Here is a 142457-nt window from a genome sequence, read left to right on the forward strand (position 1 = left end):
TAATAGAGATATAGAGGATCTTGACAACAGTTAATGCATTTGATCTCATTGAAATAGAACACTGCCCAGCCGCAGGATTCACATTGTCTCAAGTACAACTGGAATATCCAATTTCAAATGATTGACATCGAAGGGAGTATATTCATCTCAAAAATATAGAAGAAAGGTCTAAATCCTAAAGAAGGGAAGAAAAAAGTGTAAGAGCAGAAATCTATGAACTAGAAAACCGATGTACTAGTGGATAAGGCCCTAGTGAACAGATTATCAATATCATGCTTGAAAAAAAAAGGACATCTCTACAGATCCTACATACGCTAAAAATACAATGAAAGGATAATTGTAAATTCACCAATAAATTTGGCAATTTGGATAAGTTGGAGAAGTTTCTGAGAAACACAATTTGTGAAGGAAATGGATTTCCTGCATAGGCAAATATATATTCAACCTGGAGACTATTCTTTTCTTAACTAGACAGACAGCCAGTGGTTCTTTTTGCTGCCTCCATAATTATGCATATTTTAGGATATCATAGAGTTGGAACCATACAGTAACTAGCCTTTTCAGATTGGCTCATCCACTTAGCAATATGTATTTATGTTTCGTTTTCAGGGCTCCACAGCTCATTTCCTTTTGTTGCTAAATAATATTCTAATTTATTGGTGTGCCCCGATTGCTTCTTTGCTCACCGACTGAGGACATCTTTGTTGATATCAGTTTCTGGAAATTACGAATAAAGCTGGTCTAAACATTCATGTTCTGGTTTTTGTGTGGACATATGTTTTCAGCTTGTTTGAGTAAATACCAAGGAGCACAATTGTCCCATCATATGGTATATTTAGTTAAAAAAAAAAAAAAAAAGCCAAGCTCTTCCGAAGTGGTTGTGTACTTTTTCATTCTCATCAAATGAATGAGAATCCTTGTGGCTTCACATCCTCATCAGCTTTTGGTGGTGTCATGGTTTGGGATTTTATCCATTCTAATGAGTGTGTAGTGATGATGTCTTATTGCTGTTTTAATTTGCAATTTCCTCGTGACTGTGGTGTTTAGCATCTCTTCATGGGTTTGTCATGTGATTATTTTCTTTGATGAGGTATCTCTTCAGATCTTTTGCCCACTCTTTTTTTAATTTGGATTGTTTGTCTTCTTATTATTGAGTTTTAAGAGTGCTTTGTATGTTCTGGATGCCAGTCTTCTGTCAGATACGTGTCTGACAAATATTTTCTCCCAATCTGTGGCTCGTCTTTTCATTCTCTTAACGGTGATGCCTTTCTCAGACCAAATGGTCTCACTTTTAATGATGCCCAATTTATCAATTAGTTCTCTTCTAACAGCTTGGCGTTTCCTCTGGGGTCCTGAACTCACTGGTTGGTCATCCTCAGACCTTCCCCTGAGCCGCCTGACATCCAAGGCCTGACTCCAGGGGACCAGCTCTCCCACAACCCCTGGGGCAGGGAACACCTACACCCCCTTCAGTCTGCTCAAAGCCGAGATGTTTCCAGCTCCTCCACAGAGATGTGTGTGGACCCACCTGCCTGGTGGCTGCCCAAGGCTTCAGATTCCCCTCCCCCTCTGTCTCCTACCCCCTGCCTCCTCCAGCACTGGGATTCAACACTATGGCTCTAGGGATTGTGGGTGGGGCCTTCTCCCTCCTTTACCATCTCTGAATCCCTCTATTTCCCCAACCCTACCAGTACAACCAGGGTAAAAGAAGCCGGCCATCCTGGAAGACGCTGTCCTCCTCATCCCTCTGGGGGAACAGGCAAACAGGTGGCAGACTGCCCTTACCTGTGCCACTTTATTTCTCTCTGTTCCTTGTAGCAGGTGCACCTGTGTCCCGGCTCAGACCACAGTCCCCGTGTCTTGGTCTGCTCAGGCTGCCATAACAAATGCCATAGAGTGGACAGCTTAAACCACAGACATTTATTCCTCACGGTCTGGAGGCTGGCACACCCAGGATCACGGTGCCGGCAGATTCTGTGTCTGGTGACATCCCACTTCCTGGTTTGCAGATGGCCACCTTCTCACTGGGGCTTCACGTGGTGCGTCTCTTCCTCTTCTTAGGACACTGGGGGCACCACCCTCATGACGTCATCTAAGCCGAGCCGCCTTCCCGAAGTGCCAACCTCTTAATTACCATCACCTTGGGGGGGGGGGGTCAACATATGAATTTGGGCTGGACTCAGACACTCGGTCCATAACACCCCAGCAACTCTGAGTGTGTCGTCCCGGGAAAAGCGGCGTGGCCACCCCGGGCGCGTGTGCCTCTCCACACCGGGTGAGTGAGAAGAAACAGTGCCCAGTCAGGGAGATCTCAGAAATCTAGGGCTGGAAGGCTGAGGCTCCTGGTCATTGCAGCCTGACCAGGAAATCTCCTCTGAACGTCAAACTAGGACAAAACGAGAGCTTAGCCAACACCTGATAGCACCGACTGTACACCTGCCAAGTGCTGCCCATGTGCTCTATATATTTGCCGTCATCAGGCTTATGCCTCCCAACAGAGACAGGCAGAGAAGCTAAGGAACTTGCCCAAGGTCACAGAGACAGCAGAAAGGAGAAGCCGGTCCCAGAGTCCCTGCTCTTAACCACTGAGCTCTGCTGTTCCCTCGAGCCACTCACATCAGAGTTGCAGAAATTGAAGCTCAGCAAAGCAGAGTTTGCACAGCTCTCCGGGAGGGTAGGCTTCATGGCCATGGAATCCTGGAGGAGCTCTGCCAGCTTTAAAGTGGAAGCTGAGGTCTTGGCACATCCCCCAGGGATGGGGGTGGAGGAGCAGACGGGGAAGCTGAGGTCTGGATGGGTTGGCAGGGCTCCAGGCAAGCCTGTGCCTTCCACGGCAGCCAGGAAGGAGGCGCTCTATGAATCTGGCCTGAGGAGGCTCCCTGGAGACCTCTGAAGAGGGGAAAGTGGCAGGGGAGGGAGGAATCGGAGCAGTGGCTCCCCACTCCCAGAACAGAGGCCTCTATGCAAAACCAGGCTCAGGTCTTGAGGCCAAAACCAGAACCAGGTGCTCCAAGCCCTGAGTGACAGAGGAGGAAACCAAGACCCAGACAAGAGGAGGGACCTGTGCAAAGGCCCTGGTCAACCCCAGCCTTCTTGACCTCCCAGCCTTCTCGCCTGGCCAGCCAGTCCCTATTCCTAGTGGGAATGTATTTGCGAGAACACACAGTGACTGTGATAGATCTCTTCTAGACAAGAGGCTCCAGGCCCCTCCATGTTCCAGGGGGAGCACACAGACCGGCTCCCCAGCTTGCCTCCTCCAGCCCCCTCCCCTGGCCTGAGAACAGGGGGGGCTTTGGAGACCAAGCCCTGCCCCCAGAGGAGCCTGGGAGGGGCAACAGGTGTACCTGCAAAGAGAATCCTGGGGAGAGAAATTTTCTTCCCAGACTTGAAAGCCAGCTTGTAAGGAGAGGGAGTGGGCTGGTTTTCTCCGCACCTTGATCCACGTCAGCATGGCGCAGAGGCGAGAAGATCAAGACTTTCCATTTAAGAAATTGATCCTGAGGTCCCGATTGAGCATGATCTCCAAGTAAACAAAGCAAGGGGAAGGTCAGTTGGTATAATCACCCCAGACCAGCAACAGCGATGGTTATCACTGGGTGGAGAGGAAAAAGATACTGGGAAGGAGGGGTGGGGGATGGGAGCTCTTTTCCGTTCCGTGTGCTCCTGTAATGTGAGACTGGCTTTTTGTAATGAAAACGCGTTTGTGGGCAGCCCGGGTGGCTCAGCGGTTTAGCGCCGCCTTCAGCCCGGGGCCTGATCCTGGAGGCCTGGGATCGAGTCCCACGTTGGGCTCCCTGCATGGAGCCTGCTTCTCTCTCTGCCTGTGTCTCTGCCTCTCTCTCTGTCTCATGAATAAATAAATAAAATCTTTAAAAAAATGTATTTGTGAATTTCTTTGGTCATTTTTTTAACACTAAAATTAAAAAAAAAAAACCATGATATTAAAACCAAAACTCCCTCTTTTCCTCAAAAATAAGAGGACTCGCAGAAAGAATGAGTGGGTGGGCGTAGAGGACAAATCTGCTTCCTAAAACTATCCCCCCACTAGTCCCAGCTCTGCATGCACGCACACCCTGTAGGACAGCTCGGCCAGAGATTAAGGATGGAAATTTCCTGACCTGTGTATTCTTCCTCACTGTCCACACCCACAGCAGACACTACTACTAGCTGCTAACAAGTTCCCAGGCAATACCAATGCTGGTGATTCAGGGGCCCCACCTGGTGGACCTCTACGCTAGAGCATGATGTTACCCAGGGAAACTGCCCCTGCTTCCCAGGGCCGTGGCTCTGAGGGCTGGATGGAATTCACTAGAAGCAGAGGCGTGTGTCAGGTGGGTACCTGAGTCTTCCTGGAGTGGGGATGGGAGTCGAGGAGTGTGGGCCAGGCTTCTGACTGCCTGGGTCCTCGGGTCCTCCCTGGGGAGCCAAGAGGAGCCCCTAGACCAGGTGTCCTCTGGTTCGGGTGCCACCCCACCACTCAAGTGAGCCACCTCCACAAGTATCCTGGCCCATGAGGTGGTCATTCACATGCAACAAGTTGTGTTTCTGTAACACCTCTCTTCTGGTCTGTTTACCTCTCGCAGCTTTCTCACCAACCAGAGAGCCATCTGGTTTTGGGTGTTGTTGGTGAGCTTCGGGTGTACAACTGGACTCAGGGTTCAGAATGGAGGTGAAGTGCTCTGAATGCACTTCTAAGAGGACTTGGCTTTGTTTTTTTGAAGAAGTTTGGGCGGGAGGCACCAGGAGGGTGTGATTCGGAGTTACTGGGGGAGAGAAGAGAAAGAAGACCCCCCCCCCCCCGCCCGTCCTGCCTCAGTGCATCAGTCCTACAGCATGGCATGGATGAAGACCATCTGGACAACAGAAATGTCCACGGAGGATTTTTATTTTTAGTTTAAATTCAATTTAATGAACATAAAGTGTATTAGTTTCAGAGGTTGAGTTTAGTGATTCATCAGTTGCACAAGATGCTCAGTGCTCCTCACATCATGTGCCCTCCTTCAATGCTCATCCCCCAGTTACCCTATCCCCCCCTTCCCTCCAGCAACCCTTTGTTTCCTGGAGTTTTATAGTCTCTTATGGTTTGTCTCCCTCTCTACTGTCGTCTTATGTTATTTTTCTTTCTCTTCTCCCTTGTCCCTCTGTTTTGTTTCTTAACTTCCACATAAGAGAGTGAAATCCAATGATATTTGTCTTTCCCACGGAGGATTTTTGGATCATTTGCTAAGAGATGTGTACATACCTTTGCTGTCTTCCCTCTGTAATCTCCAGTGAGATCTATAATTGCTTATCAGGATTTTCTGTGGGTGAATTCCTGAAAAAACAAGAGCTGATGAATTCTGCATTTGCTGCTGGAGCTTCCCAAGACAACTCCCACAGAAGGTAGATGGAGTTAGAGCGAGGACACAAGGTGACCCTGGGTGTCTTGTATCCAAAGCATACAGTCTTGTCTGACTCCAATACCCTGGTCCTCCAGGGAGCACTGGTTGACCTGCCACCACAGGATCAAGAGGATTTAATGTAATATATTTAATAAAAGTTAAAATTTTAATTTATTTAAAGTTCTTGGCTGCTTAGTAATGGACTGAAAATAATACGAAGTATCTCTCTGAATAACAGAAGGGACTGGAGAGGCTCTTCCTACAATGCAGATGGGAAATCTAGCCACGGCACAACTGAAAAACAGATTCAACCCTAAGGAGAGCATCTGGAGAGGCAAGGCATCACTGGGATCAATCAAGTGGGCAGTGCCATCCACCCTGGGTGAGGCAAGATGGCATAAGGGACAGATAGGGGCACCCCGTCCTTCCTCTCCACCTCCTCTTCACTCCTTCTTGTTCCCGCCTGCCTATCACACAGCTGCTGCTTGCAGGGGACAGTTCTGGGGCCATCCACGGTCACCAGGCAGCTCGTGGCTACCACACCCAGTGCAGCAGTCAAGACAGTAGCTGTTGAAAGAGGAGAGTGCAGCCACAGGAGGCCACAGGAGACCACAGGAGGCCCATGTCAGCTTGTGATTTCCGATTCAGTTGGGCCAAAGCTGATAAGGAGAGGGAGCTGCCCACTATGGCCACACTCCCTGGCTGCTGCTGAGCGCTGAACCTGCAGGGGCAGAGTCCCCTGGTCCTTAGCCTGTCCTGGACTTGCTCATTTCCCTCAGCCAGCCAGCCATTCGGCTAGTCAACCAGCCAGCCATCCACCCATCCACCCATCTACCCATTCACTCAACCATCCACCCAGCCAGCCAGCCAGCCAGCCACACACCCACCCACCCACCCAACTATCCACCCATCCACCCAGCCATCCACCCACCCAGCCACTCAGCCATCCATCCACTCAGCCACCCATCCATCCACCCATCCATCCATCCATCCATCCATCCATCCATCCATCCATCCATCCATCCATTTGTTATACTTAATGAACCAAACATTCTCTTATCCTGTGATGGATAGACCTAGCCTCTGCCTCCCCAGGACTTAATGGGGGAAGGTGGACGGATGACGCAGACACATGATCTAAGAACCCAAATCAAAGATACGAGGTAGAATATGATTCCGGTCACATGAAGCAGTGTGAAGAAGTACACGTGGCAGGGAGACTGAGCCATGGAGCAAATGATCTAAATTTCTGGACTCTTCACCTTCTCCTCCTCCTCCTCCTCTTCTCCCTCTTCCTCCTCCCCTTCCTCCCCCCCTCCTCCTCCTTCTCTTTCTTCTTCTTCTTAAGTATGCTCTTCTGCAACATGAGTATGATGGAGCAGAACCCACCCAAGTCCCAACAGAAAAAAGATCAGTCACTTCTTTGGTTGCAAAGGAGAAACCCAAGTGGCAGAAATCCAACTCAAACAGTCTTAATTGAAAAAAGGTGGGAGAGAGAATTCATTGAATCATGTAGTCAAACAATTAGGAGTAGATCCGGGTATCAGGGTTTCAGGCATGGCTGCATCCAGCTGCTCAAATGGTGCTGTCAATGATTTGTCTCTCTCCAGAGCCATTTACCACTAGGCCAAATCAGTTGAGAACACAGTGTCTGTGAGCTTTTCAAAGGTCTAGATGTGTGTTGAAGATTTCCAAAAATATTGTGTGTCTTCAAAGTATGAGAAAAAAGAAAAAAAGAAAAAAGCTAGCCAACAGGTCCATACCTTGGGGGTGATCTGCTCCCTGGCACTGCTCTTTCCTAATTGCTGAGGTCAGCAGATGCTTTTGTCATGCTCCTCATCTGTGTCCTCTCTGCAGTCTTCGACACCACTGACCCCCATGTCCTTGACACTTTCTCCTCCTCCAGCTTTCACGGCACTCTGCTTTCTTTCTGCCTCTCTGACTTGTGTTTTTTCTCTTCTCTGCTAGAACCCCGAGGAGGACTGAAGGGGACCCCATTGCACATGCGTGGGCCTGGAGCTCAGGGGCCGCCTAGACCACTACAGAGCTGCAGGTGTCCAGAACCCCTGGGAAGGGTCCACTGATGGGATGAAGCCTGGTCTTGGGGATCAGGAACCACCAGGTGGAGACGGTCCTTGCAAGTCACACTGAGGAGTCTGGCTGTTACCCTGAAGGTAGCAGGGAGCCACTGAAGGCTGTACTGGGGCACAATGTGATTAGATTTGTGTTTCAGCACCAGAGAGGGGCATTTGGTTGGGAGGTGGAGGCAAGATCAGGCTTTTATGGTCATTCAGGAGGAGGACAATGGTGGCCCAATGGGGGGGTGACAGCCATGGGGTTAGAGAAAGGAGATGATTTATGACCTAGGACTTGGTTCTGTTTAGATGGAACAGGTGAGGGAGAGAGAGGTGTTAAGATGGCACCCAAGTGTCTGCTTCTGAGATGAGGAGCAGAGAGGTGGATTCAAGGTGGGGGCAGTGGAAAGAGAGCTTGGTCTGCACACGTTGAGCTGGAAATGTCGGATGACCCCTGGCTGTCCAGTGTCCAGGCATGGACAGTGGTTGGTATGTCTGGAGTTCAGGAGAAAGGTCGAGGCCCCATCAGCACCAGGAAGGGACTCTATGGAGGTGCCTCCTCAAAATAAAGAACCTCCAGTGCCAGCGGGTGACTGCAGAGCTTCTGCAGAAAGCAGCCTCACTGCAGGATGTGTTCTGGGAGGAGCTTTGAAGGCCACGGGGAAGGGGAAGGAAGAGGAGGGGACAGAGTCGGGCCTGTGCGACACTCGGCCTTTCTCTGCAAATCTGTAGGCTCCAGTGGAGACTAAAGACGCTCACTGGGGCTCCTCCAAGACATCAGGTTCTCCTCTGGGCAGCCTCCCTGGGCAGGGCCGTGGGGAGCCAACCGGCAGACTTAGGGGACCCAGTTCCCCCCAAATCAAGGTAGGTGCTGGCTGGGGTAAGGCGTCCAGGGAGGAAGCCAGGAGAGGCAGACCCAAGCAGAGCAGATGGGGGCACCAGGAGGAGGGATGCTGGCAGGGAGCCCTCGAGGGCCGGAGCGCCCCTGGCTCTTAGGTACACAAGGCCCAGGCTTTCCGAGAAGGGGTACCAAGATGACGTGGTTCCTGGAACCCCTGTGCCAACTTAAGATCATTTAACTCATTTTCACAAGAAGAAGGGACCCAGGACCTGTGAGAGGATGGACCCCTTCTTTCTTCCCCGAATCCTCTAAGTACCAATAATGATATAACCGATTACATCCACCAGGCGTGACAGAGGACACTCCGTTGTCCAGTGGGTGCTCCCGAGCAATCTGAGGGGGGCCGGATACACGTTTTCATGCCCGTTTTTGAGCTGAGAGATGCGGCGAGTTGCCAAGGCTTGCAGGGCAGGGGAACAAGGCGCCGGACACAGTCAGTCTTCTGGTCCCCTCTGCACCCCTTCTGGGACATTGTCTGTCCATCCCTCTCCCGGGGACAGTTAGGGGATGATCATGCTGGTCTGGCCACTTCTCTCCACCCACCCCCCGTCCCCCGCACACACACCACAATCGAGCATCATCTACCTGTGCAGCCGGTGCCAGAGGCCGAGCAAGGCCTGATGTCTGGCGGAGAAGCCAGCCAGCTGGGGTGGCGCTGAGACGCAGCGTGAGTGACCAACAGAAAGTGAAGGGCGTGAGTGCTCTCGGGGAAGGGGGGCGGGTACGCAGGTGCCCCTGGGCCTGGGATCCAGGCGGTGGGTGGGGAAGCTTTGCAGGAGGTGGCACTTGAACCTTGAGAGGCAGGGAGGGTCTGTGTGCAGAGGGAACCCAGCAGGCGTCCCAGTGGGGAGCAAGGTGTGCAAACCCACAGGACTGGGTGAAAAGGAAGGGATCATGGGAAAAGCCAGCTCAGGGAGGAGCTCAGGGAGGGCTTGCTGGCACAAGCCTGCTCTGCACCTTCCCTTCCTCATGAGCATCGTCTCATTTCGTCCTGGCAGGAATCTTCTGGGGTAGGTGCTATCATGAGCTCTCCTTTAAAGTAGAGAAACTGAGGCACAAAGTTTCTAAGCAACCAGCTCAAGATGTCCGCATTAGGACCCAGGCTATCCAGCACCAAATGCCACCAGCCCAGCCACAGAGCACCCCACCCCGGAGTCGGGGTGAGGGGGTGTCCTGCTCCTCGGTAGATGTGGTGGCTGTGAATCTGGTCCCCAGGGGCTTCCTGGTCTGCATGCACACCCCGTGAGATTCCTCCCAGACTCCCTGCCCACCGCCCCACCACCACCCCCTCCCGCCCAGAACAATGGTCTCCTTCCCTCCCCACCCCAGACTGGCTCCCTCACATACAGGTGTTTCCTCCCGGCCAGGAGCAGACACTGGAGGGGAAGCTGGGCACAGAGTCCCCCGTGCCCTGGGGCCTCGGGAATCTGGAAAGCCCAGGTGGGCCTCATGGGCTGAGGGCTGAGGCCTGAGAGCTCTGCATTTCTACCGTGAGGCCCCTGATCACGTGCTCTGAGCCAAAGATCTGGGTGTGTTGTTGGGCAAGTATGACTTTCTCTCCATGGAGCGAAAGGTCAGAGTACTGGAATTAGCATCTGCCCCCCCCAAACGCAGGGCATTTTGAGGCAGCAGTGGTGGCCGGAGAAGGAAGTGGGCCGGTGACGGGGAGGTCCCCTTTCCCACACCAGAGTCGGGGGTGGAGGACAGGTGGGCAGCAGAGCTACCACCCTGGGAAACTGTGTCTTCATTCCGGGGCCGTAGGCCTGGGGGGATGGCCACAGGGAGGGTGCATGGGGTGTTCAGTACAAGCAGCCAGGCCTAGGAGCCGCCAGTGGGGTGGGGGGTCGGGGTGCCGGCGTAGACAGGGGATCATCAGAAGCTGGAGTCTTCATTGCTGGAACACTGGCCCTGAGCCAAGCCACCCCAGATCCTCCTCTGCACCCCACTTCCTTGAGTCCTTCCTGTAGCTAGAAGTCTCCTGCACCTTGTTCTGCACCAGGCGTGGGCGGCAATAGCCGGGAACAGGCTCCCGTTGGCTTCCTCCGGCTGCTTTCCCTCCCTACAGCCGCCTCTGTGGGTCTGTGGTTGGTCCTGAGGGGTGCGTCACCCCAAAGCAGTGACCCACTGGTGTTTCTGCACCTGCCCTGAGGACAGTTTATTGCCAGTGTTCTTTATTTAAGGAATAGTATCCTCCGAATCCCAACCCGCTCACTCATTCTTTGTCTCTGACCTTGTCCCTAAGTGGGGAATTGTGAGGTGTCCACGACTTCACCCTCTTTGTAGCTATCTGGTTAGCCGGCAGGAAACATAAAGACTAGCGTCCAGGACGAAGGACGTGATCACTCATGGCACAAGTGCATAAGCATCGGGTTGGCTGGTTGCTCTTGTCACCCAAGCCCCCCGCGGGCAGCAGGGAAGTGGAGCCAAGTGGATGCTGTGCACCACAGCCAAGGAGCCCTGAGCTCAGGGAACCCCAGCTTCCACAGTGGCTACAAGCAAACCTGCCACCTGCGTCCTGGAAGGAGACATTGTCACTGCCATACTGGAGGCGGATGAATCTGTCCCGTGCGTGGAGGGAGAGACACTGGCGCCTCTTGCCCCAGGCTGTGCATGTCACCCACCTTCTCCGATGACCCCACATTCCCCCTTTCTGGCCCTATCCTTCCAGCACCGACCTTCAGCTCAGAGATGACTTAATTTTTGAGTTTATCATCCATTCCCTGCACGCTCACTACGTACCCATTAGAGCGAGGCCTCTATGAGAACAGGTGTTTTTGTCTGTTTTACACTATTGCCATATCCTGGGGCCCAGAACGGGGTCTGACATATAGAAGGGGCTGAATGAATGCATGAATGAATGAGTGAGAGAATGAGTCCATCCTTTTATTGGGTCTCCCACTGGGGACCTGTGTCTGTAGGACGGTGGCTGGTACACAGCAAAGCTCAGTAACTGGGGAGCAGAGGAGACACTGAACGAACACCAGGGGTGGGGGGTGGCGGGGCAGGGCACAGGGAGAGGTGGCCCCGGGGGAACCAGGGTGGGGGCTCCTCCCAGGTTGTGGGGATTTGCCCCGGGTTGTGTTCCCTGCTGCCCACCCCAGCTGCCTGGAATCTTCCCGAGTGCTGGCAGAGGCGGGTGTATTCTTTTCTGTGCCGTCGTGTTCTTGTGGGACCCGGGGGAGCTGGGACAGGACGGGGACACGTGAGCTGAGCTCTGACACAGAGCTCGATGTCCCCCTCACCAGCCCCTGTGTCTGGTTCCCCCTCCCACACGATGGTCTCCGTCCCCAGCATTCCGAGCATCAGCATAAGCTTCCTTTACCAGTCCAACCAGCTGCATCCCACAGACTTGTTTCTGTTCCCCAGCCTGAGAGCAGTTGAGGACAGTGACCTGTCCCTGTCCTGTCCACCTACGAATGCCTGGGACCTTCTAATGGTATAAGCAGCGTCAGGTTGTGGGGACCCAGTGGTGAATAAACAGAGTCCCGCCCTCATGGAACATTCTAACAGAGGCAACCTGTCCATTAACAAACAGGACTCCACATTTGGTGCTCAAAGAAGTGGAGAGGCACCCTGTGGGTGTTCATTGGCTGACTCACGTGAGCACCGTTGGCGACTCCAGCGTCCAGCTCATAGAAGCCATTCTGTCTGTCTGTCTGTCTCTCTCTCTCTTTTTTTAAAGATTTATTTATTTACTTGAGAGAGGGAGTGGGGGAGGGGCAAAGAGTCCCAAGTAGACTCCTCCCGGAGCGCAGACCCCAACGTGGGGCTGGATCCCACGACCCATGAGATCATGATCCAAGCCAAAACCAAGCGTGGGATATCTAACTGATGGAGCCACCCAGGCACCCCACAAAAGAGGAGTTGTTATTAATTAATCAATATTAATTAATCATTATTAATTATTTATTATCAATAAAGAATTCTTAACTCCTCTGGGAGCATGAAGACAGGAGCCGAGCATCCCTATGGATTGCTCCCTGTCTGCCTCCAGGGGCCCAGCAGGGGCAGGAACTATGCCCCAGACAAGCTCACAGGCACGGGGGAGCAGTGGCCCTTGTGCAGGGGTAGCGCAGCGCCATTGCGGTGTGGAACTGTCCGCCCACTCTTGCCACATCTTCCAGTTACTCTTCTTATGTGAAATCTGGATTTTTATGCGAAATATGACTTTTTAAGAGTTGGCTACAGATTCAGATTTCCTAAAGCCATGGCTTCTTCTGGGGGAAGGGAGCTGATGGCCCAGACGAGGGGCGAGGATGCTCACTTTCCACTGTAGAGCCATTTGTACCTTTTAGATTTACCATTGATAGGGTTTTTCATCAAAAGGGGGATTTTATCCATATATTGAGCAGAGCGTGTCACACCAGGGCTCCAGTGTGAATCTGTGAAACCGGCTCATTGTCAGGCACGTTGTGGGTATGAGTCTGTGAGAAGGCCAGTGTGCTGATCGTGGGCCTGGAGCGTGGCAGCCAGGGCCACACTGCCGTCCTTATGATGTCACTGACTGGTGGGGCCCCAGGCTGAAGGGCAAGGACTGTGTCTGATTCCCACGTCCTTGCACAATTTCTGCTCCCCAGACTCTACTGTGTTCCATAGATGCTTTTTTTTTAAGATTTTATTTATTTATTCACGAGAGACACATAGAGAGAGGCAGAGACGCCGGCAGAGGGAGAAGCAGGCTCCCTGGGACTCGATCCCAGGACCCCGGGATCACAACCTGAGCCAAAGGCAGATGCTCAAGCGTCTGAGCCACCCTCTTTGATTGGCCCAGTGATGTTGGTTACTGTAAACACTGCCAGGAACTAGAAAAAGAGCCACAGGGCCTCTGAGCAGCCCAAAATTGAGGTTCCATGTCGGTGGATGGAAGCTTGCTGCTCTTTTCCTAGATCTGTTTCTCAGGCTTTGTTTCTGTATTTTACCTACAAGACAATCCCATGTGCTTACCTGGCTTCCCAGCCTTCTGGAAGAGCAGAGATGGCTGAGATAGGGCTGCTGCCGACACAGGGGGGACTTTGTTGGAATCAGAAAGAAGCATCCCCTCTGAGCAGACACGTTACAGCAAGTGCCTCTCTGGATGGACGACTCAAGAAGCCTCACCCTCCCCAGCGGGGTAGATTACCAAAAGTCTGGCGAAATGGTCAGCCCGATGGTAACCCCCCTTTCACCCACTATGTGCACAGTGCACCCCCACTGCTGAGATGGGACACGTACCTGAGGAGCTAGAAAGCACAAGCCATGCCGGGGTAGGATACAGGCTGCTGTCTCCTGCAGACAGCCCCCTGAAATCTTTGGATTGAGGAGGAGCTAGCTGTGGGGAAAGGTGATCCAGGCAGAGGTATGCAAAGGCCCTGAGGCAGGTCTGGGTCCGGGCAAAGTGGGAGCAACACAACAGGAGTCATGAGGTTGGAGCCTGAGAGAGAAGGGGGAGGAGGTGAAGCTGAGAGGTGTCCTGGGGCAGATGAGGCCAGATTTCAGCAGGGTGAGGAGTGGGGAGTTATTCCAAGAGAAGCCATCTGGAGGGAGGCTGCTGTCAGCCGTGGACAGCCCCTGAAATCTTCAGCGGGCGTACATCAATGTGCCATGACACCAACCCCCCCCTTGAGATTCATCGAGAAAACCTTCAGAGACATGTTTGGGGGCTAAAACAGGCCAGCTTCGTTTCCTATGAAATACATGTCATCCTGAAGTGGAGTCAGGTGATGATGCATTTTGAGAATGACCCAGGTTTTCGGGTTTTTCGGCTCACTTCCATTTCCTGTCTGGGTGCAAGCTTTGTCCCCTGAGGGCTCCCCACCACCTTATGGTCAACAGCCCCTTAAGGCAGGAAATAGATCACAGAGGCCCCCCCACCTGCAGGGGAGCAAAGGGGTGGTACAAAGCATCTCCCACCCCTATGCAAACCCATATGAGCACTGAATAAATGTTTGGTGAACGAATGCGTGAACCAACGAATGAATAGAAAAATGGATAAAGAGGCTTTTCCTACACTGACAGTTTACACTTCTTACCATTTTTACAGTTAATGAAGAAAACAAGGGTGCCTGGGTGGCTCAGGGGTTGAGCACCTGCCTTGGGTTTGGGGCGTGATCCTGGGGTCCTGAGATGGAGTTCTACATTGGGATCCCCGCAGGGAGCCTGCTTCTCCCTCTGCCTGTGTCTCTGCGTCTCTCATGAATAAATAAATACTATCTTTAAAAAGAGAGAGAAAAAAAGAAAACCAGCTCTAGAATAGCCTCAGCTTTGCCCAGTGAGTCCTGCGACATGCACACTCCTCTTTTAATCTGTATCTTTGCATTTTCATTCCCTTTGAGGCTGCTCAATATTCCTTCTCCACGGATTCCACCCGGACAGAAGTTTTACCTGTGGGTTCTTTTCATTTCAACTGGGGCCGAGGGTGCCCTGCAGGGTTTGGAGAGAAGAAGGGGTTGCAGAGGAGGGTGAGGGAAGTGGCCGTGACCTCACAACCCCCAAGTGAGATTGAGCTCTAGCTCTGTGGTGTCATTATTCATGAGCCGTGTGATTTGGGGGGCAAGGTGCTTCCCTCTTGTTCCATCAAAATGTTTACTCGTCGTCTACGTGGTGCTGGCACTCCCCGGGGTGCTTGGACACACTGCAGTGAGTAGATGCAGGAGGAGCTCGGTGTTTGTGGAGCTCACACACTAATGAGTCGCCCAGTAAGTTAATCATGACACAGGGAGACATCTGACCCTGATAAATGCTCTGAATAAAATGAAAGAGTGTGCTAGAGTTATCCCCTGGCGTAGGGGGTGGGCTTATTTTAGACTAAGTTTGACCAGGAAAGGGCTCTCTAAGGAGGTGATATTTAAAATGAGACTTGAGTCTTGAGAAGGAGCCAGCTGTGGGGAAGGGCGGTCCAGGGAGAGGCGTGCAAAGGCCCTGAGGCAGGTCTGGGTTCTGGCAAGTGCGAGCGACACAATGGAAGCCATGAGTGAGAGCCTGGTGAACCAGAGGGAGAGGTGGAGGAGATGGTGCACTGGGGCTGAGGCTGGAGTTAGGCCGGGTAAGGAGGGGAGTTATTTTAAGATCTCAGAGAAGCCATTGGAAGTCTTTAATCAAGGACTAGATTGTAGGGAAAGGGTGGATGCAGGGGGACGTATTGGGGGAATGGCCACGACCTGAGCCAGAGGTGATGGCAGCTGGGTCCCGCGGGTTGAGCAGAGATGATCATGATCACTCCTAAGCGCAGCTAACACAGGGGGGCCTGGGAATCCAACATCCTGAGCAACACGTGGGAAGCTTCCCTCGGCCTCCCTGAACCACTGGGTCCGGAGTCAGGGTCCACTTGGACCACCCGGCGTTGCCATTTTCTGGTTCCGCCCCCCAAGACTAGGAACATCGAGGGTCGGCCACACACTCCCATCTGTTGGTTGAATCTTCGTGTTTGCTCTTTCACAGTTCCTTCAGCTTTCCATGTCTTGTCTCACCCACAAAAACATGCCGCTGAGCCTTTTCAGAAAAAATGAGCATCACGAATGCTCAACACATTCCTCTCCCCGGTAGAGTTTTGGGTCCTCCATCTCCACACCCAGCCCCTTCTCAAAATGTTGTCACGTAACAGTTTGACATTGCAACTGGCATTCCTGGATGCTCATCCTACAGAGGAGGAGCCTGGCCTCAAGAGCCCGGGGGATGAGCCACACAGGCGCCCAGGAAGGGAGAGAAGGGCAATTATTTACATAGTTTTACCATTTGGGTTTTTTTTTTCTAGGTTACCCTTCTTTTAAGTTAACACACACGGGGCAATGTGTTGGCAGTCTTCCTAAGTTGGGTGGTGGGCTCACAGGTGTCCGTTTTATGGCTGGGTTTCACAATGTACAAATATGTGCCATCTGTTCTATAATAAAAATAAGGTCAGATATAATCTTAGGCAATTGGAAGATGAAGAAGTGCATCACAGTGAAAATTACCTGTGATCCCACTACCCGTGGGTGAGTGATAACACACACACACACACACACACACACAGGTACCAAAAGACACAGGTGCACGTAAACTGGGAAAATCTGAATAAGGAGTTTTAATGTCAAATGTCCTGGTTATGATACCATTCTGTGGTTTCACAAGATGCCATCGCCGAGCAGACCAGGTGAGGTGTGCTTGAGATCTCTTTTTACAACTGCCGGTGAATCTGCAATGATCTCAAAATTGAAAGTTTAACTTAAAAAAAAAAGATTTTATTTATTTATTCATGAGAGACACAGAGACACAGGCAGAGGGAGAAGCAGGCCCCTGCAGGGAGCCCGACTGGGGACTCATCCCAGGACTCCAGGATCACGCCCTGAGCCAAAGGCAGATGCTCAACCACTGAGCCACCCAGGTGTCCCTAAAAGTTTAATTTTCAAAAAGATGACAGCACTTTTTTCCCCCAAACATAACTACAATACTATTATCTCCCTCCCCCCACATTTCTGTAGTGTTTAAATTCCCACTTGCCTCAAACGTAGTATTTTTTGTAATGGTTTGAATTGGGATCTAAACAAGAATGATAAAGTCTCTTAAATCCCTGTGAATTCCTAGCCATCGCCCCCACCAACCATTCATTTTCATGTCTGTTCTCACTACCACCCTCTTTTCCTTGCAATTTATCTGTTAAAAGAGAACAGGATGTTTGTCCTGTAGAGGATCTCAGAGTCTGGGTTTTGCATCCTGGTGGTACATGTCCATATATTCTGTATTTTCCATAAATTGGTCATCCAATGTAGAGGCTTTTGTGCTTTTAGAAACTTAAAACGTGCATTAAGTGTTAAAAATTAAAATGGCCAAGAAGGGTGTAAATTGAAATGTCAGTGGTCTTCCTACCCTATTTCCTCAGGTGTGTTCTCACTTACATGTGTAAATGATCTGTCACCAAATGAGAAGTGCTTTGGGGGGGGGGGGTTGTTGTTTTGGTTTGGTTTTGGTTAATTATAGAATTTGGTGAAAAAAACTATTTAGGCATATAAGCACGTGATGCCATTTACAAATTAGGGTGTGGGCTTTTTTTTTTTAAAGAATGTAGAAAGAAAATTACTTAAGAAAATTTACTTACAGTGAAATTGACTGTTTTTTGCTAGACCCTTCTGTGAGTTTTAACACACATACAGATTTGAGTGAACATCACCGCAATCAGGATACAGAGCAGTTCCATAACTCAAAACATTCCCTCTTGCCCCTCTGGAGTCAGCCCTTCTCCCTACCCCAGATCCCTTATAACCACAGTGACTTATTTTCTGACCCTATAGTTTTTCCTTTTTAGAATGTCCTATTCATAGAAACATACAGCATGTAAGCTTTTGATTCTGGCTCCTTTTACTCAGCATGAGATTCACACGTGTCACCATATGTAACAATAGTTCATCTCTTTGTATTGGCAAGTATCCCACTATGTGAATATATCAGTTTGCTTGTCCATTCAGCCTTGAAGGCATTAGGTCATTTCCAATTTGGGGCCATTATGAACAGAGCTGTTCACACCCATGAACGGGTTTTTGTGTGAAGTTGTCATTCTTCTGCAGGAAATAGGTAGGACTGGGATTACAGGATCACATAGTAAGTGATGTTTACCTTTATGAAAAACTGTCAGACTGTTTTCCAGAATGGCGGTGCTATTTTGCATTCCCATCAGTAATGTGTGAGCCTTCCTGTTCTTCTACATCCTCTCCAGCATTTTGTATTGTTGTTGCTCAATTATAGTCATTCCAATAGTGTACGGTGATATCTCCCAGTTTTAATCTGCATTTCCCTGATGACTAATAACATGCATTTTTTTTCCTTGTACTTACTTGCCACCCACATATCTTTTTGGAACAACTATCTGTTTAAGTAAATATTTTTTTTCCTGCTTAGGGATATTATTTGTTTTCTCACTAGTGAGTTCTGAGAGTTCTTTATATATCCTGGATACGAGTTCTTTGTCAGATATGTGATTTGAAAATGTTCTCTCCAAGTCTGTACTTTGTCTTTTTCATATCTTAAAGGTACTTTTTGCAAAGCCAGAGTTTTTTATTTTGGCAACGTCCAATTTATCAATTTTTTTCCCTTATGGATAATGCTTTTGGTATCATATGTAAGAATTTTCTCCAACCCAAGGCCACATAGACTTTTCCCTATGTTTTCTTTGAAACCTTTATAGTTTTAACTTCTTATACTCCTTTCTGTGATACATTTCAATTCACTTTGATTTGAGGTGTAGGACTTAAGTTGAGGTACTTTACGGGTTTTTTTGCATATTGATGGTCAGTTGTTCCAGACCATTTGTTGAAAAGACTTATCCTTCCCTATTGACTTCCCTTTGCAACTTTGTAAAAAAATCAATTGGCTGTTTCCATGTAGGTCTATCTCTGGATGCTCTATTCTGTTCCTTTGATCTGTGCCTCGTCCTTCACTAATAACTTTATAGTTGTTTTTAAAATAGGGAGATGAATCCTCAAATGTTGGTTTTTTTTTCCAAAATTGTTGGGCTATTTCAGTTCTTCAGAAATTTTTGAATCTGCTTATCTTCTATCTACAAAAAGATATCTGCTGATATTTTTATTGGAATTACATTAAATCTATAAATCAATTGGGGAGAATTGACATCTCAATGATATTGGATCTGCCAGATCATAAATAGTGTGTGCCTTCATTTATTTTTGTGTTCTTTGATTTCTTTCATCAGCATTTTGTGGTTTTCATTGTACAGATCCCACATGTTTGGTAGCTTTATTTCCCTTTTTTAGGTATTTCTTTTTTTCCTTTTGGAACTGTTTTAAATGGCATTGTGTTTTAAATTTTGGTTTCCAGCTGTTCATTTTAGCATAAATATGCCTGATGTTGTATTCTGACATATCCTGTGATTCTGGCAAACTCATTTATTAGCTCTAGGAGATTTTTTTTTTTTTTTGTAGATTCTTAGAGATTTCCTATGTATACCTATACCTGTTACATATGTTACCTGCTTCCTATGTATACCTGTGAATAGGATCAAATTATTTGCAAATAATTTTATTTCTTCCTTTCCGGTCTGTATACCCCTTTTCCTTTTTTTTTTTTTTCTTCTTCTTTGTCTTTATCTTATTACATTGACTTCCAATTTTTGTTGATTTGTTGAATAGAAGTGGTGACAGTGATTGTCCTTGTCTTTTCCTAATCTTTGAGGGGAAATATCCAGTTTTTTTCCATTATGTAAGTTGGAAGATTTTTTGGTAGAGACCCTTTATCAGATTAATGAAGCTCCCTTATATTCCTAATTTATTCTAAGTTTTTATCATAAATGTTAAAATTTTTCTAGTGTTTTTACTGCATCAATTAATAGGAGCATATGGTTTTTCTTTTTTAATTTTTAATAAATTAGATTACACTGACTGACTTTCAAATATTGAACCAGTCTTGCATCCCTGGGATAAACCCCATTAGGTTGTTATGCATTGTTCTTTTTATATATTACTGGTCTTTTGTTTGGTAATATTTTACTTAGAATTTTTTTCATATATGTTTGTAAAAAGATATTGGTCTATTTTCCTTCCTTGTACTATCTTTATCTGGTCTTGATAGCAGGAGAGTGCTACACTCCTAAAATGAGTTGGGAAGTGTTCCCACTTATTTTATTTTGGGGACCTATGGATTATTTAGAAATCTGCTGTTTAATATCCCAATATTTGGAGATTTTCTAATTATCTTTATGTTACTTATTTCAAGTTTAATTTCATTACGATTAGCAACCTACTTTGTATAATTAATTATTTTAAACTTATTAAGGTTTGTTTTATGACCAAAGGTATTGTCTATCTTGGTTAATGTTTCATATGCACTCTAAAGGAATTCATATTCAGCTATTGTTGTATAGTGTTCTATAAATGCCAGTTAAATTCAGCTGGTTTTATTATTATTCAGTTTATCTCTATCATTCCTGATTTTCCATCTGCTGATTCTATCAATCACTGAAAAGATTCTTAAAATCTTCAACCATAATTGTGGATTTGCCTACTTATCATTTAGTTTTATCAGTTTAACCTTTGTGTATTTTGAAGCCTTGCTTTTAGGTGCATACATATTTAGGATTGTTATAGCTTCTTCATGAATTGACCCTTTTATCAGTATGTAATGTAATTAGAAGCTTATTCCTGGTAATTTTCCTTGCTCTGAACTCTACTTTGTCTCATATTAATACAGCGACTTCAATGTTATTTTGATTAATAGTCAGGAGTATTTTTTATTGTTCTTTTGCTTACCTGTGGCATTATATTTGAAGTAAATTTATTGTAAACAGCATAGAGTTGGTTCTATTTTTTTTTAATGCTGATAATCTATGTCTTTTAATTGATGTGTTTAGACCAGTTACATTTCATATAGCTATTGATATATTTTTTATTCAGGACTACCACTTTATTACTCATCTTCTGTTTGTTATTTCTGGGTGTTCCTCTGATAGAAGGAAGAAAGCATTAAGGATTCTTCCCATGCCCTTGGAACTATAGTTCCTCTAGTCAGAGGGAAAACTTTCTCTTTTTTCAGAATTGTAGGCACCTGCAAGGCCACCACTGCTATCACTGTTGCTGCTATTGCTATTACAAGATTGCCTGGGGGATATAGAGGGAGAAAATGCAAAAGAAAAAGTAAATCGCCCCATCTCTCCAATCCTTTGGGGACCTCACCTTTTTTTATTCTCCACAGACCAGAAAGAGAAGGCTTTTCTTCTAGTTCTTTCTGTCTGCCCTATGTGTGCACTTGTGAGTTTCCGGCTATCTTTGTGTCCAGGCCAGGGTATAATGGGAAGAGAGTAAGTGCAGAAAATTCATTGCCAGATTGTTCACATACTGGCTTTCTTTTCCATTCTGTCTGCTACCATTTGCTTTTCCAAATCCTCAGCTGTTCCATGTATACCATCCAGAGTTTTTAGATGTATCAAGTGGGAGAGTTAGATCAAAGTGTACTTACTCCGTGTTAACCAGAGCCAGGATCTCCAATGTCACATTTTGGTGTTTAGTTTTTCCTGACTTTTTGCAATGCGTCTGAACGAATTTAGAAATCTACTTTTTAAAATTAATGTGGGGCAGCCCAGGTGGCTCAGCAGTTTAGTGCTGCCTTCAGCCCAGGTTGTGATCCTGGAGGCCCGGGATCGAGTCCCATGTCGGGCTCCGAAGCATGGAGCCTGGTTCTCCCTCTGCCTGTGTCTCTGCCTCTCTCTCTTGCTCTGTGTCTCTCATGAACAAGTGGATAAAATCTTTTTTTAAAAAATTAATGTGTAAAAATGTGTTAACTTTTTGTTACCTAGTGTTTAAAATGAGTACTTCTGAAAATCTTTTCAATTCAGCAAATGTGGATATACATCATTTTTATGTCTGCTTAGTATTTCATTGCACAGGTAACTTTACTTTGCTTAATTTACACTCTGTAGTTGGATCTTTAAGTTTCTTCCGTTTTTCTCCCTTTATAAACAATGTTTCCATAAACTTTGTTGTAGACAAAGTTATGCACTTGTCCAATTATTTCCTTGGGATAAATTCCTAATAGTGGAGTTGTTTGTACAAAAAGTATACACATTTTGAATTTTGATGCTTATTGCCCAACTACCTCCAGATAATCTACATCAATTATTACTCTCACCAACTGAGTATGACAGAGCAAATCTTTCCATATCCTCGGCAGCAGTGGTTCTTTTTATCTTTTCTAATCATTACCAATGATACATCACATTCTAATATTCCCTTTCTGTGATTATCGATCCCATCTAGAATTATTCAGAATACATTATAATTTTCATTCATTGAATTCAACCAGTGATATTTATTATAAAATTTTCCATTTTAACCATTTTGAAGTGTACAGATTCAATGTCATTAACAACATTCATAATGTTGTACAATCACCACTGTCCACTTACAGAACTTTTTCATCATCTCTGTACCCACTGAAAAGTAATTCCCCATTCCTCCTTCCCACAGTCCCTGATAACTCCTGTTACACTTTGTCTCTGTGAATCTATTGTAAGTGCCTCATGTAAATAAATCATATAATATTTGTCCATTTTGGCTTGACTTATTTCACTTAGCATGATGTTTTCAAGGCCTATTTATATCATAGTACATGTCTAAATTTCATTCAATTTTAAAGTTGAATAATTTTCCATTGTATGGATATGCCACATTTTGTTTACCCATTCATCTGTTGATGGACATCTGGAGTGTTCCCAATTTTTGGCTATTTTGAATATGCTGCCATGAACATTGATGTGCGAGTATCTGTTTGTGTCCCTATTTTCAATTATTTTGGGTATTTATCTAGATGCAGAATTTCTGTGTCCTATGGTAAATCTATGTTTAACTTTTTGAGGAATCACTGTACTGTTTTCCACTGTAGCTGCACCATTTTGAAATCCAACCAGCAACACACCAGGGCTCTAATTTCTCTACATCCTAGCCAACACTTGTTATTTTCTGTTGCTTTCTTTTTTAAATAGCTATTTCAGTGGGTGGGTATGGAGTGCTTCATCTATTTTTTAAACTATCCTTATTAGATTTTGTTATCAAGGATAAGCTGGTTTTTTCAAAGAATCTTGCCTTCTTTCTCTATGCTTTTGAAGAATTGAAATAGCTTAACATTTTTCCTTGCTAGTTTGATAGAATTTATCAAAGGAACCATCTGAGACACAATATCACCTTTCTTAAAAAAGATTTATTTATTTACTTATTTCTTTTTATTCATGAGAGAGGCAGAGACATAGGAGAAGCAGGCTCCCTGCAGGGAGCCCGATGTGGGACTTGATCCCAGGACCCCAGAATCACGATTTGAGCCGAAGGCAGACACTCAACCACTGAACCACCCAGATGTCCCAAGATTGATTGATTGATTGGTTGATTGATTGATTTTAGAGAGAGAGTGTATATGTGCGAGAAAGTAAGGGAGGGGTAGAGGGAGAGAGAGAAGAAGAGGATTTAAGCAGACTCCTTACTGAGTGCAGAGCTTGATGCAGGGCTTGATCTCACCACCCTGAGATCATGACCTGAGCCAAAATCAAGAGTGGGACAACTGAGCCACCCAGATGTCCCAACATATATCATTTTTTAAGAGCTAATTCTTTGACAACTTTCTTTATTTCTTCACTGATCACTAACACAAGCAGTTTTCCTAACTCTTCTGGAGCATTTTGTGTCATTTTTTATTTCCCTATAAAACCATGTGTGATAGACAGGGTTCATATTTTTCACATATTTGTAGCAATATATATATAGTTAGATATATATACAAAACATGCCAACATATGCATATATATGGTATGTATGTATGCTATCTTATCTAATCATTGCCAATGGGATATCACATTTTAATATTTGTTTCTAGAATTTTCAATAGGCTACCATTATTCAAAGTACAATATATTTTATTCCATTGAGTATATATGACATTAACCTTTCCTGAGTCTTTCTTATTGTTCTTTTTTTCTCTCTCTCTCTCTAAATTAGCTCTCTTAGGTATATCTTTATTCATTTGTTCTTGGATTTGTTCAGAGTTCCTCTTCAGTGGGTCCCTCCCACTGAGGTCATGGCAAGGTAACCAGGGGTTATGACTGAGGGCATGGTTTTGAGAGCCAGCTGGTGTGAGTTCAGTGCTCATTCATTGATCTTAAATAATTGTTTAACCGCTCTGTCCTTCAATTTCCCCATCCATAGAATGGGGGAGGATATAGTACCTACCTCATTAGGTTAATACGAATATTAAAGAGCTGATAGTTTTTAAGTGTTTAGAAGAGTGCCCGGCACATAGCCAGCACTATAGAAGAATTTCTTAAATAAATCTAGACTTTCCTCCAATGTGCTAGAAGCCTAGGTCCCCTAGGAGCCTCTCCATTCCCCCAAATATACTTTATCTTCCCACTACTTATGCTAACTGCCTCTTATTTTGCAGAACCACCTCTGTGCAGACAACCACTTTACTTTCCATTCTGCTGCCTGAGACAACCACATCCTCCTCACACATAACCCCAGGCTCCCATGGAGAGCTCAGGTCAGTACAATCGGGGCCAGAGGGGTCTAGTGCACCTGGCTGGATCACGGGGAAGGCCTCTCTTGCAGATGAGAATGCCTCCAGCAGGACCACTTTCACCTTCACCCAGATCCCCCCCACTCAGCTGCCCCAATATTAGAACATCTTGAGAAGTGAACATTCACACTCTTGTACGAGACCCAGCTGCTTGCAGGTCACTGAGCTAGACGTCTGGGATAATGACAATAATACTTGAGATCTATCACCGAATGCTTGCATTTATTTAACAAAAACCTCTGTAGTGCTTACAATCCATCAAGTAGTGATAAAAGCACTTGAATAAATATTAACTCATTTAGTCTTCATAAAGACCCCATGAAATAGATGTTATCATTGCTCCCATTTCACAGAAGGAGAAAGTGAGACCCAGAGGGGACAGGTATTGCTCTCAAGGCCACATAGATACTGTTTGGTCAAACCAGGATTTGACCCCAGCCATCTAGCTCCAGCACCAGGCCCTTAGTGATTTCACTGTGGACTGCTCTGTGCAGACATCAGAAGGATTCGTGGGGTACAGTATCAATGTAATTGTCCTTGTTTTACTGAAAGGGGAATGGAGGCTCAAAGAGGTTAGTTAGGTAATTCACTCAAAGCTACACAGCTAGTAAGTGGCAGAGCCAGGATGAGAACCAAGATCTAGCTCGTTCCAAAACCCAGACTCTTCATGCTTTATCAATCTGGGACAGCAAGGAGAGATGGCCCTTCTCTCAAGATGTGTATCACTTAATAGTCACCCACAAAGTTCCAGAGCACTCCTCATGAAGCTTAGACCCTAATGCCCTTGAAGACCCCTATCCTGAGGGGAGAGCACACCCAAAGCTGGTGCAGCTACCAGGTTGTTACCATCCCTAAGACACGCATCCTTTCTACACATATCCACTGTCATAGAGCCTCACCCAGCCAGAAGCAGTTCCATCTGAACCAGGCAAGCCCGTGAATCCTGGTGTGATATTCCAGGTTGTCTTTAACCATCTGTGGTTTGCACTGGGAGGAGGGGGGTGGAACCAGCATGGTGAAATTCCACATATTTCAAAACCAATTTATTTTGCACTGACTTTAATTATAACAATAGGTGCACACCATGCTGTGTTTTAGGAAGAGAGGTATGCCAATAAAGTTTCTTTGGGTACAACCAGTAGAAACCCATATGGCAAGTTTAATCTTCAAAAGTAAAGAGTGGCCAAGCATTGAAGGAACAGCTGAAGCCTCAGGCACCAGCAAAGGCAGAGAATGGAGTGGACTTGCCACCAGGACAGGAAGAGGTAGATGGTGACCTTGGAGAGCGCACCACGCATTCTTCCCTGCTGACCATCATCTGCACAGGGGTTCACCTGGAGGGAGAGTCTACTGGCCAGCTTGGTCCTGTGCCCACTCCGAGACCCAGACAAAGCAGGGAGGATCTCTGGGCAGGAGAAACCACAGACATCCACCACCAGAGACGTGAAGGATGAAGTCCCCACCCTGCCCGCCCAGCCACTCAAATCAAATGGGCAGAAGGAAACATCCCAAAAGTCGATCCCTGAGAGCTCTGAAGGGAACTTTTCCCATCATGATCAGAACTGCAGTTTTACGGGCTGTCTCCCCAAATTACAAACGTTTATTAGCCTTTCCCACCTTCCTATAGCCCTAAGCGGTTCTGTCATTATAGTGTTAAGAAGAGGGGCACCTGAAAAGTAAGGTATTTATCTTGAGGGTTGCAAAAAGCAATGTTGCAAAAGCACCAAAGCTATTGTTACTTTGCTATCCCTGCCAACAGGGGCCATGATTACAAACATTGTTAGAACAATCTGAGCCTTTGTTCCATGAGGGTAAGGAGGTCCGGCATGGGATGGAAGAAAAGTGAGCCACATTACTGCAGCTGATGGCGTGTCTGGGTGCTGAGCCTAGATTTCAGTGAGCGGCTGAGGTGCTGAGACAGCTGTCTGCGCACCAGAGGACCCCCGATGAGTCCTCAGCTCTGGTTGGAAGGGCAGTCCATGAGGTCCAGGTGATCAATGTGTGGGGACTCATGGGATCTGGGAGGATGGACCCTAGCTCAGGGGCCAAGGTCAGAGAAAGGCCACAGCATGAGGAAATGGAACCCGGGGTTAGTGATTTTATAGTGATTTTAAAAGAGAACAGACCAGAAAGAGTTTATTGGTAAGTTTCCATTTCCTTCCCAGGGAGGGGATGCTGATTCGGATGGCTGACACCCAGAACATAGAAAAGGGTGATTCTTTTCAATACTCTAGATTTAGGGGAACATCCCTTGGGAATTACAAAGTCAACCTCTTTGGCAATAATTTTGTGTGTACCAAGGGTTACCCCTGTAACCCTTGCATCTGGATGGACACATCCACCACCACCCCCAATTCCACTCCTGAACAGAAGAAGGCTGAGGAAGGACTAAGTTTGATTATTCTTCCGAGACTTCCCCATTCTGATGGGTGTGTTAGTAGGGGTATCCTATCGTTTACACATGCATAGAATGAGATTTATTATAAGGAATTGGCTCACATTGTTTTGAAGCCTGACAAGTCCCCAGATCTGCCATTGGCAAGCAGTAGACCCAGGAGAGCTGATGGTGTAGTTCCAGTCCAAAGGCAGGAAGAAAACCAATATCCCACATAAAATGAACTATGACAAGTAGGTATGGGGTGACCCAGACTGGTCTGCTTGGAAAAATCTTAGATTTTTTTAAAAGATTTATTCATTCATTCATTCATGAGGGACACACAGAGAGAGGCAGAGACACAGGCAGAAGGAGAAGCAGGCTCCTTGCAGGGAGCCCGATGTGGGACTTGATCCCAGGACCCCAGGGTCACACTCTGAGTAGAAGGCAGATGCTCAACCACTGAGCCACTCAGGCATCTCGTCTTAGAAGATTTTATTCATGTCAAGGCTGGACCCCAGGAGAGCTACAACACTGGTGTCTACTGGGTCCCAGGGTCACATTTCTTTTTTTTTTTTTTTTTTTTTTTGATTTTTGACCAGGGTCACATTTCTGAACAAACGCCACCCCTATTGCAAAATATGCTAAGAAACAGCCACAATAAAAATCAGCTTTCTCCAATTATACTCTTTGTATCTCTTCCCACCATGGTGACAGCCAGGGAGAAGCCATTCTGACCCTGTGACCTTCATCCTACACACAGGGATGATTGTCCTCTGTGGACTCTGAGCATCTGAGCCCTTGACTCTTTCCATGACTAATAGGTCAATTGTCCAGAACTCGAAGCATATCACCCAAGACAGTAATTCTCATTAGACAGGGCAGTCCATGAGGTCCAGGTAGGAGGACTTAACTATCCATTAGACTATTCTGGGAGGGCTCCTAAAAAAAAAACATAAAAACAAAAAAACAGTATTAGTCCCTACCCTACCCTCAGATATCTGATTTAGAGTGGTTTGGGGTGGGCTAACATTAGTGTTTTTTACAGATTTCTGGGTGGTTCTTCTATGCAGCCAAGATTGAGGAGAGAAAAGGCAGTCATCCTATGAGGGGCTTGGGAGTGATCTAATTCTGTCTGGGATCATGGGGCCAACACGGAGCTGGAATTGCCAAATATCACTACAGCCCCAAATGGTCTGAAATCAAAGAGTGGATCTTGAGCTGCCTTGAGAGCGGGGACTCTTTTTTCCCAGGCAACTATTCAACGCATTGGCTTTTGGTATTCAAAGCCCAGACACACAGAGACAGACGTATGTTCTTCTCCCTTTTCTGGGTAAGCAGGTGAATTGGGCACCTACAAGCATGTAGTTTTAGAAGAGGAGCATCTGGCAAAGAGAAAGCTCTGCTCCAATAGCTCTTGGCCATACACAAATCACCTCTCCCCTCTGAGCCTCATTTTCCCCCAGCTGTCAAATGGGACGAGTGCCTCCGAGGTGTTTGGAGAGGCAAGATGGGGCGGAGGTTAAGAGCTCTCAACCTGGAATCTACAAAACAAAACAAAACAACCAGAGAACCAGAGAGAACAGTACTGGCCCTGCCAGACTCCCAGGGCTCTGCTCAGAGTCCGAGATAATACACCAGAAAACTCTGCACGTCCACGAGTCTGTCTAGAGAAGGTTAGCTGCTCTAACAAATGATCCCAATGTCAGTCGATTGGCACAACGAATGCTTATTTCTGCACGCACATTGCCATCCAAGTCGGGCTCCAGTCTTTCAGGGGTCAAGGCCCCTTCCTTCTTGGGGCACTGTCATCTTCAACATGGCTTCCAATGTCACCACGGAACGGGAAGAGACAGGTGGAGGATAGTGCAGGGGACTTTATGACCTACGTTGTGTCCGCCACGTTCCATGGGACAGGACTCAGCGCCCGGCTCCCATCAACTGCAGGAGAGTCTGGGAAATGGAGTCTTCCCGTCCACCTGGGACAAACCTGAAATTGGTTTAATGAACACAAAACATTGTCTTGCCACACCTCTGTAAGACTCTCCACATGTATGCCTTTTGAGCACTATTTATTTTTATTTTTTTAAAGATTTTATTTATTTATTCATGAGAGACCCAGAGAGAGAGGCAGAGACACAGGCAGAGGGAGAGCAGGCTCTGGACCCTGGGATCGCAACCTGAGCTCAAGGCAGATGCTCAACTGCTGAGCCACACAGGCATCCCTCAAGCACTATTTAAATGTCAGATATTAATAGTAATGTGATGCCTAATAGTGATACCCCACCTCCTGGATGGAGGGGGAGGGAAATCATTATGAATGTCATTTATTTATTGGCTGTTCTAGGAATAATGTTAGACATGCATGTCATATATGAACAACCCTTAGACACCTGAGGCACAAGAAATCTCTTTTTCTTTTGTTAATCGCATCAAACCCAGCTTTCAGCACTCAGTTTTCAAGACTAGTGCAAATTCCAATGTCATTCACTCGGGGTGCTGTTCCCCTCTTTGCCATCTTCTAAGCCCAAGGGTTACAGAGTCCTCACGATGGGAAGAAGCCATTGTGGTCTACAGTCCACTGGAGCTGTAGCCCCTGCCCCAATTGCACCCCACCCCGGACAGGTTAGCCAGGTGTGCGTGGTCTATAGGGAGAGAGGGGGTTCTTTGGAGATGTTCTTGAGCGAGTGCTGGCAAAGGTGACCCGGGAGACCGCAGCAGAAGCCCTGAAGCGCAGTGTAGCACTCACCTGCCATCACCTGCTGCCCCTGGTAAGCTGGGTCCCAGCCAGCCCTGGTCTTTCTCCTTCCCTGGGTCCCCAGTCCTGGGGGACCCAGCCTCCCACCCTTGGGTTCCCATGTCCTCTGTCCCCATCCCTTTGAGACAATCCAGCTTGGCTGTCTCGGTCCCATGGCCAGGGGTCTCTGCCTCCAGGGGCCAGATACAAGGTGTCAATGAGCGAAACAAGGACAGTGGACACTATAAAGAACCAGAGTAGCTGTGCCTCCGTCTCAAGGGTGCAGCGGCATCCCAGCCCTGTCCATCTCCACATGTGACGAGAATGCACGCCTGGTGTCACAGACTTTCAAAAGATGCCAAAAACCCAAACTTTTATGTAAAAATCTCCTGATTTGTAAATGTAAGCAGCTGATTCCTTCCTTTTTTTTTCTTTCCAAGACCCTCTATGAGCCCAAACAAAACACGTCTGCAAGCCAGATGTGGACCAAATCCTGAGCGTTGGTTCCGGCTGCCCAGACTTTTGAAAACAGACTTTATTTGGAGTTGTCTCCTGGGGCTACTGGCAACTTCTCTATTTTTCTCTGAAACATAAAAGCTAAACTCCCTGTGCAAGGCAGGGGAACCCAGGGCTCAGAAGACCTCAAAGGCTTGGCTGCCCTTCTAGTGGGGGACGGGACAGGGAGGAGATGGTGGTTGTCACTGTTTTAAGTCTGTGCCGATGTCCGTGGTGAGGCGGGGAAGGAGGGAGGAAGAAAGTAGACATAACACAATGTTTTAATAACTTGGCCCACATTAACTCGTTCAATCTTCACACAAGGCAGAGATAGTAGACAGAAAGACGGCTTGTGACCAGCCTTCGTGCCAGGCTGAGTGATGTCCTTGCACCAGTGGGGAGGTTGCACAGACTCCGACCATAACAGCTGCCCATTCTCAGCCTCAGGGAGACTCAGGAACAGGCCTCAATGTGGTCCTGGGGGGACCCAGGGAGAGGCAGGAGAAAGGTGGGGGGCTCAGAGAAGCCAGGGGGCCCTGGCCGACTTAGCAGAGCTCACGCCAGAGCCCCCCCTGGGGGCATGGTCCCTGAGCACCAGCACCTTGGCAAAACACATTCTGACTCCCAAATGGCCACCTGCTGCTTTTCTAAAAAAAAAAAAAAAAAACCACACACACACACACAACTTCAATCCTGCCTACTTCCAAAGGAATACGAGGCAATTACCACACATGCTAAGTAGAAGATAGAGCAAGAACACCAAAGAGGAGCAAAGAGGAGACGTCCCTGGGCCCGGAGAGGAACTGATTTTCGAGGCTGGGCCTCACTTTGACTGCAAGTTTCCTGACAGCCAAGCAAAAGAGGAACCCCTGAGACATGTGGTTTTTATTGTCTGACAACCAAAGAAAGCACCCTTGCCCATAAAGGCGAACACTTGGTTAGAGCTAGCCGTAAAGAGGAATTTAGGGCATGGGAAGTGTCTCTCATACTTCCTGTGTGAGTCTGGAGCTTCCAAGGAGCAGACATCATGACAGGGTGGCCACGCAGGAATTGAGGTGGGGACACGGCCGAGGGGCAGGATACGGAGAGGATGCTGAAGGCCGTCCAGCTCCGAGGGAAGGAGAAAGAGGAGAAGAACTGGTGGAAATGAGTTCCGCTGATAATGTGGCCAAGTGGGGCTCAGCAGGAAGGTTGGGGACCTCCCCCCCAGCAGAAGCCAGGCAGCTTGAGGAGGAGGTGCCACGGTGGCCAGCAGCATGACCCCGCGCCAGTCAGGTGCACAGCCCAGAGCTGTCCCCCCAACCACCCTCCACCCCTGCCCCTCAGCCAGCTAACCTCCCTGTAGTGGGAGATGGCCCAGGAGCCCCCTCGCTGCCGACCCTTGTACCGCCCTCACGCTTTGCCAGGTCAAGATCCCACCGTCGAGGAAAGCATGATCCCACGACACTCATTCAAATGGCGAAGACGACTTTATCCAAGACAATCACCACAGGGGGCAGAGCTTGGGCTCAACCCCGAATGACACAGAGACATCTGGGGAGTCATGAGCCCATGAGCCGCGTGGGGGCCGAGTGGGTGGAGAATCAGTAGGAGGAGACACGGAGCTTCTGGATTCCTGCTAACAGTGTTCTGCTAAAACGGGGCTGGGCAGGCGGACGGCAAATCCCGGGCTGAGGTGGGGGCCCTGGTAGGGAAGTTGACCCAGAGGAGCCGGAGTTAAGTTTGAGGAGGGGGCCAGCCTATCCCCTCTTGTCCCAGTACTTATCTGACATGAAATTGACTTGACATTTAGGAACACGTGATACATATATTTTTTTTTGAACACACATTAAAATGAGTGTATGATGATTCAGGTCTCAAGACCATCTGAGTGCCCCCTAAAACCGCCCTGTGTCCCGCCAGGAGCACCCCCATGGTGCTTTGGGGGACGCTGGTTTTTGCAGGGGATGCAGAGCTGCCACTTGAAAGGCTCTGCTGCACGCCCCGTGTGCTGGTGGCCCCACTCTAAGCTGGTCACTTGGGGGCACCTCTTGGGTCATTTTGGGGCTTACAGAATGGGGCTAAAGAGGGCCTCAGGGAGAGCAGAGGTGGGGGCGAGTGTGGCCAGGGGCGCTGAGCTTCAAAGCTCCTGGCTGGCTTCAATGCTCGCCCTACCCCTGCTGCCCAGATGTGGAGCTGGACCTCCAGCGGAGCGTACAGGCCGTGCTCCGGGAGCTCAGCGCCCAGGCCCCCGCCCTGCAGAGCAACCAAGGTAAGAGCCAGCCGGCAGCCCCGGCCCCCGCCTCCTCTTTCTCACCCACCTCCCCGATTCCCCTGGCGAACAGAGTTCCTCTTGACCCTCTGGGCCCGCATGACTTCCAGAAACGTGGCCTGATGTGCTGAAATGTGAACACTACCAGCCCATAAGCCACAGGCGCGCACACCCCTGTCCCCACGGGTGCCCCACATCCCCACCCTACCACCCTGAGACTCTGCTGTCCTCAACGGGGAGCAGAGCAGAATTTCTCCACCTGCGAGGAGCCCACCCCTGTTTTCCCAGAGCCAGGCGCCCGGTGGCAGGGTGGGGTCAGATCTGTGGCTGCTCAGAGTCACAGTCTGGGGCTCCCAGGCTCAGGGTCCTGCTCAGCGGGGGGGGGGGGTCCCCTCTAAGAGCCCCCTGTCCTGCCCGCGTGTGCTGGGCTCCCCTTCGTCCCGGCCAGGCATGTGGAGATGGTCCCTGCACAAGAAGGTCGAGCGAGATCCTGCCAAGAGTCCGGCGCTGGTCCGCATCCTACTCAGAGAACTGGAGAAGGTGGGTTCTCGGGCTCTGGGGAGGCAGAGGGGCTTGGGGGGAGGTGAGGCCAAGCCAGCTGGGGCCTCAGTCTCCTCAGTGCTGTGCCCCCCCAGACACTGGTCATTCACTGGTTGCCTGCATGATTTCCAGGAGCTAAGTGTCCGTCCCGCACTCCTATAAGGACATTTCTTTCCTTTCCACTGACCCCTATGGTTTCGCTTGACCTAGCATATTGCAAAGAGAAACTGGAGACCGTGACCGTAGATGGAAATCCCCACTTGCAGAAACTGAAAACGCGGATAAACACGAGTGCATACCTATTGAAAATGTTTTCTTCGTTGTTCCTGTGCCCCCCACGCCACCCGATGCTCTGCGTGCAACCGTTTGGGAAACACGGCACTCTGGGAGCCTCCACGTTGGGGCTTGGCACCAGTTCCTGCCCCGAGTGGATGCCCCCGCCCCCTGGGTCCCCAAGCCCAGTAAATGCCCCTCTGTGTCCTGTTTTCCAGGCAGAAAGCGAAGACCTCCGGCACGTCATCATCCCCTTGCTGCACACTCTAATGTACGTGCTCACTAAGGTGAGCTGGGCCGAGCGTCTGGAGGTTCGCGGTACCCCAGATACCATCGCCTCCCTCAGGGGACACCCAGTCTCTGTCTGGGCGAGCCTAGAACTCTTGGGATCGCCTGCCCCAAACTGGCTTCTCTGCACCAGCTGTGACGCCCTCTCCCTAACCCACGGAGGGCTGTTCCCCAGGAGGAAGTAGGGAAGTGGGAAAGGCAGCGTGCAGAATGTGCCAGAGCCCCGGGGGGAGGCCGGAATGAGGTCCCAGGGATTGCTCCTCTGCGCGCTGGGGGCGGCACTGACCCCTGCACAGGGAAGTGCCAGGCCTCAGAGATCGTGTCTTGGGCACAGTAACCAAGAGCTGTCAACAGTGGCATAGGTGGGAGTGGGCAGCGAGGGAGACGAAGGGGCAAGAAGAGGAGCTCAGGAGCTGCTGGGATCCAGGGGCAGGATGGAGGAGGGGGAGCCCCCCTCCCCGGCACTGCACCCAAGCATCATGCCTACGGGATACCCCAGTTTTGAGCCTGGGCCACTGCAGGAATGTGCTCCCCCGACCAGCAGAAGGCTGGGGATGGGGGTGGTTGAACTTGAGTGGGGATGTCCAAGAGGAGGCATCTCACAGGCGCTGGGAGCAGAGGCTGGGGTGCTCGCCTGGGAGGGTCTGGTTGTCAGGCCCACCCTCCTTGCCTCCGTCCCACTCTCCAGCTCCACCCAGAGCCCTTTGGTGACCCAGGGCTCTGAGCACCCGACTCCTCCCACCCAGGCCACCGGCATCACGGAGGAGCTGTACCGGAGAACGTACACCTTTTGCACGAGGCTGCTAACCCTGCCCGCCCCCTACTGCACGGTTGCCTTGGACTGCGCCATAAGGCTGAAAACAGAGACAGCTGTCCCAGGTAAGAGCTGCCCCAGGAAAAAGATGTTCCAGGTAAGAGCTGCCCCAGGTAAGAGCTGTCCCGTAAGATCTGTCTCCAGTGAAAACCTATCTCAGGTAAAAGCTGCCCCAGGTAAAAGCTGCCCCAGGTAAAAATTATCTTAGGTGAGAGCTATCTCAGGTAAGAGCTGTTCCAGGTAAGAGCTGTCCCAGGTAAAACTGCCCCAGGTAAAAGCTATCTCAGATGAGAGGCATCCCAGGTAAGAGCTGCCCCAGGTAAAAGCTATCTCAGGTGAGAGCTGCCCCAGGTAAAAGCTATCAGGTAAGATCTGTCCCAGGTAAAGACTACCTCAGGTAAAAGCTGTTCCAGATAAAAGCTATCCAAGTAAGAGCTGACCCAGGTAAGAGCTGCAGCGCCACTTCCGTCATGGTCTTGCTTTTTCTTCAAGCTTCCTGGAGCTAGAAGGTTCTAGCACCTTCTGTGAAGGTGACGAACGGGGTTCAGAGACTGGGGGCTGGCCGGCTGATGGGGTCTGCTTTGCAGGGACGCTGTACCAGAGGCTGGTCATTGCCGAACAGAACCTGACGAGTGAGCTGTACCCCTACCAGGAGAGGTGAGTGGCCCCAGAGAGGCTGTCGCCTTCTGTCCCCTCCGGGCATAGGGACTCCGTGACCACTCCCTGAGCGGGACCAGGCTGGATGGAGAGCAGCCCCAGCAGAGCTTCCATCAGAGACATTTGTCCAGCAGTAGAGTGTATCTTCGAGGGTGGGCAGGGCCGGCCTTCTCCGGCTGCGTCTTTCTTCTTGGGAGGACCCCAGAGCCATCCTGCTCACACGCAGAAGGTGACACAGGAACTGAGCCACCTGCAGTTCTGTCCTCCACCTCCGTGCCGTGTGCAGCCAGGCAGCTGCGGGCACCACAAGCACCCCGTGAAATCTGGGGCTTTCCTCTGTGTGTTCCCGGCCCCTTCGCATAAGCTTGAGGAATTGCCCACCTTTTGCGTTGGAAGGAAGGGCTGAGGGAGTTGGGGCGTCCTGCCTCTGGCCCTGCAGGCGCCTGCACTGACCTAGCACCTGAAGGCACAAGCTCGAGGCGGTGTTCATGGAGGGGGCGGTGCGGGGAGGCGGAAGGACCCAGGGGAGCAGGTGCAGGAGGCTGGTTTTTCTGGTGATGGGGCGATGAGAGGAGACGGGGCTCACTCAGGGTCCAGAGCTCGTTTGGGCGGGAGGGATTTAGGGTCCCTCCTAGAGGATAAACTCATCCCTGGACCATGATGCTGAGGCGCAGGGAGCAAGATTGGGGTTGGGACTTCCCTGGATGTGAGACCGGCACCCCCTGTCACCCTCCCCACCCAACAGGGACACACTGCCCCTGACGGCTCCTATTTGCCACAGTCCCCACCGTTCCCTATTGTGTTCCTTCCATAGACTTTTGGATTCAAGCCTCCTGTTTTCGAAGGAACAAAACACTTAGGGGCTGCCAGGCGCTGAGGGTGCCCCATCCGGGGGGCTCTTCTCCTGCTGATCATCCTCACCAGCTTCCACCCTCCCCGCCACCTCTGCCCACAGAGTGTTCCTCTTCGTGGATCCTGAGCTGGTCTCTCCCTCTGTGTGCAGCGCTCTGCTGCTGGAGATCGAGGCGGCGCAGGTGCAGCAGACCCCAGAGGCCTGCATGCGCCACGTGGTCTCCCACGCCCTGCAGGCAGCCCTGGGGGACGCATGCCATGCCAGTGCCCTGCAGAGGAAGCTGAAGGTAATCACCACCCTGTCCTTAGGGGGCCCTGCATGCCCACGCCAGTGTTCCTCCCCTCCCCCTGTTCGCATACCACCTTTCCCCATGATCGAAAATGAGTGCACACTCACGGTGGAAAATCTGGGAAAAAAAAAAAAAAAAACCATCTTCGCACGGATGAGTGCGCTGTCATTTATTTAACTCCTGCCCCTGTTCCTACGGTGGGCATTTCGTTCATTTCCAACACTCACCCACCCACTCCTAATTTTTTCCCTCTGGCTCCGCCTTGCACCCCTGTACACGGCCGAGGCTCCAGTAGATTGGAGATGCTCCAGCCAAGGGTTGCTGTACCAGGTGCTGGGCTTCTGGGGTTGGCGGGGATGCCGCCTGGGGCCTGTGTCTCCCCCCGCCCCATGGGGGAGGCGATCTTTCCCAAGGGGAAAGCTCCAGTCCTCTGGAGACACTAGGTGGGATGGTGGCTAAGGCTCTGAGCTCAGGTGCCGCTGCTACAGAAGTGGGGGTGCCCTGGGGGGAAGGGTCAGCCACCCCCCACTTGTCCTGTCCCAGGAAGGGGGGTGTCAGTCCTCCATGCAGCCCTGTTTCAGACCTTGCTTTGCCCATGCATCTGATGTGGCCCTGTTCCTCTTGTTGCTCTCCATCTGGAACCTTCCATCCATACTCTGAGCCCAGCACCTTGGATCCTTCCTTTGACGGTGCTTTGTATACGCTGGGTCCTTCCTTAAGCCATGAGGACTGTTTTCCGTCATTCCTCTGCTCTCCGAGAGCCCTTCCTGCCTTCAGGATCCCCTTCCTTTGTGGTTGCCCGCAGCACGGGACCACGTCATGGAGGAATGCGCCCCCAGTCATACCCAAGCGCCGTGTTGGTTTCTGCCCACACACCTCTGGCCCCAATGAGGAGGTTTCAGCCCTTGCTCCCCTCGATTGGCCATGGGTCTCAGTCGGGGAGGGGATGAGCTTTCCCAACCAGCTGACCCAACAGCTGGGTGACTGGTGATTGTTTTTGGCTCACCAAACAGGCCATGGTGAAGGTGTCCTTTTGATACAACTGAGTCAAACATGTAAGAAGGCTGGTTTTGGTGTGGGAGTGTTTTGCTTTTTTTTCTTGATGTGGGCAGCAGCTGATCCCAAGCGTCATGCCAGCCCCAAGTTTGAAACATCTGGGGTGCAGGGCTTGGCTTAGAAATGAGGCTGAGCTGGGTTTGAGGGTGTCAGGAGTGGGGAGGATCGAGAGGTGCCAGGTCAGGAGCGGACTAGGGTTCAGGGTTGGAATCCACAGGTCTGTTACGTAGGCGATTTTGCAATACAGAAAAAATCCTGAAAGTAAAAGCTATGGGTTAAAAAAAAAAAAAAAAGCTATGGGTTTTTAGGCATAGTCAAAATGTTTTGCCCTCCCAGCACCACCCCCCCAACCCTTTATCCAGAGCCTGCTGCTCTAAGTGTCTAGTTTTGTGTGTAGCAAATTGGGCGAAGGCGATGGAGAGGAACAAGGAGAGACTATAGGGAATGCGTCGGGGGATATTCAGTTAGAGACCTGTGGATGCTTGGCGTTAGGATGTCCTTGGCGCCCAGGCACTGCTCCTCTGCAGCTGGTGCTAGGGCTGCCTGGGTCTCTCCAGCACCTGTCCACCCCCTCCCACCCGCCCTAGAGCTCCAGCACCCTTATCTGGAGTTCTGCCCCTAGAGGCAGCTTTACTGATGCTGTTTCCAGCCATATCTGCCTGCCTGGGGACCTGTGGAGCCTGGGCGAGGCAGCGCGGCCAGTCACAGGCTGGTGGCCTATCTGTCCCCCAGCTAACCTCCCATCTGCTGAGGCCTGCTCTGAGGCCCAGGTGGGGAGCAGGACCAGCTAGCTAATGAGGTCTCCAGGCTGGGAGATTGGCTTGGGACAGCCCAGCTCCCTGACCCCTCTGCGCTGTGTTCTGGGTGCTAGAGATGCGGTGTCTCCAGGCAGGGTTATCCTGGGTGGGGGGTATGGGGAGAGCAGGAGTTCAAGAACCAGGGGAGGCATTGTTGTAAAGGCTCAGGAAGCCAGAGATCTCTGGAGGGATGTGGGGATGAGGCGAGGCAGGGGGTCTGGAGAAACAGCCTGATAGCCTGGATTTCACTGGGTGGGCGGTGGGACTGCAGACCAGCCCCAGCTCTCAGGGTCACCTTTTCCCATGTTCTTCAGTCTCCTGAGCGCCAGACAGAGTTCGCCCGCAGCTGGTTCTGCAGGAAACGCTGGAGTTGAGCCAGTCTTTCAGGGTCATCTCAAGTGAGGGTGACAGACTGGGCCTTTTTTTTTTTTTTTTTTTTAAGATTTTATTTTGTTTATTCATGAGAGATGCAGAGAGAGGCAGAGACACAGGCAGAGGGAGAAGCAGGCTCCCTGCGGGGAGCCTGATGCGGTACTCGATCCCAGGACCCCGGGATCATCCCCTGAGCCAAAGGCAGATGCTCAACTGCTGAACCACCCAGGTGCCCCCCCCAAATCTTTAAAAATAAAGATTTCTGGGCCAGGACTTTATACTTCCACATCTTCTAGCTATGGGAAGTGGGGTGTCGGGTGTCCACAGGGATGGGGCCGGACCATGGAGGTGGCTTTCTTCGGCTGAGACCAATTTTGAGATTTTTTTTTTTTTTTAAATTCATGGAGACACAGGGAGAGAGAGAGGCAGAGACACAGGCAGAGGGAGAAGCAAGCTCCATGCAGGGAGCCTGACGTGGGACTCGATGCCAGGTCTCCAGGATCACGCCCTGGGCTGAAGGCGGCGCTAAACCGCTGAACCACCCAGGCTGCCCTGAGGCCAATTTTGGAGAGGGGACTCAGGGGACCTCTGGCGGCTGCCAACACTCCCAGCAGCGGGGCTCAGGAGTGCCTCAGGCCCGAAGACAGGGATCTGCGTGGTCACCATGGCATTTATCACACCACCTCACCCAGGGTCAAAGCCAAAGTCGTTACAATGGCCTACAAGACCCTCAAGATCTGTCCCACCACCTCATTTCCCCTTTGATTCCATCTGTTTTCATCATCTATACTCTCCCATTCCTGTGCTCTGCTCCAGCTACACAGGTCTCCTTATTGTTCCTCAAACACACCAGATGTGCTTACACCCCAGGGCCTTTGCACTTGCGGTTCCCTATGCTTGGGATGTCCTCTCAGATAACACAGCTCTCTCTTTCACTTCCGTTAGGACTTTACTCAAGAGTCACCTGTTGCGGAGACTTCTCTGATCACGCTATCTAAAATTTCAGCCCCTCTCTCCAATTTCACATTCTTCTTCTCTGCACATTTTCCCCTTTAGCTGTTATTTATCACACTATGAAGTTTACTTATCTTTATTATCACAGAGAAAGAAAGAGGTACACTGTAATACAAACTCCCTGAGGACAGGCATTTTTATCTGAATCCCAGCACCTAGAACAATACCTGGCTCACAACAGGTGCTCAGTAAATATTTAATTGATATATTTATAAATTAAGCAACAAGATGACATGGATCCTATGACCCCTTCCAACTCTGACTCTGTATCCCTCTAATTGCATTATTTGTTCATTCCGCAAATATTTATTGGAGCCCTAGCTACTCAGAATAATCTGCTCTCTCTCACTCAGGAAGTTAGGAACCTGCTTGGCAGACCCCTAGCATAGAACAGAGGTGAGAACAGGCCCTGCTGTGCCTGCCCATGTTCTTGTTAGAGCCCCTCATCGTTGTCTTTTTTTTTTTTTTTTTTTTTTAAGATTTATTTGAGAGAGAGAGAGAGTGGAGAAGCATAAGGAGAGATAGGAGGACTCTATGCTGAACATGGAGCCTACCATGGCCTGATACCACAACCCCCCAGACCACATCCCAAGCCCAAATCGAGAGCCAGAGGCTCAACCGACTGAGCACCTCCAGCCGTCCTGGAGACCTGCATCTTCTAAACTATGAGATGGGATTTGGTGGTGGTGGTGGGTGGGGGTGAGGGAAGATGGCCAGGGAACATAATCTAGGGCACTGGTTCTTAGAGTGTCAGCACTCTACCGCAGGAGGCAGCCAGGCCAGGGCATGGAATGCACAGACTTACAAAACCTCTTTCTATTAATTTCCATTAAGGAGAAAGGCTCAGCTTGGTGCTTTACCTCCAACTTCCTTTTAAAAAAAAAAAGATTTTATTTATTCATGAGAGATACAGACAGAGACACAGGCAGAGGGAGAAGCAGACTCCATGCAGGGTGCCTGATGGGGGACTCGATCCCAGGACCCCCGGATCATGACGTGAGCCGAAGGCAGATGCTTAACCACTGAGCCACCCAGGTGCCCCCCACCAACTTCTTTAACACTGACTTCCCTTAAAAGAAGGAAGCAGGCATACCTGGATGGCTTGGTTAAGCCTCCTACCCTGGGTTGAGGCTCAGGTTGTGATCTCAGGGTCGTGAACTTGAGCCCCATAATGCAAGTCTGCTTGAGACTTTCCCTGCCCCACACCCTGGCACGCATGCACTCGCTCTCTCTAAAGCAAATAAATAAATCTTAAGAGAGAGAAAGCTTCAAGTTCTAAAGCCTTGGTAGACCACAGTACCTGGCTAAAACTTAAGAATAGTATTTTGTAATCGTTATAGTCACCTTTGTAACTGTCGGTGTAGCATGCATGACCCTAGCCTTTTTATATAAAGTAGCAACATAAATTGTCCCTCTGAAATAGTTTAGAACCAAAAAAAAAAAAAAAAAAAAAGTGCTGATTGAAAGAAAAACGGCAAGTGAATACTCGTATAGGTGGTATGTCAAGGTAGCATACGAATGATAGAAGTTTAGGAAATCCTCAGCAACTCTTTCTTGAGCATCAGGTATGTGCCCAGAGGTGTTTTGGGTGCAGCTGTAAGCATACGAAGCCCTGCCTTCCTGGAGTTTGCATCCGGGGGCCGGGGGGGGGGGGGGGGACGGGGGTGTCCAAGGATGGCGATCCCTGCCCCCTCTGGGGGTTCCGACATTGCAGGTGGCCATGGTGTGAGGGACAGAGGGGACCCGCGGGTGCAGGCAGCATGGGGGAATGTCGGGGCTGGGCTGGGTGGGTAGTGCTGGGCCCGGGACCCAGGCTCTGGCGCCGCTCCCCGGCAGGCCAGCCCTCGCGGCGCCCTGGAGCGCTATTTCCACGCTGTGGTGGCAGCGGTGGAGCAGATGGCCAGCGACCCCAGCCCGAGCCGCGAGGGACACCAGGAGAGGCTGGAGGAGATCTACTGCTCGCTGCTGGGGCCGGCGGCCGCCGCCAGGGGACGCTACTGCGGTAAGCGGGCAGGGGCCTGCAGGGGGCGCCAGAGAGCAGCGCTGCACCTGCCGCTGAGACGGCGGGGGGAGGACCTGGGGCGCCCCAACCCCGGGAACTTGGAAGGTCCTGGGCTCAGAAGGTGGGTGGTTTGGTCACTAGGACAGCTAACACCTGCTAACGCTGCTGATGTCCTCCACCCCAGCTGCTGTTCTGGGCACTTGATAGATATAGGGATATATCAAGGATTATAAATAGGAATTATATATAATTCATATATATATATATATATAAAGATTTTAGTTATTTATTCATGAGAGACACACAGAGAGACACAGGCAGAGGGAGAAGCAGGCTCCCTGCGGGGAACCCGACGCAGGACCTGATCCCAGGACCCTGGGGTCACGCCCTGAGCCAAGGGCAGATGCTCAACCGCTGAGCCCCCTAGGTGCCCCTGATGTATATTTAAATATGACCTCAATCATCAAAGTGAACTTCTGAGATAGAAATTATCTCCCGTTTTACAGATAAGAAGCCTGAGTTAGAAAGATGCTGAAAAGTCGGGCCCAACCTCACCCAGCTCCTAGGAGGCAGAGGGGGGAACGAGTGCCAGGCTGCGCCGTAGAAACACAGTGGCAGGAAAGGCGCCCTGGCTGCGCTTCGGGCTCAGGGTTAGCAGGAAGGGGCAAGCCCTAGAGGAAAGGTCCCAAAAGACCCTGAGCCGGTTTCAGGACATGAAGGGTCCTCATGGCAGAGCTAGGAAGTTTGCAGGAAACGGGGAAGCTGAACAGCGTCGGGCTCAGAGGGGACAGGTGTGCTGTTGGCTCCCTGGATGAGCTGATGCGGCGGAGAGGAAGCTGGGGCTGGACCGTAGGGGAGAGAGGGTCTCGGCACCCCCTCTGGGCCCTACAGGAGCTGGAGCAGGGAGGCCAGAGGAGAATCCCACAGCTCTCTGCTTCCTTCAGGTGACCCCCTGCAGGACCCACAGCCAAGCATCCCTCTGCCCAGCCCCCACATCACCTTCCACCTGTGGACCGATGAGGAGCAGCTCTGTAAGTGCCATGCCTCGCCCCTGCCCGTGGGGAGCTGGCTGGGAATAGAGGTGTGTGTGTCTGTATGTCTGTGCGTGTGTGTGTGCGTTCATCTGTATGCCCCTGACTCCCTGAGCTGTTTTGCACATCTGGAAGGATCCGTTGTCTCTCTATCAGAATAGCTCAGTGCATTAGCCACCAACTAATGCGGGCTGTGTCCAGGACGTGCCACATGCTCATGTTGATGCCAACAGACAATCAATGTCCCCAAGAAGGAGGCTGTCACCAAAAAAGTTACAGTTCCAGCAACTGGAGGGGGTCTTCCAGGGAGACTTGCCTGCCTGGCACTTCCGTCCACACCACTGTCCCATCTGGCTGTCCCCAACTCTTCTCAAGGCAGATGCGGGGGCGGGGGAGGTGCAGATTATGGTGCCAAGTGCTGAGCTAGTGAACTGGGTTCACGTCCTGAAACTTCCTTTCAGGTCCTGGGCCATCCTAGACTGACTCAGTTTTCTCATGGGAAATCAAACAAAAGTAGATTAGAAAAGTCTGGAAGTCTTTCCTGGCACATGTAGGGTCTGCTCTCTGTGTCCCAGGGAAAGCCACAGACAGTGGGAGGAAGGGAAGAAGCTAATGAGGACTCCAGGGTCGGAGAAGCAAGAGGTACTGAGTGAAGCTGACTTTTCTGCTACAGGACTTCTCAGAGCCTTTGATCTCACTAGGGGAACCCAGCAAGAGGTGGCAGGAATAGTCAGGGTTCTCCATCTTTGTAGTCCCCAGAATCTTTGTTCCTTGGTGGGGCATCTTGTGGGGCTTCTAGTCGGCTGAACCGGGTTTGGGTGAGGCGGAACACACAGGCCCAGCCAGCCTCTCCTAACCTCTATGCCCTGACGGTCCCCTCATTCTCTGTGTCCCAGGGAAGGAACTGGTCCTCTTCCTGCGCCCGAGATCCCAAGTGCGCCTGAGCGCCGACCTGGAGGCCTTGGACCTGCAGGGCCTGTGGCCAGACCGGGAGCTGGCCCGGGCGTCCATGCTGTCCACCGACAGCGGCATCGAGCGGGACCTCCCTTCGGGGGCCGACGAGCCCCCGGGACCGGACAGCCCCGAGACGGAGCGCGCCGGGCTGCAGCGCAAGGGGGGCATCAGGAAGCGGGTGTGGCCCCCGGACGTGGCGATGCCTGCGTGCTGGGCCGGGCCGCAGGGGCTGCACCGCAGGACGGGGGTGCCCGGCGGGGTCGGGGAGCTGGTGCCCGGCGTCTCCCGGCTTCACACGGCCAGGGTGCTGGTGCTGGGGGACGACAGGATGCTGGGGCGCCTGGCACAGGCCTACCACTGCCTCAGGTAGGGCCCCGGGGCGGCGGCGGGGGTGGGGGCGGGGGGCAGAGGGTGGGCAGCTTGGGTGGGGTTCTGGCCGGGGCACAGGGGAGCCCCAGGCATCACCGGCTGGGGTAGACGCAGTGCACCCCCGCCGCGGACCCCCGTGCTCGCCGGCTCCGCGCACTCGTGTCCCGTGAGCCCCGCAACCCTCGCCACCGCCCCCCAGGACAGGCGCTGCTGCGCCCGTTCTGTAGATGAGCAGACAGGCTCGGAGGGGTTGATTACCCCGTGCCGCGGCCAGAGGTGATCGGTAATCAGAGCCAGGATGAGGAACCGCGCGAGGCCGCAACACCTGCCCGCCCCCCACGCTCTGCCCCCCGCCTTTGCCAGGAAACGAGAGACTCAGAAGTTCTGCCTCACCCCCAGACTCAGCCTGCAGCTGTACTACATCCCCGTACTGGCGCCTGAGGTGGCTGGGCAGGGGCGCGCGGGGAGGGGAGAGGGGGGAGGGGGCTGCCCGCAGCAGGGGCGCGGGGAGGGGCTGCGCTGGGCCCCCGCTGGCCCCCCATCCCGGGCTCCCAGGGATAGGATCATCCCTCTTTAGGATACGGGGCTGGGGGATGCCTTCTAGAAGCCCCCAGAACCCTCCAGAACCCCCAGACGGGGGCCCTGGAGGCCCAACATCCCCCCATGGGGCTAGCCTGCCCGTTGCTGGATTTTCTTTTGCCTTTCTAAGGGACGTCATTGCAAGCTTCTTCTCAAACAGAGGCTCGCGCACACGCAGAGCACACTTCCCGGGGTCCCCTAAAAAGAAACCTCAGGCAGTGGGAGCCCGTTTATGGATGAGGGCAGGGCGGACACGCTCAGCCTTGCAGCTCTGCATTTCTGTTGTCGGGCAGTCTGCTTGCTTTTTGGGCAGCGTTAAAAGCAAAGCAGTCCTTGTCGCTCAACTTGCAAGGCTGATGATGGTCACTCTTCAGTGTCCCGGGCAAGTGGCCCTCAGCCGAAGGTATCCCAGCTTCCCCGAAGGTGTAAACCTAATCCTCTCCACGTGGCAGAGGAACTGAGGTCCCAAGGGGTTCAGTGATGGGGCTGTTTGCCCCAGGGACCCTCTGGCCAGGAAGAAGGTGCCAGAGACCAAGCCTGATGGGTCTGCCCCATCCCCTCGTCCCCAGAAGCCAGCGTCGTGCAGACATTCGGAGCTCAGGGAGCTGGCCACATTCCTGGGCCGTGCAGACCCGTGGTACGAGAGCACTGTCAACACGCTGTGCCCGGCCATCCACAAGCTGGCAGAGATGGTAGGGGGAGAGGCTGCGGGGTGAGGAGGGAGGCAGGTGGGAGGAGGCCGTTTTCAGATCCCACCCTTGACTCTCAATCTCAGGAGTCTGCCCCAGGGGTCCCCCCAGGGTGGGATGGGACTGGAAGGGAACACAGGAGAGGAGCCCTAAACGGTTAGGGTGGAAATGCCCTCGGAGCTCCTAGCAAGCACCTGCCGTGGGTGGGACACTGGGGAAAAGATGAACTGAGGCCTTCTTCCATCAGCCTGGAGGCCAATTTTGGGCCAATTTTGTGTCAATTTTGTTTCTTCTTTTCTGAGCTTCCCGGGATGGTTTCTCTGTATGACTGCGTGCTCCCACATGCCAGACGATGTTGCGAGCACTGGCGCTCTGCAGCCCTGCCAAGCCGACACTCCTGTTGGCAGGTGCTACTGTGGCCACGTCCCCGTTGTGACAGGTCGAGCCCCTGGGACACAAAGAAATTAGGTGACTTTGTCCTAATTTGGCAAAAGGAGAGGTGGAGTCCCACTCAGAACCAGACAGCTTGAGGCCAGAGCAGGTCCTCTTGACCACAAACCATGCCCTCACCTCCAACCCTCCTGGGCGGTAGGGACGATGCTCCCATCCTTTACTGACTTGAAAAAGCCTTCATCTAGTAAGAGAATCTTTTATTATTATTATTATTTCGAGTAAATTCTACTCCCAATGTGGGGCTCAAACTCCCCACCCTGAGATTGAGTCAGCCAGGCAGGCACCCCTGATATTAAGAGACTCTTCACCATTTTGGGTGTTGGAGACATTTTTTTTCACCACTTTGTTACTCATTTGTCAATTTCGTCAGTAGTGGGTTTGGTTTTTTTGACTTACGGAAGTTTGATAATTTTATGTAGTTATACAAGGAACTTTTATCCTTTGTGATACCTTCCTGCTCAGGAAGGTCTTCTCAATGCTAATTAAATTATATCCTAGATATATGCTGATCACCTCCTGTACCTTCTAATGTCTCCGTTTTTACATTTAAATAACCTGCCTGTGAGATCAATTTCAGGGTTTAGTGGGAAGCATGCAAATTTCTTTTTTTTTCCCCAAATGTTTAGCCAGTTGTCATAAAGCTATTTATTGCCTAAGCCATCTTGCCCCGTCAGTCTGAAATGCCACTTTTATCGTCTACTAAATTTTTACAGATGCCTGAGTTTATTTCAGGATGCTTATGCTTTCTCGTTGATCCATTCATTTCCGGCCCCATTAGCACTTTTGCATTTTAATAGTTGGCAGGGTAAGCGTACACCCCGTTACTTGGCTTCTTGAAAATGTTTCAGACTATGTTTGTGTTTGTTTCCAGATAAATATTAGAAATTTTGTCAAGTTTTTTTTTTTTTTAATTTAATCTCTCTCCTTGGGATTTTGATTGAAATTTGGAGGAGAGTCAGCCTTTTTTTTTTAGATTCTATTTATTTTATTCATGAGAGAGAGAGAGAGAGGCAGAGACACAGGCAGAGGGAGAAGCAGGCTCCATACAGGGAGCCCAATGTGTGACTCAATCCCAGGACCCCAGGGTCATGACCTAAACTGAAGCCAGACGTTCAACCACCAAGCCACCCAGATGTCCTGAGAGCCAGCCTCTTTTAGCGTGTTAAGCTGCCCTCTCTGGGAGCACAGTGTTTATTTTCATGTAGGGAAGTCTTCTTATGTATCTCTCAGGATAGCTGTGCACTGCCATCATGGTGCTTTTACCCATTTCTGGCTAAATTTCCTCCTTATGTTTCATAGTTTTTTTCTTGCTATTGTGAATGGTGTCTCTCTCCCCTTATATCTGGGCAGCAGGTCCTCCTCTATAAAAGGAACATCTTGGGGCACCTGGGTGGCTCGGTTGATTGAGCATCTCCCTTTGGCTCAGATTATGAGTCCTGAGATCGAATTCTGTATCAGACTCCCTGCTCAGCAGGGTATCCGCTTCTCCCTCTCCCTCTGCCTGCCACTCTGCCTACTTGTGCTTGCTCACTCGCACTCTTTCTCTCAAATAAATAAAAATCTTTTTTTAAAAAAAGGGGGGATCCTCTTGATTTTAGGTACCTTATTTCTAACTTGACACTCTACTGTGATCTTCATGTTGTTTTATCACCTGATGGATTGGGGTGCTTTCTTGAACCTTCTAATAGACGTGGCGGGGGGAGGCCTGTTTTCCAAATGATTGCTTACCCAGAAAATGTCTTTGTGTGTAGACACAGAAGACTGTTTAGCTGGGTATTAAAATACTTTTTCTCGGGATCCCTGGGTGGCGCAGCGGTTTAGCGCCTGCCTTTGGCCCGGGGCACGATCCTGGAGACCCGGGATCGAATCCCACGTTGGGCTCCCAGTGCATGGAGCCTGCTTCTCCCTCTGCCTGTGTCTCTGCCTCTCTCTCTCTCTCTCTCTGTGTGTGTGTGACTATCATAAAAAAAAAATTTTTTTTAATTAAAAAAAATAAAATACTTTTTCTCAAAACATGGAGGCTATTAGAGGAAGAATGTCTGGTGCAGGTCTCAGTTGTGCTCTTTTGTCCCTACTTTTCTCCGTGGTCTCCCTCCCCTTATCATTAACAATTTATACAGCCCCTACACTAACTCTGAAAGTGGTTTCCACATGAAGAGACTGGAAACACTGTGAGCAAGGACAGTATTATTGGAGTTCCTTCCTTCTCAGGGTGCCCTTTCTGAAGGGAACTATATGTCAATAGACCAGACAGGAGGGTCAGAGGAGATGTTATAGGATCGGGTAGAAGTTGGATGAGATAAACTCTAGTGCTTCCCAACTCTGGTAAATATGTAAACATTCTAGTTTTTTTTTTTTTTTTTTTTTAAGATTTTATTTGGGACACCTGGGTGGCTCAGTGATTAAGAGTCTGCCTTTGGCTCAGGGCATGATACTGGAGTCCCGGGATCGAGTTCCACATCGGGCTTCCCGCATGGAACCTGCGTCTCCTTCTGTCTATGTCTCTGCCTCTCTCTGTGTGTCTCTCATGAATAAATAAAATCTTTTTTAAAAAAATAAAAATAAATTTGAAAAAAGATCTTCAAGAGGGAGAAGCTGGCTCCCTATGGGGAGCCCAATGGGGGACTTGACTCCAGGACCCTGGGATCATGCCCTGAGCCAAAGGCAGATGCTCAACCACTGAGCCACCTAGGTGCCCCACATTCTATTTAAGAGGAAAAAAAAAACCTGGTTTTGCTTTATAATCATATATGGTTCTGCTTTATAATTATAGGAGGAAAGCCTGTAAGACATGGCACTAGTGCTTTCCTAATAACTCTTAAATGTTAATCTGTTGATATATCCAAATACCCCACAAGAACTGAAGGAGGCAACAGACCACCTCACTTCTCATGTCCAAGGTCACTTGGCCAGTGAGTGGCTGGAACCCAGCCCAGACTCTGTGATCATGGGCTATATCTCAAGCGTCTTGTCTACCCCAAGTACCCTACTCAGTGTGTGCCACCTAGAGCCACTCCATGTGTCTTTCTGCAAGTGGAATGAATCGGAGGCCCTGGGGAATGGGGACTCTGGACAGGTGTATCTGGATCAGGAGGGGAAATCGGGTAGAAGGAAAGGCCTGGAGTGTGTTGAGGGACCAGCTGGGTTAGTGCCTCATAGAGGGTACATGGAAGTATTGTGGTAAAAAAAAAAAAAAAAAAAAAGGAAGTATTGTGGTTGGTGTTACCATAAAATTAGCACCTCCCACAGTAGCATAGAGGCTGGTGGCTGAAGACACTCTCTGCCCCCTCACAGCCCCCTTCCCTGGACACATCCCGGACGGTGGACCCCTTCATCCTGGATGTCATCACCTACTATGTTCGCATGGGCACCCAACCCATCTATTTCCAGATCTACACAGTCAAGGTAAGTGTCCCCCCAACCCGGGACTCCATGGGTAGTGTACCAGCATGATGGACCCCAGGACCCCACCCCATAAATACCCTGGCTCAGGGGAAATGCAGCTTACCAGGGTACAAATGGCCAATTCGCCAGACTTGGCTGTTAACTCCATCTTCCCAGTCTCCGGATGAATTGGAGAATTATCAGCTTCAATGACCTCCAGTGCAAGCAGAAGCAGATCTTCTTCCCGTGGAGGGATGCATTAGGCCTTGACCCCGTGGGGGGCTGGGGACAGGCAGCTGTGAATGTTATCACCGGGAATCCCTTTCCCTCGGAAATCCTAAATGCTCACTTTCTAGTCTCTGATCACAAACTCTCATCCCTGCAAGACCTTCTCCCCTTCTCCCCCAGGACCTACCCCTTAGGGAGATGGGCAGATTCTCAGGTCCACCTGCCCATACTGCTCCATCCCAACCCTGGCTTCCTGGTCCCTCCATCTCCCTTCCCAGCAAAACCCAAGCCCAAAGGGCATTGCAGTGTGCCTCACCTCTCGCTCAGCTCAGGCTCCTGAGCACCACCTGGGAAAGCAATCTGGACACAGGCGTCTCCGTGGTGTTTGGCCTCAGCTGGGCCCATGAACGCCGACTTCCCGGCAGACTCCCTCTTCCCCTGCAGCTATGGCTGTCACCTCCTTCCCTGCTTTTCTCACGCCCTTCACTTTCAGTGAGTGACTTTGCCACCTGTTCCTCTGGGGAGAACGGAAACCATGAGATGTCCCCAAACCCACTGTCCACACCTATCAGTGCATGCACAGCATCACTAGCAGATGCGGGGCGCCTCCAGCTCGGGCAAAACCTCATCATCGTGCCCTTCCCCTCAGCCAGCTCCTCTCCTTGGCCCTCCCCGTTGTTCTGTCCCTGTCACCAAAAATGCACAGAACAACCTCTGGAGCCTGCGAGGTTTCCGTTCATTTCCCTGCTAAGCACGTTGCCTAAGTGACAGGGCCTGGAAGGGAGAGCCTGAGCATGAGGCGTTTCTCAGTCTTTGTCTCCATCTTTTTTTTTTTTTTTTCTTTAAAACTATTTATTCATGAGAGACATAGGGAGAGAGGCAGTCTCCCTGTGGGGAGCCTAATACGGGACTCGATCCCAGGACAGGTCACGCCCTGAGCCGAAGGCAGATGCTCAACCCCTGAGCCACCCAGGTGTCCCCTCTGCTATTCTTAATTCAGAGTGATCCTTGTGCATCTGCTGGGAGGTCGGGAGCGAGTGGGAGGGAGGGGGATGTGGCCTGCACAGCGTTCCTGTTTTTCTGATGTCTGTGACTGGGGCATGGTCTGCGGCCCTGGGCAGCCACTTTTCTTCTGTGATCCCTGTTCTCAAAGACCTGTGGCCCCTTCTCCCCATGGTGCCCACATCTGTCCACACCTGTGCTGTGCTGCAGGGCTGTGCTGGAGGGCTCCCTTCAGAGGCCTGTCCTGTGCCCCGCCCCAGATTTCTGAGCAAACCCTCCCCCAGAGCAGCCCAGCTCCCCCTGGCCCTCCCTCCCAGCTGGCCTGGCTGTGCAAGTCAGGACAGTGCTCCCACCTCTGACCTTGCCCGGCTTGCCCTCACCCTCTGTGAATGGTGTGTCCCCCTTCTGCCCTCCCCATCAAACCATAGTGGTTACAGGCAGTTTGGGCTTCAAAAACAGCTTCTTCCCCGATTTATAAACCTGTCACATTGCTGGGGACACGTGGATAGCAGGTCCAGGAATCACTGTATGCGGCTTGGGATGTAGTGCTAGCAGGATGGGACAGGATGGGGGCACCCCGGGTCCTGCATCTGGACACTATTCAACCATTGACTCCCTGGGGCTCTGGGGGATGAGGGCGAGTGGCCCGAGGCAGAGCTGGCCTCCTCCATGACCTCCTCCCCTCCAGATCTTCAGGGACCTGAGCCAAGACCCCGCAGAGGATATCTTCCTCACTGAGCTGAATGTGAAGATCCAGGACTCCAAACTCCCCAAAGGTGAGCATCTGTTTCTCCTGTCCCAGAGCTTGCTGACTCATCTTCCCCGCCAGGCCCTGTTTTCCAGGGTCCTAACGGGGGACCTTGGCTCCTCCATTCCAGTCCTGCCAAGACTGGAATCCTTGAGATGCCTCCTTTCCATCCAGAGGGAGATGCTGTCAAAAATTCTGCAGCCTAGGGGAGGCTGGGTGGCTCAGCGGTTCAGCATCTGCCTTCAGCTCAGGGCATGATCCTGGGGTCCTGGGATCAAGTCCCGCATCAGGCTACCCACAAGGAGCCTGCTTCTCCCTCTGCCTGTGTCTCTGCCTCTCTCTCTCTCTCTTTCTCTCTCTCATGAATAAAAATCTTAAAAAAAAAATCTGCAGCTTAGTTTGGCCTTGGTGAGGTGGGGAGCAGGGTGTCACCCACCCTCAGCCTCTCCTCCCCTTGTCCCTCAGATGGCTTTTCACCCAGGAGGAGGGGTGTGGCTGAGGGCCCGGGGGCCGAGCTCTCCATCTGCTACCAGAAGGTGAGTGGCAATGGGTGTGCTCAGAGGAGGTTGGGAGGTCCAGCGGGGTGGAAGCCAGTGTCAGGGACATGCAGGAAGGGAACACACAGAACCAGAAGAACTGTCAAGCTCTCTCCTTGAGGCCGCCTCCACGCCTCTCCCAGCCTTTGGAGGGTTTGCAGGGTTTGGTGGATGACAGTTGGCCTTGCGTGCAGCCAAGGAGGCCATCTGATTTAAGGAACAAAGGGGCTGTCCTATCACTGAAAAATACCCTCCTCCCTAGCTGACCGTATCATCAGAAACATGTTCCCTTGGGTCTGGGATGCTGAATGTACCCCCTGGGGTCAAGAGTGCTGTAAGCCTCTCTCTGCCAGCCCTTTCTTGGACACTAGTGACACAGACAAGAATCTCAGGGCAGGGGCAGGAAGCAGGACTGTTGACATGAGGAGGGACAGGGCTCTTCTGGGGACCCCCACCTGTTCCCACATCCTCATCCCCAGGCCCTGCTCAGCCACCGGGCTCAAGAGGTCACCAGTTCCGTGCGGGCCACCGGGCTGGTCCTGAAAGCCCTTCCAGCCAGTGACACTGAAGGTGAGGAGTGGAGAAAGCAGAAAGAGAGAGAGAGAGAGAGAGAGAAAGAGAGAGAGAGAGAGAGAAGGCACAAGAAGGAGGGAAGAGTGAGGAAGAAGACAGAGGGTCAAATGACCACAAATGGGGTGAGCCCAGGGAATCGGGCCTCTTGCCCATCCCTGAGGTCACAAGAACGTGACTGAGCACCTGCTGGTGCTGGGCATGGGGTACCTGGGTGAAGCAGGGTCCCTACCCTCAGGCTGCTCACCAGTGGGGAACATGCTGGGGCATGGCCTCTGGGTGTGCCCTGTAGCCTGAGGAGACACGGACCGGAAGGTAGAGGGACCCTGTGGATGGGGGTGCAGGAGGGGGATGCCCTCCTTCCTCTGTTGGGTCTGCAGGGTGACTTGTGTTTGGTCTGGAAATGAGATGTTGTATTTTGGATGATGCTCCAATGGAGCAGATACTCCCCAGATCACAAAGGAACACCACCGGTCTAAGTTATCTGCTTCTGGCCAATTACCTCATTACAGCCATACAGTGGATGATAAGGTCTTTTGATTCATTCCCTAAATCTAAAGTGGGGGTGGGGCACCTGGGGGGCTCAGGGGTTGAGTGTCTGCGTGATCTCAGGGTCCTGGGATCAAGTCCCGCATCGGGCTCCCCTCAGGGAGCCTGCTTCTCCCTCTGCCTGTGTCTCTGCCTCTTTCTCTGTGTCTCTCATGAATAAATCAATAAAATCTTTAAAAAAAAATCTAAAGCAGGGCTGATAAGATATTCCCGTTGATATGCATATCGCCAATTCTAAATATGAGCTTTTGGGTTAGCCCCCGGGTCTTCTGGAACGATGGGAAGTTCAGTAAGCTGGGTTACATCACTTGAACACCTTGACCAGAGGCCAGGCAACGTTCTACATCAGACACATCAACTCTGATTCCTAAAAGATCGGCATTGTTAGCGTCAGCAGCTTTGTACTGGAGAGGTGAACCGAAGCCAGAGAAGTGACCACCCAAGGTCACGTCCGTGAGGAAGAGACAGAGCAGGGAGGCGCACCCAGGAAGCCCAGTCCTGGCTTCTAGGCGAGTTGAATTTGGAAGCGATGGGGACCTCCTCCGCTGGTGCGTCTTTGACGCCGTTGAGGGAGACATGTGCTCTTACCCAAGAGGTGGTCAGAGTGGGTCAAGAGCATTGATTCAAGGTCCCCAGATGGGCCGGCTTAGAGGGCCAGCTTTGCCGTTTACCATCTGTGTGACCTTGGGCAAGTCACTTGCGACCTCTTTACCTGTTCTTTCACTTCTAAAGTGAAGATAAGGTCCTCACTTATGTATGTAAACTAGCACGTTAGCTCTGATTATTAGATTTCTTTAAAAAAGAAAAAGATTTTATTTATTTATTCATGAGAGAGGGAGAGGCAGAGGGAGAAGCAGGCTCCCTGCGGGGAGCCCGATGCGGGACTCGATCCCAGGACCCCAGGATCATGCCCTGAGATGAAGGCAGATGCTCCACCACTGAGCTACCCAGGCACCCCTAATTGTTAGATTTCTATTTCTTTTACCAGACTCCCCCAGCCCCCACTCTACTAGTGTTCCTCTCCTTGCCAGCATGCCCAGGGGCTTCGGGGAGGTTCCATAGCACCTTCTTGCACTGAGGAGGGCTGCAGGAGCAGGTGCAGAAAGGCACTGGGCTTGGCAGTGGCTGCCAAGCCTGAGGATGCAGAAACGTCGTGGGTTCCACAGGGAAAGAGGAGGGATGTTCGGGACCTGCACCCAGATGCCATCAGAAAGAGGGGGTTGGGCAGGGTGCAGGAGGGGCCAGGACGGCTCCGGAGAGGCCCCTCACAGCCACCCCCACCCGCCTCATTCCTCCCAGTTTCGGGGCCCACCCACACTCCACCATCTGCTGCTCCCGTCACAGACCACACGTGTCTGAATGTCAGCGTGACGGAGGTCGTCAAGTCCTCCAACTTGGCGGGAAGATCCTTCTCTGTAAGTACTGGGGTAGAATGGGATGGTCTGAGAGGGCAGGGGGCCGGGGGCCCGAGGTGGGGGTGTTCAGAGAAGGGGACGTGACTTCTGAGCCTTTGCTGTTGCAGTGGGTCCTCCTACCGAAAGCATCTGCTCTCCCCGGGTCTGTGAGGCGCATCCCTCACACACACTGAGAGCCAAGGCCCTGCCCTCCACCTGCTGGCCACCAAAGCACCCACGACATGCCCCAAAACAGAAACTGCATGTGCATTCTGGCTTCCCCCGCACAACCCAGCGGCCAGACTCCCACACAACAAACCTCTGATCACATGGAACCAGCTCTTTTAACCTCACGGCCCTACCACTGCCCTTTGCCGATATCGATACTCATTGATTTCAATTCCCTTATTGTAGACCAGGGCCCACCCATAGGCTCCCTACCTGATGACCTCTCTGGACCTCATTTCCCTACTCAGCTGGACGTGGACCCCAGGATTACATTTGAACCCTGCTCCAGATGCCCTACACCCCTACACCCACCAGGCAGACACTTGCTTTGGATCAAGCTGCCTACTCAGCCTGTGTCCTCAGGTGGCTGAGTGCTTCTGGAATAAATCCTAGTCCCTGGGTGCCAACACCTGACCTCCCACCTCAACAGGACCCTTGGCATCACTCAACCCTCTTCCTTTGCACCTCTTCTGGGCTCTGCTTCATCTATTTTAGTGTCTTTTCTCCCGCGTGGACCTTCTCTACTTCTCCTCCCTCGTAGCCTGGAAACGTGCTTGGGTCTTTTCCATCTGAGAAGGAAAATCTCTACTGTGACCTGCCATCTCTTTAGCCACCACTGTACTCCTTCCCTTGCCAGTCAAGTGTCTTGAGAGATACCCCCAGACGAGTTTCCAGTCCCTTACCAAATACTGTCCTGCCCACTGCCCTCTGCGTATGGCCCACCCCACTGTGACAGTCACCTCCATGTCACTAAGACCACTCACCTTCCACTCCTTAATGTTTCTTAATTTTCCCCTTTATTTTTTTTTAATTTATTTATTCATGAGAGACACAGAGAGGCAGAGACACAGCAGAGGGAGAAGCGGGTTCCCTGCGGGGAGCCCGATGTGGGACTCGATCCCAGGACCCCAGGATCATGCCCTGAGCTGAAGGCAGATGCTCAACCACTGAACCACCCAGGTGTCCCTGTCTTCCCCATTAAAAATAATATTTTAACCTATAAACAAAACTTGAGTGATTTGGGGAAAATACAAAAAAAAAAAAACCCACAAAGAAGTAAAACCACTTCTAGTCCCATTTCGTAGAGATGACTATCATCCTATCAAGGTGCAAACATCCAGCGTCTTTTCTGTGTATCTGTCCATAATTGATAGGTACACATGCACACGGGTGCTTAGTGCCTTATACGTCTCCTCGACTGTGAGCAACTTCCTGTTGGGGTTTTATCTATGAGAAATCTGGGTCGAAACTTGACTTTCTAGAGAAATTCTGTATTTGCCTTTGCCACGGGCCCCCGGGACATTGCGAACCCAGGACTGTATTTCAAGTTAACTTCTAGGCTCAGAAATTCCCAGACCATGCAGAGGGTGAACACATACACCCCGGATCCACCCACAGGCAGACTTGTGGCTCGGAATTCCCAGGGGAGACTCATCTTCCTCACCCAAAAGCACAAAAGACTTCTAATTGAGTCTTTTGCTGTGAGTGTAGCCCTCAAGAGTCTTTGAAGGGGACCTCAGTTTCCAATCCCTCGGGCCTGTCCCATGGTCCCCATGGCCGTTGAAACCCAAGCTCCTTGATTCCTGACATCACCCAAGGACCCCGGGATGACCAAAGCACCTGACCCACACGACTTCAACTTTAGAATTTATATGGCCTTGTGTTTACCACCCCATACATGCTCAATTTTTATTTTTTTATTTATTTTTGTTTTTTATAAATTTATTTTTTATTGGTGTTCAATATGCCAATATATAGAATAACACCCAGTGCTCATCCCATCAAGTGCCCCCATCAGTGCCCATAACCCAGTCACCCCCACCCCCCGCCCACCTCCCTTTCTACAACCCCTAGTTCGTTTCCCAGAGTTAGGAGTCTCTCATGTTCTGCCTCCCTTTCTGATATTTCCCACTCATTTTTTCTCCTTTTTAAATATCCTGTGACAATGAAAGAGGACATGTATGGTTTCTGTCTACAGAATACAAAATGAGGTCCTTGATTATTAGGTCAAATACATTGTATTGCTTTAATCAGCAATGTGAAAATTGTTGTCCCCTTCATCTATCCGAAATAAGAAAGGTTTGCCAACATTCCTGGGATGGCTTTTGATTTTGTCAATTCGATCTCAGTTCATTTAAATCTGAATGTTCGAGTTTCTGACGCTGCTGCTGTGAAATATAATGCCTGCGTTTGCCCAGTCTTGGTATAAGACTGTTCCTTTTTCTCCCTTTCTAGGAGTTTCTGGTGCTTCCTTTCATAGAAGGTTCTGGACTATCACAAACATATGCCTTGGTGGAATCTTTTTCATTCATTTTTGTGGATCTTTAAAGGAGACTCGTATTTTTTGGTTCTAATATATTTTCTAATAGAGTTTTAAAAATTATTCCCCTCCTCTATTTGCTATTTCTTTCGTGAGCGACAGTCAGTCAGATGTTAGGCCTCCTACGGGGATACACTGATTTTCTCATCTTTTCTGTCTCGGGACCCTTCTCTTTCTTTTCTTCAAGCTTTAAAAGTTTTCTTCAAATTCATTTTCAAGAATTCTTTCTTTTCTGATGTTTTTTTTAAGATTTTACTTTTAAGTAATCTCTACACCCAATGTGGGGTTCAAACTCACATCCCCAAGACCAAGAGTCACATGCTCTACCGATTGAGCCACCCAGGTGGCGCCCCTCTGGTTATTCACTTTTAATAGCATTCTATTCTTGTGTCACTGATGTAATATCTTCTCTCTCTGAAGAGGTTAATTATGGTTTATTCAAAATTTTCTTCCACCCCCACTGCCTTGTATCTGTTTCCTGCAAAGTCCTGTTTTCTGTGTGTTTGGGTCGCTCGCCTTTCTTACCTTTATAATTATTTTTTTTTAAGATTTTATTCATTTATTCATGAGAGACACACACCGAGAGAGAGGCAGAGACACAGGCAGAGGGAGAGGGAGAAGCAGGCTCCATGCAGGGAGCCTGATGAGGGACCCGATCCCGGGACTCCAGGATCACACCCCGGGCCGAAGGCAGGCACCAAACTACTGAGCCACCCAGAGATCCCCTATAATTATTATTTTAAAGTTAGAGGCTATCTTCAAATATCTGGCAATACTTGGCTGATGTTTAAATTGGAGAATGGGAGAGACACCTGGGTGGCTCAGTGGTTTAGCGCCTGCCTTCAGCCCAGGGCATGATCCTGGAGTCCAGGAATGGAGTCCCATATTGGGTTCCCCGCAGGGAGCCTATGTCTCTGTCTCTCTCTCTGTGTCTCTCATGAATAAATAAATAAATAATCTTAAAAAAATAAAAATGGGGAATGGGGCACTAAAAAGCTGAATCAATGATGGGCTACTCAATGGGCAGTCAGGAGGCCATAGACCTTCCCATGGGGAAACCCAAATGTCCATATGCTCAAGTCTCATTGGTAGGACAGTCTTGTTTTCCCAAGAGAGGGTCCTTTAGGCTCCTGCCTTGGGGACTTCGGGGCATAGGCCTGCTGGTGCCTATACTCTGGAGCTGGGCATTCACCATTCAGTGAGTTCATGTAACCCACCTGCATGGACAACTTTCACTCCGTCCTCCAATTGTGCTGCCCCCAAGTCCAGGATCTCTCTGGTCCAGCTTCTCTGATGCCTGGGGCAGGGGTAGGGCTCATTGCTTGGCTCCTCGGGCTGGAAGTGGGAACCTAAAGCCATCTAACCATTCCTTGTAAAACTTCTAGTCAATTCCCTTTATTCAGGCTCCATTTTATCCCCACTACCTGAGGAATGTGTGGCCTCCAGGTCAGAATCCTTTCCAGAGCTTTAATCCTTATGTTTGACCTTCCTCATTCTGTCCTCACATATCGTCCTTTAGGGCTTTGGGTGTCTTCTAGTTTCATGAAAGATGCATCTCCTTGTTTTTAGGCAAATTATAAGAGGAAAGGAACGATAAAATATATGCTCTGCCATTTTGAAATAAAAAATCCTCATCCCTTTATTTTTAAAACACTTTTATTTTAGTTATGCCTCTTGTTAAAAGTTGGATTTTGGTATAGTTGGATTTTGTTCTCAGTCTGAAAGTCTGTGTTTTTTAACGAAGGAGAATTTAATCCACAGACACTAACTTGACGTGCTACTCGATCTTACTCTGCCGTCTTATGGTGTGTTTTCTGATTTTTGTAATGTTTTGCTGTTTTTTTTTTGGGGGGGGGCTTACATTTTGTTTGCTTATTTTTCCCCTGACTGACAATTTGCAAGCTGTATATGCTACTTTTTTTTTTAAGATTTTATTTATTTATTCATGAGAGACAGAGAGAGAAAGAGGCAGAGACACAGGCAGAGGGAGAAGCAGGCTCCATGCAGGGAGCCTGACGTGGGATTCGATCCCGGGACTCCAGGATCATGCCCTGGGCCGAAGGCAGGCGCCAAACCGCTGAGCCACCCAGGGATCCCTACTTTTTGTATAGTAGTTACCTTTATTTTATTTTTTTAAAGATTTTATTTATTTATTCATAAGAGACACAGAGAGAGAGAGAGAGAGAGAGGGGCAAAGACACAGGCAGAGGGAGAAGCAGGTTCCATGCAAGGAGCCTGATGTGGGACTCGATCCTGGGTCTCCAGGATCACACCCTGGGCTGAAGGCAGAGCTAAACTGCTGAGCCACCTGGGCTGCCCTAGTAGTTACCTTTAAATTGAAGATAGATAGATATTTGAAGATATATATATATATCTGAAGTCCCACTTAAGTGTTGATATACTAATACAGCTGGCTTGCAACACTGTCATGGACAATTTCCTTCTTTTTCTATTCCTTCGATCAGTTTTTTTTAGATTTATTTATTTATATTATATATAGAGAGAGGGTGTGTGCAAGCAGGGGGAGGGGCAGAAGGAAAGAAAAAAAAAATCTTAAGCAGGCTCCACGCTCAGTATGGAGCCCAATGCAGGGCCTGAGATCATGACCTGAGCCAAAACCTAGAGTCTGATGCTCAGCCAACTGAGCCACCCAGGCGCCCCATCCTTTGACCAGTTTTTAATGAGTTCCACCACTAGGACTGATGCTCTGTTCTTCAAGTCTTTAAATTCTTTAAATCTGTGATTTCAGAGATACCACTTTCTCAAAGTTCTGCATATCTGAATTGTGACTTTTTGGCCTCTTTCCTTGGGCTCTTTTCCCTAAACCAGTTCCTTAAATGGCTGCTGTTCTCAACTTCCATCCATGGCCCACTTCTTTTCCCAGTCCCCGGACTACCTAACCCGTATATGTGGTTTGAGTCCAACATGTTAAGAATACCCAAATCCACATCTCCTGCTCTGATAATCACCCCCTGAATTTGACTCTGCATTCAACTCTGCACGGACCAGATGTCCCATAACACCCCAAATTCAAGAGATTCAAAACCAAAGCCAGTACTTTCAAATTGTTAAGAGCTCTCCAGAACCAGGCTGAGATTGCCGGGGTTCAAAGCTTGGCTCTGCCATTTACGAGCTCGGTGACTTCAGGCAAGTTAATCAAGCTGTCTGTGCCTCGGTCTCATCATCTGTAAATGGGGGATGATAGTAATAGTAGTGACCTTACCCCGTTGTTGTGGGGATGACATGATTGTCCCACGCAAAGCTCTCAGAAGAGCGTGTGGCCAAGTAAGAGCTGTCTATGTGCTAACAATTTTTATTTCATCCCCTTCCTGCTGTGGCTAACCTCTCACTTAATGGGACCGTCATTAACCAGTCACCTCTGCCAGAATTTGGGGAGTCCCCTCAGATGCCTCCTCTTCCTCACTTCTCTGTGTCCCTCAACACTTCTCAAACCTCTCCCTTCTCCCCATCCCCTCCCTTCTGAGCCACCTAGGTTGACAAACCACCCCAATCTGCCCAGGACTAAGGACTGCTTCCCTGGGGGCATGGGACATCCCAGGCAAATCAGGACAGGGTGGCCACCCTTGGTCCAGACCTTCACCATCCCCTTTGCCTGGACAAACACAGTAGCCTCCTAGCTGGTCCTCCTTGATGCCACTGCAATGCTCCTCAGGCCCACCCTCCACATCTCTGTCCAAGTGATCTTTGTAAAATAAAACTCGGACATGTCTGTCTGTGCTTCAGATGCCTCCATCATTTCCCATAACCATGATAGAAGGGTGGAGAAACTCTTCAGCGTTGCATAGTGCTGCTCCTCTTCTGCTTTATCCGCATCTCTGGCCACCAGAGCATATGGGAGTGTTCCAGCGGACACACCTCTGTGCCTTTGCTCAAGCGCCGTGCGTGGCCTAAAACCCATTCTTACCTTTCTCTTCCCCATCTTTTCATAGCGCATATTTGTACTTCAAATTGAAATTCAGGTGTCCTCTCCCCCGGGAGGCCCTCCCTGATGCTCTTCCCTGTTCTCCATACCCTTCTCTACCCACTCCACTCCACTCCTGGGTCAGCTAGGTGACCCCTTCGGTGCTGCCAGACAGCCCTGGGTCAGCCAGCTGACTCCCTCAGTGCTGCCAGACAGCCCTGGGATAAGCTAGGTGACACCCCCCCCCCCGGTGCTGCCAGACAGCCCTGGGGTGACCAGGTGACCCCCTCGGTGCTCCCAGACAGCCCGGGGAGCATGTGTAACACCAAGGATGGCATCATCTCTGTTCAGTGAGGAACCACAAGTGCCCTGGCCTCAGCCCTCGTCCTGGTCCTCCCCATTCTCCCTCAGTACTCAGAGCACTCAGCGTGCTGTCTCACCCACAGTCGATGCTCCCAGATGCTTTCTGAGTCCTCCCGACTGAGCCCACCGCCCCCACCCCCTCAGGACCTCAGCCCTAACCCGAGTGCATCTTTTTCTGGGACAGCCCATCCTCTGTAGGAGAGCTGTGACGGGCTGAGGGGTCTCCTGCACTGAGCCAAAATCTGCCTTCCTAGTGGGCAACTCTGTGCAGGCGCCTCAAGTTCCGAGGTGGCCCCCCTCACCCTCCTGCGTCTCTTCTTTCCAAGTCAGTTCCCTACAACTGTTTCCGTTTCCAATGACCTCTTTAAACAACCTGCTTCTGGGCTTTTGGGAAATCTAAACTTATCACCCCATCGAGTTCCCGTTTACCCCTGCCCTGTGGAGGCGTAATTCCACAAGCTGTTCTTTGCCCTGGGCACCCAGGCTGGTCAGTGGGTGCTCTGCACAAATGGATGGGTGATAAACACAGGGTGGCAGGGGAGGTTCGTGGTGAGCTAGAAGGAAGGAATTCTGCGCTTGGAGAACAGCAGGGCAAGGGCGCAGTGTCTGGCTTCGTGAGTCTAAGGGGGCAGCAACGCTACTGGCCAGACTGGAAGACTGAGGTAGGAAAGTGGTGGCAAATGAGGCAGGAATGGTAGCGCTGGGGCTTTGGGGCAGGGGAGGCAGTGAGCTGTGAGGAGCAGCACTTTGCTCAGCCCCTGAGGAGCTGAGACTGACACCCTTTGCAAATTCGGCATCTGGCCCTCCCAGTTGACCCCAGGGCTGCAGCTATAGAGTGAAATCCAAGAGTCCTGAGGTCCCATGAGGCCAAAGCCAGGCAGGTCTGCGTGTGTCCAGGCATGCAGACCACAAAAGGGAAACGAAGACATCTAGGAGGTGAAAGGAGACCCCGTAGACTGGCTACCAGGAGGGCAGGATCGTGGAAGCCCGGATCCTGCTGGGAGTCACCTAGAACTGCCTGATGTGGAGAAAGAGCACTGTATCAGGAGTCGGGGGGCTGGGTCCCATTCCCTGAAAGCTCTAGAAGGTCACACAGTCAATCCCTCCAGACTTCATCTTCTCCTCTGTGGGAACCTTGAATTTCCTTTGCCAGCTGGGGTCATTTCAGGTGGGGTTCCCTCAGCTATCATAATGCCTCTGGCTTTCCCCACTCCCTGGCTCACACAGGACTTCAGCCTCCCTGTGGTCTCTCCAGGTACTTCTGGAAGGTTACAAACCTCTCTCTCTTTGTGTTACCCTCTGTCCTGACAAGGCTTCTGCCTTTGCTCACAACCCACCTGTTCCAACTCCTATGAGTCTAGAGATAGAGTGATGGCAAGGGGGGCCTTGGGCTGGGAGACAGAGCAGTAGAAGAACCCACAGTGGGGTCCCCATCCCCTCTGACAACCAAAGCTGCTACTACTCATGCTTGGCTCCTTCTCCCAAAACTATAATTACAAAGAAGAACAATAACAACCGGCTTACCGTGTCCCCAGCACTTGGTATATACTCTCCCTTTTAATCCTCACAAAACAATCCTACAGGGTAATCACTGTCACTACCAGGGGAGAAATGAAAGCACAGAGTGATTAAGAAATACATCCCAGGTCACACACCCAGGCAGAGCTGAGATTGGAACCCAGGAAGTCTGGCTGTAAAGTCTCTCTCTCTCTCTCTCTTTCTTAAATAAGTAAATTTTTTTCTTTCTTTCTTTCTTTCTTTTTTTTTTTTAATGCCCTTACCTGGCCTCAACTCCAGACCACTTAAAGCAAAATCTCTAAATTTTACATTTTGGAAAGGTGATTCTTATGAGCAGCCAGGGTTTGAGAATTCTTGAACGAGATGAACCCTACAGGCTCAGAAGGTTGTGGGAGGTGAACCACCCAAAGCCACTGTCTGCTTGCAGGGTGGGCTGGCCATCCAGAAAGGCCCTCTGAAGGCCCCACCTGTGTCTGGCCCCCAAGTGATTCCATGACACAGCCACAGGCCCAGTCTGCATCATGAGGGCAGATGGCTGCTTCCCAGGGAAATAATTTTGCATGTAATCCAACTCTGAGAACAGTAGTCAGAACTCATAAAACCCCTGAAATACCACCCCCCCTCCAAATTGCACATATAATATACACGCCTGGTATACAGGGTGGCTGAAGCATCTTGATAACCTGGCAAGTACCAGCCAGGGCAGTGGTTTGAAATTTAAGACAACAGATTGGGAGAATTGCCTAGAATTGCCTCCCAACAGATTGGGAGAATTGCCCTCCTCTCACTTGCAGGAAGAGAGCTGGGGACCCCATGTGCTGAACTGAAGAAATACGCCACAGAGGGCAGGAGGTGTTGGCAAGGCCCTGTGTCATGAAGGTGACACTCACACAGGCTGTCTCTTTGTTGCAGACGGTGACCAATACCTTCCGGACAGCCACCATCCAGATCCAGAGCCAGGACCAGAGACTCCTGACGCTGCTGCTGGACAAGGATGGTCGGCGCATGTTCAGGGACGTGGTCAGGTGAGGCCAGGCCTCACCACCCCTCTGGGCCCCATGGAGCCAGCCCTGACAATCTCCTGCCTCTAGCCTGGGACACCTGTCAGAGGCGGACCCTGGGGCCAGGCAGGTGTGGTCCACCTGGTGGCATGGACTTAGGCCACTGCCCTGTGATTTCCTGGGAACCCGGGGAGAAGAGCAAAGGAATGGGGCAGCTGATGCTATCAATGTTTCTGGAGATTTCCTCTACATACACTCAGCCTGTGGCCGCAGCCACAGATCCAACCCCTCTGTGCTGGCACTGACCCCCTCGACACAGGCTGACCTTCTGTGGCAGCTGTGCTCCCGTTAATGTGAGCCTTAGTGGTCTCTCCAGGGGCAGGTGGTGTATCTGGGTCAGGAAGTGACCTATACAGGCCCACCTCCTATCCCAGGGTTCTCCCGCCCCCCACCTGGGTGCTCCTTCCTTGTCCTGAGCCCCCCCTCTGTGAGACCTCCTCCTGCGTACCCCATAATGGGGAGGCTGTCTTCACAATGCCTCAGCAGATCTGCCCCCAGAGATCTGTCTCCTGAGCTGGCCTCTCTCCACCACAGGTTCGAGGTTGCTCCCTGCCCAGAGCCATGTTCTGGGGCGCGTAAGACCAAGGCGCCGTGGCTCGGTTCACACCAGCTGGAGGTGGAAGGCACCAAAGCCAAGCCCAAGCCCCTTCTAATGCCCATCAACACATTCTCCGGCATCGTCCAGTGAGCCCGAAGGGGCAGCAGAAGCGCTGAGTCCGAGAGCCCCAGACCAAGAGGGATACACTACCCCACCGACCTCCAAACACTCACGCCAGCAGCTGGAACAAGGCCTGGCTGCCCTGGGTGGCTTCTGGCTGTGAGTAGGAGCCAGCGAATGACCTGAGCAGAGGGAGCGTGGCCATGGCAGGTGATGGAGCAGGGCCCACACCCTGGCCTGAGGACGGTGCCTGCAAAGCTGCGCACACGCACGACCCAGCTCCGTGCACAACTGTCCACACCTTCATTTATTTCTAGTTCACGCCTCTCCCACTCAAGCTCCCCATTCAGCCCTTAAAACCCAAGTGTGAGCTGCTATTTTGGCCCCAGGCACCATGGCCTGGGGGAAGCTGGGGAGCAGAGCAAGGGCAACTGCACCTGTTCTCTCCTGAGTCTGTTCCTTTCTCTCCCTCCAGCCACCGCCCACACCCTGCCTTCCCCGGGCAGGTGTCTCTCCTGGATGAGAGGAAAATGTCAGATCTAATAAAGGCACACTAAAGCACTTTCGCTTTTATCTAATACCTAGCGACATTTGGGTTTTAATAGAGATCTGGGGCCATACTTGATCTAACCTAGTGAATCCTCTTTGGCCAGTTGAGAGTTCCCTGGAGTATTTATTGGCCTGTTCTGTCTGCTGGCCCACCCCATCTCCCCATTCAGGGTGACTTAGGGACCTCTGACCGGCTCTGTCCCAAAACAGAGATGGGGATGCAAAGTAGTTTCAGAGGAGCCAGATATTAAAGACATGAACATGCTTGGCTTTTGAGCTCCAAAACTTACATCCAGATGTAAAGTAGGGATGATCAGTGTGACACAGAACCATTTCCCTCACCCCTAGGACTAGGTGTGTGGGGTGGCCGGGAAAGCAGTAGAGGGAAGGGTCCCTGGGGATAGTGGGAGGAGGTGTGTGGAAAAATCCCTTGCAGGTTCGGGGATCCAAGAGTAGAGAGGTTGGCACTTTACTTTTGGCCTCATTGCCTGGGGGGTAGCGGCAAGTCTGTAAGACCCCCTATAAGAGGGGGTGCCTGGGGGTCTGGGCAGATGAGTTGAAGAGACACCTATATGGCAGTGTGCCTGCCCCTCAGTGGATATCAGCCCTGGACAGAGTGAAGATGGAGGAGAGGATGGATGTGAGATCCTCCACTGAAGTCACCCCACCACCACCACCACCACCACCACAGAACCCAGGGAGAGAGGGATTAGTGACAGTCCCCGGGAGACTGAAGTGATTTTAAACCGGAAATGACTAATGTCCTTGAATTTGAGTGAGTTTACTGGGAGGTGGCTAGATATTATTTTTTTTCTGCTATTGACATGATATAAACTGATCCCTATCAATCTTGACATTCATGGTTACTAGGTTCTTTAAGCAAACATTGGCAGAGTTTACCAGTTGTTAGAATTAGGTGAGAACTCTGGGCTCCTCCTGCAATAATCTCTCTACCAGCTCACAATAAAAGCAAGTTGTAGACCAAATTTTGCTACACATTCAGACTGGCGTTGGCAAACTGCCATCCCCCTCAACCCCAACCCCAGCCGCACTAGGTGCTCTGAGCCCACCTTGCATGAAAATGTCATTGAATCAGTGGCTGGACACTGGACCATTTGGGAGTAAAGTCTACACCATTTCAAAGGGCTGGATCACTGGGTTCTCTAGGTTTTCTTTCTTTCTTTTCTCTTTCTTTTCTTCTTTCTTTCTTTCTTTCTTTCTTTCTTTCTTTCTTTCTTTCTTTCTTTCTTTCTTTTCTTGAATTTATTTATTCATGAGAGACAGAGAGAGGCAGAGACACAGGCAGAGAGAGAAGCAGGCTCCCTCCGGGGAGCCCGATGCGGAACTCAATCCCAGGACCCCAGGATCACGACCTGGGCCGAAGGCAGACGCTCAACTGCTGAGCCACCCAGGCGTCCCTCTAGGTTCTTATAAGTGCTCACCCACGCGAGAAAAGCCTCCGACAAAACTGTAACCCATCCATGTGACACGAACACCACTAATTTCACCAGTGAAATTTCTCCAGTAGCTATGAGGCTCATTCATGAAACCAGTTCTGTTGATCTAAGATTGGTGATGTGCTGGTATTAAGCTGCCTCTGGAGTTCAGCTTTTGGAGTAAATGCCAGCTAACTGCCTCTCCAGTGTGGGCTCCCTGATTGGACAACTGAGCCCCCTCAGGTGTCGATTAAAACTGTCTGATACGTACATCCTATCACAGGGGCTGGAGCTCCCGCCTGGGTGGGGTGCAGGGGGCCACTCCAAGACAGCCCTGGCTCTCAGCCCTCTGGGTGGGGATCGTCTCCGCTGAAGAACACTGTGTCCCCGCGGGGAGCCTGCTTCTCCCTCTGCCTGTGTCTCTCATGAATAATTTTTTAAAAAATATATTCTAAAAATTAAAAAGAAAGAAAGAAAACCGTGTCACCAATAATGCCTCTTGCGGGGGGTGGGGGGAGCAGCTGGCATCCAATGACACAGCTCTATGCCCTGGGGACAGAGAGCTGCCTTCCTGGAATTCTGCTTCGAATGGATGGAGACAGTCAGGAAAGGAGATGAACACGCGAAACACAACCCCCTTGTGTGCTGGGTGGTGATGCTACCGGGGAAAAATTAGGTGGGGGAAGGGGTGGGATTTGTCAGTGGCGGTGGACAGGGATGGTCCCTGAAGGTAACGGGGCGGTCCTTGACGGAGGAGGGGGCCCCTCTCACGAATCCCATTCCCGCTGCCCCCACGGTCCCCCAATTTTCCTTGCCCGAGGCAGCCCAGGGACCTAACTCAGGTGTGCGGGCGCCCCCGGGCCCTAGCCTGGAGCGCACCCCGCAGGCACAGGCCCCACCCGGGCGCACGCGCGCTCACGCCCCGGGGACAGCAGGTGCAGCCTCAGGTGCGCGGGCCCCGCGCCCACCCCCACCCCCACCCCCACCCCCACCCCGGCAGGTGCGGCTCCCGGGGGCGGGGCCACTTCCGGGCCGGCAGCGGACGCGGCGGGGGTGGGGGGCGGGGGCGGGGGCGGCCGTTGGCCCCGAGACCGCGGTGCCGCCCGAGGCCGGAGGTGACGCCCCGCGCCCCGCGCCCCGCGCCCTGCTCGGCCCCCGCCCGCCCGGGACTGACGGAGCCGGGCCGCCATGAGCGCCAACCCGCAGTGGGACATCAGCAGGGCGCTGGGGGTGGCCAGGCTGTTCCACCTGGTGTGCGGGGTCCGGGACGCCTGCGTGACCCCGTTCCTGACCCTCTACCTGAGGCAGCTGGGCCTGGCCGCGCCCTGGGTGGGCGTCCTGATGGGGGCCAAGCACCTGGTCGCCGCCTTCTGGGCCCCCTCCTGGGCCTTCCTGGCCAAAAGCTACCGGAAAAGGAGGGCGCTTCTGACGGGCTCGCTGCTCGGCTCGGCGGGGGCCAGCCTGCTGATGGCGCTGGTGCCGCCGCCGGACGAGGCTCCCGCAGACCCTTCCTGCAACGCCAGCCGCGGCGCCCGCCCCAGCGCCCTGCCCCCCGCGGCCGCCTCGATCCCCCGGGCGGTGGGCGCCCCTGGCCTCAGGCGCGCACCTGCTGGAGGTGTCCACGCACCGGCCGGCCGTCCAGCCGGCTACGCCGTGGGCTCCGTGGAGGGAGCCGGGACCGCAGCCCGAGTTCTCCCTCCCGTGGCTTCAGGGCTGAGGGACACCGCTAGGGCAGGTGCTTTTAAGGTGGGCAGGACCGCACCCCCTCTGCTTGCTGGGGGCACAGCCCCGGGAAGTCCAGCCAACTTGTCAGCAGCCAAGGGGGACGCGGGGGCCCTGGGCCTCTCCTTGGAAGGGCTGCGGTGGACCTTCCTCCTCTCCCTGGGGTCCGTGGTGTTCTGGGAGCTGCTGACGGCCCCCCTGGAGCAGGTGGCCGACGACAGCCTCTACGAGTACCTGGATTTCGTGGATGCCACCGACCGCTACGGAAGCCTGTGGATCTGGAGGCTGCTGGGCCTGTCGGCAGGTGTGTGCGGCATCGCAGCCGCCGTGGGACAGCTGGAATGCTTCGTGGCGACAAGTGGCCCACGGGGCGTGTTGCACTTCTACGGCTACTCGGTGGTCAGCACCGTGGCTTTACTGGTGAGCATTGCCTTTCCTGTCCCCATCTGCAGGCGACAGGAGCGCAGCTACGAAACCATCAAGGCGCTGTCGCTGGTAGGAGGCGACCCCCGCCTCATTCTCCTCACCTTCACCGTGTTTCTCGTAGGAGCCGCCACCAGCGCGGTGCAGAACTTTCTCTTTTGGCACATGAAAGACCACGGGAGCAGCGAGCTGGTCATGGGCTTCTCGGTGGCCCTGGGCTTGCTGGGGGAAATCCTATTGCATCCGTTCAAAACGACGTTGCTTAGGAAACTGTCGAGGATGGGCACGGTGGGGCTGGGCCTGGGCTGCCTGGCGGCCCAGCTGCTCTACTACTCGTTCCTCTGGAGCTGGTGGGCCGCCCTCCCGGCCCAGATCTTGAGCGCCGTCAGCAACGGGGCTCTGTGGTGGGCAGTCAAGGCCTCAGTGGAGGACCTGGCCACTCCCAGGACAGAGAGACCTCTGGGTGCCATGTTCCGAGGCCACATTTTCGGGGGCGGGTCCAGCCTGGGCAGCTTCGTGGGGGGCTTCGTGGTGATGTACTTCAGCCTGGCTGTGCTGTATCGGGCCTGCTGCGTGCTCCTGCTGCTCTGGCTGGCCTTGCTCCTATCCATCCAGTCCAGACTGCCCCAAGAGCAGAAAATAAACTACTCGAAACTGCTGGTCATGGAGGCCAGTGACACGAGCGACTCTGAGCAGGGGACAGAACGGGACTGGCTTGTGAAGGCCATGAGGGAGGAGTACTCAGAATAGATGGGCAGACAGAAGATCGAGATGTGCTGATCTGGGAAGGCGTGGATGGGGCTAGTGCTGGGCAAAACGTCACCTGCTGAGGACGAATGCCGAGTCCTGCCTGGGGCTGCAGGGCAGCCTGGAGAGAGAGAAAGCAAGTCTGCGCAGAAGCCCTACGGGATCGTCTCATTGCATGATTTTCTTTACTTTTACGGTAAAAGGAGATTTAACTTTTTGCTGTTCAATCTTTTTTAAATAATGGAGGAAAAATACATTTGCTAAAACAAAAAAATGCCCTTTGTATTCACCCTGTTTTGGTGTGTAAGGTTTCCAAGAGGTGACTGGTACTGATTCTGGTGCTATTGGTTTCAGCCACGGCTGGAGTGCTCAAATTACACCGGCAGTGCCAGGAAGACAGGTGGCAGAGGGGGCAGCTGGCTTTGTTTGGTGAGTCATGTGTGTTCCTATGGGTCCTAAAAGCATGAGCCTGATCTTATAGAAGCCATGCTGTGGGCAGGTGAGAATGGCAATGAAAACCAACACTCTTCTCTCTCTCCTGCCACTGACACACAGGTGCCCACACGCACACCCCGGAGCCTGGGTTTCCAATCAGAGCAAAGATGGGCCCTGCACTATGTGTTGGGGGGAAGGGACATAGGGTAATAGGTTTGCATTCTGACTCTCAAGTGTATGTGTCACCAGGGAGGGGTACGATCCCTAGAATTGTCTTCCATACGTACAGCAGAGCAAGGGCAGGTTCATGTCTTTGGATGCATACCTTGCATGCTCCACCTGGCACGATTTCACGGAGATGGTTTGCATCTGCTTGATTGGGGTGCAGCAGCCTCTGTAGGGTTGGGATGCCACAGGTGGTCCACATTTGTGCCTGTGCTTAGCCACTCAGCACGGTGACTTCTCAAACCCTCCCATCCTCCCAGGAAAGGGCCCTTTATTCCAGAAGCCAGACGCCAGAGACAAAGTCTTCTACCTTATAATCAGGTAAGTATAGGATATTGGATTTAGAAGGGTCTCATTTTATAATTGCAAAAATGTCTCCTAGCTGGGTCTGACATGGTTCTAGAAATGGATTCTTTTTCAATGTCTTCTAAGATTTAGGGTATAAATGATCAACAAAAAATTACCTCTGCCTTAAATAATTAGGGATTCGTTTTTCTCACATAAGAAGTCTAGGGGTAGGCGGTCCAGAGATGGTACAGTGGCTCCACAATACTGCCAGGGACCTAAATCTTTTCATCCCTCTGTTCCATCACCTTCAGCTTGTAGATCCCATGTCTGTACACTCATGATAACAAGATGACTGCTGCACCTCCAGGCATCTCACCCATGTTCCGGGCAGGAAGAAGAGGGAGAAACAGGAATGAATGCCTTCCCAGAAACCCTCAGCAGATTTCTGAGTGAACTACAATACGTGGCCACCCAGAACTGCAAAGGAGTCTGGGAGATAGGAATATTTTCCACCAGGCACGCTTACATCCCAAGCAAAATCAGGGTTGTGTGAGGAAGAGGAGGGGGCTAAGTGTTGGATGGTCAGCTAGCAAGGTCTAGCACAGTATCAAAAGTGGAATCACACCCAGGCCTATCTCATTGCAAGGTCTGTGTTCCTCTTTGCACGGTAAGCCAGCTTCCCCACATAAATGGCTTTAGCAATTCCCCGCCCCTGCCAACAACCCCATGACTACATCAAATTCGGTATCTGCAGGTTACAAATGAGAAGACAGAGTCTCAGAAAAGTCACACATTCAGTCACCGGCAGAAACACCACCAGAGCCCTAATCTCCTTAGCCCAAATTTTGATCATTTTCTGCTGTGCCGTAGTTCCCAAAGCCTGGCTGTGCATCTAGGTCATCTGAGCGTATCCAAGATGACAGGTGCCTAGGGTTCTAGGTCCATCAGAACCTCCTGGCTGAGGCCCAGAAATCTGGGCTTTTTTAACGATTTTATTTATTTTTGCAAGAGACAGGGAATGAGCATGAGCCAGGGGGAGGGGCAGAGGCAGAAGCAGGCTGCCCCCTGAGCAGGGAGCCCGACCCAGGGCTTGATCCCAGGACCCTGAGATCATGACCTGAGCCAAAGGCAGATGCTTAGCAAACTGAGCCACCCAGGTGCCCCAGAAATCTGTATTTTTAATGCAATCTTCACCTCCAATTTACAGATGACACAGTGACAGCTCTGCAACTTGCTGGAGGTCAACAGCAAGGAAGTGGCGGAGCTGGGACTCAAATGCAGCCTGGTGGCACCAGAGCCTGCGACTTTAACCACCATGTTCAATGGCTAAGTAACAGGAGAAAAGGAGGGAAATTCAGTATTAAGATTGAAGGCAGCTATCATCGGAGATTTCCTGGGATGTAGGCAAAACTTACTACACAGAACATGCAATAATATTAAAATAAAAACACAGGTGTGTCCCCCCCTCATGTAAACAAAAGGAAAAGGGACAGGATTTGGGTGTAAGAAAGGATTTAAGTAAGTGTGGTTTGACCTGAAGAAGGAAGGAGGAGGAGGAGGCCAAGCGATGTGAGAGTTGAAGGATCTGAAAGATTTTAAGGGGGAGGATACTGAGAAATTCATGTTGGGGCCCCTTTGTTAATAGGTCACAACCCTCCATGTGTGAAGAATTATGCTCCTGGTCATGGGGAACCCAAGAATAAATCAAACGCATAATCCCTCCCCTGAAGAAGCTGATGGTCTCAGAGGGGGAGGTTTACAGGACATCATGGAGAAAGCCACGCCAAGAGCATCGTAGGTGTTAAAAAAAAAAGGACAGATCATTCCTGACTCGAGGACGATTTCATGGGGATGACATTTAGGCCAAGCTAATGGGTAGAGAGAGGGTGGTGCCTCGGGGAAAGGCAAGAAATACAGTTTAGCTGGAGCAAAAAGCATGTAGCGCAGTGCAGACAAGGCTGGGGAAAGAGCCTAGGGCCATGTCACGGAAGCCCGTAATTCTGTACACTTTGGGTGAACCGTGGAAGGTTCTAGACAGGGATCTGACAGGTGAGGACTATACTGAGATTTTTTTTTATCAGCTTTATTGAAGTATTATTTACATATAACAAAACACACATATTCAGAGTACAACTTGATACCCGTTGACATCTATACACATACACACCTATGAAGCCATCACCACAGTCAGGGTAGTGAGTCTAGCCATCACCCCTGAAATTTCCTCCCGGCCCCTTTGTAATCCTTCCTCCTCCCTGGTCCTAAACAGTCACGGGTCTGTTCCCTGTCACTCTGCAGTGGTCACACTTACACTTACAGTTTTGTTACAGCCAAAGAGTACACCTCAGAACCAGAGAAAAGAGGGGTACCTGGCTGGCTCGGTTGGTCATAAGTGTGAGCCCCGTGTTGGGCATAGAGATTATACTTAATTAAAAAAAAAAAAAGAACATAAAGATAAAAGAATCAACCAAAAGAAAACACGTGTGGGGCAAGTTTAGGAGGATCAAACTTGACCCTTTGTAAAGGGTCAGGTCACCCACCCCCCCAGCCCTGTGGAGTCAAGCACAGCTAGCTCTTAGAACATTGATGTCCAACAGTGTGCAGAGTGCTGCCAATGGGGGGCGGGGGAGGGGGGGCGCCAAACTTCAGTGTCCATGGCTTTTCCTGGGGCTTCTTTACGGACCCCATGATTCCTTGAATCTCAGACTTCATTCCATCTTCCGTCCCCCTCTCCTCCCCAGATGTCAGGCTGATTTCACAAGGCTCAAAGCCCCAGACTTCTAACCACACAGTTGGTCTTTCTGCCCGCCCACCCCCCTCACCCCCCACCCCCGCTTTGCCCTCCCACCATACTGCCTCTGCCTCACCTCCTTAGCATAACCACCAGTGCACTCTGAGAAGCCCACCGTGAATAACAAAGCACACTTATTATTTTTAAAAAGATTTTATTTATTTATTCATGAAAGACAGGGAGAGAGGCAGAGACACAGGCAGAGGTCCCTGCAGGGAGCCTGATGCAGGACTGGATCCCAGGACCCCGGGATCATGACCTGAGCAGAAGGCAGATGCTCAACCACGGAGCCACCCAGGTGCCCCAGTCCTAACACATCCTGGTTCCATCTAAGAGGAAAGCAAACTGAGTAACGCCATTAACCTTTATACTCAGGCTTATTTAGACTATTATTTTCCAAGCGAGTTGTACAGAACACTTAATCCTAGTGTGGTAGGGACGCCTGGGTGGCTCAGGGGCTGAGCGTCTGCCTTCCGCTCAGGTCATGATCCCGGGGTCCTGGGATCAAGTCCCACATTAGGCTCCCTGCAGGGACTCTGTCTCTCATGAATAAATAAATAAAATCTTTAAAAATAATAATAAATATTTTATTTATTTATAATAAATAAGGCAGAGACACAGGCAGAGGAAGAAGCAGGCTCCCTGAGGGGAGCCCAATGTGGGACTTGATCCCAGGACCCCCCGACCACACCCTGAGCCCAAGGCAGATGCTCAACCACTGAGCCACCCAGGCGTCCCAGCAGGTGAATTTTGTATGAGGGAAACAAGGTTGGAGACACAGACTGGATCCAGATTCTGGATGCCCTAACTGCCAACCTATGGGAAAGGGAGCTCTCAGAGGTTGAACCATGCCTCCCCTCTCTGGGCCTAACACCTGTGTACAGTAATGCTTGTAATTCTCACAGCATGGATGCTCATTTTACAGCAGGGGAAACTGAGTCTCGAGAGATTGCTTGACCTAGTTGCCCAGCATCACAACTATTAGGTGGTAGAGTGTGGCTTGAGCGTGGATCTGACCCCTGCAAATCCCATGGTCCTTCCTCTAAACATCACACAGCTTCTGGGAAGGTTTTACCAGCCACTAGAGACAAATGTAAGTTTTTTTTTTTTTTTTTTTTATTTACTTATGATAGTCACAGAGAGAGAGAGAGAGGCAGAGACACAGGCAGAGGGAGAAGCAGGCTCCATGCACCGGGAGCCTGATATGGGATTCGATCCCGGGTCTCCAGGATCGCGCCCTGGGCCAAAGGCAGGCGCCAAACCGCTGCGCCACCCAGGGATCCCTCAAATGTAAGTTTTTAACCCTCTCTTGCCATTTGCCTTGTGAGCAATGGGTCTGAGTTGGGGGAGCTTTTGGGGGACAGGCAGTCTGTTTCGGGCAGACCACTGCAACCATCTAGGCAGGAAGTGTGTTAGCCAGGGTTTCTGATACCATCTTGACTAGTAATGCTAAAGCAACCATTTTCATTTCACTCCAGACCTTGAAAAGAACACATCTAAAGTTTTAAATATGATGTCTGCTGAAGGTTTTATTAAGTTTAAAAAAAACTTCCCTTCTTCATTTTCATGCCATTTTCATCACAAGCTTTATCAAGAATTTCCTGCATCTTTTGAGAAGGTCACGTGATTTTTCTTCTCTAGTCCATTCGGGTGGTAAGTTTCACACTAACTGTTAATTCTTAGCTGACCCTTATTTGATCCTGATAAATTATGTTTAAAAAAATGCATTGATGGACTCGGCTGAAAAGAAGATTTTTGCGTAAATGTTCACTTTGCTTTTTCTTTCCTTTCACTTTCCTTCACTAGTTTTGCCTTTATGGTTATACCAGCCTCGCCTTTATATTTTCTATTTTCTATGCAACTCATGTAAGAGTCAGCTGGTCAACGAATGGTAGAACTGTTTGTAGCCAGCTGTCAGTAGAATAAGTTTTCCTATATGCAAGCTCTTCTACAGTTATCTCTCTGTTTGTCCATATGACATTTTACATTTTTGTATATTTTTTTAATCCGTTTTCAAATGCATTGGTGTATTGTAGAGACGTAAACTTGTGCTTGTATACTCAACACGCATTCTTCTCTCTCTTCTACCCAAATTGTGTTCCTGGCAGCAAGTGTGTTCAAGTGAAATGCTTACCTTCCCAGATTCCCTTGCAGGTGGAAATCTGCACAGAATGTCTGGAGAAGTCTTTGCTTTCCCCGGGCATAGGCTTCACCTCCTCTAGGGACTCGGCCTACGCCTCTTCTTTTCTGAGAGGAGAAACAGCTCTCTGGCAACTCTAAGTTGACAAGCATGAACAAAAAATATGCCACACTTAGCTGAACATGGTCCTTTTTGCTTAGCTACTCTTATCAGAGATTTATGTTTAGAGTTGTCAAAAGACATGTTTTGAGTTTTGTTAATTTTGTCCGTTGTTTTTGTTTTCTTCATTTCTGCATTAGCTTTGTTGTTTGGTTGCTTCCTTTCTTCTTGTTTTTGTGAGTTTACTCTGTTACCTTTTCCCCCTTGGGTTACACACTCACCTCTTTTGTTCTAAGCATTTCTTGCTTTCTAATAAACGTCAAAAATATTCATTTCCCTTATGTTTTGCATTACTACAAACTTTGACATTGCAATTCAGTTCCAAGTATTTCATGATTTTTCTTGTCGTTTCTTCTTTAGCCCAAAGATAGTTATCATTTTTTTCTAGGAATATGGGATTCTTAAATGTTCTGTTTTTACTAGATTGTATCTTTATTTCATTATAGTTGGAAAATGTAACTAATATCATCTTTTGTAATATGTGGAGATTTCCTTTATTTGTTAAGTATAAAAAGGTATGTGTATCAAATGTGCACATGTTTTAGCTCAAGATTATTGATTGTATTAGTCAGTTATTCTATCCTGGTTATTTTGGGTCTGCTTGTGGTATCATACTCTGGGAGTTGTGCTAAGACCTCCAAATATAATTATTGTTATATCCATTTCCCCATGTTAGCGATTTTTTTTAATGTATTTTGAGGCTACATTGCTGGGTATTGGTATTTATTTTTGGTATTTATTTTTGATTTATTGGTATTGGTATTGGTATTTATTGGTATTTATTGGTATTTATTTTTGATTTATTATTCCTTCTTAATATAGAACCTCTCCATTTGTCCCTTATTTTTACCCTAAATTCATTTTTTCTTCTGATGTTAAAATTGCTACCCTGGAGTTATTTCTTTCCCTAATGTGCCAGGCTTTTTTAACATTTGGTTTTTCAATTTTGCTTATATGGTCCTTGCTAACAATATATTATTGTGTCTTGGTTTTATATCTACTCAGAAAGCCTCCATATTTTGATCTGTGAGTCTGACACATCCTCACTTTTATTTATTAACTTTACTTTAGGACACATTTCTGCTGAATCATTTTGTGTTTTCTATTTATTTTACTTTCTTTCTACTCCTTCCCACCTTTGGAATAGTTTAAAGTTTCCTTTCCTGGATTTTTCTGCTTTCTGTTGCCAAGATCAAATTATTCTGTAGAAAATAATATGTTCTATTTATGCCCTTCACATGGTTAACCCTAATGTATCATGAACCTTATATTTACTCTTTCCCCTGTCAATTTCTTAACCTTGACAGCTCTAGATGTTTCCTTAAGCAAGACACATTTCATTACCCTCCAGTCTTTTCTCCTCCCACCAGTTCCCTATTCCCCTCCCTCCAACCATGCTTCCAGTCTAGTGTGTTATACTTCTAAGATATCTGTAATATATACATGTTTTTCAGGAGAGACACATTGCTAATTTAAGTAACATTACATTTTTCTAAGTTATATTCTCTTTTTTACTTTGTATAACTTATTGCTTCATCCTGGATTCATTTCCCATCTTGCTGAAGTGCTTCTCCTTTAAAAATGCTTTCAAGGGAGATTGGCTTCTGGAATGGTAAAGTGAGGACCTTGGTGAACCACTCTCCCATAAAAACAACAAAAATACTGGCAAAACAACTAAAGCCAACCATTTCAGAATTCTGGAAAGGTGCCAAAGCCACCAAATGAACTGGGAATCATCAATCCAAGAGAAATTACTGAACTTCAATAAGACAGTGGTGCTTGTCACATTTTAACTTGGGGTTATTCTTATCCTCTCTCTCTACTCAGCTTGGTGGCCCAGTAGCCATGAAACATCAACAGTCTCAAAGCTAAAGGAGAGGACTAACTTCTTTTGGAGCTCTGTTAAGAGCCCCATCCCTAGAGCACAGTCATTATTTTGTCCACTTTTGCAGCTACCTGGAAAACCTTCATTGCCAAAGTGCTGTGGTTACAGCTTGGCTCAGGGGGGGAATAAAAACTATATTTAGGGCACTACCAAAAACAATAGCAATCTGCTGGCAACACATCAGCTACCAAAGCGTGTGATTTTGGTTAGAGGAAACAAGGATCTGGCCAACACCAACAAAAGTTTAAGAGTAAGCTCTGGATAACTAGAAAATCATAGAGAACTTTGAAAAGTTCCAATGCATTCCTGGGGATCTAGAAGGCTGCACAGTGTGTATACTTGGGAAAGACCTCAGAAAGAAGTAGGCCCCAGTCGCTCACCTCTGGCTGACCTTCAGGCCCTGTGTAGTCAGGATGAGCGAGCTAAAGCTGTTTGGTAAACTGAAGTTTGATGTGTGCCTTCAGAGATAGCTCCCCTTGTCAAAGAGTAGGAGACACATAGAGAAGGCATTTAGGGAAGTCTTTGGACCAATCCCTGGTTCACCACCAAATTATACTGAATGAAGAGTGAACCCTAGAAAACCAGACTTAAAACTAAGAACTGTAAGAAAAAAATAATAAAGGCTAGCAGAGAAGTTAAGAGCTGCACACTACAAGGAACATAGAATTAACAGAAATCATTTAGGAAATTCACTAAGCAAATAAGCAGCCACAGGAAAAACAATAATAGGGCAACCCGGCTGGCTCAGCAGTTTAGCACCACCTTCAGCTGGAGACCCAGGATCCAGTCCCATGTCGGACACCCTGTATGGAGCCTGCTTCTCCCTCTGCCTGTGTGTGTGTCTCTCTCTCTTTCTCTCTGTCTCTCATAAATAAATAAAATCTTTAAAAATAATAATAATAATAATAACAATAATAATAATAATAATAAACAACGACAACAACAAACCGGGGAGAGGGAATCTGATTTTAGGTTGTTACCATATATTATTTTAAATGTCTAACTTTACACAAAAATTTACAAGCTCTGCAAAGAAACAGAAAAGAATGCCACATGCAAAATAAACTAAACAGCCAACTAAAAATATCACTGAGGGAGCACAGATGTTTAACTTAGTAGACAAAGACTTGAAATCAGCTATTATAAATATGTTTAAAGAACTAAAGGATGCCATGTCTTAAGAATTAAAGGAGGGGCACCTCGGTGGCTCAGTCAGTTAAGCGTCTGCCTTTGGCTCAGGTCATGATCCTGGGGTCCTAGAATCAAGCCCTACATCGGACTCTCTGCTCAGTGGAGAGTCTCCTTGTCCCTCTGCATCTGCCCCTCCCTCCCACTCATTCTGTCTTGCTCAAATAAATAAATCTTTAAAAAAATTAAAGGAAAGTATGAAACAGTGTCTTACGAAATAGCAAAATCAACAACAAAATTACCCCCCAAAAAATTGAAAAGGAATTCTGGAGCTGAAAAGTACGATTATTGAAATGAAAAATTAGGGATCCCTGGGTGGCGCAGCGGTTTGGCACCTGCCTTTGGCCTAGGGCGCGATCCTGGAGACCCGGGATCGAATCCCACGTCGGGCTCCCTGTGCATGGAGCCTGCTTCTCCCTCAGCCTGTGTCTCTGCCTCTCTCTCTCCTCTCTCTCTCTCTCTCTCTGTATGACTATCATAAATAAAAAAAAAATGAAATGAAAAATTCACTAAAGGGACTAACTAGTAAATTCGAGCCGTCCAAAGAAAGAATCAGCAAATTTGAAGATAGGTTAATAGAGATTATCCAGTCTAAACAAAAGACTAAAAAAAGAAAGAAAGAAAAACAGGGCTTCAGAGACCTGTAAGGTACCATCAAGGATAGCAATATACACCTAATTTGAGCCCCAGAAAAAGAGAAAAATAAAGAGAATAAAGAATACTGGAAAAAATAATGACTAAAGACTTCCTGAATTGATGAAAACACCTAATGTACACATCCAAGAAGATTGAAAAACTCCAAGTAAAATAATTCAAATAGATCCACACCTAAACACATCATAGTTCAACTAGTGAAAGTCAAGGGCAAAAAAATCTTGAAAATAGCAAAAAGAAAACTATTTCTCATACAAGTGAGCTTCAATAAGATTAACAGCTGACTTCTATCAGAAATCATGGAGGTAGAAGACAGTGGAATGATATCTTCAAAGGGTTGAAAGAAAAAGGCCATCAATTCTATATGCAGCCAAATTCTCCTTCAAAAGTGAAGGAGAAATTAATATATTCCCAGACAAACAATACAGATAACTTGTCACTAGAAGATCTGTTCAGAAATGCTAAAGGGAATCCTTAAGGCTGATATGAAGGGACACCAGACAGTATCTTGAGTACACATGAAGAAATAAAGAGCAGCAGGAGAGGTAACTATATACATAAATATAGAAGACAATATAAGTGTATTTTTGTTTTAATTCTTTTCTTCTCCTATGTTATTTAAAAACAACTGCATAAAGTACCAATTATAAAACCTCATTGATTGGCTTATAATATCTAAAGATGTAATTCGCACAATAATAATAGTATAAAGAAGGAGTTAAGGAATGAAGGTATACTGGAGCAAAAGTTTTGTAGACTATTGAAATTAAGTTATTATCCATCCAAACTAGATTGTTTTAAATTAAAATGCTTATTATAGTCCCCAGGGAAGCCACTGAATAAATAATTTGTTAAATAGTTTCAAAGAAGGTATTGTTGTGGTAAACTTTTTGAGGATATATATGCCTGACAATATTTTTAATTCATGGCCACATTTTTTTAAGATTATGTATTTATTTATTTGGGAGAGACCAAGAGAAAGAGAGACAGCAGAAGAGGGAGAGAGAGAACCAGACTCCCTGCTGAGCAGAGAGCTTGATGTGGTCCCAGGACCTCAAGATCATGACCTGAGCCAAAGGCAGACACATAACTGACTGAGTCACCCAGGCGTCCTTCATGGTCACATTTAATAACAGTTAAAATGCACAAAATAATTCTAGGGTTTGAAAAGTTCTAAGTCCTCTGAAATACTCCGTTGTTATCTTGCATCCAGTTTGACGTTGAGAAGTCTGATGTCAACATATTTATTGTTTCTTGTAGGTGATTCTCTTTCTCTCAGGAAGCTTTTAGAATCTTCTCTTTCAACAATAAAATAACATAATATATGGGAATAAATTTAACCAAAATAAAGGTACAAGACCTGTATAAAGAAAACTTTAAAACTCTGTTGAAGAACAAAAGAAAAAAGACTGGAACCCGTGAAAAAGCATATCATGTGTTTTGACAGGTAGACTCAACATCACAAAGATGTCACTTCTCTCTACCCAGTGGCAATAAGGTGTACAGCAATCTTCCCACAGTAATGTGAAGGAGAGAAATGAAACAATATGACCTCACTCTAGATATCTGGCCCTCTTCTGCTCTAGGCTGCCAAGGGGGAGGGAGGGAGGGAGAGAGAGAAGCATTCAACCACCAACTACTTTCTCCCTCACTAAGGTTTTCCTCTCAGGTTTTTGGTTTTTTTGTTGTTTGGCTTGAACAACAGAAATTTAGGGGCACTTGGATGGCTCAGCAGTTGAGTGTCTCCCTTTGGCTCAGGGCATGATCCCGGGGCCCTGGGATTGAGTCCCGCATCAGGGTCCCCTCAGGGAGCCTGCTTCTCCCTCTACCTGTGTCTCTGCCCCTCTCTCTGTGTCTCTCATGAATAAATAAATAAAATCTTTTTTTTTTAAACCCAGAAATTTAATTTCTCACAATTCTGTAGGCTAGAAGTCTGACATCAAGGTGTTGTCAGGGCTGGTTTCTTCTGAGACCTCTCCTTGGTTTGCAGATGGCCTTCTTCTCCCTGAGTCTTCATGTACTCTTCCCTCCATGAACATCTGTGTCCTAATCTCCTCTCTTAAACAGACACCAGTCTTCTTAAATTAGGATTCCCTTTAGTGACCCTATTTTACTTTAATCTTCTTTTTATTTTTTATTTATTTTTTTAATTGAGTAATGTTAACACATATGGTTACTTGAGTTTTGGGCATACCACATAGTGATTTGACAAGTTTATATGTTGTTGTGTTCACCAAAAATGTAGTTACCATCTGCCACCATACCATGCTATTACAACACTGCTGATTAGATTGCCTGTGTTGTATCTTTTATCCCTATGACCCATCCTTTCCATAACTGAAAGCCTATGTCTGCCACTCACCCATTTTGCCCATCCTCCTGTCTCCTTCCCTGCTGGCCACTGTCCATTTGTTCTTTGTACTTATAGGTATGATTCTGTTTTGTATTGATTTGTTTATTTGTTTGCTTTTTAAAAATTCCACCTATGAGTGAAATCATCAAGTATTTGTCTTTTATAGCCTGGCTTATTTCACTTAGCATAATATCCTCTAGGTCATCTACCTTGTCACAAACGGCATGATCTCATCCTTTTGTATAGCTGCATAATATTCCATTGTAAATACACACCATACCTCCTTTATCCACCCATCCAATCAGTGAACACTTAGGTTGCTTCCATGTCTTGGTTCTTGTAAATAATGCTGCAATAACCGTAGGGGTATGTATCTCTTTTTGAACGAGTGTTTTCATTTTCTTTGGGTAAATATCCAGTAGTGGAATTATTAGATTGTATGATATTTCTATTTTTAATTTTTTGAGGGAACTCCATACTGTTTTCCACAGTGTCTGTACCAATTTACATGTCCACCAACAGTGTACACAGGTTGCATTTTCTCCACATCATTGCCAAGACTTGTTATTTCTTGTCTTTTTTATTTTAGCCATTCTGATAGGTGTGAGGTAATATCTCATTGTGGTTTTTATTTTCATTTCCCTAATAATTAGTGATGTTGAGCATCTTTTCATGGATCTGCTGGCCATTTGTATGTCTTCTTTGGAAAAAAAATGTCTATTCAGGTCATCTACCCATTTTTTAATCAGACTGGGGGTTTTTTGGTATTGAGTTGTATAAGTTCTTTATATATTTTGGATATTAACCCCTTATTAGATATATCATTTGCAACTGTCTCCCCCCATTCAGTAGCTTGCCTTTTTCTTTAATTGATGGTTTCCTTTGCTGAGCAAAAGCTTTTTATTTTGATGTGGTCCCAATAGTTAATTTTTTATTTTGTTTCCCTTGCCTTGGGAAATATATCTGTAAAATTAGTCCAATGGCCAATGTCAGAGAAGCTTACTGCCTGTATTCTTTTCTAGGATTTTTATGATTTCAGGTCTCACATTTAGGTCTTTAATCCATTTTGAGTTTATTTTTGTGTATGATGTTAAAAAGTGATCAGTTTTATGCTTTTACATGTAGCTCTCCAGTTTTCCAAGCACCATTTATTGAAAAGACTGTCTTTTCCCCTTTATATATTCTTGCCTCCTTTGTCATGGATTAATTGACCATGTAAGTGTGGGTTTAGTTCTGGGTTTTCTATTCTGTTCCATTGATCTATGTCACTATTTTTGTGCCAGCACCATACTGTTTTGATCACTACAGCTTTGAAGTATATCTTGAAAGATTCTGATACCCACGGTTTGCTTGTCTTTCTCAGGATTGCTTTGGCTATTCAGGGTCTTTTGTGGTTCTATACAAATTTTAGTATTACTTGTTCTAGTTTTGTGAAAAATGCTGTTGGTATTACATTGAGTCTGTAGATTGTTTTGGGTAGTATGGATATTTTAACAGTATTAATTATTCTAATCTGTGAGCATGGAATATATTCATTTGTTTGTGTCATCTTCAATTTCTTTCATCAGAGTACAAGTCTTTCACTTCCTTGGTTAAGTTTATTCCTAGGTATTTTATTCTTTTTGGTGCAATTGTAAATATTTTCCTCTTAGCTTTTGTGTTCATTTCAGAGGTCCATCAACCTCCCTCCCACCTCCCAAAGCATTTCTAGGGATAGGGGCAAAGAAATTCTCCTGGTTTTCAATCTTATGGGAAACCTGAAGTTAGCCTCATTTGGAATCTTGGTTTTGCTATGGCTCAGGATGAACTTAAATCTCCAAGTGTCCTTTTTTTCCCTTCTACCTGATGAGAAGTTTGGAATAGATGATCTCAAGTGGTGGTTCTAGCTCTAAAATTCTATGATTCTGTATAGTAAATGAAGAGGTGGCAGGTAAGAGAGATTGATATTTTAAGACTACACAGTTTCCAAGGAGATAAAGAGGCATATGAGGGAACACCCAAAGAGAGAGTTATTAGCAAAAATAGATATCAAGTTTGGAGGGTGGATGTCAATCAAGTTTCAGAGAACAAGGGGAAGAGGGAGGACGCTGGCAGAGGTTCACAAGGGAAGGGAAAACCTGTGATTGAAAGGAGGTTAAGAGGAGAACCAGCAAGTACTGAGAATAACAAACACAACTAATCATCATGGGAGCAGATGCAAAAGTATTTCCTTTTAAATTTATTATCAAATATTTCTGATATAACAAAGTATGCAGAATAATAAAATGGACACTGTGTCCCCAGTGTCTAGTCTAAAATATGACTCATTACCAATTTATAGTAACCCTCCATCAGCACCAAGAAGTAGTAACTATCATCCTGAATTTGTCGACTATCATTCCCCATCGTTCTTCACATTTTTATTACATATGTGTGTATTCAGAGGCAATACTTTATCTTTTAAAAATCAGGTTGGATGTTTGAAGATGGAGAAGTATAGACTATGCAAATACTTATCTGAGGTAAAGCAAAGCGTCCTTGATGAAGTCCTTGTCCCTGGCAAGGAGAATAATAAAATGGATGGAATAACTTGGATCAGAGCATAAGAAGCTTCTTCCTGGGGAACCTGTATGGCTCAGTGGTTGAGCATCTGCCTTCAGCTCAGGTCGTGACCCTGGAGTCCTGGGATTGAGTCCCACATCAAGCTCCCCACAGGGAGCCTGCTTCTCCCTCTGCCAGTCTCTGCCACTCTCTGTGTATCTCTCATGAATAATTTTTTTAAAAAAAGAAGCTTATTCCTACTCATGTAGGTCTCTCCTAGGTGACAAGGTCACTGGTGAATCTCCCATAGTTGGACCAAGAGCATCGGCCAGCTTCCTGACCCAGGGAGAGGGCCACACTCCTAGAACACCAAGATCAGAAGGAAAAAGAAAAAGGAAAAGGAAAAAGTAGCCACTGCTGAGCAGAGCTGTTAGTTTGGACCAGTGGGAATTCTGTTCTCAGAAACACAAGCATTGGGAAATTGGGCATCAGAACACAGCAGGGAGTCATTTACTATTTCAAGGACAAGCCATGGAGAAGGCTGAGGTTTGGGGCCAGGTTCCAAGATCAGAGTTGGCCCATGACTAGCCAGTAAGAGGCAGAAGCCTCTTCCTTTTGCTGCAAGATGCCCTTGAAACAGCCTCTGTTGGAGCCTGTCATCCTCAGGCTCTGCAAACTGGCAAAATAGGGTAACAGAACCTTTCCTGGGTTCAATGAGATGGCTGCCTTGCACAATTCTGTTAGTGAAAACCCACCTGGGCCATGTTTAGACACCCGACCTGGCAAGGAACATAACTAAGGCCCAAACTCCAAGATAGCAAACAAATTAAAATGCACTGCTGTCAACACTAAACACAATTTGGAGGGGGGAAAGTGAGAGGATTTTTATAATCTCACTTTTGAAATTGTCAATGAGTATAACTCATTTAGTTTGCAATTTGCTTTGATTTTTTTCCCAAAAATCTGTTCATAATTGGAAATTCTTGAGAAGTGAGAAAATCAGATCCACAGATTACTTTCAAATGTGTGAAATGCTAAAGTTGAAAAACTCATAAAGTTGGAATATTACGTTTGTATGCTTTTAATTAAACATTTATCCTTTATTTTGTGGCTTCCTTTTCATATTTTAGAGCCAATAATCATTTCCAGGCTTCAAACATGGTTGCGGGCTCTTGAAAAGCTCATAGACCTTAAGCTCTGTATCTACAGGTCCTGGAGGATAAACAACCCAGTAGAGGAGTTTTTACGGGAGGTGCCTTGGTCTGTGGACACGGACTGGTTCCTTTGTACCACCTCCTTATCCCTCCCCACGCATGGCCACTTGAGGTGGTGGTGAGGGGAATGCCCTGAAGACAACAACCCCAGATGTGGTCACCAGAAGTCTGTTTATTCTCTGCTCCCTCCCTCAACCACTGTAACAGTGGGGACTTTCCTTTGTTCGCTGCTGTATCCTCCCCACCTAGAAGAGTGTCAGGGACAGTATAGGCACTCAACACGAGTCCTCGTTGAGCACACCATCAGCTCTGGAAACAGGATTGAATGGTGGATAAATTGGGCTCCAGCTGTATCAGTATGATTTGAATGATGTCTAACGAGAACGTATTCACTTATTGTTCTTCTAATTAAAAGAGAATATAATTTTACAATGAGATATCACCTCACACCCAATCAGGATGGCTACAATCGAAAAAAACAAATAAGATGAGGATGTGCAAAAATTGGAACCCCTGTGCATTACTGGTGGAAATGTAAAATGGTGCAGCCACTATGGAAACAGTATGGCACTTCCTCAAAATATTCAAAACAGAATTACCATATGACCCAGCAATTCCATGTCTGGGTATCTACCCAAAAGAACTGAGAGCAGGTTCTTTTTCTTTTTTTTTTTTAAGATTTTATTTATTTACTCATGAGAGACACACAGAGAGAGGCAGAGACATAGGCAGAGGGAGAAAGAAGACTCCCTGCGGGGAGCCCCATGTGGGACTCAATCCCAGGACCCCAAGATCATGCCTTGAGCCAAAGGCAGATGCTCAACTGCTGAGCCACCTAGGCATCCTGAAAGCAGGTTCTTGAAGAGGTATTTGCACAACCATGGTCATAGCAGCATTATTCACAATTGGCAAATATGGGTGCAACTCAAGTGTCTATCAACAGACAAATGGGGACGCCTGGGTGGCTCAGCGGTTGAGCGTCTGCATTCAGCTCAGGGCATGATCCTGGAGTCCCAGGATCAAGTCTCACATCAGGCTCCTATGTGGAGCCTGCTTCTCTCTCTGCCTGTGTCTCTGCCTCTCTGTGTGTGTCTCTCATGAATAAATTAAAAAAAAAATTTTTAAACAGACAAATAGATAAACAAAGTGTAGTATATACATACAATGGATTATTATTCAGCCCTGAAAAGGAAAGAAATCCTGTCACATGCTCCAACAGAAATGAACCTTGAGGCTATTATGCTGAGGAAAGTAAGCCAGTCATATAAGGGAAGGGAGAAGAAATGTGTGGGAAATATCAGAAAGGGAGACAGAACGTAAAGACTGCTAACTCTGGGAAACAAACTAGGGGTGGTAGAAGGGGAGGAGGGCGGGGGGTGGGAGTGAATGGGTGATGGGCACTGGGGGTTATTTTGTATGTTAGTAAATTGAACACCAATAAAAAATAAATTAAAAAAAAAGTAAGCCAGTCACAAAAGGACAATGCTGCATTATTCCACTTACATGAGGTACCTAGAGTCATCAAATTCATAGAAACAGAAAGTAGACTGTGGTTGTCAGTGGCTGGCAAGGAGGAGGAAATGGGGATATGTTGATTAATAGGTATAGAGTTTCAGTTTTGTGAGATGAAAATGTTCCGGAGATTGGTTGCACAATATAAATATACTTAACAATCCTGAACAGTACACTTAAAAATGGTTAGGATGGTCAATTTCACGTGATGTGTGCCTTACCACAATTTTTAAAAACACAATATTTTTAAATTACAATTCTAAAAATAAATGGGTTGGCATACACTTATAATTTTGAGTGTGGAAGACTTTATTTTTTGTTTTTTTAAGATTCTGTTTATTTGAGAGAGCATGAGAGAGAGAGCGAGCACACGCACAGCTGAGCAGGGAGTGCCATGTGGGGCTCAATCCTAGGACCCTAGGATCATGACCTGAGCCAAAAGAACCAGCTGAGCCACCCAGGCACCCGAGTGTGGGAGATTTTTTTAAACAAACACCAAAGCCACCCCCCTAAAATTAAAAAAAAAAAAATCAACATATTTGGCTAGATAAATATTTTAAATTTCTATGATAAAAGAAATCAGCAAATTAAAAGGAAAACAAAGAAAATATTTGCAGATGTGTGTTGGGCAGCGCTGGTCCTAAGGGAAAGCTATTGTATGGGAGGAGGGAAGTATATTGTGTGTAGTCAGGGGAAATCAAAAATTGAAAAATTAGGATCAGTAGAGAAGACCATCAAAAACGTAGGATTACTATCCAGAATCAATATATCCTATATATTGACATATATTGACATAATCAATATATCTTACATATCAATTATATCCTAAAAATCAGTAAAAATACAAAACAATTTCTTAATGCACATCGATATGAACAAGAAACATACAGAAGAAGAAGTAGCTATACGTATGAAGAGATGAATAGCCTCATGAATAATTAGGAAAATTAAAACAACAATGAAATATCATTTTCTCCTGACTGGCAAAAAAATTTTAAAGATTGATAATATACAGTGTTGGCAAGGATACAGGAAAATGAAGACTCCATATGCTTTTGGTCAGAATTTAAACTGTCTCCAAAGGCTCACCTGTGCTTATGCAACTCATTGCATCAAGGCTATATTTTTGCAGCTCTCTCACCAGGGACAGAAAACAGAGCAGTGTCATTTTCATTGGATATCTTGCTACATAATCTACAATTTATATTTAAGACCAATAACCATTTGTAGTTTAAATTTTCAGACTCTTGGACAACCACTAGGTCAATGAAGAAATCAAAAGGAAAGTTAGAAATTATCTCAAGACAAAAATGAGGACAAACTTATGAGATGGACCAACGCAGTACTAAGAGGGAAGTTTAATAGCAATAAATGCCTACATTAAAGGAAAAGAGAGGGGATCCCCGGGTGGCGCAGCGGTTTGGCGCCTGCCTTTGGCCCAGGGCGCGATCCTGGAGACCCGGGATCGAATCCCACATCGGGCTCCCGGTGCATGGAGCCTGCTTCTCCCTCTGCCTGTGTCTCTGCCTCACTCTCTCTCTGTAACTATCATAAATAAATAAAAATTTAAAAAAAAAAAAAAAAAAAAAAAAAGGAAAAGAGGGGATCACTGGGTAGCTCAGCGATTTAGCACCTGCCTTCAGCCCAGGGTGTGATCCTGGAGTCCTGGGATTGAGTCCCAACATCAGGCTCCCTACATGGAGCCTGCTTCTCCCTCTGCCCGTGTCTCTGCCCCACCTTCCCACCCCCCTGTCTCTCATGAATAAATAAATAAAATCTTTCTTTTAAAAAAAGGAAAAAGAAATATATAAAAAAAGAGAATACTAGCTTTACACCTCAAAGGACCAGAAAAAGAAGAACATCACATGAACCCCAAAGTTAGCAGAGGAAAGAAAATAATAAAGATCAGAGCAGAAATAAATATAACAGAGAATAGAAAAAAAATCAATAAAACTAAGAGTTAGTTAAAAAAAAATGAAATCAACAAACCCTTAGCTAGACTGAGGGAAAAAAGAGAGAAAACCCAAATGAATACAGAAATGAAAGAGGAGACATCACAACAGATGCCTCAGAAATTAAAAGGAATATGGGCTATTATGAGCAATTAGGTGCATACAAATTGGATAACCCAGAAATGGATAAATCCCTGTAAACACAGAACCAATCAACAAGAAATAGGCTTAACAGATAAATAACAAAAAACAAATAAGGCGATTAAACTAGTAATTGAAAACCTCCAAAGAAAAGCCAGGACCCTGATGACCTCATAATCAAATTTTACCAAACATTCAAAGAATTAATACCAAAACCCCTTAAACTCTTCCAAAAAATAGAAGAGGAGAGACACTTTCAAACTCACTTTATGAGGCAAGCGTCTCACACACACACATACCAAACTCAAGGGAAAGACACTCTGAGAGAACTATAGGCCAGTATCTGATGAACATAGATGCAAAAATCATCAATAAAATACTAGAAACTGAATTCAACAACTCATCAAAAACAGAATACAGCAAGACCACATGGTGTTGATCCCTGGGATGCAAGGTTGGTTTAACATGTAAAAAGTGTGAGACACCATATTAACAGAATGAATGATAAAGGACGCATGATTGTCTCAATAGATGTAGAAAAAGCATTTGAAAAAAAAAAAAAGCATTTGAGGGGCGCCTGGGTGGCTCAGGAGCCACCTGGTTAGGAGTCCTACTCTTGATTTTGGCGCAGGTTATGATCCTGGGGTGGTGATATCAAGCCCTTAGTTGGGCTCTGCACTCAGTAGGGAGTCTGCTTGAAGATTCTCTTTCCCTCTCCCTCTGACCCTCCCTCAAACCATCCCGCCACAAGCACGTGCTCTCTCTCTCAAATAAATAGGTCAAAAAGAAAGAAGAAAGAAAGAAGAAAAAGAAAGAAAGAAGAAAGAAAGAGAGAGAGAGAGAGAAAGAAAGAAAAAGAAAGAAGAAAGAAAGAAAGAAAGAAAGAAAGAAAGAAAGAAAGAAAGAGGGGCACCTGGGTAGTTCAGTCAGTTAAAACTTTGCCTTCAGCTCAGGTCATGATCCTGGGGTCCTGGGATCCAGGTGCATCTGGCTTCCTGCTCAGCAGGGAGCCTGCTTCTCCCTCTCCCCCTACCCCCACTCCCCTGCCCATGCTCTATCTCTCAAATGAATACATTTTTAAAATCTTTAAAAAATAAAAATAAATGTTTTTAAAAAAGAAAAAGCATTTAACAAAATTAGATCTTGTTAAGCCATTGAAACACCGAGGACCCAAACCAGTGCGGGACCGTGTGCCCAGCACTGTGCTGTTCTGCATGGCAGGATACCATTTTTTAAGACATTAACCTAGATCTTTTATTTTCCTGCTATGTCCCTCCTGACCTTTCGAAGCAGATATTGTCTCAGAGGGAGGCTAGAATGGAGAGAACAGAAATGCCTGCTGTTTCCCAACAGACCTAAGTCCCACAGGAGATTGTACTAGATGTGTCCGAGGCAAATATGGAGACCAACAAGGACTGGGGTGGGGGCAGAGGGCAGGGAAGCGGGGCTCACCCGGGGAAGGAAGAGGAGGGAGTTCTAAGAATCGCAGACAGCCCTGCATCTTCCCCATGCCTACCCACCCCCCAACCCTGGGGAGGGCAGGCAGACCCCAGAGAGGGCTGGTGGTGGGTGATGGAGAGGAAGGTTCTCATGAGAGGTACGGAGGAAGCAACAGAAAGAGGGATGCACGCGGAGGAGGTGAGGGTGCCCTTAGCTGCTACCTGTGTGCGCGGATGTGGCCCCGGGGCCACCTGATTCTCTAGGTGCACCCGAGGGTGCGCCCATGCAGCAGGGCGAACAGGTGATGCGAGAAGCAGGCAGCCCCCTCCTCAAGGGGAAGAGGAGGGTAGAGCCCAAACTGGCTGCGCGAGGCTCCGGGACAAACAAGGAGAGAAGCATCCCCCTTTGCGGAGCACCTTGCTGGCGCCCTTGTCACCCTGCTGGATCTATTTCCTTGGGGGCGCCCCTGGTGAGATCCATTGCTTGGTGGGGGGAGAGGGTGTGAGGGTGTGAGGGGGCTGCCCTGCCCTCCCCTGGCCCCGGGGCCCCGGCGGGCTCCAGAGCTGGGCTGGGGAGAAGGGACTGGCGGTGGAGGGGGATGCGGGGCAGCGCCGGCAACCGCGCCTCCCCTCGGGGCCCGTCGGGGGCCAGCAGGGGGCGCCAGAGGACCGGCGCGCCCCGGGGTGGGCTTCCCTGCTCCCTGCTCCCTGCGCCCGGAGCCGCCCGGCCGAGAGGGAACCCCGCCCCGGACCCGGAGCGGCCGCGCCCGGCGGGGGACGGGGGACGGGGGACGGAGGGGACGGCGAGCAGAGCAGCCGGGAGCCGGTGTCCCGCGGCAGCGACGGGAGGGAGGCCGCGGGCGTCACCCTCCCCTCACCCCATCCGCGACTCCTGGGCGCCCAGCTCCCAGGGGGCCTCGAGTCTGGACCCCCCCACCCCCATGAACTTATGCACAGGCCGCTGGTGGGATCCAAGGAGGCAGCCCTCATGAGGGACGCGTGTCAATATGGGCCGGACACGCCCCAGGGTGTGGCTTTTCTTCCTATTTTGAGGGCGCTGGCCCTGGGTTGGCTACACCCCGGGCCCCTCCACGTCCCTGGGGGCGGCGGCCTCTCCGGAACCAGGCTCCCAGCCTATCTCCACGCGCCTCCCTCGCCCCCCATCTGGTTCTCAAGCTCGGCCCCCTCCCACCCTGCCTCCTTGTCTTGTGGGCCCTCTGTCCCATCCCCGCCCCTGGCTCACCCTCACACACACCCCTGAACCGCCCAGGACAGCCCTCCCCCAAAGCCCCCGTCTTGGGCCATGGGCACCCACACCCTGGCCTCCCAGGCCTGGATGCCAGCATCTCATCAGGCCCAGCTTCTCCCCGGGGTTCCTGGGGTGAGGGTGCGGAGGGGGGTGGAAATGCAGGAGCAGAGCCAGGATTCCAGCAGGCCCAGGGTCAGCGGGGACAAGGGTCAGAGAGCAAAGCGGTTCCGCAGCTGGTCCACAGAACCAGGAGGCCGGTTGCCAGGTAACCAGATCTCCCTTCACTTCCCACCACATCATCCTGAGCGGCGATCCCAGCCTCCAGCCTCCTTTGCCTTTCCCGAGGCCCTCAGACCCCCCATCCTCCGTGGGACCCTGCGAAGCAGGAGGAAGGGAGAAGCGAGAGCCCAGCCACACCCCTGGGCCACCGTGTGACTGCGGGGACCCGGCGCTGGGGCGCCACTAGGCCAGCAGCACCATGAGCCTGGGCATCATGGAGGAGGAGGACCTCGCTGAGTACTTTCGGCTGCAGTATGGGGAGCGCCTGTTACAACTGCTGCAGTGAGTGTCTGGGGGCTGGGGCCTCCCACAGCCCGCTCCCAGCCTGTCCCCTCTGCCCCCCATAACAACACACCCCAAAGCACCTGCCTCCTCACCCCGGCACCAATCCACCGCCACCACCCTCACCCCCAGCCCTGGGGTGCTCCCAGGATGCCAACCCAGCCCTCCCCATGCCACCGCCCTCCCTCACGTGGGGGATGGGGCCCCTCGCCTCCTCTCCCCGGGGTGCTCAGAACCCACCTGCTCTCTCACCTGGGCAGGAAGTTCCCCAACATTGATGAGCAGTTGGAGTCCCCATCCATCCGGCTCCTGGAGAAGAAGAAGGAGGCCAAGATCATGCACCGAGCCATGGAGCAGAAGAAGGAGGTGGGGACTTAGGAGTGCAGTGCGGGAAGGGCCCTCCTGGAGCCCCCCAGTTCGTGGGTGGCAGTGGCTGGAGTGGGGGGATCCTGGGTGAAGCTTCTGTGTTCTCTCTGGGGAGAGAAAAAGGATCTGAGCCTGGGAGGCAGCAGGGTCCTGGGATGCCCTGCTCTGAAGCCTGGGTGAGGTGGAAAGTGGGTGGCCTGGGGGCAGAGGTGCAGGGGGGCCCCTGACCTCTCCGCTCCCCCTGCCCCAAGACGTTTCAGCGCAGGATGGAAACGCTGAACCTGCGCTGGGAGGAGCTGGGCATCAAGGAGGCTCAGCTGAAGGCCCACATCCAGAAGTTTGAGCAGTTCATCCAGGTATGAGGGCCCCCCACCCTGCAGACAGCCCCTCCTCTCTCCTCCCCCCTCCTCTCTCTCTCCCCTTTCTCTTTCCATCCACCTGTCTCCTTCCGCTCCCCTTCTCCCTCCCCCTCCTTTTTGACTCCTTACCCTGAGTTAGCATCTCTTCACTGTTCAGCAAGGCCTGGGGCTTCTCCTCTTAAGTCCCCGCTCATCACTGTTTGCCATTTCCTGTCTCCCTGTCACTTTGAGCCCTTCTAGACTGCGCTTCCCCATCTCCTTGCCTGTACCTGGCACGTACAGTGTCTCTGGGGACTGAAGGCGTGGGTGGAGGATGACAAGTGAATGCACCTGCCACTGTCAAGGCTCGGCAGGCGGGGGTACAAAGATGAATCAGACAGGGTTTCAGTCCCGGGCACCCCCACCCCCACCCCTCTGCCCTCGCACTGAGGGTCCAGGCAGGGGTTGGTGGAAGGACCAGGCACCAGAGTCCAGCCGGAGACAACTCTCCATCAGGTCTTAGCAGAGCCATTTGACCATCCAGATTTCTCTAGACTGGCTCCCGCTGGCCCTGATAGAGCCTGAAGGGCCTGGCCCAGCTCCGGGGGGTCCCTGGCCTCTGCCTCGGGGCAGGGAGCGTGCTCTTAACAGTGCCTGTCTCGGTCTGCACCTACTCCAGGTGGGAGAGGAAGCTGATGGGCCTAGTACGCCTAGCACGTTCTCCAGGGGTCCCAGCCTTCGGAGAAAAGTAGTGGAGCATGTGCAGAGCGGCAGGAGATGGGGGGGGGGGGTGAGAGCTTCTCCAACAGCTGCCAGAGGCCCAGCAGCCTGGAAATCCTGGAAAACTGGTCCAAATACGGAACCCCCAGGAGTCTCTCTTTGCTTTCAGCAGGCCTTGGGGTAGGGATGGGTGCCAGCAACTGCATTTCACAAAAACTCCCCAGGGGGTTGTGACACATAACTGGACTTGAAAGCCACTGGTTTAGGGGATCTTTGGTCCTCTCCTGGGCTTCTGGGGCACAGAGCAAATCCTCCCTGTGCCTTCTCCACCTCCCTCCAAGGGTCCTCTATCCGTGTGGCATCACTAGAGCCCTTGAAGAGGAAGAGGCGCCACACGGGTGCACGGTGAGGGGTGCACATGCCCCCTGACCATGCAGGGAGGACTTTGCAGAATGAAGGAGAACGAGGTGTCAGTCTGGTTGCCGGAGCTGAGCCTGGTGTCTTTCTTTGAAGACATCAGTCACCTGTACCACCTGCTGCAGCCTCAGCCTGATGCCAGTCTGAGCCATGGGAACGGGTTCTCCGGAGCGGCCCTTGCCCTGCAGGGCTGCCTCCTGTCCCCCCTCCCTGTGGCTGGAGCACTGTTGCCCCAGCTCTTGAAAGAGAGGGGCTCGAGCCTCTCACTTCTGCAGTTGGAGAAATTTCGGTCCCATGTACCAAATCGGGAGAAAATTCAGGCCTCCTGGCCCAGCGATCCCTGCCTTCCCAGGCAGACAGAGGGGAGGACAGGGCCAGCGTCCCACCAGTGCCACCTCTTCCGCCCCAGGAGAACGACCAGAAACGGATCCGTGCCCTGAAGAAAGCCAACAAGGAGCGGGAGCTGAAGAGGCAGCGGGTGCGCGAGCTGGCCAAGGCCAAGCAGGAGATGGCGGCCCTGAGGCTGGAGCACCAGAAGCTGAGCATCAAGCTGCAGGACTACTCCATTTTCAACAAGTACCTGGAGAAGGTGGTGGAGAACTCAGAGGTGAGCGGTCCCTGACTGTGCACTTTTCTCCCTGGGCAATTCTTGGGGCCTCCCCCGGATGCCTCTCACGCCCCGGTGTGACCACAGCAGGCAGGGACCCCTACCAGGGGGAGCCAGGTGCGAGGTGTTGATCAGGTGCCAGGGGTGGGAGGATGGACAGCTTTCTGAAGTTCCAGCAGTTTCCATATGGAACTAATGTGTGTTCTAACGTATATGGGGCCCAAATCTGTGTTAGTTCGTCTGTGCTAAGATACTACCTGTTGCACCCACATGGTCCACTCATAATGGGGCAGGGCAAGCCAGGGAGACCACGTATCAAAGCAGCAAGTAAATGATAAGACAAGACTCAGATTCAGACCTGCGATAAGGTGCGTCTCATGACCGTGGAGCTTGGCCTGAGTCTGGCTCTGAGCTTCATGCCCCTTCCGCCCGCGGTCTGGAGTCCCCAGCTCAGTTCATCAGCTTCCTGGCCGCCGAGGCCAGTCCTGCCCCTGGAGTGGCCTTCCCACCCACAGCCAGGCCCCGAACCCGGGCCTCATCCTAGCTGCCTCCCCCTCCTCCCTCCCTGCAGCCATCAATCAGCAGATCTGGTCTATTCTGCCTCCTAAGTATTTCTGGAATTCAGCCCCTGCCTTTTCCTCATCCAGACCCCCGATGTACCTCATCCGGAGTTCAATGCTGCCTTATTCCTGGCCACCAGCCTGTCCCACGGTCGACAGCCAGTGTGATCCCTCACCCCTCTTCCTCTCTCTTTCCTTTTTTTTTTTTTTAAGATTATTTATTGATTTATTCATGAGAGACACAGAGAGAGAGGCAGAGACACAGGCAGAGGGAGACTCAGGCTCCCTGCGGAGACTCGATCCCAGGACCTCAGGGATCACACCCTGAGCCAAAGGCAGATGCTCAACCGCTGAGCCACTCAGGCACCTCTGCTTCCTAAAATCCTTTAACAGAGGACTCTACACTCCTCCTCAGGGGTGACTGGGCATTTTTTTCTACTTCCTCCAGGTGGATCTGTCTCTCCCCATCTTGAATGCAGGCTATTCATATTAAGCTCTCCTGGGCATCTTGAATTCACCACACGCACCATCATCTGTAGACGGGCTGCTCCCTCTACCTGTCCTCACCTTCCCCCACCTGTGTTTGGCTGGCCAGCTTCGGTTCATACCTCTGGTCTCATTTCAGCATCCTTTCCCTCCTGCCGGGAAACCTTTCCCGGCTGTTCCCACCTCCTCCGTGGGTGGCCCTTCCCCACAGGGGCATATCCATGGAAAGGCCAGGAGGGTGGTCCGGAACGCCCGCCAGTCTATCACTGGGAATGGCAGGAGATGCAGGGAGCACTCAGGGACTGTCCCCTGGGTTGCTGGAAGGCACACTTTGATCAACCCCTGGGGAGGTGAGTTGGCGTCCTGGAACTGGCGCTCACACCACCCTCTACAGAGGGAGGGTGCCCGGCCTGCGAGGTCAGGTCAGAGTGTCGTGGCTCCGGACCTGGCAGGCCACCTGCCCTGCCGGTACCGTCTACAGCCCCCACCAGAGGGGGACCTCAGCAAACGTGAACAAATACCAGAAAGCCTTATGCTGAAGATGTCACCAGGGTCTCGGACCAGCCCCACCCCATCATAGATAGGGCTTATCAGTCTGTGTTATAACTCTTTCCCTGTCTGTCCTCCCTCCACACCACCCCAAGGGCAGGGTCTGGCTTTCTTATCTCCTGCTCTGTCCCTAGCACTGAGCTCATGGTGTGGCCTATAAGCGGTTCTCTGTACATTCTTGTTGGATGTAATTATTTCCTTAGGAGATGTCTCATGCAGCTCCTCAACCCCCAAACTCCAAACCCCAGCCAGCAGTCCTCTAGAATCACCTGGGGTGAGGGGGGCCTTTAAAAAGTTTTTTTTTTAATTTCTTTATGCATGCACGAAAGACAGAGAGAGAGAGAGGCAGAGGGAGAAGTAGGCTCCCTGCAGGAAGCCCAATGGGGTGCTTGATCCCAGGACCCCGGGATCACGACCTGAGCCACACAGGTGCCCCAAGGGGATCTTTTTGGAAAATTCAGGCGCCAGGGACCACCTCCAACCTCTTTATTAAAATATATCTCTTGGAGGTAGACCCAGACTTGTGTCCTTTTTAAAGCTCCCAGGTGACCCCAACATGCCCACCGAGGACCCCAGCTCCAGCTGTACCTGCCCGGAACACACATCCCATGGCCATACTAACCCAGGAGGGTGAACAGGTGGACACCAGTGTCCTTCGACTTTGGAGTAGGGTCTCCAAGCTAGGCTAGGCAGAGGCATCTCAGCAGGGAGTCGCAGGGGGCGGTCCTTCATCAGCCCCAGGGGGTGGGGGTGGGCGGAGTGGGGGGCAGCAGTGCAGTGAGCAGAGCTCCCCCTCCCCTCTGCAGTTCGAGGAGATCCACGAGGTGATTTCACGCTACAAGACGCTGGTAAGCATGCACCAGGACCTCATGCAGTCGGCGCAGGAGGGCCAGGAGAAGATCGAGCGGGCCAAGGCGAGGCTGGCGCGCTACATGGAGGAGAAAGATGACGAGATCCTGCAGCACAACAACGAACTGGCGCGTCTACAGATGCGCTTCGACCGAGCCCGCAGCGATGTCATCATCTGGGTGAGGGCAGGGGCCCAGGGGGGCTGGGGGCTTCAGGGCGGGGCGGGGGGGGGGACAAGGATGGCACGCATGCACACACACCCATGTCCCCTGCTCACGTCCTGGCCCCACCCGCTCCGCAGGAATCTCGCTGGGCACACATCCAGAACACTGCAGCCAAGAAGACCCTCTTGCTTGGCACCATTAAGATGGCCACACTGAACCTTTTCCAGATCGTGAGCAAGCAGCTGAAGGAGACCACCACTGTGTCCCTGGAGGACACGCACAAACAGCTGGACATGGTAAGAGGGGGCGCAGCGCCCCCCCCCCAGGTCTACTGAGCCACAGTTGGCCATCGGCCCAGGTGGGAAGAATGAACCCCCCAGAGTTCAATTAAATTCTTTAACAAGGATCGGAGTCACCTCGGGGCTGGAAAGTGTTGTCGAGCCCCACCTCCAGAGTGTCTGACTTAGTAGGTCTGAGATGAGAACCCACAAATTCCCATTTTTCAACAAGTTCCCAGGTGATGGTGCTGGTCTGGGTTCTGCCCTTGGAGAACCACCACGTGAGCGCTAAGACCCTCTTGACTGCACTCAACACGGGCAGTAGCAGGGACCCATTGTTAAATCCAGTCCTTGTGCCAAACAGCCCTACTGACTTCTGGAGAGAGGCTGAAGGCTCGTGTCTGAGGCCCACTCTGTGGGAAAAGAGAAAAATGGGGAGTGAGGTGGGAGGGGAAATCAGCAACTTTAGTAGTAACTGAAAGGAAATAACCAAAATAACCCTTCTCACCGTATGATTCAAAGCTGTTTGATGCTATACACATGCGCGACCCCAAACCATCTTGCTTCTCACCACAGGTGCACATATCCCACAGTTTGGGCAACTCTGTACAGGCAGATGCATTAGCCATGCTTCTCGTGACATGTGGAAAACCATGACTAATTCTTCATTCCTTTGGCAAAAGCCCGGGGCTCTGCTGTGAAATAACAGAATGTGAGCTCCAGAAGGCTGAGATTTGTCATTGTCTTGTTTCTAACTGTGTCTCCGTGTCTAGAACAGTGCTTGGGACACAGTAGGTGCTCACTAAGCAGCGAATGAATATGAAACACAAGCCAATAAAAGCCATGGACGACGGGAAGGTACTTCACCTGTTTGACAACAACAAGAAAGTAAAACATGGGGACACCTGGGTGGCTCAGACAGTTAAGCGTCGAATACTTGATTTCAGATGGGGTTGTGATCACAGGGTCATGAGGTCCAGCCCCGTGTCGGGCTCTGCGCTCAGCGCTGGGTATGCTTGAGATTCTCTCTCTCCCTCTCCCTCTGCCTCTCCCCCCGCTTGCACACTTGTGCTCTCTCCCTCTCTCAAATAAATAAATAAATCTTTCTTAAAAATAAAAATAAAAAAGCAAAGCTCACGAAATGTAAAGGATATTACCCACTGAGCAGCCCAGAAGAGGGATTTCCCCAAACCAGACAATCAGCCTGCAGCTCCAAGTATGTAGAGCAGAACTATTGACAGTGGAAGGCGATTAATAAGAAACTTGTTCCACAAGTTGAGCAATCCTCAAACTTTTTGCTATCAGGAGGCCTGTACACTCTTAAAATTTACTGAAGAGCAGACACCCACCCCCACCAAGAGCTTTTGTTTGTATGACTTATGCTGTTGATATTTACCATGTTAGAAACTCCAACAGAAAAATTAAAGATAATCCATTTTTCAAACGACGACAGGAAGCATGCTTGATGAAAAACTACATTTTCAAAAAATTACTTTGTGGGACAAGGGGCACTTTTGCAAATCCACTTAATGGCTGGCTTCGTGGACAACAGGTGGGTTCTCCCATCTGCTTCTGCATGCATCCTGGTGGTGACTGAGCCATGTCATGGAAACACCCCACTCTGGTAAAGGCCACTCTACACTCATGAGAGAACAAGAGAGAAAAAGACAAATAATGTATTTGTATTATCAGAAAAGGATTGCCCCTGCAGACCCCTGTCTCCAGTATTGGGGTCTCAGGGACTCGTGGATCCTCGCCTTGAACTATTGTGACACAGGATGGGGCAGGAGGTGGCCACCTCCAGCTCCCTGACCCGCCCAAGCATTCCCTGCCCACAGCCTGGCTCCCGGTCCATCCCCTGCAGATTTTGAGCTAACTCCCTCTCAACCTCCATCTGTAGCTACAAGAACACTTCCTGTTGCTCAAGTTATTTTTAAAATATCCCACCCCATCGCCGTAGGATGGGAGCCTATCGACAGACGTACGCATGATCAACTAGGCTGAAAAAATGAAAAACCAAGGGCCTGGGAAAACCGGAGTTGCAACCTCATGTCCAGGCCCAAGTGAAAAATACAGACTGTGGATTCTTGGATCGTAAAGGACAGTAGCTCCACAGAGTCAGTAGCTGGTTGTGCATCGTCTGGTAACAAGAAGGAAAAGCAACACGTGGTTCCTGTACTGACATGAGAAAATGTAGATGTGCTCAGAGCAAATGTCTCCCAGTGCTTCAGTCTGGTTGAAATCTCCCAAGGAGGCTGCGGAGACTCCCAGTGCAGGATGTGCCCAACAACATCCCTAAGATACATCCAAGCACGGGTTCTGGAAGGCAGCCACTTCCCTAGAGTGAGGAGCATGGTGCCTCAGTACAAGTTAGGAAACACGGTTCTGCCAAAGGCCTGAGAATATTTGAATTCCACGTCCTGTGTCACGGAAGGCCAGGCATTAGCTCTGAACGCAGCCCAGCCCAAGCTGTCCGGAGCAGCACTTTCCAAACTGTGCTTGGCAAATCCTAGGACCCCCAAAGGTGGGTACATCTCCTGTGGTGGAATCGAAGGAGTCCATGGGCTGATACGTTTACAAAACTCTCAGCGAAGCAAAGTCAGGTGGTCTTCACACACAGGACTTTGCTGTCTTTGCTATGGTTCTGCCCTGAGTTTCCAAGCAGGTAATGTTTCTGAAGCTAACTTGACCACAGAACCCTTTGCGTGGGTGTCTGGGAACTTTTTTTTTTTTTTGAGATTTTATTTATTTATTCATGAGAGACACAGAGAGAGGGGCAGAGACACAGGAGGAGGGAGAAGCAGGCTCCATGCCGGGAGCCCAACGTGGGACTCGATCCCGGGACTCCAGGATAGTGCCCTGGGCCAAAGGCAGACGCTAAACCGCTGAGCCACCCAGGGATCCCCCTGTGACTGCCTTCTTGAGGCCACTTTCCCTTATTTGATGATTATTCTGGTTGAAGCATCAGGCTTAGCAGACTAGAAGGCACACAGGGAAGGCTGGGACATGGTCTGTTTGGGGATGGATGACGTGGCCTGTTGCCCGGCGGGCTAACTCTGGTCCCCTTGCCTTATTAGATCCAGCAATTTATCCAGGATCTGTCAGACATCTGGGCAGAGGTGAGGAAGAAGGAACAGCAGCAAATCCGGGTTTAAGGCTGCAGTTCTAGAATGTTCTGAGACAGCAACTCAGAGAGACTAAGTTCCTGGTGAGCTTGTGGTCCCATTAGCGCAGCCCAGCCTTCTGGGACCCCCCTTGTCGTTCTGCTAGCGAACACCCTGTGCTATGTCCCCCATCAGGCCTCCAACCATCCCCATCCCTGAGCATTAAATTCTGTAAGATGATGGTTTCTAAGTTCTGTCTCTTTTTGGTTTATTCACGGGGAAGACAATCCACCGAGGGGAGAAAACCACGCCCTCTTGAAGCTGGCCACTGAGGTAGTCTGAGGACTAGAAAAACAAACTTCAGGCCTGGCATCTCCTAGGCCTTGGGCTTGCACACAGACATAGACCAGCAGCAGGATGAGTACATAGGACCCTTCTTTCCTCTATCACTCAAAAACAAAAAAAAAAAAATTTTTTTTTTTGCTCCCTCAGCCAGTCTGCTTCTCGGAAGGTGGGAGCATTGTTCCTTCTCCACCAAAGCAGATAGCGGAGCAGATCCAGAGGGTCTGCGGGATCCCCGCTGAGAGCACTGGGGGCAGCAGGTAGCCCTCATTTTTATACACCTGGAGACACCACCTTACAGGAGCTCAGCAACTTATGAGCTTATTAGAAATGCAAATGTTCAGGCCCCGCCCCAGACCAGAGAGTCAAACTCAGAGGGTGGGACCCAGTCACCTGGGCTCACTCTTTTCTTCTTTCTTCCTTCTTTTTCCTTTCCTTTCCTTCCCTTCCCTTCCCTTCCTTTCCCTCTTCCTTCCCTCTTCCTTCCCTTCCTTTCTTTTCTTTCTTTCTTGATTTTTATTTTATTCATGAGAGACACAGAGAGAGGCAGAGACACAGGCAGAGGGAGAAGCAGGCTCCCTGCGGGGAACCCTATGTGGGACTCCATCCCAGGACCCTGGGATCACACCCTGAGCTGAAGGCAGACGCTCATCCAATGAGCCACCCAGGTGCCCCCACCTGGGCTTTTTAATAAGCCCTCCAGGTGATTCACCTGGCCCAGGGCTTGAGTGGCAGAAGCTGGATGCCCCTTCTCTGCAGGAGGGTGTAGCAGTCCTGGCCTCCGTGACTGAGTGCAAGCTGGTGTGCGCTTCATGCCAGGTCCCCCAAACCTCCCACAGAGCCTTTCCAGGACCCCCATGCCCCCTTTCTGGAAACACCCAGGAAGAGAAACTCGGAGAACTACAGAGCAGCCTGGCCGAGCTGCCCTGGCCCCAAGCATCCACACTGTGTCTCCTCTGTCACAGGTGAGGGCCAGGGCGGTGGTATTCCTGGCCAAAGGGACTTCTCTCTGGAAGGGGCAAGAGGCAGAGGCCCTCTCGAAAACCCGGGATGGCGAGTTCTGGGGCTGGTACTCGGAGGGGAATGGGTAGAGACTCCCGCCAGAAGGAGAATGGGCATCAGGGCCCTCCAGAAACGGGTTTGCGGGTGAAGGGTGTGCCTCTAAAATAGCTTCCTCTCACCTGTGAGCCTCCTGGGCTATGTCCTGGGAGGTGGGAGAGGGTCCAGGGCACACCATTCCCCCAACCCCACCCCCAGACACAAATCCCCCCTGGTTTCTGCTGTGTCCTAGAGGTGGGGGGGTCGAGATGTCTAGACTGCCAGGACTGAACCCACTTCCTGGGAGGCCTAGGGTTCCCTCAGCCCTGCCCCAGGTCCTTTCCCTCCTTCTCCTTCCCCATCCCCCCTCCTTCCCATCTTCCCTCCTCCTTCTCTCTCCCCCTCCTCCTCTATCCTCCTCCATCCTCTCCTTCCTCCCTCTTTCTTTTCCCTCCCCCTTCCCTCCCTCTTCTGCCTCCTTGCCCCCATCCCTGCCCCTCTATCCCCCTTACCCCTCCTCCTTCTCCCTCCTTCCCTTCCTCCTCCTCCCTCCCCTCCCTCCTCTCCCTCCTGCTCCTCATCCTTGGAGTATCAGGTTTCCTGCTTCACTGAAATGGGGGGAACTGTAAAGAGTCACACTTCGAATCCCTGCGATCACACCCAGGCTTATCTTACCCCACACGTGTTCACACACATGTGTGTATATGTCACTCTGATACTACCGTACTTTTTCAGGTTTCAAAAAGGGGCCCAGGCCCAGCTGGGGAGGAGAAATTCTGTGGGTCTAGGCAGATTTCTTGATTACAGGCAAAGCCACAAATCCACAAACTCCTTCCCAAGCCCACAGACGAGGGCAGAGCACATGCAGAAAGCCCAGAGATCCTCCTGAACTTCCCACTGAGGAGTGGCAGGGGGCAGCGGCCATGGACAGACCCTTGCTCCTGCCCCCAGGCACTTCAGCCCTGGGCCCTGGACCCACAGAAAGAAGCTCATGCCTGCCTGTTCAGGACAGACTTGGGCTCCCAGACACATGAGGTCACCTTCCAAGAAAAAGATGGAGTGGAGGGCCTGATGAGAGCATCCCCAGCAAGAATAGACACCATCTCGTTAAAGCAGAAAGAACTGATTAGTTCCAGAAATGAGTGGTTCTCATCAGCAAAGGCAGGAAGTTAGGGCTCTGGGTGTTTTATGGGTAAAGGGAGGCAAGAGGAGGGGAGACCTCTGCAGGCTCCCTCTCTGTGCTGGAACATACCATTCCTTGCTGAACCTGCTCACTCTTCCAGATGGAAAGGAGGGGAGGAGGTAGGATGGAGGGGTGGCCTCTGTGGGAAGGAGCCCAGCCCAAATGCACCCAGGCAGATGACTCCTCCTGTCTGCCACGTGGAAGGCCACGCCATACACACACCCCGAAGGCCAGAGGTGAAAGCTTTTTGGAGCCATCTCTGTCTCTCCCCAGCTGCTGGAGAGTCCATGCATCTATGGGATTAGCTTTTGGCCTTTGGGATCAGATCCGCCCTCACACGGACTCTACTTACCCTCTATGCCCCTTCCCAGACTCCAGGCTGGGGTTCCCACATCTTTTGTGCAAACTAGAGGTGCTCTGAAACCTTCTGGGTTTCTCCTCCCTTCTCCCACACAGAGGGCCACGGCACTGGCTGAGTGGAGGCCTCACCTCAGGAAATTCACCCTCAAAGGCCTGACGTTTCCCTTTCCCAGTGCTTTCCACCTCTGGAACTTTTAATGTTTTGACATTGAGGCAGCTCCCAGTGTAGACCAGGAGTGATTAGAGGGCAAGTAGCCATTTTAGGAATTTCATGAGGACATGAGTTGGATTTAGAAACATCCAACAGAGTGAAGCTAACTGTGTGGAGATGCAAATTAATTGTATTACTTTTCCTGTGTGTGTAATTTGTCCACAGACCTAGAGCCTTAAACCAACACCCACTAATTACCCCACAGTGACAGGCCAAAAGTTTGCAGATGCAGCCGGGCTCTCTGCCCAGGACCCTAAGGACCAACATCATGGTGTTGGTTGGGTCAGGCCCTTACCTGGAGAGTCTAGGGAACAACCCACTTCAAGTCTCTTCAGGTTATTGGCAGAATCCAATGCCTTGCAACCGTGGATCTGAGGTCCCCGTGTCCTTGCTGGTTGCCAGCTCTCTGACAAGAGACCATCCACATTCCTTGTCATATGCCATGTCCTCCATCTTCAAAGCACGACAGTGGACTCATGCTTTAGACCCTCCTGACTTCCTCTTCCAAACCCAACCGTAGAAAACTCCCTGCTTTTAAAGGGCTTATGATATTTGGTTAAACCCATCCAGATGATCTCCCTTTTGTCATAGAACGTAGGAGTCACACCAGGGAGTGAAGGTCATGGGTGCCATCTTAAAACTTAGCATTTCACACTGATCAAGACATCAAAATACCTTGAGAAAGGAGGGGGGTGTTGTAATGCGGGGGGTCACAGGCCAAGACGAGGTATGGAGAGAAGGAAACCCTTCAGATGTGCACCTAACCCAACATTTATGTTGGGGCTTACTGCCTACTATGGGGTCAATAAATGGACATGAGTCAGTTCGGGAATCTCCTAATATTTCATGAAGTTTTTATATACATGCATGTACAGATTTTTCATGAGTGAGGGATTGGGGGCAGAGGTGAGAGAAAGTCTACATCTTTCAGTAGATTTTTCCAAGAATCTTGACATAACAAAATTAGGAGGTACTGCTTTTTTTTTTTTTTAAGATTTTATTTATTCATGAGAGACAGAGAGAGGCAGAGACACAGGGAGAGGGAGAAGCAGGTTCCCTGTGGGGCCCTGATGTGGGACTCGATCCCAGGACCCTGGGATCATGCCTGAGCTGAAGGCAGGTGCTCAACCACTGAGCCACCCAGGCGTCCCAGGAAGTACTGCTTTTTAAAAAATGAACAGGGATCCCTGGGTGGCGCAGCGGTTTGGCGCCTGCCTTTGGCCCAGGGCGCGATCCTGGAGACCCGGGATCGAATCCCACGTCGGGCTCCCGGTGCATGGAGCCTGCTTCTCCCTCTGCCTGTGTCTCTGCCTCTCTCTCTCTCTCTGTGACTATCATAAATAAATAAAAAAATAAAATAAAAAATGAACAGCTTTATTGAGAATTCATATACCCTATAACTCCTTCATTTAAAGTATACATTTCGATGATTTTTAGTATGTCAACAGACGTGTGTGACCATTTCAGACATTTCCATCCCTCCTCCCCAAAAAACCCATCACACCTGTTGGCAGTCCTTCCAATTTTCTCCCAAACCTCTAGTGCTGGGCGACTAATAATCTACTTTCTATTTCTCTGGATTTACCTATTCTGAGCACTTCATATAAGTGGAACACACTAGATTGTCTCTTGTCTTTGGCTTCATTTACTTAGTACGATGTGTTCAAAGTTCATCCATGCTATAGAGTGAATCAATGCATCATTCCTTTTTAAGGTTGAATAATATTCCATTACATAGATATACCACATTTTACCAACCCAGTCATCAGTTGATGGACATTTGAGTTGTTTCCCCCTTTGAGCTACTGTGTGTGAGCGATGCTGCTATGAACATTCTCATACAAGGTTCTCTGTAGACATAGGTTTTTATCTCTCTTGGGTTATATTCCCAGGAATGCAATTGCTGGTTCATATGGCAACTCTGTTTACCCTTTTTTAGGAAGTGCTAAACCGTTTGAAATGACTTCATTTTGAGATAACCTAGGGGCACTTTCATTTCAAGGATTAATGGCAAGTTGGCAAAAAGGACAGCCAGCTGGCAAGGAAGAGTCAGAAGAAAAACCAGGATTTAATGAGACAGTGACCCAGGGCACAATAGGAGATTGATGACTGTAACACCCAATTACGGGCTGTCCAGTCTCCAAGGAAGGGGGCTGGACCATGAGGTAGGGGCCGGGCAGCCCCCCAGCCCTACCTATAATTCCCTTCGCAGCCCCCACATGCACCACCCATCTTCTCCACCCTCCATCTCACACTTGGGCTTCAGAACCCCCAGGCCAATCGACAAAGAGTGATGTCATTGAGTGCCTCCTATTTGCCAAGCGCAGATAGAAAGGAAGGCGACAGATTAGCAAACCATTGGTGTGCATTCTGCCTCTTGGGGTTTATGGTCTCTTGGGAGAGACATTGAAGCAGTGGTTATAAATACTTAAATAACTAAATAACGATCAGTGCTCAGCTGTCAAGAGGTACTGGGTTCTGAACTCACATAAGGGGGTAAAGAACCAACCAAGGAACCTTCCCTTCCAAGGAAGCTGTGTAATGTTGAGGAAGAGATGTAGAGATGACTATGACGGTTTTTAGCCAGATGATGGTGGGAAGCAGGTGGGAGTTGAGTAAGGCTGTCCTAACACAAAATGGGAACACCCTGGGTCTGAAAGGGATGGCTCGGAAGGCTGGTGTCACTGGACCAGGGAGAGGCAGGGTGGAAAACAGGCAGGGCTGAATCACGCTGAGGCTGTTGGGGAGGTCTTTCCAAGGATCTTGTTCTTTATTCCAGCCTGAAGAGCATGTAGAGGGTTTTATTAAATAAAAAAATTAAACACAAGAGGCCAAAGGTTGAGCTCAGAGTAGAAGTTTGTTTTTTGTTTGATAGTGAGAGGCTTAGAAATACATTTGGGGTGGGAGGGTAGGCCTGGGGGCTCAGTCGGGTGAGCATCTGACTTCAGCTCAGGTCATGATCCCCGGGTCCTGGGATTGAGCCCGGAGTTGGGCTCCCTGCTTGGAGGGAAGCCTGCTTCTCCCTCTCTCCCCTCCATACCCCCGCTCGTCTTTGCACTCTTTCTTTCTCTCTCTCTCTCAAATAAATAAATGGAAAGAAAGAAGCCAACCTACCCACCCAGTGTGGCACAGAACCGAGGATCCAGAGAATGAGGTTTGAGGGACAAGAAGAGTTGATCTTTAAACCTGCAAAAGCAAAGCCCGCAGACCTCTGTCCTATGCTAGAAAGGCAAGTCTGACCAAATCTGAGCTTCATCAGGTGGGCGCAGGGTCTCGGCCCCACCAGGTGGAGCACCTTCCCCGGGGGGCTGCCCCCTGTTGGATGCCAGGCAAGGTGTCTGGCTCAGCATGACGGCTCACACTCGTCTTAGCAGGTGCCAGACCTGCACTGCTGGCCACGGTCTACACGGCGTGTCCATTTTAAGCCAGGGAGGAGCGTGGTCCGACGTGCCCTCAGAAAAGATGGCTCTGCCTCCTGTGAGTGTAGAATAGACTGGATAAAGCACAAAGGAGGGTGGCCAGAGGGGCTGCAGGGAGACCATCCTGCTAACCGATCTTTTTTTTGTTGTTTTTAACTTAAATGAGAAAAAAATTATGACTGCTGTTTAAATACGAAATGCATGCCCCTTAAAAATTGCATTGAGCTCATCCGTGGAAAGAACCAGAGTGACGTAAAACCCAGTTCAAAGGAGAATTTAAAGAACAGACACATATAGAGACGGTCTGGAGAGCCGAAGTTACTTTGCTTATAGACGCAAAAAAAATGGTCAAATGGTCGGTGCCACAGGACAGAAGCCAATTGCATCTTCCATGTGCCAAGTTCACTCGAATTTCTATGCCCAGGAATCATCATCTGCGTCGCCTCTGTAAGGGAACTTCCGTCTCTACGGGGTTGCAGAATAGAGTCCTGATTCTCCCTGCTTGAAAGCTGGTCACAAATGTCGCCTACAGTCTGGGGCTGCTGCAATGGTCTTGGCAGACCTGGACTCGTGCGGAGGATCTACGGGAAGTAGACCCCAGTGGGGTGTTGCAGTGGGACTGGGGTGAGCAGAGTGTCCACACATCCCCGCCCCCACCCCACCCCCGCCGCCCACTCTCCATGGCAGATTCTGAGACACCTCAGGAGGCCTGGAGCTCTTCAGAATCCAGGGTAACACTTTCGGCCTCGATGCTTCCTAAGCTCCTGGCTGCTTAGCGCTGTGTGCTTCCTGGGCTTCCTACTTTTCCTAAATCTTAATGCTCAAGTATTTTTATATATAATTGTATGTATGTATGTATGTAATGTGTATATATATGTATATATATATTCACTATTTAAGTGCCATCTCCCGCTTGCAATTTGACATGGTACAACATTAAAGATGAACCATGCAATTTCAAGTTTAGTTTTTTAGCAATCTCAAAACCCAATGTGGGGCTCGAACTCATGATCCCAAGGTCAAGCGTCCCATGCTCTTCAGACAGGGCCAGCCAGGTGCGCCATGACCTGTGCAGTTTTGAAGAGGCAACCTAGCCTAATGTTTTTGTTTTTTTTTAGAATTTGATTGACAGACATGACTTTTTTAAAAATTGTATTTATGTATTCATGAGAGACACAGAGAGAGAGAAAGAGAGAGAGAGGCAGAATCAGGCAGAGGAAGAAGCAGGCTCCATGCAGGGAGCCTGATGTGGGACTCGATCCAGGGACTCCAGGATCATGCCCTGAGCCAAAGGCAGATGCCCAACCACTCAGCCACCCAGGCGTCCTGCCTAATGGTTTTTTTTTTTAAGATTTTATTTATTTGTTCATGAAAGACACACACACAGAGAGGCAGAGACACAGGCAGAGGGAGAAGCAGGCTCCCTGAAGGGAACCCGATGTGGGACTCAATCCCAGGACCCTGGGGTCACGACCTGAGCTGAAGGCAGACACTCAACCACTGAGCCACCCCAGCGTCCCGAGCCTAATGGTTTTAAACACAGACTCCTGGCTTAGACTCTGAATTCCATGACCTCAGGCATGCTCCCTAATCTCTGTGTGCCTCTGTGTCCTCCTCTGTGACACAGAGACCGTGGCGAGCAGCTCACAGGGTTGCTTTAAGGATTAAAGCATCAGTTAGTCCCAGACCTGGGACATGGGAAGTGTGGGGTATTTTCTGTCGTCGTGATTCCAGCCACTGAAGGAATTCACGAGCCATCGTTTTCGGTTTCATTCTGCTCTTGGGGGGCTGGAGGTTGGGTTCATGACCAGTCTCCATCGACACTGGGGCTCTTGTCTCGTGAGCGAGGCTCAGGAGTGAACACACACAGGAAGACTCAATCATGGTAACAAACAGCAAGCAAGAGAACCTTCAGCATCATCCTCATCACGTACCTCTTGACACCCCCAAGCGTGAGTGCGAGGCGCCAGAGAGGGGATGCTGGGACGATGGGCGCCTACCTCACTGTGTTGCCCCAACCATCCCAAGGGGGAAGGAATCACTGAAAATATCAAAGTGTCCTCTTCCTTCTCGGAACACAGCAGGTGTGATGAAGACAGAGGGTAAGGGTTGTGTGTAGGGCAAGTTTTTGCCCATTCTTCTGTCCTTCCCCCCACTGTTTCCTGAGTGTGCCCTCCAGGGTCCCATCAAGCTCCTGGAGGGAGAGCCTGAGGACTGCTTAGCAGAAAGTCTACACAGTACCCCTCATCATGGGAAGTACAAGCAGAGCTTAAAATACGAATACTAATAATTATTACCATCACAGATTTTTTTTTAAGATTTTATTTATTTATTCCTGAGAGACACAGAGAGAGGCAGGGACACAGGCAGAGGGAGAAGCAGGCTTCCTGCTGGGAGCCCGATGTGGGACTTCATCCTAGGATCCCGGGATCACACCCTGAGCTGAAGGCAGGTGCTCAACCGCTGAGCCACCCAGGCGTCCCCCCAGTCAACATCTTGACTGCACTTCCTGAGAGACCTGGGGCCAGAATCATCCAATTCAGCTGCTCCAGATTCCAGATCCTCAGAATTCATGTGAGGTGATAATATTATTGGGGGGAGGGGCGGTTGGGGGGATTTTTTTGTTTTGTTTTTTTGCAGCCTCACTTTCTCAGACAGCTCTGTCTTGGCTGACAGCCTAATCTAAAGCAGCCACCCTATGACTCTCTAGGATATAAGTCCATCATATTTTTTATACCACCTATTACTATTTAATTTCCTTATTCATTGTTTAGCTGGCTCCACTATAATTTAAGCTCCTTGAGAACAGGAATAGTTTTCATCTAATTCAGAGATGTGTACTCACTGTCTGGAGCCCTTCCTGGTACATAGTAAGTGCTCATTAAGTGTTTATGGAGTGAGGGGTGCCCGGGTGGCTCAGATGGGTAAGCATCTGCCTTTGGCTCAGGTCAGGATCTCTGGGTCCTGGGTTTGAGCTCCACATCGGGCTCCCTGCTCAGCAGGACATCTGTTTCTCCCTCTCCCTCTGCTTCTCCCCCTTCTGTGTTTTCTCTCTCTCTCTCTAATGAATTTTTTTTAACTTTCAAAAAAAAGTGTTTGTGGGATGAATAAAATGAATGAAGTATATATTCTTTCATGAAAGGGGCTGTGTTGATCTTTGGATCTCCACAATTCTGAATGCAATAGCTTGGCTGTGATCGCAGCTCACTTACCATTCCAGGACAAAAATACTTGTTGTAAGACAATAAAGAGGTAAAAAAAAACGAATCATGGGAATCCCAGAATCCCTTATAAAACATGTGCGATCTTACTGTTTTATGCTCCTGAATTTGAGACCATTTAGTACTCCGGAGTAGACAACTATTGCAAGTAACGAAGTCTGTTGTGTTTTCTTTTTTTCTTCCTAATAATTTGAAAATAAGTTGCGGACATCAAGACCCTTCAGGTCTAAATACTTCATATTTTTTTTCTAAGAACAAAAACACTGAATAATTTTATTTCACCCATGAATTCAATTGCACCCATGAATTAAATGTGTCAATATGGATTAAATAATATCTAATATACAGTTTATAAATTTTCTCCAGTTGTCCCCCAAAATATCCCAATGGTTCCCCGCTTCATTTAGAGTAAAAGACAAAGTCCTCACAGAGGAGGCCATGAGGCCCTCCATGGTCAGCTCCCACCCCCATCCCGACACCTCTCTGACCTCATCTCTTACCCTCCCCCTGTTCACTCCTCTCCAGCCCCACCTCCACCTTCCTCCACTACTCAATGCACATTCTCACCTCACAGCCGATGTTGTTGCAGGTCCCTGTGTGCTGTGTGCAATTCCTTCTCACTTCTTTAAAGTCTTGGCTCAAATGGCTCAGATATCTCCTCCTTTTTAGGGTCTACCATGGTTACTACCCATTCTCTAATTTCAATCCTGTAGATTTTTCTCCATAAAATATCCTCTTGGAACATACTGCAGGATTGGCTTGTTGATTCTGAGTGGCGTTGTGTCTCCTCTACTAGAACATGAGCCCCATGGCAGCAAGGGTTGTCATCCATGATCACCTCCACATTCCACTGTCCACACGCCTGGTGCAAACATCAGTGGACATTTGTAGGATCAGTGAGTGAGCAAATGAAGGAAGAGCCCAGGGGAATGCCTCCCACAGTTGCTGACAAAGGGGATGATGGGTGGTGGCAAAGGGGATGATGGGTACTGTGATGATAATGAGCTAAACACCAAACTGGGGAGCTTGGCCACATTTCGGGGAGACCCAGACATGATGAGAGTGAGTCTTGCTAGCCAGAGAGGGATTGAGGGACCATGGTGTGTGCTGGACATCTTACCCCAACCACCATGATGTTCTGTCTCCCATCCTGTATTTTAGAACATCTCTCTTACCTCTCAACATTTTTAGACTCTCCTTTAAGAAAGAGTTAATGACACTAATAATCGCGGCATGTTGTATTAAGTGCTCCCCATGTAGCAGTCATGATGCCAAACCCTTTAAACCCAGTGTCTCGAAGGTAATCTTCTCAATAATCCTACAAGGCGGGTTTTACCGTAAATCTCATTTTCTGGACAAAGATGATTCAGAGGTTTTACTGACTTTTAAAATTCATATTTAACATGCTGACCTTATAATTCAAAATATCTAGTTCTTCCTTAAGCTTCAGCTTACAACTCTGATTCTATTTATGTCCAACATATTTTAACTATCACTTCTGAAAGGAGTTCGAATGTGTGATCTGGTGACAAAGTTAAATTCCTTTAAGCATTTTAAATTGCGAGTAAACATTTATTATGTTCAGTTTCCTCTTCTGTACTTCCATGGTCTGACAAGACAAACACAATCTTTCCAAGCATTTAAATTTAAATCATTCATCCAAAAAATTAAACCTAAAAATGTGGTGAAATTTGAGTTCTCATAAATATTCCAGCATTAAATGTAAGTTTAAGAAATTTTGTGTTTAAAATCGTAAATCTGAATCAAAGACATACTAATTTTCTATTGGAATTCCAAGATCTTTTTTCAACTTTATTTATTTATAAGTAATTTCTACGCCCAAAGTGGGGTTCAGGGACACCTCGGTGGATCAGCAGTTGAGCGTGCCTTTGGCTCAGGTCGTGATCCCAGGATCCTGGGATCGAGTCCCACATCGCGCTCCCCACAGGGAGCTTTCTTCTCCCTCTGCCTGTATCTCTGCCTCTCTCTCTGTGTGTCTCATGAATACATAAATAAAATAAAAATAAAGCAAAAAACAAAATGGGGTTCAAACTGATGACCCTGAGTCACATGCTCTTCAGACAAAGCCAGCCAATGCCCTGGAATTCCAAGATTTTTACTCTAAACAGGCCAAATCCTATTGAGCAACAAATACATAAATACCAAATGTGCACAGATTCTTTTACATAAAAATATCACTGCCATGATTTGGATTCCCTTAAACTATCTACACTTAATTTCAAATCTTTAAAGATGTTGCTCATCAAGGAAACTCTAATATTCATTTCACACCATTTTGGGTGTTGCCTTCTTGACTTTTCTGAGATTATGGAACATCTATGCCCTGTCTCACTGCTGTGTCAGTAACCCCACAATTCAAAGGAGGTGCCCAGGGCCTAGGGTGCCTACATCTGAGTTACATGTTACAGCCCGACCCAGGAAACACTACCGCTCAATTGGATTTTGCATCTCTTTGGCTCTTAAGATGAGTCAAGTCATTTCTATCTTTGAACCGGATGGATTCCCACATTCTTTCATACTCTGACAGCCTCTTTGGACCAGGCAAGTCTTAAGAGATGTTAAACTGATGTCTGATTGGGCCCCTGGATGGATCATCGGTTGAGCGTATACCTTTGGCTCAGGTGGTGATCCCAAAGTCCTGGGATTGAGTCCCATATTGGGCTCCCCACAGGGAACCTGCTTCTCCCTCTCCCTGTGTCTCTGCCTCTCTGTGTGTGAGTCTCATGAATAAATAAATAAAATGCCTTTTTAAAAAAACACCTGACATCTGATTGAATCATGACTTAGGAATCAATTGTTTTTCATCTAGTGGTGGAACTTCAGACATCCGTCAACAATAGGAAGGGACCTGGGGGGTCACCGGTTCCTTCCCAGGTCTGTGACATCACACCCCATCCTTACATGGCCTGGGAGGTCAGCCAGCTCTTAGGGCAGGAAATAGGGAGGCTTCCTTCAAAGTCCTTTGTTGGCTTCTCTCCTGCCCTAAAGGATAAAGGTCACACAGATGGGACCAGAAGACACAGAAGCAGCAGGATTGCAGCTAGGTAGGCTCCTCCAGAGGAAGCACAGAGGTGCCCAAGTACATCTTTATTGATCTCCTTTTGAACACCAATAAGCCTGGTTAGGCTGAAGGGCAGCTGGCTTTGGTCCCATTTTTCATTCATTTGACCAATATTTATTGCACGTGTGTTATGAGCCTGGTCTTGCCTTCAAGGAGCTCATGGTCTTCAGAGGTCTTCAGAGGTCTTCATGGGGCTGAATGTGATCTACATCCCAGAAAGGGCATTGATAAAGGCAGTGGGCATGGGTGACCTCCCTCTGGTGGAAGGAGATGAGAGAAGGGACATGAAAGAGGAGACATTTGATATCAGTTGTGTTTACTGGGCACCTACTATATGCCAGGGTGGTTGGGGGATGAACAAGAAAGATCTAAGCAAGATACTTGCAGGTTGCGGGGAGCTAGTGCTTACTGAGTGTTCACGATGTGCTGACATCATTCTAGTGCTTTACCCAGACCCACCCATTTAATCCTCTGTGAGGCAGAAAACCATCAAAATCTCCATTTCACAGATGAGGAGACTGTTCTTACCCTGCCTATGGCTGCACAGTCCTCCACCCCAAAATGTAATGGCTTAAGACACCAATCGTTTTATTGTTGCACGATATGGTGGGTCAAGAATCCAGGCAGAGCTCAGTAAGGACAACTCACCTCTGCCCCACAGGGTTAGCCCGGCTGAGGCTGAGGCTGAGGCTGAGGCTGAGGCTGAGGCTGGAGGACCAGGGTGGCTTTGTCACACGGCTGGGACCCAAGGGTGGCCGTGAGCTGAGGGCACTACAGCTGTCCTTCACGTGACCTCTGTCTTCGGTTGGAGAGCCCGGAATTCTTTACACAGCGGCCAGCTGGCCTCCCAGAACATAGACACAAAAGCCGCCGTGACACAGCATCACGTCCACCACATCCAACTGGTCAGTGGCTATCACAGAGCCTGCCCGGATTCAAGGGGTGGAGGGAGGTCAGCAAGCGAGGAGTGGCAAAGTCACGCTGCGAAGGACATGCGGGATGGCAGGAATTTCTCTGGTTGTCTTTGGAAGTGGTCTTCCCCAGACATGGGGTTTAAATAACTTTGCTCAAGGTCATATTACTAATAGGCTGGGGGTGGTCAGCAGGGGACAGGTAAGACCTGCACAAATGTGGAGAAGGACATGTCGGGTACAGCTGAAGCATGTGAGGGCCCAGGGACAGGAGTCCTGGAGTGTAAGACCAGGATGATCTGGTGCCCTGGGCTAGGCTAGGTGGACTCTGGGCAGTGTGAAGCTACGAAAAGGTCTGGAGCAGAAGAGTGACCCATCTGGGACCGTGCTTTTGGGACACTGGGAGATTGGCAGCCTAGTAAACATGGATACTCTGCGGGAGTCATGCTACTCGACCTGGGTAGCAGAGGCAGGAGGGGACGGAGAGGGTGGTACGAATGCAGTAAACATCACCGGCTGGACCTGACACAACCTGGCAGCTTGGTATTTTACAGGTGAGGGAGTCGTGGCTCTGGGAAGTCAACACTCCAGGATCTCTTACCAAAGCAACTGCCAAAAGCTGAGGGTAAGAGGTCGGTGGGTGAAAGTGTAAGTGGAAAGTGGCGCCCCAGAGTCCAGGTCTTTGGACCCTTCGTCCATTCAGGCACACTGGGGGTGTTCGTGGTGGGGAGCAGGAGAGTTGGGGCTCTGTTGACTTCTCTGGGGGGCACGTTGCCATCAGCCTGGTATGGGTGTCAGTCTAGTGCAGTCATGCGCTGCACAATGAGGGCATGACCCGCTTGAACAAACAGAAAGAGCCCACCCGGTGGGTGACAGGCACTCTTCCCTCAGCAGGGAAAATGTACCCAGGCAAATCTCAGGTTGGTGACATGAGGCTTAGCATGAGCGACTCCATTTGGAGCTTGTTGTCTTGTTTTTAAGCTGCCTGGGCCAGGATGAGGGCTGGGTGCAGACAGGGACATGGAGGCTTCCATTTTGCTGCCTCCACAAATAACCCGGAGTTGCTTTGAGGGTCTTTCTGACTGATAAATGTTTTTTTAAAGCAGCAGGGAAGACAGAAAGGGGGAATGAGATATGCAGCTCTTTCAAAGCTCTTACTTTGAAAAGAACACTGAGTTTAAAAAAAAAAAAAAAAAGCAAAAACAGGAAAGAGCCTGGTTGATCTCATTCTTAGCATCTCTGGCTGAAAGGGGGCTCCCCGCCCCCTCCGTACTAGTTGCTCCCTGGGATCTGTATCTTCTATTCTTCTGACACACTTCGTGCAGGGAGAGCTCATTTTGGCTCCCTCCAAAATTGGACTCTAAATTTAGAACTGGCCTCAAAACTTTTGATCTTTGAGCTCTACTTGTCTGGCTTGGCCTAGCCTGCCGCAGCCACCTCTTATCACCATTCATGTCCGTCCTATTTGGTTCTCCCAGTTGTCTTAGAAACAGGAATTATGATGGGTGGTGGCCAAGAAACATCAGCCAGAGCCCACCAGCCTACCCGGGTAGGACCTGGTCCCCATTCTTCTTGTAAATAACGTTTTCTCCGAGCAGAAAATGTTTCACCCTCACTGTCTCAGAGCTGGGCCCCTTGGGTACATTCCAAATTCCTCTGGTCTCTCTCCCATCTGTGGCAAGTTCCTTGCCTGTCTTCTCATCTCTGCAATCACCAGAAAGGGGAGGAAGCCGTCCTTGGTTTGTGCCTCAGCCAGCTGCTTGCCATCTGGACTCAGACCTATTAACCCCCGACCTTTAGCCATAACCCTTCCTGTCACCTCCTTCCACATGGCCATGTGAAGAGAAGGAGCCAAGAGCCAAGGGACCCCCTAGTCCCCACCCAGTGGCCCTTCACTTGGCCAGTTCTAACCAAGGAGACACCATCTTCCTTAGAGCTCAGCACCGTCCATGTAATGTGCAGCTGGCAACTGGTTCTGGGTTCCAGGCTCTGCCCCCCACCTCCATGTGTTTGGGGGCAAGTCACTTGATTTTGTAGCTGAGTCTGTTTTGCCTTGTTTAAAATGCAGAGTGGAATGAGTGGGCCTCAACCCTCATGGTGCACCCCACTTAACACAATCCATGCCTCCATGAACATGATCAATTTTACTTGAGAAATGGCCCTTTTAGCATTAAAGAGAGGAGCGTCACAGTGTCATCCACACAACCCTGAGAGCAATGGTCGTTGATTCCATAGGAGGCCAAGCCCATCCAGTTCTCATCTGCAATCGTTCTGAAGGTCCACAGCATTCCAAAGATAAAAAAGCTAAACCCTCTAGAGCAGTGCTTCCCGAATTGCCCTCCACGGAACACGAGGATCACATCCGCACTTGGCCTTCGTCAACCTGTTGTCCAATAAGTTTGGGGGAAAGCTGGATTTCTTTACTGAAGGATTGCTCAGAACCTTTAAAAGACTGATGTGCCCTGACTAGAGAGCCACAGACGTTCTGCTTACCCTTCACATACCACCATTTGTTTCTGCCATTTTGCTATTTCCATTTTACAGATGAGAAAATGAGGCTCAGGGAGTTTAAGTGACTTGCCCAGAGTCCCGCAGCTTGGAAGCTAAGGCATTGGGATCTGAATCTAGAACCCACATTCCTACCATGCAGTGACATTTTCATCCCATGTTAGTAAGTTCCAGAAAGAAGTTACTGACTCTGAGAGGCCACCTTTGTCCCAGCTGACACATCTCAGAGAAAAACAGAACAAAGGGCAGGTTTGGGAGGAAGGAGACAGAATAGTAAGGGGACATGTTATGTGTACATAAGGGCCTGTAGCTATTTCACAGACATCTATGCTACTCCGCACAACTGGAACCAGTCTCTGGATCCAGTCAGGTGGAGGTCCCCTTTACAGGGAAGATACACAAAGACTCATGTGGAGTTTCCAAGATGTTCATTCTAGAAATATCCATTGTGCACACAGATTTGTACTCCACAAGTGCCCTCCCCTCCATGGGCCCCAGGTGGCCAGTCTTTTCCTAGGGAATTCTGAGAGACTGGATTATTCATCCCTCGTTCATGCTTTCATTTCCCTACCAGGCATTTATTGAAGACAGTGCCCTGCATGGGAGACAGTGGCAGACTGATCTATTGCCCTGACTTTCAAGGAGAGACAAACCTTAAACACAAATAATGCTCATGAGTGGTTTAGTTACAACCAAAAGAAGTTCTCTGAAGGGAAAAAACATGATCCTAGCCAAACTATGAAAGGAGCCCAGATGTCCATCAACAGATGAATGGATAAAGAAAATGTTATATATATATAATGGAATATTACTCGGCCACCAAAAAAATGAAATCTTAACATTTGCAATGATGTGGATAGAACTAGAGGGTATTATGCTGAGCAAAATAAATCAATCAGAGAAAGATAATTATCATATGATTTCATTCATATGTGGAATTTAAAAAACCAAACAGAAGGTCATAGGGGAAGGAATAGAAAAATTTAAAAAGATAAAATCAGAGAAGGAGTCAAACCATAAGACACTCTTAACCATAGGAAACAAACTGAGTGTTGCTGGAGGGAAGGGGGTTGGGGTTGGAGTAACTGGGAGATGGGCATTAGGAAGGGCACATGATGTAATGAGCCATGGGTGTTCTGATGAATCACTACCTCTGAAACTAATAATCCATTGTATGTTAATTAATTGATTTTAAACAAAGTTAAATTAAAAAAAAAAAAAGGAACGTGATCTAGTCTAGGGAAGTGTGTGGCCACGGAGGGTGACTAGTCACCTGTCCCTTCAAGAGGCCATCTTGCAAAGAACGTAGTTGGCTGAGAGCCCCCAACTGCCACACCTTCAGATCAGCCCCAGTATTCACACCTAGGCTCCTCCCTCCCCAGGTAGCTCCTAGCCAATGACAGAGCACAGTGGGGACACTGCGGCCGGGGCCATCTGGCCCGCTGGGATACTCTTGAGGCTGCAGTATGGCTGGAAGGTCATCCTTCCCTCTCTCCTTTCACAGGCTCCCCACCCTCACCCTGCATGTCACATCGTGTGGGCATCTACTGCTTGCTGAAAAACATAATTCAACCAGGTACATTTGAAAGATCTTATTGGCTTTAGTCAAGAATTCATGAATCATACAGCATCCCATTGAGCAGATAGAAAGGAGCTCCGAGTTGCTGCACAAAAAGAAAGACTTTTATACACAGAGAAGAGCAGAAGAAATGAAATTCTACTGGCAAAAAAGCGAGTTGGTTATTGCAAGGTCATTTTCCTTTAACGGGTGGCTGGGATCTACTAGGCAGATGACCCAACTGGTGCCGATCAGGTGATTCTTGACTGACTGACTGGTCTGAGATTCCATTTCTGGAAGAATAAAGACTGTAATCAAGTTAAATTTTGATTTGGCGACATGGAACTTAGCATAAGCGACTCCATTTGGAGTCTGTTATCTTGTTTTTAAGACAAGGAAAATTAGAAGATTGGGACTCGTGGGTGGCCCAGTGGTTGAACATCTGCCTTTGGCTCAGGGTGTGATCCCAGGGTCCTGGGATCGAGTCCCACATCAGGCTCCCCGCAGGGAGCCTGCTTCTCTCTCTACCTATGTCTCTGCCTCTCTCTGTTTGTCTCTCATGAATAAATAAATAAAATCTAAAAAAATATCTGGAACTAAATGATAAATGAATATATAATCCATCAAAATTTGTAGTATAGGGCAGCCTGGGTGGCTCAGCGGTTTAGCGCCACCTTCAGCCCAGGGCGTGATCCTGGAGACCTGGGATAGAGTCCCACATCGGGCTCCCTGCATGGAGCCTGCTTCTCTCTCTGCCTGTGTCTCTGTCTCTGTCTCTGTCTCTCTCTCTCTCTCTGTGTCTCTCATGACTGAATAAATAAAATCTTTTAAAAAATGTGTAGTATACAGCTCAAGGAGTGCTTAAGGGAGAACATTTAGCTTTATTAGAAAAGATGAAAGATATAAAATCAATGGTCTGAGATTCTACTTCAAGCTAGAGGAAGAAGAGCAAAGTCAACCCACAATAAGTAGAAGGAAGGAAGGATATAATGATAAGAGCAAATATTTGTGACACAGAAAACAGATAAATAGAGAAGTAACAAAGCCAAAAGCTGAGTCGTTGAAAATATAAAGAAAATTGGTAAATTCCTAACTGGATTGGGTAAAGGAGAGAGAGAGAGAATAAATGATGAATATAAGAAATAGAAGATACCACCACAGAGCCTATAATAAAAAATAAGACAACAGAATGATAAGAAAGCATTGTGGGCAACTTCATGCCAATAAATTTGACAACACAGATGAGTGGACAAATTGCTTAACCATTTACAGCTTACCAAATTAATCCAAGAAGAAATTGAAAATCCAGGGGCACCTGGGTGTCTCAGTGGTTGAGGGTTTGCCTTTGGCTCAGGTCATGATCCCAGGATCCAGGGATCAAGTCCCACATCGGGCTCCCCGCAGGGAGCCTGCTTCTCCCTCTGCCTGTATCTCTCTGCCTCTCTCTGTGTGTCTCTCAGTAATAAATAAATAAAATCTTAAAAAACAGAAATTGAAAACCCAAATCATTGTATCTATTAAAGAAACTGAATTCATTGTCAAAACCCTTCCCACAAAAACAAAACAAAACAAAAAACACCTTTAAGACTAGATAGTTTTACTGGTAAATTCTATCAAATATTTAAGGAAGAAATAATGTTAAATTTACATGAATGGTCAGAAAAAATAGAGCAGGAAGGGACATTTTCCAATTCATTTTATGAGGCCAGCAATACCCTGACACCAAAACTTAATGAAGACATTGTAAGTAGGTAGATGGATGGACAGATAGAATCCAGATCTCTGTATGTCAATTCAATAAGATTGATTTCTTATTGTGTTCTATATCCAAAATAGGTCATCAGGAAGCCTTTGCTTGTCACAGATACTCAGGGACCAAGCTGATGAAATATCCATCTCGACACGTGCTTCCATTGGGATTAAGGCAGAGAGATGAGACATGGTGAATTGCATACTGATTTTTTTTGTTAAGAGAGAGACAGAGAGAGCATGTGAGGAGGGGTGGGGAAGCAGAGGGAGAGGGAGAATCTTAAGCAGGCTCCATGCCCAGTGCAGAGCCCAATATAGGGCTCCACCTCATGACCCTGAGATCATGACCTGAGCCGAAATCAAGAGTTGGACACTCAACGGACTGAGCCACCCAGATGCTCCTGCATACTGATTCTTAAAGCTTCTCCATTGAAAATGACATGTATCCGTTGTGCTCATGTTCACGACCACATCCCAGGGAGAGGAGAAGGGGAGTGTTCTTGGCAGGGGAAGAGAAGGGACAGTGACTGTCCCAGGAGTCATAGACATATATGTAGTAACAGAAGAGCCTAAGTACCTGATACAAATGTCCTACCTGGTGAGAGAGGACAGAGTGGACAACACGGGGGCTTGGGGCCTGGCCCTGAGGAATGCCACCAGCCTGAGAGAGGGGATGAGCCCATGAAAGAGGCTGAGATGGAGCGACCAGGGATGGGAGACGGACCAGATGAACTCATGATTGGTCAACTGCATCTAACATGATGGAGGGGTCATGCAAGATTAGGACGTGAACAGTAGGGTGTCACTGATGTGCCAGTGGAGTGACAGAGGGGGAAGCCAGAGAGAAATGAGTAAGAACTGAGTGTGTGGCAGAGAAAGGAACACGGAATATCTTCGGATACCCTTTGAAGATGTAGGTTGGGAAGGAAAGGAGGGCAGTATCTGGAAGAGGGCGTGTGTTCAGAGAGGATTTGTTTGTTATTTCAGCGGGAGAATCCAGAGAAGTTTCAAATGTTGATGGGAAGAGTCTAGTTTGGAAGAAGTGGTTAAGCACACAAGAGAAGTGGGGGCAGGGACACCACGGGGTTCCTGGAAGGTGGGGCTTGAGAATCCGCAGTGGAGGCTACAGTAAGGAGGGGGAGACAAGCCAGCAGAGGAAACAGGGGAGAGGCAGTAGAATGGAGAGATCACATGGTGAGCAGCGGCGGGAGGGAGAAAGTCTGCAACACCATCTTGGTGGCCACTGGGGTTGCTTCCATTCTGACTTCCAGTTCTGGGCCTTCCGTGTCCTTACAACTCCATTTTTCTTGAAAATATTTCATGCATTCAACAAATATTTCTGGAGCATCTGCTACATGCCAAATCTGGTCCTGAGCACCACACGTAGAGCAGTCAACAAGACAGGTGGCCATTCCCATACTCAGAATCTTATCCCTGCCCCCAACAAAGCCAGGTGGCCCAACCTCTTTGGCAAGACAGGTCCCCTCGATGTGAACCGATTCTTGAATAGCAGCAAATAGACACAACAGATATGGGAGAGGCAGAGGGAAACGGACTTCTTGTAACAGTAAGAGGGCCATTGCATAGGGTTTGTCATCAGGAAAGTCTTGGAGACTCTGGGGAGAGAGGGTGTGTGTCGAGTGATGTCTCTGGGGCAGCTGGATGCAGAGAATCAGTCTGTGGTTCAGGAGTGTTGTGTGTGCACATGAGTGTGTGCACATGAGTGTGGTTGATTGTGGTTGAGTGTGGTTGATTGAGACGAGCACCTGGGTGGCTCAGTAGGTTGAGCATCTGCCTTCGGCTCAGGTCATGATCCCGGAGTCCTGGGATGGAGCCTAGCGTCGGGCTCCCTGCTCAGTAGGGAGCCTACTTCTTGCTCTCCTGTTCCCCCTACTTGTTTCTCTCTCTCTCTCTCTCTATCAAATAAATAAATAAAATCTTGGAAGGAAGGAATAAAGAAAGACCAACAAAGCGACACCCTCGTAGGAAACATGCCCATTCTGATATTTTGTGGCTGTTTTTCACTTTTTTTTATAATTATTTTTTTTTATTTATGATAGTCACAGAGAGAGAGAGAGGCAGAGACACAGGCAGAGAGAGAAGCAGGCCCCATGCACTGGGAGCCCGTTGTGGGATTCGATCCCAGGTCTCCAGGATCGCGCCCTGGGCCAAAGGCAGGCGCCAAACCGCTGCGCCACCCAGGGATCCCCTGTTTTTCACTTTTGTTGTAGAGGTTTGAACACACACACAGAAGTGGACAGAATAGTGCAGTGAACTTCCAAGACCCATCGTTCTCCCTCATAGTGACCTCTTCCTCCTCCAAACACCTCTGACCAGTCCCTGCTCACTCTCTGGCACTTCATCGTGTGCTTTCTCCTGGGATTCAGCTATTCCTGAAACCAGGACTATTTCTCAGCTTTTCTGTTACGTGAGCCAACAAACTTCCTTCTATATTTCATTTAAAAGTGATTTTTTTTCCCTCTCTGGCAATGGAAAGAATCCCATCTAATATAGAGATGGGAGTTTAGTTTTTAGTTTAGATTTAGCAGAGTTTAGTGCCGCCCAACCTTACCCGCCTGTCACCCTGGGCCCAAGTGGCCTTGCAAAGGCACCCACCGCTTAGTTATCTATGGCTGCATAATAAAATACCCCAAACTTGGTGACTATGGTAACCAGCCTCTAATATGGCCCTTAAAGATCCTCATGTGCTTCCTGGTAATCATGCCCGTATGTAGACCCTTACCATAGCCTATCAGGGTTCCTCTGTGAGGCCACTAGAACACAGTGGAGGTGATGATGTGTGACTTCCAGTCTGGGTCATAAGAGACCCTACACTCTGCCTCTTGCTTTTGTTGGGCATGTTCCACTGAGCTGTGATGGCTGAGTGAGCACAAAGGAGGGACCAAGGAGGGCTTCCTGGAGGAAGCAATAACTGAACCATACCCTAAATTCTTATCCTCCTGTGGGAATGCTCAGAGCACACGGGTCTCTACAGGCATATTCAGTGATGACACTCACCCCTCAGGACAGGCTCTCAAGCCTTCTAGGATGTCCAGGGACACGTCAGGTCAGTGTATGCACCCCGGAGGGCAGAAAGCCAGGCAAGGCCCCCAGATCCTATTTCCCTGCAAGGCCACACCAGAGCAGCTTCTCAGGGACCTCCTGTACCGGCCTCTGTGGTCGCTCAGAGACAGGGAGCTAAGGGGGAGGCCCTGAGTGACAGCCCTCAGAAGGTGGGTGCGGACCCCCTGCCCCTGCACACACACACACACACACACACACACACACACACATCCTGAGACGAGCTGCTCAGTGGCAGGAGCCACTGCTCAGGTTCCCCCACCCCACCTCCCCTGACCTGCCGTCTCCATTCCTGTTTGGACCTTCCCCAAAGGGGGAACCTGTAGCCTTCTAGAATGGCCTTCCCCTTCCAGCAACCTCGGCTCTCCTGCCCACGCGCCTGGCTTCCTGGCGGAGTGCCTTCACCAGGCCTGCCTTCTCTCCCTCAGGTTCTCATTTCTATCACATCGTCCCCTTCTTCCCTTCTGCTAAATGTCCTTGTTTATGTGACAGGACAACGGGTGGGCATGTCTCTGCCCACATTGCGTCTCTGTGCACATTCCTGGGTGCGTGCTGGGTGTTGGCACGTGTGCGGGACCTGGGGTGTGGGTATGGGCCTGTGCTGGGGTGGGCTGGGGGCTCAGATGCGACAGGAGGCTGGGGAGGTAGGCAGAGTTCCAAACCCTTTAGCGTCTTCTGGAAAAGGCCTCCCTGCTTTGGCTTCACATCTCCCCGTGCTCCCCAGGTTCTTGCTCTTTCTCCTTAGCCTGGACTTTCTGCTCCCAATCCCCAGCCATTGTTATGCAAACTAGTGCTTGTACCGTGTCACCTCCTCCCAGGACACTCCTTGGACCCCTAGGTCTGGGCTGTATGTCACCCCCCCCACAAAAGCAACAAGGGGCCAAGGCTTCATCTCTGCCCCAGGGTGAGCTGCTGGAGGGCAGGGCCCTCACCTGTGCTGGTCACCTTCCCCCAGCATCCAGCCCTGCACCTGGCCCAGAGTGAGAACTCAGGGCACCAGGATGAGCCCAACAGGGCAGTTTGGCTGCTGAGATGGGGCAGAAGGAGAAGAAGGAATTGCAAAAGGCAAATAATAATAATAATAAATAATAATAATAATTTTTTTTTCTTATTCCCAGCTAAACAGTCTAGACTCAAATTTCTCCTGGTGGGTTCAGGTCAAGGGAACTGTAGAGGTTGGGGAATGAGGGTTTGTGATGCCCTGGGAATTGGGGATGACAGTGCCCCCCCCACACCTGCTACCCACATCTACAGACACCACACTCTGCTGTTTTCCCGGAAAGAATGTGGGTTTATCACTCAACTTCTAATCTTCCTGGTTTAGGGCCAGGATCAAACACAGTGCAGCAGCTCAGAACCTCCCCTAATCATCCACCCCACCCCAGACACATGGTGAAGTCTGTCCAGGCCTGAGTGGGGGGGGGGGGGGTCTGGAGGAGGAGGAGGGAGTGGGGAGCGGGAGGAAGGAGCGGGGAGAAGGGAGGGAGGCCCCGCCCCCTGGGCCCCCACCGCCTCACCCCCCCCCCCCACACAGCCAATCGCTGAGCCCCTGGGGTTTCCGGAGCCAGGGGGGGTGGGGGCTGGAGGGAGGCCGGGAGGGGTTTCGAGCCAGGCAGGCTGCATGCTCCGGGGGCTGACGCAACTGGAGAATTTGGCTTCTTTTTATCACATATATCATTTTGCCATATATGGTCACCGAGAGCTACTGGCAGGGAGGCTCGGGCCCAGATGGTGGGCTCCCTGCGCGAAATGAGCTACATACCAGCCCAGAACAAACAGACCATCGCTCACGCCGCCGGACAGGTGGGTGGGCCAAGAGCCGGGTTATATATAGTTCTGGTCACATTCCTTCGCTAACGCACGTTGGCCCCCAAATGCGCAAACAACCTCCATTTCTGGCTCTTTTTCCTGAATTTGCTAATTGCTATTCTTCTATAACCAAGGGAACGAAAAAAAAATCCGGGAGGAATGTGGGGGACGAGATCCGCCGGCCATTCCCCTGCCTTGATCCTGTGACCCTCCCTCCGCCGCCTCCCCGTCCCTCCTCCCCCCGGAGCCCCCTGGAAGCTTTCCCGTCCCGCCACCGCCACCGCCACCGCCACCGCCGCCACCGCAGACCGCGCCTCGGCTGACCCTCCTCATTTGTCTCCTCCTTCCTGGCAGCCCTCCAGCCCAGGTGAAGCTGGCCAGGTGCAGGTGAGCCCGAGGCTGCAGACCCCAGCTCCCAGCTCCCAGAGCCCATCCTCGGCAGAGGTTGGAGGCTCAGCCCCCCGAGCAAGAGATGTGCCCCCACCCCCCCACCCCCAGTCCTCCCAAGGACCCGAAGGTACCTGATAAGGGCAGCACAGGAAGCCAAGCCCTGGGATCCTAACAGACCCAAATAAATAAATACTGGCGATCCCCCAAAGCCACCCTGGGGACTTCACTTCCTCCTTCCAGGCCAAGTGGTCAGGATTTCTGAGCTTCACTTCTTCAGCCCGGATCTTTGGAGCACCAGACTCAGGTCACAGGTGGCACCTTTACCTGCCAGGGTGGTGGCACAAGTCTGAAGCCATGAAGGCAGATGGACTGAGGTTAGACTGGCTTTTGAGTGACTGACACAGGTTTGACGCTGGAACCCCCCCAGATGTAAGGGGTCAGGAAGACAGTCGGCCCCTGGCACAAGTGTCTGGAAGCCAGCCTCGGAGCATGCCCTGGGTGAAATGTGGTTTTGCTGCCCCTCGTCTTCTAATTCGCTCCAAATAATAGGGACTGGTTCTTCCAGAACCGCATGCCCTGTGCCTCCGGCCCTACTGATGTGAGAAACCCAAGGCAAGTTTTATAAACTGGGGGTGTCAAGGCCCGGTCCCTTCCGACGTGATGGTCCAGGGTAGGTCTCAGGTATGTGATATGATTTATATCTGTCCCCTCAAGCTTCCTGGATGATCTGATGTGTGTGGCTACAAAGCAAGCTGGCTCTTCCTGGGGCATCTGCCCTGAGCCCACCAGCTCCTGATCCCCCGGCCTGGGCCAGGCTGAGGTCCCCCAAGCAAGCCTCTGACCAGGAGGCAGACGGGGCCCAGCTGGCCAGGAAGGATGAGCCTGGGGCCTGAGAGTCAGAATCCTGACTCCCGCCCATCTCTGCCCTGAATTACCAGGACCCCCTTCACTCCTAATTTCTTAAAACTCCAGTCTCTTCAACCACAAGATCTGCCACTCAAGAAGTCTTAGAAAGACCAGTGAGATGATTTATAGGGCAGTAAAACTACTGAACAATTACTGTATACCCACACCGTGCTGAGTGCTGAAGACATGTCATTGCATGTTCTACTCCTCTGCCCGTTTTTTTTTCTTTTTTCTTTTTTTTTTAAGATTTAAGTTATTCATGAGAGAAAGAGGCAGAGACACAGGCAGAGGGAGAAGCAGACTCCATGCAGGGAGCCCGACGTGGGACTCGATTCCAGGTCTCCAGGATCACGCCCTGGGCTGAAGACAGCGCTAAACTGCTGAGCCACCAGGCCTGCCCCCTCTGCTCGTTTTAAAGATGAGAGAATTGAGGGTGAGAGAGGCTAAATCACTTGGCCAAAGTCCCACCAACACTGCCTACAGGAGGAACAGGAATCCAATTCCAGAGCTTGCATGCCCAAGCACCACCGTTGGTGCGCACACACTGGGCCTATCGCTGGCTGTCTTTTCGGGAGTGTCAAGGTTGACTCAGGCAAGACCTACTCTGGGAGGACGCTTGAGGTCATGCAGAGAAAGGCCATCAGCACGCTCCTTGATTTTGGCACAAGCCGCAAAACCAGCATTTTTATGAAGCGTTCACACTTACGACGTGCAAGTTAAAAATCCAGAAAACTGAGTTGAGAAAACACTACTTTTACAAGGCAAAATACGTAGAAACCAGTTAGTAGGTTCATACCCCGGTTCCCAGTTCACGAAGGCCAGACTCCCATGGTTCTTGTCCTTTTCCCCCTGTGGTGATTCCAGTGTGAGGAAACTTTGCCTTTTTGCTTCACCTGCCTGATTTGCTGAGCACACTCCTCCAAGGGGTCCACGGTCAGCTCTACAGCCGCACTTGGAATCCACATCCCTGCGACCCCAATCCAGCACTTTCTGCAGCACCACTGGAGGAGCTGATGGCGGGGCCATGGGGGCAGCATTGGGGATGCCATAGGCTAGGTCTGAAGGTCAGGTCTCAAGGTCAGAGGGGCCTTCGTGCAAGCCATGGTTCTAACCATGAGGTTTCCTGCTTCAGGGCGGACGACAGTCTCAGTGCATGATAGAGGATGTGAAATGTCAGCCACAAAGCATCCCCCCTAGACTTAGTACCCCTATTTTCCTCTGGGGAGGAAGAAGCAGATAAGAACCACAGTTAGAGCTCCTATAAAGCTTCTGGAACCAGGTTTACCCAGTTTACCCAGAGAAGGGAGGTGTCGGTGAGGCCCAGGTGAGGCAGGGTCAGGAATACCAGGTGTGGGAGGAGGTCTGGTCTCCAGATCCTCCTGGATAGGATCATCCTTTTTTGTTTTTAAGGTTTTTATTTATTTGAGAAAGAGCACATGCATGAGTCGGGTAGGGAGGGCATATGTAGAGGGAGAAAGAGAGAAGCTGGGGGAGGGACTCCATCCCAGGACCCTGAGATTACGACCTGAGCCAAAGGTGGACACTTAACCAACTGAGCCATCCAGGCACCCCACAATCGTCCTTTTAAAATGTTTTCACAGGGCACCCTGGCTGGCTCATTTGGAGGAGCACACAACTCTTGATCTCACAGTTGTGAGTTTGAGCCCCATGTGGGATGCAGATATTACTTAAATAAAACTTAAAAAAGATAGTAAGCAAAAAATAAGACATCCTCATTATTGAAATTTTCAAGCATATACAACAGTTGAGAAAATAATACAGAGAACCCCCTCATTACCTGCCATCCTATTCCAACAGTTAGCAACATTCTTGGGCTCTTGCCTCATCATTCCCTCCATGTGTACTTTGCTTTTGCTTTTTTTTCCCCTGAAATATTTAAAAGAATTTTCAGATATATTTTTTCATCCATAAATACCTCAGCATTTAATCTCTAGCAGAAAAGGCCTTTTTTAAAAGGATTTTATTTATTTAGTCATGAGAGACACACAGAGAGAGGCAGAGACACAGGCAGAGGGAGAAGCAGGCTCCCTGTGGAAAGCCCAATGTGGGACTCCATCCCAGGACCCCGGGATCATAACCTGAACCCAAGGCAGATGCTCAACCACTGAGCCACCCAGGTGCCCCTGTATTTTTTATTTTAAACACAACCATAAAACACACACACACACACACACACACACACACACACAACCATCATACCAATATCACATCCAAAAAAAACTAAACATTAATTCCTTAATATAAAATAATCTGTATTATGGTTCCTCTAAGCCATCTCAAAAATGCCTATTTTGGGGTTTGTTCGAATCAGGGTCCAGACAACGTCTGCACACACATCAGGGTGACACGTGGCCTGTCTTTTTGTTTATAACACTTTCTGCACTCCTGCTCTGGTTTTCATGTCATTTTGTTGTTGAAGAAACTGGGTCATCTGTCCTGTAGAATTAGCCACATTGGCTGCCTGTATCCTCATTGGGTGAGTTAGCTGTTCTTTGAGGATAAGATCAGATGCTCAAATTCAAGACCTGTGTACTCTCAGCCCTGGCTGCACAGCGGTGTCACCTGGGGAGATGTCAAACCGTTCAGGATTCATGGCCTTGCCCCTGGTGATTCCCGTTCAGCAAATGTAGGGTAGAGTCCAGGAGCCTGTTTTTTGTTTTTTGTTTTTTTTTAAAGCTGCTCTGTTGATTCTTTTGTGCATCCCCTGGTTGAGAACGACTGATTTTTCCCAAAAAGGCTTGCTGATATCCTGGAGGTGGAGAGAGGAGGGAGGGGAGGGGCAGAGGAGGGGAAGGAAAGGGGAGGAGGAGTTAGTGGTTGCCAGCTACCTACTGAGCACTTAGCCCTAAGTTACAAGGGAATGGCATTGTTGAGTGAGAAATAAAAGAAATTCAGCTTACTGGTTTAAAAGTGTAGATCAGGAAAATAAAAAATAAAATAAATAAAAAGCATAGACCAGGGAACCCAAACTCTGTGACATTTGGCACATAGGATAAATCCCTTATGTGGTATATAAAGAAAGATGAATGAAAAGAAAATAGCTTCTTTCTATCCTCTTAAGTAAAAGTCTAATAATTATTTAAAGTCTAATAATTATTTAAAGAATAGCGCTTTGGAAGGGTGCTCTTCATGACGGAGTATGAAAATTTCTATTATTCAGAGAGGTGAGTCTGATAGGAGACAAGATTCAAATTGGGGGAAAATAGCATAAGGGAAAAACGCTAATCATTAAATATGATTAAAATATGATGTATTTAGTGCAGACTTGAAACAAAATTAATTATCAAATTAATTAAAATTAAAGGCAAAAGCAACAGAGTAGGAGAAAATATTGGCTATCTTTTTTCAAAATAAAAAAACATCTCCAGGGCACCTGGATGGCTCAGCAGTTGAGCATCTGCCTTCAGCTCAGGGTGGGATCCTGGAGTCCCGGGCTCAAGTCCTGCATTGGGCTCCCTACGTGGAGCCTGCTTCTCCCTCTGCCTCTGTGTGTGTGTGTGTGTGTGTGTGTGTGTGTGTGTGTGTGTCTCATGAATAAATAAGTAAAATCTTGAAAAAAATAATCAGTAGCCTGTACACCCAAAGAACCATTTACAAAAATGGTCTTTTATTTACCTATTCTGTAAATATTTGTTGAGTGTCTGCTGTGTACCAGACACCATTTTAGGCACAGCAAGAACAAGGCATCAGAAAAAGGGTTTCCTTTGAAGAAGTTGAAGCTCCAGTGTAGGCCAAACAGAGCAATAAGCAAAGGAACAATCCAACAAACAGATGACTGAAATAGGATAAAGTCAGACAGTTAATAAATGCTACACAAAAATATTTAATGTGGCATGATAATGAAGAAAATTTGGATACCACTTACATGTCCTTCAAATGGTAAATACTTTTAAATATACTCCTAGTATAAGCTATTATGTAGAATTCTTAGTAAATGAAATATGAAAAAAAATGAAATAGGGACACGATGGTGAGCTCTCCAAGATGTAAAATTGTTAGGTAAAAACAAAAACCACAAAACCTAAAAATCTGTGATTCAATATGTAGAATTTAATCCCATTTATGTTAAAAAAAAAAAAAAACAAAAGACACCAAGTTAGATATAGATACATGTATGTACGGAAATGAAAAGGTCTCAAAGAACACACAGTAAATGGATAAAGTGGTCACTTCTCAGCAGGGGCTTAGAATACGAAGAGAGAGCCAAGGGGAATTTTTGCTTTTTCTGTATGGTTTGAATTTTTTTACAGTGGGTATGTTTTTATAAATGCCTAGCATATTAAAAGGAACAAACTAACTCACAGAACAGAGAAGAAGATGGAAAGCTTCCCAATTCAATTAACAAAACTAGCATAACCCTGATATCAAAACCCAGCAGCGTCAGCACAAATACAGAAGACTAGAGATCAATTGTCACCTATGAATATGGATGGAAAATGCCTACGTGGGACATTAGCAAATGGAATCCAGCATTATATAAAAAACCATGACTAAGCAGTGTTCACTGGAGAATCACCAGGGTGGAGGAACATTAGGAAGTGTATTCATACAATCTCTCAGGACAATGGGTACTGCCCTTGGGCCGTGACAACAGAGCCCCCCATCCTGACCACCTCCAGCCCTGGTCCCAATGAGTAAAGGGTTCCTCTCAGCCAAGAAGACTTGTCCTGTGTTCCTCCTCTCTGTCAGACCACACTTTTCCATACCAGGACTCCAAGAGTACCTGCCCAGATGGCCCCAAGCCCATATTTCCAAAGCCCTCACCAGCCTCTTCCCTGGTTCCATGCCCTCAAGGGTGGATTTTGCCTCCAGCGCGGTGGCACACCCCAAGGCCTAAGGGATGGCCAGGGTGAGGCTGTTTGTGGAGGATGGCATTAGTAATAAGGTGGAGCCTGGAGACAGGGGTGGGGGTACCCACGGCTGTGCACGTGAGGTGCCCCACAGTGTGTGATGGATCTAGGCAATGGGAAGAAAAGAATTGGCGGGCTGCAGCATGGTTCAGAGATGATGCAGGCTTTCTCTATGCTTCCATATTCTAGCATGAGGTTCCAAGGATTATGAGCATTCTAAATTCACACCTGGCCTCCCAGGTTATGCAGGTAAAGGTCCAGGTAGGAGACACAGGAACATATCATATTTAACACTTTGACATTGGAGTTTGCAATTTCTAAATAATTAGAAATATTACAGGCCAGGTCTCTGTTTATACTCTGGGCACAGGCCCAACTGTTAAGGGCAGCCCAACAATAACAGAACCCAGGAGACAAAGGGTGACACCAAAAATAGAACCGATGTTGGAAAGCTGCATTGAGAGGAAGAAGGGACAGACAGTGGGAGGGAAGATAGAAACAGAGATAGTCTAAAACGCAATCACTTAGTCCTTTCCTCTGCTAGATGATGGGGTGAGGAGGACCATGGTAAGGCGGGGTGGAGGAGAGACTCTGTGAAGTTAGAGACTTTGAAGGGGTGGCAGGAGGGACTGCAATTTAAGAGTTAGGAGCAATTTTTCCGTTACTAAAGAGGGAGCTTGCAATTTCTCGTTGAGGCCAATTGCTTTCTATCATTGATTGTCTAGCAAAGCACGCTCGAACTGACCCTTTGTCACGCAAGTATAAAGCGGAGACCCATCCACTCTTCTACAAACTGAGCAGTCCACGCAACCTGACTGCATTTGCTAATTGTGGTGGTTCCCTCCATGTCTGCTGAATCAGAGTGTGGAAGAACGTGCCACTACTCTGGCCTTCTCTACGGAGAGGTGGTTTTGTGTTTATCTTTAAGGGAGATTGACTTCTGGAGGTGAGAGTCCAAGGAACAAGGTGCTCTGAGATTTCTAGTCTTCTATCTTTAACCTTGACACACACACACACACACACACACACACACACAACCCAGTGAATGACTTTTCTCTTTTTATTTTTTTAAAAAGTTTGTATTTATTTATTCATGAAAGACACACAGAGAGAGGCAGAGAAGCAGGCTCCCTGCAGGGATCCCGATGCAGGACTCGATCCCAGGACCCCAGGAATCATGCCCTGAGCCAAAGGCAGATGCTCAACCACTGAGCCACCCAGGTGCCCCGACTTTTCTCTTTTTAAATAACTTTATTAAGAGATGCCTAGGTGGTACAGTGGGTTATGGATCCAACTCTTGGCTTCAGCTCAGGCTATGATCTCATGGTTATGAGATCAAGCCCCACGTTGGGCGCCGTGCTCAGTGTGGAGTTCTGCTTGAGATTCTCTCTCTCTCTCCCCCTCTGACCCTCCCTCTTGTGCTGTCTCTCTCTTTCTCTAAAATAAATGGATAAAATCTTTAAAAAGAAATAAATAGCTTTATTAAGGTATAACGATGTACCATAGAACTCACCCATTTTAAAGGTACAGTTAGACAAATTTTAGTAAAATTCATACAGTTGTACAGCCATCACCAGAGTCCAGTTTTAGAGTTTTTCCATCACCCCAGAGATTTATTTTGTGCCTATTTGCAGTCATTCCTTGCTCCCACCGCCAGCCCCAGGCAACCACTGATCTGCTTTCTGGCTCTACAGATTTGTGTTTTCTAGAAATTTCATCTATGTGTAATCATACTTTATTGTAATCTTGCATAGCGTGGCTTCCTTTGGTTAGCATGTTTCTGCAGTTCGTTCCAACCTGTGATCGAACACATCAGAACTTCACACTGATGTTTTATTCATGCTGTTTCTGAATAGTTTTCCATCGTGTGGACATTACCACATTTTGTCTACCCGTTCATCAGCCGATGAACATTTGGGTTGTTTCCAGGTTTTGACATTATGGAAATCTTTGCCATGAACATCTGATACAAGTCTTTGTATGAACATATGCTTTAATTATTCTTGGGTGTACACCTGAGAGTGAAATTGCTGAGTCACCTGGTGAGTTCGTGTTGAAATGTTTAAGAATCTGCCAAACTGCTTTCAAGTGGCTGTGTCATTTCAGTTCCCACAAGCAATGGCTGAGAGTTCCAATTCCTTCACATCCTTGTCAGCACTTGGTATCATCAAATTTTTTATTAGAGCCATTCTGACAGAACATGTTATTATTGCTTTACTGTGCGTTTTCCTGTCTCAGGATGTCAAGCATCCTTCCTTATGCTCATTTGCCATCCAGGCATCTTCTTCAGGGAAGTGTCTATTTCAATCTCCTGCTCATTTAAAAAATTGACTTATCTTTTTATTTAGAATGATCTGTGAAAAACATAAATTGTATTGGGACACACGGGTGGCTCAGTGGTTTAAGCGTCCAACTCTTGGTTTTGGCTCAGGTCATAATCTCAGAGTCGTGGGATTTTTTTAAATAATTTTTTAAGGTTTTTTTGATTTATTTATTCATAGAGACACACAGAGAGAGAGGCAGAGACACAGGCAGAGGGAAAAGCAGGCATCATGCAAAGAGCCCGACATGGGACTTGATCCAGGGTCTCCAGGATCACGCCCTGGGCTGCAGGCGGCGCTAAACCGCTGCACCACCAGGGCTGCCCAGGGTCGTGGGATTGAGCCCCATATGGAGCTCTTCCATGCTGGGCGTAGAGCCTGCTTATGATTCTCTCCCTCTGTCCTTGGCCCTTTGCCCCTCCTCCCTCCAAAAATATAATTATAAAATAAAAACATAAATTGCATCATGTAACTGCTTTGTTGAAAACCTTTCAGTGATTGTGTTCCCCTCCTTCTCCTACCACCTCCTCTTCTCTGGACTAACTCTCCATCATCCTTCTTCCCTCCACTCAAGGTCTCTTCTTCAAACTAAGCCAGGAGCCTCCCCTGTGACACTTTGTCATGGCACCTGCTACCATTGTGATTAAACATTTACATCTCTGCCTCCCAGGCCTCCCCACCCCGGGATCCACGAAGGGGGCATGGCTGCAAGTGGCCTCTTACCGCTAGAGACAGGCCTCTGACAGGAGAGAATGTGTACACGAGGAATTCCTGCCTAAGGAGCAGTCATCCAGCTCTTGAACTGAGCGTCGGTGAGGAATCACCACAGATGAGGTGCAGGCCTCTGCTGTGAGAGAGGCCTCTGAGGAATCCCCTCCTCCTACACCCCAGCTTAGGCACTGAAGAATTAACTGGAAGCCAGTATTGTTAGGAGAGCCAACAGGGCCACTCGCCTACCTGCACATGTGCAGGAAATAAGTCTCTCAACCTCTTTCTCTCTTGGCCCTGTGTCCTTCCATCTCTGTGTTCACATTGAGTGAAAACGTCTTTGTTGGCGATTCTATTTGTTTGCAGTAACCTAGTGCTAAGAAAGCATAGATACAACTGAACTTTTTACAAAAGTCACTCTCAAGAACCATCTCAATGTCCCTCCATGTCCCCAAATGAGGTTCTCCCATATTATTGGTTTCCTGTGGGTGGGTGGGTGGATTTGGACAGATGAGCTCTTTGAGTGGGAATCCCTTCTATTTCTGCAAAACTGTGTGGCTTTTGATGGCGGAAAGAGAAAGAGGACTGAGTCTTGTATAGTGTGACCTGGGTAGGATTGGCTGTGAGCCGGGCGCTCCACACTCCACACTCCACACTGGGAACCCCAAGACCCATGGGGATGAGGGACGAGGTGCCCAGAATTGGGTCTTGAGCCCTGACCAAGCCTTAAGATCCTCTAGCAGATTGCAATTCAGAGACCCTGGTAGTGAACTGGGCCTCTTAAGTTGTGGGCATTGGCTTCTTCACTCTTGAATGTCCAGGAGAAAGAGAATCTCTGAACAATATACCAGGATATATGGTTACCTGTTATTGGGGACGCGGAAGGGGGTCAAGGATCAGAGGCAAAATTTTTACTAGGTAATTTCAGACGTTTCTATTTTGCAACAATCTCACATGTATACAAAAGCTGCAGGTGTGGTCAAAAAAATTTTTGAGAGTAAGTTGTTGATTGGATGCCTCATCATTCCCTGGGACTCAACTGTGAATTCCATATAGCTTGGACCTTCTGTGACAGACGGAACACAATCAACACCATCAGGAAATTAACATTACGTATATTTCCACCATTTGAGTTTCACCAGATGCCCCGACAGTGTACTTCTTAAAAATGAAAGAATCCAGTTCATAACCACGTGTGGCTTTTAATTGTCATGTGTCTTTGGTCATCTTTGGGTCTGGAGAAGTCCCCTAGTGTCTCCTCAGCCCTCACGGTCGTAAAGATTACAGGCTAGTAATCCTACAGAAGGCCTTCCAGTGTAGGTGCATCTGATGCTCCTCATGAGTAGATTTGGGTTCTGAGTCTCAGCCAGGACTATCCCAGAAGTGATATGTGATCTTCTCATCATTGCGTTCCACCGGATGGCACATGATCGTGATGTGTCCCGTTACCGATGCCATCATTAACTTGAATCACTTCATTAAGGTGGCGTCTGCCAAAATTCTCCTCTGTACACTTACTCTTTATCCCTTTGTAATGAATGAGTATTTTGTAGGGATGTCCTCTGAGACTACGTAAATATCCTATGCCATCTCAAATTTTCAATGTATCCATTTTTTTAACATATAGACTCATGGTTTCCTATTTTATTACTCCTTAGCTTCCAAAATGTTATTTTTTTGGAACCATGTGACTGTATTAACTATTTTAAAATCTAACTCTTTTTTAAAAGAAAGGACGTGACGTCTAAACCCTCCACTGATCATATGCCTTCATCGAATCCAATGGATGATGGCCAGGCTTAGGGCGCGCACCACCTCCTAAGGTGCCTGGAAATGTGTGTGTAGGGTTAGGGGTGGGTGTCATCACCCACATGGTGATTCTCCACATGGAAGTGGGTGGCTGTTACCAGAAACAGGGAGAATGGAAAGCAGCCATCAAAGATGATAGTGGGTATAGAAACAACAAAACACAGACAAGGGGCTATTATGACCAGAGGGGGTCTGGTGTTGGGAAATAGGGGCTATATTGGAAAAGAAATGAGTGCCAGCAAGTCAAGAAACAAGCCCCAGAGCTGGAGGGTGCTCTGGGCAGGGAGGCCCCTGCTTGCTGGTGTTTTGAGTCACATACTGGGCCACTTTCCATGAAATGGGTACCCCACTGGGGCCAATTGGCCCCAACTGGCTGGGGAGGGGCAGTAAGGGGGCAGAGAATCAGCTCCTGGGAAAGCTGGGCAATGTCTTCAAAAAACCAAAACCAAAAACAAAACTTGTGGGATGCCTGGGTGGCTCAGGGGTTAAGGGCCTGCCTTTGGCTCAGGGCATGATCCTGGAGTCCTGGGATCGAGTCCCGCATCGGGCTCTCTGAATGGAGCCTGCTTCCCTCTCTGCCTGTGTCTCTGTCTCTGTCTCTGTCTCTCTCTCTCTGTGTGTGTGTGTCTCTCATGAATAAATAAATAAAATCTTAAAGAAAAAAAAACCACACTTGTGTCTTGGTAGAAGACTTCCCCAGACAGAACCACCCTGAGAACTTGCTAGCCATGCTTCCCAGAGGTGGCCATCAGCCCAGTGTTTGACCTTGGCAGAGAGGCTGGAGTGGAGAAAGTTGTCGGCCTGGGGCTCTGTGGAGACCCCGTTTTTTAAATGCAGGAAGTATCTGCCACATTACATGAATTATGCTTAATGCCACTTACTCTATGCCTCTCCCCCAGGCTTTTCTCTCCCCACCTCTCAGCCACAAATCCATGGAGTCTGCTTATCATTCCTGTGTGCGCAGATATTTTAGGAAACTGTTTGCATGTTGGCAGCTGTCCCTAGCCTGACCAGAGCACACCTCCGCAGACAGACACATTCTGCAGATTTCTAACAAAGCAAATATGTTGGTTTTGGCGTAGTTTGGCCCCAACTTATCAGACTATATTGCTTGGTTGACTAGGAGAAAATATCCAGGGAAAACACATTTTATGATTTTAATTGTTATTATAGGTACTCTCAAAAAATAAATCTGTGACCTGCAATATATTTCAGTGAAAGTACTCACATCTGGTTCTGATTAGCTCTGGAGTCTGTTGGCTGACTTAGCACGGGAGCCTTTTCTGGAAGTCAGCTCTGTGTCTCAGGGATTTTGTTTTCACCCAGAGAGGCACAGTGGAGACCTTGTTCCAACACAAAGGCATTAACTGTGAGTATGACCCCTCGCAAACATGGCAGTGCTAACCAAAGACCTTAACACGTCAGAATCCCGTCCCGGAGAACTGAGACCAGCAAGTCTGAAGGCAAGGGCAGAATGGATGGAGAGTTCCAGAAGAGCTCGACAGCTCATTGCCATTTCAACCTCCATTCACCAGAGGACCAATGCAAGCTTGGATAAAGACCATCTGGCACTTCTCAGCTTTGTTCTGGGTAAGAGGACAGAATCCAAATGCTGTGCCATGTCCACTTCCATTATGAGCAAGACAGTGGAATCTCTAACAGACATCTCCTCGGATGGTTCATGCTCTTCTCGCAAGATGAGAAGAGCTATAATAAAAACGTTGGTATGTCTCACTTTCTCTGTGGGCAAGATGGCAGAGTGGATGATAAAAATGGGTAAAATAAAAAGAAGCCCCCACAGTCAATAGTGTACTGGCTCTGTAGAATCCACGAAGCATCTGTGACCCAAGCCCTGGTGATTGTAAAATCTGTGGCATGAGCACTTTCAACTCATGGGGTATCACAGCTCTTCCCACACCCTTCTCTGTGGGTAGGAAGAACAAGAGAGCTTCAAGCTCCCATGTTTCTCTCTCGACACACATTCTTCCCATGGACTTTGGGGGCCATGTTAAAAAAGAGGATCCCTCCCAGCTCCTGGGACATGAGTGGGTCATACTTGGGGTGGCCTCCTCTCCCTCTCCGTCTTTGTGGCCCTCAGCCCCCTGTCACACCCTTCAGAAAGCCACATGAGGCTCCATGAACCATTGGATGACTCCTCACTTTTTGTCACAAGTAGGGAGCTATTTAGGTGCAGGGATGAATGAGTGCCTCTTGGGACAGAAATGTATGAATAATAATTGTTTGAATAGCCAACAGTTATGGAGTGTTTACTATGTGCAAGGCATTGCTCTGACTATCTTCCAAGGATTAACCCACTTATCCTCACCCCAGCCCTGTAGGGGAGGTGCCATCATGATACCCACTGCACAGGCCAGGAAACAGTTACAAAGAATTGACTGAGGTAACCCAGCTGGCTCCAGAGCCATCATCAGTAACACTGCAATAATTCACTTACATTTTATAGTAAAACTCATTGTAATGTTCGCAAGTGACAGAAAATACTTAAAAGCTTTGAAAATTCCATGAGAATTTTCAGCTTCTGGTCACAGTTTTGGCTCTGTCTGTCCTCAGTGTCCCTGCATCATACTTCAACAATGTCCCCTCCTTTTCAAGCCCCCCAGCCACCCACTCTGATTCAGACCTGACTGTCCCTGCCCTGAAATCTTGTAATGGCCTCTTCACTGGTCAGCTGGCTTTCTGCTGCTTCTCTGCTCCAATTCAGGTACTGCTTCTTTGCCAGGTGGAAGGAACACAGTGCAGCTCTGGCCTGATCCTTGCCAGCTCACAGCCCACCAATCTCTATATTCCATGCCTTTCATAGTATGCTCCAGCCGACTTTTCCAGCATTGTCCAAGTTATGCTCTTTGACTCCATACTTCTTTTTTTTTTCCCCCAGAAATGACCATGAGCCAAAATACCATGGTAGGAAATGAGAATTCAAAGTTGAAAGGTCATATGGCTTGTCCTCAAATTGCTTTTCATAGTGAGAAGATGAATTTGTAAACGGATGCATGATCATAATCATAGGAATGTATGAAATACATCTGCCCATGGGCATCACAGAGGGCACCATGGACAGGGAGTTTTGTGTCAGAAGAACAATCCAGGGTCCCGAGTGGACCAGGGGAGCAAGTTTCAGGTGGAGGACACAGTGCGTAATGACGGGGAGCAGAGAGTGAGCAGGGCTAAGTCTAGTGAGAGCATAAGGTTTGATGAGAGATGGAGGAAGCTGAGAAAACAGGAGCCAGAAATGAGCCTTTTGTGATTGCACAGCTATAAATCCAGCTGCAAACTACAAAGTGATTCCAAAGTTCATCTGGAAAAATAAATGTGAGAATTTCCAAGAACCCTTTCTAAGGGAGAATAATGAGGAAAGAAGAAATATTGCTTCACTAAATGTTAAAGTATAAAATCACTATAGTCGGAATTGTGTGGCCCTGGAGAAGATTAGGAAGATAAAGGGAGAGATCAAGAAGTGTAGATCAAGATCAAGAAATGAGTCCAAACATTCATTACCAGACTCACAGGTAGTATAAATGGGACATCTCAAATCAGGACCAAAGTGATGAGTTATTCAAGATATGTTGGGACAACTACCTGAACTATTTTGAAAGAAAGTTGGATTTCCTACCCCTCTCCATCATTCAACAAAATAAATTCTAGATCTGTCCCGTCCAATCGAACGTTCTGTGATAACAGAAATATTCTATATCTGCAGTAGCCACTGACCACATGCATATTCCTCACTTGAAATGGGGATAGCACCGAGGATCTGAACTGCCTATTTTATTTTATTTATTGTATTTTATTTTTTAAAAGAGTTTATTTTTAAGTATCTCTACACCCAACATGGGACTCGAACTCACAACCCCCAGATCAAGAGTCACATGCTACACCAATTGAGCCAGCCAGGTACCCCCTAAACTGCTCATTTTAATTGGTGGAAATTTAAATAGCCTACCTATTGTGTCTGGTGCCTACCATAGTGAACAGCAGAGTTCTAGATGGACTAAATGTATCAATATAGGAACGAAAATAATAAAATATAAGTAAATATTTATATAATCTTGGGGTATAATCTTTGACATCATACCAAAAGCAGAAATCATCACAGAAAATGTGGCATTTAATACCTAAAAACATTGAACATCAGAATACATGAAATATATTAGAATAAGTTAAAAGACGTTCAAAAAATAATTTACCTCATATATGATGGATAAAGGGCTCATTTTTTTTATATATAATGATTATAAGTCAACACATCAATTGTAAATTAATATTGCAATTTGATGTAGCATTCCAGCTGTTCTCTCTTTAAATCTCAAGCTGACGGGGATCCCTGGGTGGTTCAGCAGTTTGGCACCTGCCTTTGGCCCAGGGCGCGATCCTGGAGTCCCGTGATCGAGTCCCGCGTCAGGCTCCCTGCATGGAGCCTGCTTCTCCCTCTGCCTATGTCTCTGCCTCTCTCTCTCTCTCTCTCTCTCTATATATATATATATATATATATATATATATATATATATAATAAATAAAATATTTAAAAATAAAACATAAAAATAAATAAATCTCAAGCCGAATTCATAGGTTTTCAGGATGATTTGAAAGTTAGGTAATTTGGTGAGTACAGGTGACTTGGGGACCCTACTCTTCCGCCATCTTGCCCCCTCCTCCAATATTGCAATTTGATAAAAAGTGAAGAAGCTTTAGAAAACCAAAGGATATGAATTTTTAAAAATCACAAAAGTAGAAATAAAAAAACCTGGAAGATATGAAAAACCTTTAACTGTACCAATAATCACAGGTTTTAGCAATCAGGACAACTGAGATATTTTGTCAAACTGGTAATGCCATTAAAAGTGTTGCTGTTGTAGAGTACCTGGGGGGCTCAGTCGGTTAAGCATCTGCTTTGGGCTCAGGTCATGATCTCAGGGTCCTGGGATTGAGTCCTGGGTTAGGCTCTCTGCTCAGTGGGGAGTTTGCTTCTCCCTCTGCTCCTCCCCCTGCTTGAGCTCTCTCTGTTGCTCTCTCTTTCTCTCTCTAATAAATAAACAAAATCTTTAAAATTTTTTAAAAATAAAAAAATGTTGCTATAAGCATTATTTTTTAAAGTAACCTCCACAGCCAACTTGGAGCTCAGACTCATGACCTCAAGATCAAGAGCTGTGTGCTCCTCCAGCTGAGCCAGCCAGGTGCCCCTACTCTAAGTGATACTGAAGAGGATGTAGGGAAGCAGGCACCTTCCTAGGTTTACGTCCAAATGTAAATGGATGCAACCTTTCTGGAAAGGAATTGAGCAAAACAGATCAAATTACACATTCTTAGGTCAAATTCTAGTTTATTCTTATAACCCCCTTGTTTATCTTACTGGAAAACCCATAAATGAAGACCCTCAGATGGCCTCTGTGTGTGTGTGCAGTAAATTTTCATTTAATTGAATCAAATATTTCGGGATGGCCATCACATAGGCTCTTTGATGGCTGTACTCCAGGTCCTGTCTCGGTGGCATTCCTATGGCAAAGGGGAGCCGTGGAGGGATGTCTGGGTGGCTCAGTGGTTGAGCTTTTGGCTCAGGGCATGACCCCGGAGTCCTGGGATTGAGTCCCACATCGGGCTCCCTGCAGGGATCCTGCTTCTCCTTCTGTCTACGTCTCTGCATCTCTGCTTCAGCGTTGTCCCAGGCAGCTGGACGCCAGGATTGAAAGCCAGGTCTGTGGTTCCTAGCCAGGCTCCTCATCCTGGCAAGGACTCCAGGACCCCAGGTGGCACTGAGGCCCCCGTGGGCCAAGCTCACTCAAGGTAAATCCTGCAAACAGGGAAGCTATGACCCTGGGCTCTCCCACTCTGCATCAGGAACCCCACCAGTGAAGACAGTCAGACGGCCTACCCAGCGGTCCGTGGGTCTCTAAGCTACCCCCTCCCGTGACCTGAAGTAAAGACAACTGATGTAGATGTAGGTGGAAAGAAACTGGGTTTCAACTCATTTGAAAAGACTCTAACTTGTTGAGGCTGAGCCGGGGCAGAGCTCTCAGAAAAGGAATTTGGAGAATTGAGTGTCCTCAGACTTTTCCATCTGCTCTTCGAGGAGGCTGCGCCAAGTGACCACGGAATGTTGTGTGGGTGCCCAGCCTCGTCGCGGCTCATCCATCTCCTGCGTCCCGGGGCCGGGCTGGGGTGCAGGTTCTGCAGCTGTGAGGGGGAGCTCCTAGGGGAGAGAGAACCGCAGGCTGCCAGCTGCCTCTTGCAGCATAGTTAGAGCCTGAGATAGTTGTGCGCTCAGAAGGAAGCGGGGTGGGCAAGCAGAGCCAGACACCATGTGGTCTCCATCAGCGTGCAGGAAGCGTGTTGGGTCAACGCTGCAGGCAGAATTGGTTCTGCAGCAAGGACGATGGCGACAGGGACATTTCCTGAGGTGGCTGGACCTCCCAGGGAACCTAGAGAGAAAAGTGGTCTCCCCTGGGCTGGGGGGATGGGACGGGGTCGGTTTGCAGGGATGGATAGAGACCAGCGTACAAATAAATTTTTTTTAATTTTATTGGTTTATTCATGAGAGACACAGAGAGGCAGAGACACAGGCAGAGGGAGATGCAGGCTCCCTGCAGGGACTCAATTCCAGAACCCTGGGGTCACGCCCTGAGCCAAAGGCAGATGCTCAACCACTGAGCCACCCAGGTGCCCCTATTTATTTAACTTTTTAATAGTTGGGGTTTTTTTTAAGATTTTATTTGTTTATTCATGAGAGACACAGAGAGAGGCAGAGACACAGGCAGAGGGAGAAGCAGGCTCCCTGTGGGGAGCCCGATGTGGGACTCGATCCCAGGACCCCGGGATCATGCCCTGAGCCGAAGGCAGACGCTCAACCACTGAGCCACCCAGGTGCCCCTTAGCTTTTTAATAGCTGAGGATACTGAAGCACGATTTATTTCTTCGCCCAATTTTACTGAGACCTAATTGACACACAGCGTGGTATACATCTAAGATCCACAGCATCATGACCTGCTGTATGTATATGTCGCAGAATGATTATCACAGTAACATCCATCACCTTGATAGTTACATAAAAATTCTTTTTCCCTTGTGATGAGAGATTTTGAGGATCTACTGTCTTCGCGATCTTGAAATATGGTATATTTAGCTCCAGTCACGCCATAGGTGACATCCCCAGAACTTATTTACCTTCTAGCTGTAAGTCTATAACCTTTTGGCACCTTCACCCC

At 49.0% G+C, this 142457-nt stretch overlaps 3 protein-coding genes and 1 long non-coding RNA gene across 10 annotated transcripts; all 4 read left to right on the top strand.

Annotated features, from left to right (window-relative positions):
* Window positions 1–8123: 8123 nt before the first annotated feature.
* On the top strand, window positions 8124–64303 carry PIK3R6 (phosphoinositide-3-kinase regulatory subunit 6). Of its 5 annotated transcripts, none has more exons than XM_077892668.1 (20): window positions 8124–8320; window positions 24240–24338; window positions 32148–32231; window positions 32680–32771; window positions 33263–33331; window positions 34079–34211; window positions 34734–34803; window positions 35759–35942; window positions 41021–41186; window positions 42131–42217; window positions 43114–43537; window positions 43904–43982; window positions 44689–44811; window positions 48556–48666; window positions 50564–50651; window positions 51089–51159; window positions 51639–51729; window positions 53578–53693; window positions 62936–63048; window positions 63619–64303. In XM_077892668.1, exons 2-20 carry the CDS (start codon window positions 24326–24328, stop codon window positions 63770–63772), a joined length of 2268 nt encoding a protein of 755 aa, XP_077748794.1. In that variant the 5' UTR covers window positions 8124–8320; window positions 24240–24325; the 3' UTR covers window positions 63773–64303. The 5 variants fall into 5 exon arrangements, with proteins under 5 accessions (XP_077748794.1, XP_077748795.1, XP_077748796.1 ...); XM_077892669.1 differs by having other exon boundaries at window positions 44692–44811; XM_077892670.1 differs by having other exon boundaries at window positions 33267–33315.
* A 2559-nt stretch (window positions 64304–66862) lies between these two features.
* MFSD6L (major facilitator superfamily domain containing 6 like) lies at window positions 66863–69587 on the top strand. 3 transcript variants are annotated; one of them, XR_013376605.1, is made up of 3 exons: window positions 66863–68815; window positions 68974–69048; window positions 69540–69587. XR_013376605.1 is itself a non-coding variant. In XM_077892673.1 (1 exon), the coding sequence occupies exon 1, from the start codon at window positions 66916–66918 to the stop codon at window positions 68620–68622; it is 1707 nt and encodes a 568-aa protein (XP_077748799.1). In that variant the 5' UTR covers window positions 66863–66915; the 3' UTR covers window positions 68623–68834. The 3 variants fall into 3 exon arrangements, 1 of the variants encoding a protein (XP_077748799.1); XR_013376606.1 differs by lacking the exons at window positions 68974–69048; window positions 69540–69587 and adding an exon at window positions 68928–68946; XM_077892673.1 differs by lacking the exons at window positions 68974–69048; window positions 69540–69587 and having other exon boundaries at window positions 66863–68834.
* Window positions 69588–72897: 3310 nt separating this feature from the next.
* On the top strand, window positions 72898–84360 carry LOC144310948 (uncharacterized). The gene is made up of 3 exons (XR_013376607.1): window positions 72898–73451; window positions 73944–74011; window positions 83188–84360. It is a non-coding gene; the product is annotated as an uncharacterized LOC144310948 (long non-coding RNA).
* Window positions 84361–91034: 6674 nt separating this feature from the next.
* On the top strand, window positions 91035–100013 carry CCDC42 (coiled-coil domain containing 42). Its single transcript, XM_077892675.1, has 7 exons — window positions 91035–91325; window positions 91586–91691; window positions 91943–92047; window positions 93576–93773; window positions 96175–96396; window positions 96519–96677; window positions 99737–100013. Exons 1-7 carry the CDS (start codon window positions 91243–91245, stop codon window positions 99812–99814), a joined length of 951 nt encoding a protein of 316 aa, XP_077748801.1. The 5' UTR covers window positions 91035–91242; the 3' UTR covers window positions 99815–100013.
* Window positions 100014–142457: the final 42444 nt, after the last annotated feature.

This window comes from Canis aureus, chromosome 3, assembly GCF_053574225.1.
Source record: "Canis aureus isolate CA01 chromosome 3, VMU_Caureus_v.1.0, whole genome shotgun sequence".
Classification (NCBI taxonomy): Eukaryota; Metazoa; Chordata; class Mammalia; order Carnivora; family Canidae; genus Canis; species Canis aureus.

Coding starts and splice junctions, on each gene's coding strand:
- MFSD6L (XM_077892673.1), top strand. CDS start 66,916: ATGAGCGCCAACCCGCAGTGGGACATCAGCAGGGCGCTGGGGGTGGCC.
- CCDC42 (XM_077892675.1), top strand. CDS start 91,243: ATGAGCCTGGGCATCATGGAGGAGGAGGACCTCGCTGAGTACTTTCGG. Junction 91,326..91,585: donor CGCCTGTTACAACTGCTGCA/GTGAGTGTCTGG, acceptor TCACCTGGGCAG/GAAGTTCCCCAACATTGATG. Junction 91,692..91,942: donor CCATGGAGCAGAAGAAGGAG/GTGGGGACTTAG, acceptor CCCTGCCCCAAG/ACGTTTCAGCGCAGGATGGA.
- PIK3R6 (XM_077892668.1), top strand. Junction 33,332..34,078: donor TAATGTACGTGCTCACTAAG/GTGAGCTGGGCC, acceptor CCTCCCACCCAG/GCCACCGGCATCACGGAGGA. Junction 51,730..53,577: donor TCCAGCCAGTGACACTGAAG/GTGAGGAGTGGA, acceptor CATTCCTCCCAG/TTTCGGGGCCCACCCACACT.